This window comes from Anastrepha obliqua, chromosome 3 (genome assembly GCF_027943255.1).
Source record: "Anastrepha obliqua isolate idAnaObli1 chromosome 3, idAnaObli1_1.0, whole genome shotgun sequence".
In the NCBI taxonomy this organism is placed as follows: domain Eukaryota; kingdom Metazoa; phylum Arthropoda; class Insecta; order Diptera; family Tephritidae; genus Anastrepha; species Anastrepha obliqua.
In genome coordinates, this window is record NC_072894.1 from 90,335,430 (window position 1) to 90,479,608 (window position 144,179).

Below are 144,179 nucleotides of genomic sequence, written 5' to 3' on the forward strand. Positions count from 1 at the left end.
TTGAAACGTCCATGGTCTGCCACCGAAATGGTAATATTTCACATATGACGTGACGCCAGGCTCGATGAAAATGGTTGAAGAGCGCCCATCTGCGCTTACAGCGACTCAAACCATTACCTGTGGCGGGTGCTGCCTCCTGGTGGCCAATCGATGACGCAAATTCTCGTATGAACGTTCGGTCAAATAAACCCTATCGTTTTGGGAGTAATTCGTAAACTCAATTTGAAAAACTTTCTCGTCAGAAAATACAATTTTGACCGCTTCTGAGATCATGCGATTTTTGCATTTTGTAAGGCTTGACGTTGAGATTATTTCTCAGTAGGCGGCGGATGCTACGGTCAGATATTTTCAATTCTTTCGCCATTTGATAGGCACTTCGCCAGGGATTTCGCTCAAGTCGCTTCTTTACTTTTTGAACGATTTCACGGGACGTTGGGGTCTTTTGATTACCACTTCCATGATGTTTCGCGATGCTACTAGTATAATTGTAACGAGTAATGGTGCGATAAACAAAAACTTTATTTACTTTAAGGTGCTCGAGCTCACGAACAACCGCTGGTTGTGATTTTCCAGTCAAATATAATTACGTTTGAAATCTATTACTGATTTTCTTTTTTCGCGTTTACTCTAGGCAAAATGCTTCCGCGCGCTTGTAAACAATACTTTGGACTGCCATTTAGCCAACTAATAGACAGCTCGCCCGTGCATCAGCTCCTCGAACGGTCTGAAGTTGGTTACACTTTGAGTGCCGGACCCTGTATGTTACCTGGCGGATCCAAATAGACGTATGTATATACCATTCCTGGAACACCTGGATCAACACACCAAAATTTCATCGCAATTCGATAAATGGTGCAGTAACACACAAACCTACACACATATATAAATATTTTATTATAGAAAATTTAAATTTCATAAAAGCAATGAATAAGGTGACTTTCAACACTAAGTATTAATTTTTCAAAATAACTTATTTAAAAACAACTTAATTGATAATAATTGTTTGTATACACAAACCCCTTATGATGAATATCAGTAATTTAACGTTGAAACAGAAAGACGCTATATTTGCATATTTGCGGACATTTTGAACGATCCAATTAACATGTCTCTTTATTGACTAAAAATCATGTCAGTTCAATTACGTTTTCAATGAATATAATTTGTTCCAGGGCTTAAGGCTTTTTCAAGCAAAAATTAAATTTTCTGGATTGTATTGATGTACAGGGTTGGCCATATTAAACTGACCCATTGAGCAACCCTATAACTTTTTACTGTAATTTCAGATCAGCTAATGACATACCGCGTTGGAAGCGTCAGTCGAAGGAGATTTATACCATCAAACAGTACACCCCAATAGAACGCGCTGAAATTGTTCAGCTGTACATTCAAAATTCCTTCTCGATTGTAAAAACGCAACGTGCGTGGAGAAAAAAAAATAAAGTGAAAAGTGCGCCGTCAAAGAACGCAATCAAGCAAATGCACAAAAGATTTTTGTCTTCCGGCACTGTGGCTAATACCCGACGTCCAAATAAAAAGCGGCCAAGACGATCTAACGAAAATATCGCGGCCGTACGAGCCAGTATCGAGTCATCGCCGCGAACGTCAGGTAATCGTCGTTTTGCTCAGTTGGACATCCCTCGGACCACTCTACGACGTATCATTCGTTTGGATTTGGGGATATTCCCGTACAAAATACAACTAAATCAACAACTGTTGCCGGCCGATAAGCCTCGTCGCTTGGAATATGCCAATTTTGTCGTCCGAATGGCCTAAACTGATGAGGATTTTTGGCATCAAATCATTATGAGTGATGAGGCCCATTTCTCCTTGAACGGAACCGTAAATAAGCAAAATTGCCGTTTCTACGCCACTGAAAACCCTCAAATTATTGAAGAGGTACCTCTCCACGACCAAAAAGTTACAGTCTGGTGTGGCATTTGCGCTGATATGGTCATTGGGCCGTTCTTCTTTGAAAATGGTCAACACCAACCATTGACCGTCAATCAAGAGCGTTATTGGGCCATGATAACCGATTTTGTGATGCCGATTGTTCGTGAAAATGGTATGGAGCACTTCTGGTTTCAGCAAGATGGCGCACCACCACACACAGCACGAGCCACCGTCAACTTATTGAAGACTTTGTTCCCTGGCCGTTTGATATCAAAAAGCGGCGATTTTGACTGGCCGCCACGATCACCGGATTTGACGCCACCGGACTTTTTTCTTTGGGGCTATTTGAAATCTAAGGTTTACGTCAACAAGCCAAAGACACTAGGCGCACTTAAGGCCAATATCCGACGGGAAATAGCCGCCATATCGGCCGAGACGCTGGCCAAAACTATGGAAAACGCCGAAAAACGGCCACATTACGCTATACGAGCTAAGGGCGACCACTTGCGCGATATCATATTCAAAAAGTGATGTAAACGAATCTCCTTGAACTAAATTAAATGTTTTTCACAATGAAACACAAAAAAATGTTTCTTTTTCCATATTTTTTTAATAATCACATGGGTCAGTTTAATATGGCCAACCCTGTATATGGAACTTTTTAATTATCATGTTAAAATGAATTTAAACCCAAATAGTGGACGCTTTGCTGTAAAAAAAAATATATACAGCTATGGACAGAGAAATAGCAAACTTAGAGTGTCCTCTATACGAATTGTTATTTCTTAGAAGATTAACTGATATTCGTATATATTTGTATGCCAATTTTATGCTGTGAATCACTTCTTTCTAATATCGGACAATAAGTCCCGTAACCTTTTTTAATTCTTCTTTTTGCCATGCTTTACTCGAAATGCGTTAGACAACAAAATAGCGTAGTTATATTTCAATTATTAGATAAGCTAATTAAAGCTAATTTTTTCGGCAAATTCTTGTTTGCTTTAATTGCAAACATAATTGTTTCCTTTAAAATCAATATTGGGCATGAAAATGGGAAGAGGACCTCACCGCTCACTTAAAAAGAAAAAAAATCATTATACAAATAATTAGTTGTTTTCATAAAATAGTATACAGTTAACATGTTTATTAGGTACAGACAAATATAATATTTTATAATATATTCTTACTCGTAAAAGAAAGAAAGTTCACAAAACGCCTGCGCGTAAGGCTACAACTCAATAGAATAAGGTCATTGTTAAGAACAGGAAGCGTAATCTTTTAGGTCCTCTCACGGGAAGGCAAGAAGGATTGGGAAGTCAAGGAGGAATATATACTGCATATATCAAACAGACATGTACAAAGATGCCTCACTGATAATAAATACTGTAGAAAAAAGTATCAAGGCACGTTTGTCATGTTTTTGGAAAATAGTCCTTTTTACGAACGATACTAAAATTAATATTATATGATTGGTCCTGATGGTTAGACTTTTGTACATTGTGAAAAAAATCAAGAGTTCGGGCCGCGGTACACAACAAAGACCGTAAAGCACGGCGGGTATAACTTTAATGTTTGGGCATAATTTTCTTGGAATGGAGTTGGGCCAATAGTGAGAATAGTGAATAATGAGTGGCAATATGGATACGTTTGCTTACCTTGATGTCTTTACAAATACAATGGAGCTATATTCATTCGAGTCCATGCCACTCAATTGGCTATTCATACATGATAACGACCCCAAGTATACAGCAAAAGTGGTGAAAAATTGGCTATCAAAAGAAGAAAATTCAGGTCTGCAGTTCTGCAGTTCAGTTCTGTTCTTAACCCCATTGAAGATCTATGGAACGACCTTAAAGTTAAAGTTGGGCAAAAAGAAAATTGGAAATGCCAATGAACTATAGGGGAGATGGCAAAAGTTAATTGAAAGTGTACTTCGCAGATGTGAAACAGTTTTAAGAAATAATGGATACTCAACAAAATACTAATCAGATAAGTAATTAAAAAACAAATGTTACCAATTTGAAATAACTAATTTCTGTATTTCTTGCAGATCGATAAAAGTGCACTATTTCAGTGTCCAGTTCAAAATGTGATAAATTCTGATTTTTCGAGCTCCTTAAAAATGTAGATATTGGATTGTTTTTTTTTTTTTTGATAATACTGAATTGAAAGAACAGATTTATACAAAAATAACTGTTTTACTCGGTTATCCAAAAATAATCATCATATAAGTATGTTATGGCGGAGAAGTGCGCTATTTCTCTGTCCACAGCTGTATATATACAGTCAACGCCATCGAGTTTCGGTATAGTAAAATGCTAGTCTCAAGTAGGTAAAAAATCACACTGATTTTTTAAAACTTTTTGATCACGGTCTCGTTCAATTTCTCCATTTAACGCCTAGTTCACATTTTTTTATATTAATTTTACTATTAACACCTAAAACCGTCAACAAAAAAAATTATCAAAATCAACGCGAATTTTGAGACATTTCAAATTGGCACTATATTGATCAAAACTTTAATTTGGTTCAAAACTGCATACCCGACATTTTTCAAAAAATTCTGAGTCAAAAGTTATTAATATTGATGAAAATGTTCCAAATTTTTCAAATTGCAAGCTAAGTTCGAAACTTTGCTTTATATGGTTGTTATTGCAGTATGAACTATATTAAGAAAAATAATTGAAATTACAAAATAAATGAATAAATAATAGGACTATGTTTAAGTTCGTGCGGTTTTACAACAGATGGCGTAACTTGATTATTATTCCATCGATCCACATTTCCAAACATTCATTGGAGAGCTACTGTCGTAAGGCACAAACGTCAGTATAAGTTTTTTATTTGAAGCGTAAACAACAATATTTTTACCACACTTGAAAATGTCGAATTTCGTGCCAAATAATGTGTTTTTGCGGGGAATTTTTTAATATGAAGAAAAAAGCAGCCGAAAGTCATCGTATCTTGGTGGAAGTTTATGGTGAGCATGCTCTAGCTGAGCGAACGTGCCAGAAGTGGTTTGCACGCTTTAAAAGTGGTGATTTTGGCTTGGAAGACGAAGAACGCGAGGGTGCGCCGCCAAAGTTCATGGATACCGAATTGGAGGAATTGCTCGATCAAGATCCGGCTCAAACGCAAGAAGAGGTTGCAAAAACTTTGGGAGTTGATCAATCAACCATTTCCAAACGTTTAAAAGCCATGGGAATGATCCGAAAGGTAGGCCATTGGGTGCCGTATGAATTGAAGCCAAGAGACGTTGAACGCCGTTTTATGGCATGCGAACAACTGCTTCAACGGCACAAAAGAAAGGGTTTTTTGCATCGAATTGTGACTGGCGATGAAAAGTGGGTCCATTACGACAATCCAAAACGTCGGGCAACGTATGGATACCCTGGCCATGCTTCAACATCGACGTCGGCGCAGAATATTCATGGCCTGAAGGTTATGCTGTGTATCTGGTGGGACCAGCTGGGTGTTGTGTATTATGAGCTACTGAAACCGAATGAAACGATTACGGGGGATGTCTACCGACGACAATTGATGCGTTTGAGCCGAGCACTGCGAGAAAAACGGCCGCAATACGCCGATAGACACGACAAAGTTATTTTGCAACATGACAATGCTCGGCCACATGTTGCACAAGTGGTCAAAACATACTTAGAAACGCTCAAATGGGATGTCCTACCCCACCCGCCGTATAGTCCAGACCTTGCGCCATCCGATTACTATCTCTTCCGATCGATGCAACATGGCCTGGCTGACCAGCACTTCCGTAATTACGATGAAGTCAAAAAATGGATCGATTCGTGGATTGCGGCAAAACCGACCGAATTTTTCACAAAGGGAATCCGTGAATTGCCAGAAAGATGGGAAAAAGTAGTAGTAAGCGATGGACAATACTTTGAATATTAAATTTGTAACCATTTTACGTCAATAAAGTTTCAAATTTCGAAAAAAAACCGCACGAACTTAAACATAGTCCTATTAGTTGAAAGTTATCAATATGTGGCGTACACTTTCTTTTAACGCTGACTATAGGTATGTGAGTATATAAATATTAGGGGCAAAAACATCAAATGATAGAAAAAGTTTTTCTAATAGCGGTCGCCCTTCGGCAGGCAATGGCAAACCTGAGATTGTATTCCTGGAGAAAACTATCGAATTCATGATTTCTCTGATATTCTATGTAATATTCATTTCAAAATTTTTATTTGATTATATTTATCCATCTTTTATTTGTTCTTATATTTTAACTGTATTAAAGCGGTTCGTTTTTCGTTTTTAGTACAGAAGGTAATATAACTATAATAACTAGTACTAGTTTCAGAATGGTTCGAATTGCTAAAAGTTTATTTGTATCTTTTATAATATTTATTTATTGTAAGACATATGCACATCAATATTCAAACATCGACACCTCGTAACTGCATGGTTGTGTTACGTGAGCACCTCGTAATCGCAATGTGAAGTATTTGACCATGTTTTGACTTACAGAAATGTTCAATTTATAACAATGAAGCACATAGGTATATATTTTAACATCGGTATATAAAATCATTGCGGAATTGTTAATTGTTTTCACTTCTTTATTAGTTTCTAAAAAAACTAATTCTTCCTTCGAAAACACTATATAATTTTTTTTACTATTATACTTTAAAACTTTAAGACATAATATTCATTTCACAATATTTTTATTTTACAGAATTTTGCAAATAAAGAAGTAGGACCCAAAGAATGTTGTTACGCCAAACAGGGTTTAATTTAGCTATAGTATTTTTGTTTAATATGCTAAATTAGCTACAATAGCTATATTATAATTGGCTATAGTATTTTATGTATATTTTTTTATTTATTCAGTAATAATATATCATTGGCTTAGTGTTAAGATAAAGTTACTTTAGTCATTACATACTTAGCCTTTTAATATACCATATAAGAGCTATTACATACAAGCCATTGATTAAGTTTTAGGCTAAACTACAAAAGCAATAGATAAAAGAGCAAAGAACTTTTGAAATAAAACTAAAAGCGCGAATACGTGTCCTTATTTACGAAAAGTGAAAAACAAAGGCAGTAACAGGCATTATTGATTCGCGCTCTCTCAAAACAGAAATAAAATTATTATATAAAATTTTTCAAATATTTTAATGCAGAATTTAGGACTAACATGGAGTGCAAAAATAAACATTTTCGACACATAATATTTTACTATTTCGTTTTCATAAAGGAATGCAACTACTATGATGCACAAAAAGAAAATGAAGTTTATGTTGTTAATTGCTTATGCGTCTGAATTTATTTAACCCTTAGAGTATGGAGTCTATTTTATAACATAAAGGACGGAGTGGGATAACTTGGGTCTCCCAAACGAAAAACTTACCTTATAATTATAAATAAATTAATAATAGAAAGCCACTAATAAGTTTTTATACAGGACTACCTAAAGGGAAAAAGGAAGAAAGAAATTATTTACGAAGTTATTAAAGAAAAACTAATCTTGGGGGAGCTGTTATAAAAATGGAAAACGTTTATGAGGTATAAAATTAGTAGTTACACATCATACGACAAGTCCGAAATTTGTTTTTTGCCAACTTTGTTTTTGATAAAATATTTTTAAGTGTAGTTTGTGTAGGTTTTGTGATATTCTAAAACTGCATAGATTCCATTTAAAAAACACTTCCCACCCCACCCGTTTTCTATATATTTTATTTCTTCTTTTAAATTAAAAGTATTTGGTAATTATTTACAAATTTTATGGTTGAAAATTATTTTAGAGAGCGTTCTATATTTCACAGTATTTTGCGAAAAATGGAAGAACAGAGTATACAGACATCTTGTTTATTTCTCAACATAAAATACATAAAAGTCTCTCCTCATTTCATTGTAATAAAAAAAAACATACAGAAAATTCACGCCGCACGTGAAAAGGAACCCATAGGGTAAGGATAAGTTCCAGTGGTATCACAATGGACCTATGAAAGGTGTAAGTGTGTCACTGTGTCAGCCATCCCACCTACCTACCTAAGGTTAGGTTATTCCTTCCCATTCATTACTTAAAAATGATTTTAATTGAGAATTATTGGCAGGATTGTAAGCAGAAACGCGATTTTCAATACTACTAAGTTCTTGACTCCACGGGTATAGTGGCCATTTCAGAACTTTAACCCTTTGGGAACAGACCGCTCTACGCGCGAGCGTCGCTGAAAACGAGAGGTATTGGAGTGCACAGTAGAGAAAATAAATACGTTGAACGTTATAAACACTAAAGCTTTATTTAACACAAGAAAAAATTTTCATAAAATCCAAAAATAATTATAAACAAACTGCTATGAGTGGATTCCTTATTGTAAGAATTTCACTTCCACTTGATGAAGTAATGCCATCAGCTTCCGTCTTATCAGATTCAAAGTAATATTCGTCAGGACTGTCACTATCTAACGTATAATCTCTAGATCGCTTAGCCTTCATGCGTAGGATAAAATATATAAAAAGCCTGCTGGTTCCTCTGACACTGAGAGATTGAATCGAAGTACTGAAATTCGTTGTGACTCTACCGTCGTCTCACATCGTAAGTTTACATTATAAGGGAGACTAAAGGCCCTTAATGACTTTGAATGAAAACGTGACTCTTTTACTATACCTATGCGTATCGTATCGATCAGAACGACAGACGTCGGAAGCCTTGCAGCTACGAACTAATTTGGGCGGCTATATGCCGACACTCGCCCCCAAAGGGTTAATATTTTTACTTCTTAAGCAGTCTTGAGTATAAGACATTGCTGTGCCCCATTGCAATATTATTCTTTGTTAATCCATGTTCCCTTCAACAAGCAGCAACAATAAATTTGGCCGAGTTTTGAGGTATTTTTCCTTGCTAATCACCTCCACTTTCTTTACTTTGCATTTCTGCAAACAGGGTACACAATTTCTTACAATAGGAGCGAGCTGGAATGTGCTCTCATTTAATGAAAAAAAAAACAATTATTGATTGAAATAAAATTAACAGAGTACTAAATTTTTAAGAAGAATTTTCTCTTAAATCTATAATGGTTGTGTTATTAGTAAATAGAGAAAAAATACGGAGTTTTCAGTAGAGCATAAATATGTTCAAACGTACTCTTGATTTGTTTATTTATCCAGTAATTTAAAAACGTTTTTCAAGAATTACAGCGTGTGACCGCTATACTTTACCAACTGGAGGTTCCAAATCAGCCAAATTTACCTTAATAACTGATTGACCCCCCATATTTGTGTTCTGGTGACCATTCTACATGCCTTCGACCTCGGTCAATGTTAGATAGCTTTAACATAAACCTATTGAAAGTGTGTACGGAACTAAATAAGAATAATTTTAGAATCATCACAGGAACTCTATAGGACATTCTATAATAGCTTGAATTATCATCTTACTAATCGAGGCAGGCAATGGCAAACCTCCGAGTATATTTCTGCCGTTCGGAGTCGGATTAAAACTGTAGGTCCCTTCATTTGTAGAACAACATTAAGACGCACGCCACAAATAGGAGGAGGAGCTCGAAAAAACACCCAAAAGGGTGTGAACGCCAATAACATATTATATATATACATATATATATATTTATATAATCGAGTATATAATCTAATGGATCTTGCGTGTTCCGTAGGGAGGAAGATGAAACTACCGAACATGACCTGGCTTCGCGTCCGGCACTAATGCATAAGCGGGACAAACATCTGGGTAAACATATGTTACCAGAGGAAGAAATAAGAAGAAGAAATTTCAATAAATATAGCAAATACTAAAATTTATTATACTCCGTATCCATGAAGAGGGCACAATAGATATTTTATGTCGCAATGCTAAATCCACTCATAATAATATTAATAATGGTTGACGAATGAACGTTTGAAAATAATTAAAAATTACCACCGAAATTCCGAATCGGTGCCCATAGTTTTAAGTAGTTTATTTTCTTCTTGATTGGCGCTTTTAACCGCTTGAATGATTTTAGCCTAGTTTAATAAAGAGTGCCAGTCATTTCTTTCTCATGGTAACCGGTGCCAGTTGGACACATAAGGTGAAGCCATGTCCTTCTCCACATTCTCTTCTAGCGCAAAGCAGGGCTTCTCTCTTCCTCTGCTCTCAACAGCACATACCTCGTCAAATATGAATATAATTACAATTATTCGGACGATATGACCCAGCCACCGGAGCTCTGGGACTTTTATTCGCTGCGCTATGTCTATGTCGCCGTAAAGTTCATACAGCTCTTTGTTCCATCGTCTGCGATATTCGACGTAACCAAAGTGCATAGTGAACATTTCTCTCAAATACTCTATGCGCTGCCTCATCGGAAGTTATCATCGTCTAAGCTTAGTCCAAGGTAGAGACTTATACAGTGTGATTTTTGTTCGTCGAGAGAGGGCTTTACTACTCAATTGCCTGCTTAGTCGAAAGTAGCACTTGTTGAAAAGAGAGATTCTCCGGTAGATTTCAAGGCTGATATTATTATCGGTAGTAATGCTAGTTCCTAAATAAACGAAGCCTCTTACTACCTCAAAAGTTAACAGTCAACTGTCAACTGGCGTGAGTGCGTCAACTGCTTATTTGATGGCAGGAGTCCTCATTCACTACCAGACCCATATGCGATATTTAGAAGACTTAAGTCGTTTATGTCAGGCGGCCGCCGTAGCCGAATGGGTTGGTGCGTGATCACCATTCGGAATTCACTGAGAGGTCGTTGGTTCGAATCTCGGTGAAAGCAAAATTAATAAAAACATTTTTCTAATAGCGGTCGCCCCTCGGCAGGTAATGGCAAACCTCCGAGTGTATTTCTGCCATGAAAAAGCTCCTCATAAAAATATCTGCCGTTCGGAGTCGGCTTGAAACTGGAGGTCCCTCCATTTGTGGAACAAACACCAAGACGCACACCACAAATAGGAGGAGGAGCTCGGCCAAGCACCTAACAGAAGTGTACGCGCCAATTATTTATTTTTTTTTTAAGTCGTTTATGTCGGTCGTAATAATCATCCTAACAGAGAGCAACTTTCTATAGCGAATAAATTTGAGTCAACATAACCATTATTCAATATTCCTTGTACCTTTCTATGACATCGCTGTGCAAATTTACCCGCCTGTTTGAATGAAAAATAGATGGGAACACCCGCTCGAAATAAGTACATTTCTGTGCCAAGTATATGAGTGCATGTAAGTGCAAATTATTCTTACACAGGCCTACGTTTGAAGTACGTACTTCTTCAATAATATATGTACAAATGTACATACCTATATGTGCATGTAGTTTTCACTTTCGCAGCATACAACTGATCGCGTGCTTACGCTATGACGTAGCAAACCGGCTGAAGTAACCCCAATGGATTTCCCACATTCGACTGCTGTTGTAAGCTTTGAGCTGTTTGATACCGCATATATACATATATATGAATCTCTATGCTTGTACGAGTATTTATTTCAGTATTTATTTCAGCTTGAGTAAATATGAATCATTGAATACTCTTGCAAAAGCTTCAAGCTACTTCGAAGCGGGATTTACATTGATGAAAACAGTCATAGAAGAAACCAAGCAGAACACCATCTAGCCATTAATGTGTCAGTTAGATATTTAAAAAAGTTTGTAAAAATTAGAATTCAGATACATCAGCAGGTAAGCCCTTCACTATAATTTTGAATATTTAGAGTTAATATATTATTATTCATGGAAATAAAGAGCCGCAGTTTTTACTTATTTTTAATAGTTTAAATTTAAATTTAATTTTTAAAATTAATTTTATGGGGGGTTCGAAATTCTACCAATTCTGTTTTTTTCACATACATTCCATAACCCCTCAGATTAAAAAATCATTTGGACTTTTACAAAGCATTTCTTATTTCAAATGATTACTATTTACTTGAATATAAACAATTTTTTCAAACGGTTCGGCAAATCATAACGGACAACTTTGGTTAAATACTCAAACTTAAGAAATCAAACTTGCATGGGGTCAAATTGGTAAATACCTGAACAGATATGCATCCCTTGTTTCCTTTATTGTATGTTTATAAAAATGCTCCTAAAAAGAGTACAATAAATTCTTAACTAATATTTTTATTTAGCTTGGAGAGTATTTATTTATAACAACTAGGCTGGTATCTAAAATTGGTTGATAATTCTCCTGCATTTGGACTGTTTTAGCTGAAGTATTCAAATCGCACTGCAGAGTATCTTATAGTAACGTAAAACCTGCTTGGTATATGCAGGTTTTTTTCCGAATTGCCGCAAACATTCAGTGCTGAATGCAACGCACTAGTGCACTGCTCCACTCATCAGCTAACTCACGTTTGACATCGCCTGAAGCTCTCTACGGCTAGCTTCAGCTGCAGCTCAGCGACAGAAGTTGACTGGTCGCCCTACTCTCAGCAGCGATTTTATGAATTATAAAATCTCGAAGCCACTAAGTAACCACTTCAGTTGTTTATTTGTTTCGCGTTCGAATTGAAGTTTCGTTCTTTGAAGAACGACGGGTTTGCGCAGTTAATCACTGCCTGCATTACGTGATAATTTATATATGTAAATATATGAATAAAATAAGTAACGGGATACTTCATATATTTATATAAATATATAAATAAAATAAGTATAAGCTTATAAATAATTTATTAGTGGCAGCGCAGAAGTTGACCGTTATAGTTCGATTTACATATGTGCATAATTTTTTGTTTTGTTTAAACTGTGACTCGCGTATTGAAAGTGAAAATGCCACAAGATATTTTGGAACGTCAAAATCAAACCATAAATGGCAGTATGAAGGATAAATACGGGCGACCTGCTACACCATCTGCAACATTCACGAATGCTGCATTCACCAACGATGAGCACGGTGCTGAGACGATTTTTCGGCGCAAAAGTGGTAACGCCAATAGTTTGCAGCTGGCAGAGAACGGCAACGCCAAAGAAACAGCTATCCAAAATCCGTCGTCCTTGGATTTCGATGACATATTGCCAATGATTGGAGAGTTTGGAAAATATCAGAAAATATTGTTTCTTCTAATGATTCCTTTCGCGACATTTGTGGCCTTCGTTTATTTTTCACAAATTTTCATGACTTTAGTGCCAGAGCAACATTGGTGTACTGTACCAGAATTAGAAGTTCTAACTGTGGAAGAAAGGTAAGTGTAAAGGGAAAAAATAACACCGATTATGGGTTAATTATAAATATAGTTGTGTGTGTGTAAATATATAAAAATAATATTAACTTATTTATCTAAAAAATCACCTGTAGTTGATTTTTTCGGCGAAAGAGCACACATGTAATGCTTTTCATAAGATTTTTTATTTATCCTATAAGCATAATGCAAGAAGAAGGAAAAAATGTATTTGGAATAAGTGATAACATAGTATCAAAACCGTTCAAAAAAATAGTTATGAAAAAATGTATGAGTAAAATTTGAGATTAAAGCATAGTTTACAGTCAGAAAAATACATAAAGTAAGTATTTGATTCTTAATTTTGAAACAAATCAATAAAATGTGAAAAGCCAAATTACAGGCCAAGGATTCTGAAAGGGGATGATTAGCTTAGATAAACTAAAATACTTATATCAAATGATATATAAGTGTATATGAAATTGTTTGCCTAAATAGTGTCTTTATCCAAATATTGCCAATCCGAATGAAAACAATACAGTCATTGCTAGCATATGCGAACTCTATGATCACTATAATCATTAATCCAAATCAATTGCTAGCGAGTGCAATGACTATACATATCTATCGGATACGAGCGAGTAGTCTATCACAAAAAACCCATATATGTGGAATATATGTATAATTATCGGGCAGATTCTGGGATAGCTTCAGCAGGATAATAAGGTTGTGGAAGGGAAGAGATTTTCTTAGGTCATCAGTAACTGCTGACCACAAGGGAAAAGCTTGTGGAAAGTTCAATGTTCTTTGAGGTTCTATTTACTGAAAATTGTTAATGTGTACGTACATATGTATATAGCTCATCAAATCAAGGCATATTTGGAAATGAATAAAAAGAAACAAAATAAAAATTAGAGTACGAAGATACTTTCGGACAACCTGCTCTGGAAAAAAGCGAAATATAACCGTGATTTTCCTTACACTTTATTTGTAATAAAGTAAATTTAAGTTGTTTAAACTAAACTCAAACAGAATATAGTTTTTTTTTTTATTAGATTGTCATCATTGTTTTTCTTAATGGCCTTTGACAATAATTGGTTAATAGATCGATCTAATTTTCGTACCTTCCTTTATTCTACATATGAATATTTTGAAAATTCCCTAATTTCTTGACATATCTACTATTTCTTAAAGTATGTAAGTGACACTATTAAATAGTATGAAAAATAAGCTCATCGAAAATACGATTTTACGAAATACGCGTAGCTCGACTCTAACTCCACTTATGGGGTTAGAACGTTTTATTGCAATCGGTTGTACTATTTGTATTATATGAAACCTTAACAATATCACAAACAAAAATTCTCTTGAATTTGGCATTTTTTGCAATATGAGCACAAAAGTTTCATTCAATTTTGTTTGCAAACGACCCTTTGGGGATATTGCAGAATGCCTTTCATAATCACTCTTTGTCGAAACTTTCAAGTGATACAATCCCCGCCAAACTGTTAGCGAAGAGTATTAGACCACTTTATGTTTTTGTACTGTATTCATATTTCGTTACTATTTGGACAAAAACTCGGCAAATAAGTTCCTCAACAAACACATCCACGAAATTTAGCTCCGTTATTCAATATACTTGCATCACTGAGTATTAGATACCATTTGCATAATGAATAATAAATAAAGATGTGAATGGAGCTTAAAATGCAAGCGATTTTCAGAAATTGAGCACTACAAAAAAGGATTGCGAATTACCGGTTTACACAATTATAAATAATTAGGTAACCAATAAGTTTTATTTAATTGAAAAAAGTCACATCCGTTCAAAGTGCCCTATGTTGAGGCAGGTACGGCGAGTTTCTCCCTCTTTCGCTCTTTGAAAAAAACGCAATACAAACTTCTATCTACCTTGCGATGGGTGTGCTAACAGTAAGAGCAGAGTGTTGCAATATTTTTACATTTATGAAGTAACCTTTAATATGTGATATATGAGGAATGTTTGTCCACTTTTAAAAAATAAAATGTTAGCTCCCATTTTTGGTGAGAGTTCTTAAATTTACACTTATTTTTAACACTAAAATTCCATTTTTTATACATCAATTATAAATGCATTTTATAAGCATTGCTTTATTATGCAAACATCGCAAGTCTCTTCAACTGCCTAGTGTAAACTAAACGCCTTCTCTCGCTTTCAGCAAATTTAGCACAGCTTTTTCAACAATAATTCAACATTTCGACCAGTTAACTAATTAGATATGTGGAAAATATTTTTTTAATTAATAATATAACAGACCAATTTATTAAAATGAGTTCTTAGGATTATCAAAATTACGGCATATTTAACTGACGCCAGAAAATCGTAGAGGTGTAAATGGCGTTATAAAGAACGTGAAAAGTTGTATAATGATGTATTTGATTTGATCCAAAATTTCGAACTAGTTTTGTAGTTCTTTCAACGGCTTTGCTAGAATTAATCGCTCGCTTCAGGTCTAAACTTAAGATACTGTCCATGTTTTTGTGTGATTTTGAATAGTATCGGAGTACATATAACAAAGCATTATTGTTAGTCGTGTGTGATAACACATAAAGTAATTATTTTTGCAAATTTGCATTCGTTAAAACCAAAAAATTATCCACCACTCAAAAATTGAGAGAGCAAAGTGACACCGCAATGCAAGAGAGACGTAAACATATGATTGAATTTTTTATAAATCAATAACGTCAGCTATAAGTACTTTTATAGTAAGTTTTTTGGCCAGCATAAAAATATGTAAACAAATGCAGCTGATATGCTTCTTCTACCGGTTTTCTCCATTCGTTAACTTTTCGATTTTTCTTATGTTTGGGAGAGAATTTTTGCTGACGCTTTTGATTTTGATTGATGACTGAGGACGGCTAAATTTTTTATCGTATGCAACTATTATCAAAAGAAATAAAATTAAATTAAATAAGCTACAAAAAAATTTCAAGCGAAGTATGTAATAGCACAGGAGCTGATAAGTATTTATTTGCATTTTTTTATTTTATAAAAATAAGGAAGTATTCGCTCAAATCTCAAGTCAGTATTATTATATGTATTCCGATCAATACTAATTGGAAAAGTCATCTCCACCTCCTCTCTTTCCATTAAATTTTTTTACCATTTTTTTGTTTTGTTAGTATATAGTATGTACCCAATACTTCAACTTATGTCCACCCTCAGTCTCGAATTTAAGCTACAAATATTGCATTAAAACATATATTTTAGAAATTCATAGGTTGGCTTTGACAAAATTCCAAAAGAATATTCAAACCATTAATCCATTCCATTACTGATTTTATTAAGTGTGTTTTTGTATTTGTGAATTTATTTTCAATAATTTTAAGTTTGTATTTTCAAACAGGCAAATAATACAATAGAATCAAAAATGTTGAACTACATACCTAATATGGGGTGAATTCGAAAGCTTTGATTTTTCCGCAAATTGAATTTATAGCTATGATTTGATTGTGTTATTCCCCTTTTTCATAATAGAATGGCATTTTCTAGGAAATATAAATTGATAACCACACCACCATGGAACAGAAAGCATATCATTGGGCGTTTTTTGAGTGCCTAGTTTTTAAGATCGTATTTTATAAACCAACTGTAGATTATAATAATAATGCTACTAATAATAAACTCAGCTCAATAATAACTCAACTTTTTTATTTTTCCTTCTAATACTTGTACAATTATGTATATGCACCCATTAATTGAGATACTAATTAAAGGTTTTACTTAGCTTTAAAAAGTCCCCTCGGTTTACTGACATTTTTAATACCATTTCAATACGCGAAGCCGTTTCTATTAAAACTAAAAATCACAAATCGAAACAAAAGTGAAAATTATTTCATTCAATGCCAATTCGTGTTGGTGGTGGTTGGCTATTTAAGGTATTTTCAAACTAGTACGGTAAAATACGCTACGCGAATATACTTACACAATTTCATGTATGAATGTGCATGCTTATAATGGGTGCTTTTTGGAGACAAATACTATATATTTTTTTTTTAATTTTGTAAAATACACAAAAGCTTTTCAAATAGGCTTTACATATGTATATATATATCTGTAATTGTTGGCTGTTTGGCCGAGCTCCTCCTCCAATTTATGGATATGGAGACACCTACAGCTTTTTCCTCCTCTGAATGGCTGATGATTTTTGTGAGAAGCTTTTTCATGGTAGAAATACACTCGGAGGTTTGCCATTGCTTGCAGAAGGGTAACCGCTATTAGAAAAACGTTTGCTATCATTTGCTGTTTCATGCGCATAATGGGTTTTGAACCCACCTCAAATTTTAGCCTTTAATTTTAGAGCATTTCGTTTTCATAAATAATTTCGAGCCTATGTCTGCCTTAGGAGGACCCTCAAATCGCTTAAATTTTCTAATACTTCCTCCAGCATAACCTGATTACCTCTAAATGCTTATCTCTAACCCGCTTATCTAAAAATGCATTTAATGTTGGATTCGTTGCCTTCTATCAAAACAAGTACGGTACTCCATATCCCTTATGTAATACGAACGATCATATTAATTTGTCAACGATCAGTATTTATTTGCCAAGTGTATTTCGAGCTTCTCCTCTAATGTGGATTACACCTCTGTCATAAAAAATGATGGACTAACAGTTTTATGCCAACTCTAAACTGCAAGTGCTATCAAAAACTAATTTTTCTATAATTTGAGCTATAGCGAACACGGTGTTACGCAAAGACACTTGTCTATGGCGACGATTAACAAATTCAATTGAGGTATTTCACAACACGACATCATAAGTGTCGTATGCTGTGCATATGTCGTAAACTTTGAATGGCTAAAAATAGAGTTTAAGGGGTTCGCAAGGTACCGTATAAGCAGTTATTAATTGTATTGTGATTTTTCATACAGTTAAAAAATACTTGTGATTTCAAGTCCCCTAAGCATTTATTTAATCGTTAAACACTTAACGACTTTAGACAAAACGATACTTACGACACCTTATGAACTAACTAAATGTAAGTTACATACATTTTTGAGCGTCACAAGCCAGTAATTAATTAAAAGAAATCCCTTATAATATTTAAAGGAAGGTATTAACTCGTGTTAAATAAATTTTGTCCTTTCCTACTAAGATGTATTGATCGTCCAAAATAGTGTTAAAAGTTTTAGATTTTCGTGAAATATGTTCAGCAGTCAATGTTTTCAGTTGAAGGTCGCTTTACAGTAGAGGTAGACTAAAAAAATACAACTTGTACAAAACCGAATAATTTGCTTTGTGCAAAATATAATAACCCAAAATGTTGAATTGTACATAATTACGCTACACTATCATTTGAATAGCTTTTTAGAATCATAATCCAAAACCAGACAAACAAAATGAATACTGTTGCTACAGTATATATATGTCTAAGCACTGTTTATGTTATATATACATATTTGTAAAAGAATAAATAAAAAACCGAAAGTAAAAAAATCAAAAGTATTAGAACAGCTGAAGAGAATTGCAACATAAGAAACGAACTAACTAGTTTGGCAGAACGACTAAAATTAATAGGTAAATGTGTATGAGTAAAGTAGTTTTTCTTTTGGCTTAAATACGTATTATTAATACTTGCCAAGCTGCTCAAGATCATTTCAAATTCCTTTTAGCCTCATGCACATGTGCATGTCTATTGATTAGCTACTTATGTATATAAATGTATGTATATGCAAATTTTTATGTATATGCATACCGTATGTAAGTGTGCACAAGTATTTACAAATAAAAATGATTTTTAGCATATTACATTAAGTAAATATTGTATGTAATATTGTAAATTTACTTATTTCATTAAGGTGCAACAAATTTATACTTGATTGTCAGCAGTCAGGCGTTCAAATACTTTTTGGGTATACTCGATCTTTCAAAAGACGCGCCTAGATATTGTTTTAAAATACGACATGTAAAAGTTTAGATTCTTTCAGGTTGCACTATTTTTATTCAAAATACGACTCTTAATTTAAATGCCAACCATGAGCACGTCGACAGGTAAAATCTGCCAAATAGTCAATTTTTGAATGCCAAATTGTTGAGAACGTCGAGATATGTTTTCGTCGATGTTGAAGGTTGTTCAGCAACACTTTGCGCTACAGCAGCAATAATCTCAACAGAATGCGCAGTTTTTGGTTTCGCAGTCCTATTTCTATACTGGACAGAACTAGTTTCGTGATATTTTTACACCAACCTTTCAACTGTCGACTCATTCGGAAGATTATTTCCACCAAAACAAAAACCCGAATTTTGTGACATGTTCTTAAAAAATTGTATGGTTTATCTGTCTACTTGACAAATGTCATAAAAAGTACCGTCCACAAAGTATTGACTACTAACATGTAGTTGTCGCTTTTGAAAGACCCTTTATATTTACTAATAGTGTGTGGTTAGTAGACTATCGCGGAAAACAATGTTTATAATATTTAACACAAATAGTGTGTAAGTTTTGTATGTGCATACGTTGCGTAATCATAATTATGTGTGAAAGTTGGACGAGATTGATAATTGGGAATTGATATGTTCTTAATTTTATTTGAATAACCATGTGCACTTTGTGTTAGAGAAATGTTTCTTCCAGTTTTGTTATCCTTTTAAATTGTATCTTAAGGAAATCGTTTGCATCTTCTTGCGTACTACGTATCCATTGCACACAGCAACTCCTTCCGTATATTCATTACCTTCAGAGTATTTCTAACTTTTAGAATTGAGAGAGATAAAATATTTCTGTAGTTTTTTAATAAATTTATGGCTGATAAATTACGAATTGAGAATATTGTTATATAAAAGTATGAAGACGAATTTTCTATAAAAGCTCCCTAACTTCGAAGTTGTAAAACAAATTGGCTTTGAAATATTTGTGGTATTTCAAATTTACAAAAATAAATTGTAAGAACTGATAAATTTAGAAAATCAAATGAGTTTTCCAACAAGAATTATAACAGAAAGTTTAAATGATTAGAACCGGTTTAAAAAGCAATAAACCGTATATGCACTTATTTTCTTCTTTGCATTACAACAGTGTTTTAACTAAAGTTATGAATATGTATAAGCACGTTTGATTCAAATAATATCTGCACATGTGTTTTTAACACTTATTCGTGCTTACACATATTATTAGTACATATGGTATGTATAAGTATTTATAAAAATATTGATGCGTACCATACATATACGCACATACATACCTTCACCTCGAATATGAACGAGACGGTATCAATAAAACGGTCCGCGGATAACATATGGCAAAAATAAATTTTTTGTTTTTTGGTAGGACTGTTATAAGCTTACATGGTAAATTTCAGCGTGATATAATATGTCACATAGTTTGTTTTCTGTGCTACTGTAAACAAGTCAAGCTCGAGTGTGTTCTTCGAATTCTCTTTTATGACTTCAATTGTCTCAAAATGTTTTCCACGGAGCGGCAACTTGAGCTTGGGAAACAGGAAAAAGTCACATGGAGCCATACCAGGCGAATACGGTGCTTGCGGAACGATATTAACATTATTTTTTTTCAAATAATCGCGAACAAGACGTGATGTGTGAGCTAGTGCATTATCGTGATGCAAGTCCATGACTTGTTGTCCCACAATTCCTTCCTTTTAAGACGAATGTTCTCGCGCAACCACTTTAAAACATCTAAATAATATTCAGCGTTAACCGATTTTGCGATTTGTGCGATTTTCAAGCACAATTTCCTTTACTTTTCCGATGTTTTCGTCGTTTACTGATGTTGCTGGACGACGTTCATAAGGCAAGTTTTCAACCGATTACGGCCCTCTTTGAACGATTTGTACCACTGGAAAACACGTGCACGCGATAAAGCAGAGTCCCCATAGGTTGTCTGCAACATTTTTAAGGCGTCTGAAGCCGAAATTTTTTTTGGAATAACAAAATTTCAAACAAATTCTTTGTTCAACTTGAATTTTCATCGTTAAATTCGAAGAACACACTCGAGCTTGACTTGTTTACAGTAGCACAGAAAACAAACTATGTGACATATCACGCTGAAATTTGCCATGTAAGCTTATAATAGTCCTACCAAAAAACAAAAAATTTATTTTTGCCATATGTCATCCGCGGACCGTTTTATTGATACCGTCTCGTTCATATTTGAGCAGAAGTAATATGCACATGTAAAAGTTTAATAAAGAAAATAACCGAAAAATTTAAACGTAGCGCACTCATTGTTCAAAGTGGTATTTATAGTTACGTTTTTTATTAAATAGTCTTAGAAGTTTTTCTAATTTTAAAATGGTTTTGTATTTGTTGTTAATGAAATTAATATTTATTTTGTTTCTTTATGAAAGACAAGTGAAACAGCAATTGCTAAAATTGTTTGAAGCCAATGCGAAATAAAATCAAATTTATACGGATAATAAGATTTTTCAGTACATACGTTGCTATAATAGAGGTTATCACAATCTTGTCTATTTGCATAGTTCGGTGCAAGTACGCACATTTTATTACTGTTTTGGCATGATCATACGCAAATGCACATTTTTGATTTATTTCTTGCAATAATGGCAACAAATAATTTTCCGAAATCACAAATAGAAAAATAAAAAGTGTTGACGATACTCAAAAGTTTTGCTGACAAAACTTTGTAGTATTTTTAAACTTATAACATTAATTAACTAGAAAATCTCCCTCATTAAGCGTGTCTTCCTTGGAACTGTAAAATGCACTGAAAAATTTCTTCAAAGGTGTAATTACGGCTAGAGTTTCAGATACCCGGGTATCCAGCAGTGCGAGTAGCTATAAGCTCGCTCGAATTTTGTTCATTGCGCAATTGCTCAAATGTTTATAGGAAATTTTCGAACAATTTATTTGAATAATTTTATTTGTCAGCATTTACTCAACTGTGTGTGAATATATTTGTAAAATTAAAAAAAAATACTGACAAAAACGTCAAAACAAGTTTGAGCGATACGATACGAACGCTCGAAAATTTTCGAGTAATGAGCATTGAGCGGGAACTAGTTGCTCATACGCACGGGCTGTTCGAAAATGTGGGTACAAAATCGAGCGCTCTAATTACAACTCCAACATTGGTGTACAATTTTTTAATATGCTCCAGCACAATTCGAGTATTTAAAAACTTATAATATTTAACAAATAAGAAAAGGTGAATTTGAGCCGAACTGAATTTTAGGTACTCGCGTAAATTTTAGTAAAATTTTATTTAGGCTGGCTGTTAATTTTTGGAATCAAACAAACGGTTAGACAATGAGAGTTATAGTTTGTAACATCGGACGGACAGACCAGAATTTAGTCTTGAAATAAAAAAAAAGTTGTACATCTTAATCAGGTGAAGAGCCGTGTACAAGGTTTAGGTGAGTTTTATTTACGTCGCATTTCACGTTTTTTTTATTTTTTGAAAATTACGGTTATGCAAAAATCAAGGCGTTATTATTGATAGAATTCACGCGTTTTCAATACCAATCCACTTTGGACAAAGAGTAATTTGTGTATCAAGTTTCATTGTAATGTATTAATTTTTGATCGAATTATCATGCCCACGGATGGGCAGATGGACGGACAAACATGGCGAAATCTACTTATTTCATCAATCTGAGCATTTTGATATACATACATCCCGATTTCTTTAAACTATCATATACAACTGTTATGTGCACAAAAGTTAAATGCGCTTGGCACAGGTGCGAGGGTATAAAAATACATTCCATTAGTGATGAAATTCATTTTTTTCTTTCTGAAAGACTAATTTCCGTTTAATAATTTAATAACTATTTTTCAAATTTAATCCTCCTTACACCACTGATACTATTTTAGAGGTATTCAATCAATTATTATACAAAATTAAAGAAATGCATTTGCAATAAGTTGGACCTTAAAATTGCTTATTAATATTTTTGAATTTACTACAAAACATCTTTAAAAAACTGTATCCATAAATGTTAAATTTAGAGACAGATTTAGGTTAGAGACACTGTTTTTACGCACAATATAAGCAAAAACATAATAGGATTAAAAGTATATATATATAAATAGTATATATATATAAATATACATATATATATAATATGGCGCCTACATCCTTTTTGGGTGTTTGGCCGAGCTCCTTGTTCCTCCTATTTATGGCATGTGTCTTGATGTTGTTTCACCAACAGTGACTTACAGTTTTAAGCCGACTCCAAACGGCAAATGGTATTTTATGAGGATCCTTTTTATGGCAGAAATACCATTGGAGGTTTGCCATTGTCTGTCGAGGAGCGACCAACTTTTTCTATCAATTGCTGTTTTATGCCCATCATTTGTAGTCACGCACCAACCCATTCAGCTACGGCAGTTGGTTAGTTTAATTATTTTTAACTCCGTAAGTGAATGGTATTTTTGAACTTCCATAACAACTAATACCTGCAAAATCAGCAACTGGATTAAACACATATTTTGACATTTATTTTTCGTATGCAGGGTACACAAATACCATGCTTAAAAATGAATTTTTTGATGGGGCTTACATAATAATAACGTCAAAACCAATTGTTTAAGTGGTAAAAGGCTTATGAACGAAAGTGTAAGGTGCCATATATCACGTGAAAACAAAGCTTTATTGGAACGAACTTGTGATTAAAACCACTCATACCCTATAATTTTTAAACTAATATAGTCTTGACTTTTGTGTGTTTTATTTGAAAAAGTTCCATGTCGACAGTTGCTACTTAAATTTTGAGATCGACAATTATTTCCTGTGAATACTTTAAATAATTTTCGATATTCCTCCAAACGTGTTTTGGTTGCCCGGCTTCCGAAAAATAATGTAAAGCACTCTTTTTAAGAAAAGTCCAGCCCTCTGACAATCGTGAACAATTTATATAAACCAGAAGCTAGTATATTAATACTTATATATGTATGTGCATATGAGCGTACGAAACTTTTATAAAACTAAATTATTTTATTCTATTTAACGATCTTCAGTATCTTCTTTTTTGGTTTCCACAACATTTTCTGTTTTTCTTATATACCGCAATTCCGGATTCTTACTGTCCCTTCCTTCATCATATTTTTCCACAATAGATGGATAAAGAACTCGAAATCAAAGTTTCCATATTATCTACTACTTTCCCGGATTTCAAAAAAATTAGAGAAATCACTTCTAACACCCCTTCGATCGGACCCAAAATTAAGTTTGTTGAGAGTAAAAAAGCTTTGCAAAAAAATTGATTCGTTAATACTTTTAAGGCAGTAGTCTGCTTTAGAAGCCGAAAAAAAGCGTTTTTTTAGCAATTTTTTTTGAAAGGGAAGGAAATGATTGCGGTAAACGGAATTTTAAGACGATAGTGTACTATATTTAAGGTTTAAAAAACAATATTTATTTTTAAAAAATATTGAAATTTTTTAAAGTTGTAAGTATTTTTCTGGAGCGCCTGGAGTCTGCACTTGTAAATCGGTGCCGGTGATGGAGGTCGTGCGGAATTTTGGTTGGCCTCTGGAATTTTAAAGACATATTCTTGGATAGATTTGGAAGAGATTTAAAACAAAACAAAAAAATCGATTTTTTGAAGCCTGTAAAGCAGACTACTGCCTTAATGCTGATTTTAATATTTCTTAACCTTTCAAATAATAATAGTGACAAAGGTCTCAGCTGATAATAGAACACTTTAGAAATAATAGTTATTTACAGTTACATATTAAATTCACTCGAAGCACAGCTAGAAGGCATTCACGCGAACACTTGATTAAATATTTCATATTATTTTGTAATTAGAAAAGTTGATTTGTTTGCTTCTTATTCAGTGTTTACTTTTAAAAAGTGGCCTTTATTAAATTTGGAGTACCTGATTTAATAAAGATAACTTACATATCCATACATCTATACATGTGCATGTACATATCTGCGTGTACACATGTACATTCTTCTCAGCGTGTTGTAATATTTTATAGATGTAGTTTTTCTACATTTGATGTGCCAATATTCAAGGTTTTTGCCATTTTAAGTTGATGCAATGTCGTTAGAAAGTAACTAGACTTTTATTAGCGAGTAGCAGACCATATAAATAGTATCAATTAATTAAGTACTAATGTATATACATCCGCTAATGTAAATAGATATGTCGAATTGTTTTATAAGTTCACATGCTAAAGTACATATATGCATGAATTCACACATGATAATTTAATGATAATAAGTAACTACAAGGTCCTTTATTTAGTAAAATATTGAGACAACTCAAACTGAATCGAAATGGATACTTTTGTTTCCGAGTCAGTAATCGTGATTTGTACTAGCTTTGCCACGAACCGAAAACCGCAAAACTGTCAACAACAAAAAGGCAGAAGTACTCCAGCTACAACATTTTATTGAAGGTCTCTCAGCTTGTATTTATTTATGGTTAATTTAAAACATATCTCTTTATCTACATTAAATCTCGCGCAAATTGCTTTGGCCATAAAGCACCACAGCACTTTATTCATGTTTTGTGAGTACCAACCCAATGGTATATCTGCCTGTAGTAAATCAAGACTAGTTGGAACCAGTCCTCAACAATTGCTCGTAATAATTACCACACATAGGTTTATAGGTTTTAAGTTATTCCTTACCATACTACATTATTATTAATTAGGCATGTTCGTATACGAGTATATTTTTCGTTTTTTTTTCGAACTCACAACATTTAAAAGCGTATGATGAAAGGAATGTCATTACCTCTGGTGTCTTCAATGAACACTTAATTTCACTATTTTCTTAATTAAGTTTAGCATGTGCACTAATATAATATATTTTTAGTTACTAATGTAAAGATCTTATAAGAAAACAAAGAATAAACAGCCAAACGAGCAATAACCATATTATTCCCGACACATAAGAAACATAATCCTACCAAAGACAGATCAAAAACGATAAAATTTCTTTTTTAATTATTCAAATGCATTCCCCCTTGCGCTTGGCCTATACACATGAATTTTATTCTTTTTGAACACGGATCGATATAACTCGATCGATATAACTGTAACGGTTACCGATTACGATAAACATTCAAAGCAATCTTAGTTAGGTCGAAATTGATGTGAGGTATTGCACGAGGCAAGCAAGCAAATAATTCCTTATACTACAGTTACGGTTCGAAATGTTATGAATATAAATAAAATAAGAAATGCGCACAATGCCCTCCAGCTGAATTGTCGATATATGTATAATGTTTTATATGCGCAGAAGTTTTTGAGTAAGGGGTCTCGCACCGACTGTCTCATCATCCTAATATTAACAAACATGCATATAAACTTATTTTTATTGTAAGAAGATTGAAGACAGTCACCAAATGGCAATGGCGGTATAAGACTAGTTCTTCAACGAAGCAATATAAATTTGCCTGCAGGGATAGTTTATAAATGTCGGATTTGTTTATTCATAGTGAACTTTTTTACTGCCCATTCATTGATACAACAATTTTGATTTAAAAGTTTGTACACGCGCATGCATATACAGTAAATGTAGCCGCACCTGCCTCGCATGGTGGGGATTGTAGTGAATTTTGGTTAAGCTACGATTCAGCCACACATATCTTTTTGTACTTAAGTTATACACATACATATATAATTCCTCTTGCTTAATCAAGGTCAAATGTTCGTTCTCATATCATGTCTACATATTATTCTTTTTTCTTTTCTGCTTGATTCTGCTACGTCAAAATTAAAAAGCGTTATTGCCACTCACTAATTTTAGTTGTTGTTGGTATCACTATGCATTGTACGAGTGTGATTATTACTCATTTATGAATAAGTTGCGTTTTCAATTTGCATGCTACTGACAATTTAATTACTACTAAATATTACCATTTTCACGTTTATAATAAACTCATAAGATGTGTTATTTGATGTTAAATAATTACTACGCATTCTCTCATTATTGACTAATTACTTTACTTACAGATTGGCCCTCTCGATACCTAGAATGTCTGGAATTCGGGAATACGACAATTGCAAGATGTATGATGTAAATTATACGGAATTATTGGCCAAGCGCAGGCGTAAAGCCGATCCAAGCTGGCCCGTAGTAAATTGCCGCCATGGCTGGTCATATAATTTTACCGGTTATCCATATGCCACAGTAGCAACCGAACAGAATTGGGTTTGTGAGCATGATGCGCTGCCAACTTACGCCCAATCGATTTTCTTTATGGGGGCTATTGTTGGTGGTTTACTTTTTGGTTGGATCGCTGATAAATTTGGGCGTATACCTGCATTAGTTGGATGTAACTTAATTGGTTTTGCGGCTGGTGTGGGTACTGCATTCACTACAAACTTCTGGCAGTTCGCTTTGATGAGATTTTTTGTAGGATTCGCTTTTGACAATTGTTTCACGATGATGTATATTCTGGGTAAGTACCATTACCTTTCATTTGCATATCTATATACATATTTAAACTTTTTTCTATGTGTCAACATAATATTATATTACTAACCATTCCTGAAACTGTCTGGGAAATTAACAAGTACTGGCACTGACTGACGATCCATTTCGTGACTGACGTTAAAGATAAGAACTTTAGCAGATAGCTAAAAAACTATCCTCATAATGTACCATATATTATATGAATATGGAATCACCCTATAGTAACTAATATAATAAATTCATCAGATGATCATCTAAGAGGCAAGCTTGGAGGCACCACTGTTAGATCATAGTCATACTGCCGTCTGCATAAAATCGTATTTACGAAGCTTTCACATGAGGATACCTACTTGATATTTTAAGAAGCAAAACTACAAATTTGTAAATAATATATCTGAGATTTTAATTTACTTATAATACTTTAAGCTTACTTTCGTGGTTTGATAATATAATCTTGTTTAGTAGCTCCCACCTCTCTTAGTGAAAGGAGTGAATAGTAAGTTGAGACGGGTGATAGAGACCAATGAAGTTTTCATAGCTACTGAGGGTAATGATATGATATTAATGGCGTCTCTGTTCGGTGCTAGTTACAGTTAACACGTTCGCGGACGTGAATGCTATAGCATTAATTTTTATAGTGATGCAAAATGACGTGAATGCTACAGCATCCAAATTTTAAGGCCAAGTTTTGTTCATTTAATTTCATGTAACCTTAAGTTTTTGTAATTAATATACATTTCAAAGTAATGACCACTCGATTCATTAAGTACTTTCATATATTATAACAGTTAAATACGATGTTCTGACTACTCTTATAATATATGTATAATCAGTTTTTGGATATTACAACTATATAGATTCAAAAATAATTGCCTGTCTATTTTTGCAGCTCCCTGAAATTTTGAGTGTCCGTGAACGTGTTAAGAATGCATTGCACTTAATTGTAGAAAGGTATCCGTTGTTATTATTCCTAAATCAGGCAATAAGCCCCTCAACTTTCCCAAACCATATACAAATGTCATACTACCTTAATCTTAAAAACTGAAAGTAGAAAATGTAGTTCTTATATTCTCCCACATTCAACTTATACTACCTCTATACAAAACTGTTTGGCGGTCTTATTTATTCGCCTAGAATATAGCCAAATTGGTTCTTGCACAGATACCATTCCATTACGATGTCTTCTTTGAATTTTCAAGTTCTGGTCTAATTGCCTACGAAACAAAAACAAGCTTAGCCTCCGTCCAGTTAGCTTGCGTTAGCTATAAAATTATACTTCGGGGTCTAAACTGAAAACTGCAGATCAAATTAGGGGCTTAGGGGTGTTTTTCGGTTTTGAACTGGCTTTCAGGAACCCTATAGATAACTTCATTCCGAATGGGTGCGCTATGTTAGCTTCTGTACGGCATAATTGTACGCATTTCTCAGATCCTTATACTCTCAAAAAGTTGTATATAGCATTTGTTCGGGCCCGTTTAGAATATACTGCTTTTATTTGGAGGCCTTTCTAAACCACTCACATATAGTAAAAACAATTGAGCGTATACTCATACAAAAGGTATTTATAAAATTTGCGTTACAGTCCCTGAACTCTTCTTCTGAATTTAATATTGCTACAGAAGAACACTTCTGTCGTGTTTCTTAGTATTAAATATGATAACATGTGAGTTTGATTCGGGGATGGTTCCATATGTAGAAGTCCACGCAAGTGGGGAAAATTACTGATCGCCATTCACTTGGGATGGCCAGGACGATTCTTTTGCATATGTGAGCTAAAGTGAGAAGGCGAAACAGATGGAAGACACGCTTCCAGTGTTTTAGATGTACGTGCGATCCGAGGACCCAACATCGACTCGGATCATTATCTTATTGCAGCCAAACCACGCACACGCCTCTGTGCAGCAAAAAGCGTACAGCACACAAACTACACAAAGAATGTTCGACATCGAAAAGCTGCAATCACAACAGACAGCTAGAAGGTTCTCCACTCGACTCTCACTCCTGCTCCTATCGTGAAATGCTGAAGCCCACCGTCAACCAACTGATTGGACCTTATCAGTGTGGCTTTAGACCTGGAAAGTCTACCATCGACCAAATATTCACAATACGCCAAATCTTGGAAAAGACCCATGAAAGGAGAATCGACACACACCATCTTTTCGTCGACTTCAAAGCTGCATTCGACAGTACGAAAAGGAGTTTCCTGTATGCCGCGATGTCTGAATTTGGTATCCCCGTAAAACTAATACGGCTATGTAAGATGACGTTGCTCAACACCAGCAGCACCGTCAGAGTTGGGAAGGACCTCTTCGAGCCGAGGTTTCAGACAGAGTGACTCACTGTCGTGTGACTTCTTTAACCTAATGTTGGAGAGGATCGTACGAGCTGCAGAACTTAATCGCTCAGGCACAATTTTTTATAAGAGCGTACAATTGTTGGCGTATGCCAATGATATCGACATCATCGGCGTTAACAACCGCGCTGTCAGTTCTACCTTCTCCAAACTGGATAAAGAGGCAAAGCGAATGGGTCTGGTGGTGAACGAGGACAAAACGAAGTACCTCCTGTCATCAAACAAACAGTCGGCGCACTCGCGTATCGGCACCCACGTCACTATTGGCAGCTATGATTTCGAGGTTGTAAAAGACTTCGTTGATTTGGGAACCAACATTAACACCGATAACAATGTCAGCCTTGAAATGCAACGTAGAATCTGTCTTGCCACCAAGTGCTACTTTGGACTAAGTAGAGAATTGAGTAGTAAACTCCTCTCTCGATGAACAAAACTAACACTCTACAAGACTCTCACCATGCTCGTCCTAACGTATGGCGCAGAAGCGGGTTGGCGATGACAACATCCGATGAAGCGACGCTTGGAGTGTTCGAGAGAAAGATTCTGCGTAAGTTGTTTGGACCTTTGCACGTTGGCAGCAGCGAATATCGCAGGCGATGGAACGATGAGCTGTATGAGCTCTACGACGACATAGACATAGCGCAGCGAATAAAGATTCAGCGGCAACGTTGGCTGGGTCATGTCGTCCGAATGGATACAAACGCTCCGGCTCTGAAAGTATTCGATGGGCTACCAGATGGTGGTAGTAGAGGAATAGGAAGGCCTCCTCTGCACGAATGTGATCTTGAGGTATTTGGCCCATTCACATATAATCGCTTTTTTCAGCGCATCCATACTGGCATATTTTTTAGTCCTCACTTTCGGATTTGCGTCTGGCGAATTCGAAAGCCATTGTGTGGACGAAATGAAGTGGCTCACACGAGCTTTATGAGACGGTGCCGAGTCCTGTTGGAACGTCCATGGTCTACGACCGAAATGTTTGCGTGTCCACGGCTCTAAAGCAGCTTCCAAAACATTTTCTCGATAGTACAGTTAGTAACATAAATATGTATACAGGGGCCTGATTTATGGAATTGTTTGACGCTAACGCTTTCCTTAATATGTAATCAAAATATTTTACACATGGTAATTGTGTACTGGGATAAGCTTTCATTTAAGGGATAATTAAGATGCATATAATTTAGCTGTAAATTTTAGGTACCGTTATCCACGCTTTGCTTTGTCTTTATGCCAGCGAAATTTATGTCACAAAAGTTTGTATACAGCAAACGATTGTTCAGTTAACTATTAAAACTAATTATTAAAAGGAAATAATCAAAGTGAGTATAAAAATTTAGGGAAGTACGTTTTGTATTAATTTTTGCGATATTTTTTGCAATGGCACCAAGAGGAAAAGAGCTTTCGGATGATTTAAAAAAAACTGATTATAAAATATCTCAAGGAACATAAATCATTGCGAGAAATCGGTGGTTTGATAGATAGGAGTTTTGCTACAGTTCAAAATATTGTGAAGAAATATAAAAGTGCGGGAAGCACCACTAATAAAGAGCGTTGTGGGCGTCCGCCGCTCTTAAGCCCCAGAGAAAAAAGCTTAGTCGTACGGAAAATCAGGACAAACCCCAAAATAAGTGCCCCCAAATTGAAATCTGAAGTTGAAAATGAGCCTGGAAAACAATTTAGCACACAAACTATTCGCCGGGTTTTGCATAGTGCTAGTTATCATGGGCGCAATATTAGGAAAAAGCCCTTCGTGAGTAGTGTCAGTCGGAGTAAACGGATTTCATTCGCAAAAGATCATGAAAAATATGACCAAACGTTTTGGAACCAAGTCATATTTTCTGATGAGTGTAAGTTCAGTATCTATGGATCTGATGGCCGTGAAAAAGTTTGGAGAAAAGTTAACGCGGAATTGGATCCAAACAATATGACCGGCTCTGTGAAGCATGGAGGGGGCTCTGTGATGGTTTGGGGATGTATGGCTGCGAACAGGGTTGGAAACTTGGTATTTATCGAAAATATTATGGACCGATTTGGTTATTTAAATATTTTAAAAAATAATTCAAAAGAAAGCGCTACGAAATTAGACCTTGAAGGAACGTTTATCTTCCAGCAGGATAATGACCCCAATCACACATCCAACATTGTACGAGAGTCGTTGTTATACAATGTGTGAAAACAGCTGAAAACACCGCCACAGTCCCCGGATACCAACCCAATCGAACATTTATGGGAACATTTAAGGCGGCAAATACGTAAACATCCGATTAGAAATAAGGAACAACTGAAAAACGTCCTTCAAGAGGAATGGAATGAAATATCACCAGCTGTAACTGAAAACTTGGTGAAATTAATGCCATCACGACTTAAAGCGATTGTAAAGTCTAATGGTTATTCTACCAAATACTAGGATTTGATTTTAATTATGTTTTTGATTTCACAAATTAATAATGTGATGAACTGTATACTTACTTTTGAGACATGAATTTTTATAAAGTTTAATATAAAAAGCCAAAATTATAGCTCCCTTTTTAAAATTTTGTCATTATTTGAATTAAATATAATTTTTGTGTTTCATTCATGTAAATAAAATACAATTTTGTTATATCTTAGGTTGTTTGAAGAAATCGATTGCGGGAAAATTGAAAACTTGTCCGGTGTATACTTACTTCTGTTACTAACTGTAAGTCGCATTCTCTTTGACACCAGGCTCGATAAAAACGATTGGAAAGCGTCCATCAGCGGTCACTGCGGCCCAAACCATTACTTGCGATGAGAAATTGTTTCGAGTGGCCATACGTAGGCTCAAATTCCCGTATGAGCGTTTGGTCAAGTAAACACGATCGTTTTGAGAAATTTTTGCTCATTTGAGAAATTTTTTTCATCGGAAAACACAATGTTAGGAAATTCGCCACGTTCGTGCAAGCGCAACAACTCCTTTGCACCGAACTTTTTTTTGCTGGGGTGAAAGATCGTGTGCTTTTTTGAACTTGTAAGCCTTGACCTTGAGCTCATTTTTCAATATGCGTCGAATGCTGTCTTGCGATATTTTCAGTTCTTTGGCCATTTTTCTTCCACTTCGACGTGGATTTCGTTCAAGTCGAGCCTTCACTTTCCGAACCATTTCTGGCGTTATTGCGGTTTTTTTTGGTCCACCTCCATAGCGTTTTGCAATGCTACCAGTATCATTGTAACGTTTTATAGTGCCATACACAAACATTTTATTCACTTTCAGGTGACTGAGCTCACGAACAATGGCTGGTTGTGATTTTCCAGCCAAATATAACGCAATCACACTATTACGTTTGAATTCCATCTCAGAAAAAAAAATTCAACAAAACTGAGACGCAAGTGCTTTTGATGGCTTATAAACAATATATTGAACTGTCATTAGAACAATTTTGACGTTGATGTCATGAGCTGTTTTACAGAAACAAGCAGTGTGAAGTTGGTAACACTTCATATCGTTCACCCTGTACATAATTGTATTTCATTATGAAATAAATCAATACGTCTACCAACTATTAAATAAATTTAATAATCACCTTTTTGTGTTTTTTTGTATTATGTACGACATTTCAAATTTAGAGTTAGAGCAGTCTTAAATGATTTTCAACCCTCACGCGGCTCGTATGTAAACAAATTTTGATTTAATTTTGTAGCGATCATTAAATTGATTATGATTTTGTTGGGTTACATTGTTTTTGTACCCCTTTGCATGTATGTATGTGTATACAAATACAGCACCTGCGAGTCTTCAAAGAAATTATGCTTGTTTTCTTATAGTACTTCACTCTTCATACGCTCCGAGTATGTAGATATGCATACGAGCGTACATAAAAACATTACATTTACTTTGTTTTTTTTTTCGTAATAAAATGAAAACCCCAAAAAGAGAACCATATTCTAACGGCCAGTTTTTCAGTGCTAGTTCAACTATGCTTTCCGGTTACACTAACTTTAAATTCCCAACTTTGCAGGCTCTAACTCAGTTTAAAAAATTAACCACTGTTATGCCAAATGAATTTTAAAATGTATCAGGCTCTTAAAATTCAAAATTGAATGGTGAAACTGATTATTAAACCACTAAAAATTTAGATTTTTAAAATTTTGACTTCAGATCCATACCCAGAGACTCAGGGAACTATTAGAAACGTGGTTTGAATTGATTTTGTAACCCTCTGCTGGGATTACAGAGTTTTGATTACTCACTTGAATCTTCTGACCCGTAGTGCATTGCGTGTGAAAATCTGACAAACAAAGAAAGTGACTTTCACACCTTGCTAAGACCAACAAGTATGTGTATATATATACATATGTACATTGTACCTAAACTGCAAAAATTCTTTACTAGTATGAAAGTTGAAAAAAACTGGCGTTAAAGGTCGCGCTCCCCCTTTTTCATGTATGTATATATAACATTGTAAAAATAGAATGGTTAAATAAATAAAATATTTTAAAAATATGGATTTATATACATACATACGTATCTGTATACATACCCAAATGAGTTGTGATTTAATTATTTCCTTGCAAATTCTTTCATTTCAGTACTTGAGTACGTTGGTCCTAGGTATCGCACATTTGTGGCCAATATGTCAATAGCGTTATTCTTTACTGCCGCAGCCTGTTTACTACCTTGGATTGCGTATTTTATTGCAAACTGGAAATTATTTGCCATCGTCACGTCTGCCCCTCTTATTTTGGTTATATTAACCCCTTTCGTTATACCAGAGTCGGCAAGGTATGTGCATACATACATACATATACATATGTGCATATGTCCTTATTTAAACAATTCTGATTTGATTTCTTTACAGGTGGCTCGTATCACAGGGCAAAGTGGATAAGGCTATATCTATATTGAAGAGACTCGAAAAAGTGAATGGAAAGCACGTGCCCACAGGAACGTATCAAACGTTCAGTGCCAGTTGTTTGAAAATGAAGCAGGAAGAGACGAAAAATAGTAGTTATTCAATTTTAGATCTCTTTAAAACACCTCGTTTGCGACAAACCACACTTCTGCTTATTGTAATTTGGATGGCAATTTCATTAGTATTTGATGGTCATGTGCGAAATGTGAGCTCACTGGGAGTAAACGTGTTCTTCACATTTACTGTGGCTTGCTTCACAGAATTCCCGGCAGATAGCATCCTTACATTAATACTAGACAAATGGGGACGTCGTTGGTTGGCATGTGGCTCTATGATTGCCAGTGGTATTTTCAGTTTGCTCGCTACACTTGTACCACCTGGGATTTACTTTGCCTCTTTAGCTATTATGGGCCGTTTCTTTGTTAATATTTCATACAACATTGGCTTGCAATATGCCGCTGAAATTCTGCCGACTGTCGTCCGAGCCCAAGGAGTCGCCTTCATTCACATTATGGGCTACGTTGCGAGTATTATAGCTCCCTTTGTTGTGTATTTAGAAAAAGTTTCTCCGGCTCTGCCGCTTATTATTCTGGGTGGTTTAGGAATCTTTGGCGGTTTACTAGCTTTACTATTACCAGAAACGCTGAATCACGATCTTCCACAATCTCTAGCAGATGGTGAAGATTTTGGACGAGGACAAAGTATTTGGGATTTCCCGTGCTTGACAAAAAAACTGGATGAACACACCACTGGAGAAGTGCGACCACAAAACTTTGTCCGTTCAACACAAACTGGAGCATCGCTTCGATCTTCCACCCGGGGAGAATTTCGTTCGAGTATTTTAAGAAGATCAGTGAATTCCCGTTACTCATCAAGGCTATAAATATTTACACTTAGTTTTTACTAGAAAATAATATTCATAAGTATATTTGAAGCAAAGCTTCCTTAACATTGTTCAAGAAGTTAATTGAGTCCATACACTTGTGATATTAGTACTAAGTACACGTGTCAAACGCATTTAACGAATACTTTAGTTCTTACGAATTCTATAAATAAATAAAAACATGTTTTCATTATTGTTGGTTTTTTTCATATTAACTTATATTTACTTAAATATAAAATTAATTAGTTTATGTACAAAAAATATCTATCGCCTTTTTCTACCCACAGCAACCTTTTTTCCAGGTGCACGCTGTCCACGTCCGCCTTTAGGTTTTTTCCCACCTTTACCGTGGCCTTTACTTCTCTTGCCTCCTTTTCCTTTTTTCCCCTTCTTTACGTTATTAGTAGGATCAGCTTCCCTCCTGTAATATTTAAAATATATTATGCAATTATCTCTTTGGATATTTAAATATTGAACTTACTCTAGTTTACTTTCATTCTTTTGTATAGAAATCGCCTTTTCAATGTCATATTTCGGTTTTTTATTAAGTACACTCTTAATCAAATCCAAATTAACCTCCTTTTCTGGCTGTGGACCGATGTGGGATGCTTTACGTTTCGCTCCAGGTATCAATTCTTTTACACCAATACCACGCGCTTCCTTTTCCTTGGGTAATTTATTTTGGAATTTTCCAACGGAGGCTGTAGATGACTTAGCAACAGTTACTGCAGTAAGCAACTGCCCCGAGGAAGCAGCCTCTGGACCGAAATATCCACCACGCGGTACTTCTACCTTTTTTGCTCGTACAATGTTTTTCATGCGTTGTATTTCATTCTTGGCCACTTTTTCATTACGCAAATCAATTTTTTTCTGGAACATATCTTCATTGGGATCCACATTTTTGGGCACTTCGATGACCCATTCCTTTTCTTTCTCAGCATCCGCACGTTTAAATCCATATGTTGGCACCCATTTCTGATGAATATTAATACAAAATTAGACCTAAAGTTATTTTCTTTCATAAAACGCGAAAAACTTACGTCAAGTATTTCATCGTACTTCTTCTTGTCCTTCTTTTTCTTCTTAATACCTTTCTCTTTCGCGAACTTCTCCCATTTTGTTAAAGGCTTAGGCCCGGGCACCTTCCGCAGACGAGGCAAGACAGTAGTTGGTTCCGGTAACTGCGCCACAATGCATTCGTCAACGCGCTCAGTCGGAAGATCCCAAATTGCATTAATAAGCAACTGCGTATTGTCACGCGTTACATCAAGCAAGAACTGCTCTCTGTTATTTCTGTACAAGAAAAAAATTCATAATCACTGATTTTTTAGTTTGATTTGTTTTACCTAAGTTCATTCGCATCCAAATCATTTGGGTCAGTGCACAGTAAAGAACCAATATCTAGTCGGACTTCCAAATGTTTATCTACAGTGATTGGTTTATATTTTTCCAATGCACGTTGTTGTTTTTCTAACACTTCCTTTACGATATCCATTTTAGTACATTATTTCAACAAATTTATATATGATCGAAAATTTTTCCAAATTTCCCGACACAAACTTGATGTTTTGTTCCACCTTTCAGAAAAATAAAATTTCTTGATCGCACGTGTGCAACACAGGGTTGTACTGCCAACATAAACAAAAAATAAGAGTTGTCAACTTCCTTTAAATCAGGGTAGTATTATGACAGATTATACAAGAAGTTGCAATTCATGTTCAAAAATGAATCTAATTGGCACCAGATAACTTTTACTGACGATGGTAAGTTTTTTTCACAATTTACTGGAAATTGGCCCCGTATAAAAAAAAAATTAAAAGAAGTCGTAGAATAGAGATTAAACAAGGATCTCTCTTCCAGAAGTCATAAGTTTTAGCCCTGGAAATTTTTTCTGATAAATTCTGGTAAATGTGTCAAACGATCTGTTATAGTGCTTTTAACAAAACATTTCGAAATATCTGAGCTACTACCTGCATTTGCGTATTTAAACATGTACTATTATACATGTTTCAAATTGTAGCTGACGGCATGGAAGTAATAGCTGGAATCGTGGTACGTCGAGAGAAGTGGTTGAATAAAGATTCTTGTGACGACGAAATAAATCGGAACCAAAATCAAGTTTTGAGCGAAGTATTTAAATTGCTTACAAAACAAAGAAGACATAGCATTGAAATTGTTTTCTAATGCGATGTGAGTGGTACTTGTTTGTTAATTTCCCGCGTTTTATAATACAAAAATATGACAGCTCTGACGCAGGTGTAATTAATAATACATTATTGCGAGAAGAGAATACAGAACTTGTCGAAATCACTACATTACAAATTAGGTAAAGAATATTATAATAGAACAATACCAAGTATCATGGGCGTAGAATTCAACTTGGGAACGATTTATTAATAAATCCACCTCGAATTGGTTTTTGTTTTGGTTGTTGCTGTTGTTGTAGCAGCAAAAACATTACCCATACTTACATACGGGGAATGCTGCTGGAGTGACAGTCCTTGGCCGGATATAAATCCGGGTCGTTTCGGTAACGTAGAACCGACTGTCGTGGAAACGTTTTTGTTTTGGTCGTTAGCGTCGATTGTTAGCTAATATATTACTTTAACTTACCATACACAGCATCTCGACTCTCAATTGTTCATTTTACAACAACTGTCAAATTTTACTGAATGAGGTCGTTGGCATGTCATGTTATCGTAATCTTGAAAATGCCGTCAAGTAAGTCAATAAGTTTTGCTCTCGCTCTGATTGTTTGAAAGCATTTTTTGATTTATACGATGAATTTGAAAGGAGGACGCTGAGATTCTGGGTGAATCCTTTTTTACAAAGAAAATAAATGCAATGGTCTGGCAAACTAAAATGATCAAAGATGCTGCCAATGTAATAATACGTTCACATATAAGTAGATGATCTACTTTTTCGCGCTTAAATCAAAATCCGTAATTAAAAAGCGCGATTTCCCGCGATCTCCCAAAATCTGAGATTATAAAATAATCCTAGATAATAACGATATTTTTTGACATACAAACCTGTGTTTTCTGTGTTATCGATAATTAGTATTACGAATGTAAGGAGAAACAGCAAAATAAAAACTAAATGAAATGGATGCCGCCAGAGAAAACAGGTCTTTAAACATAATTCTAGTAAAATGTTTGTTAAATATTAAATAGCGTGTGTCCATAAACGTGTGCTCTTCTTTTACTTATTATAAAATGTAATATAGAATTTCCCATGCGAATTGCTGCATAATTTTTTGCAACCTCAGTAAACGTCGCATACGGATTTCCTCCAAATGTTTATTATTAGCAGACAACGGCGGCCGCCGTAGCCGAATGGGTTGGTGCGTGATCACCATTCGGAATTCACTGAGAGGTCGTCGGTTCGAATCTCGGTGAAAGCAAAATTAATAAAAAAAAACATTTTTCTAATAGCGGTCGCCCCTCGGCAGGCAATGGCAAACCTCCGAGTGCATTTCTGCCATGAAAAAGCTCCTCATAAAAATATCTGCCGTTCAGAGTCGGCTTGAAACTGTAGGTCCCTCCATTTGTGGAACAACACCAAGTCTAACACCACAAATAGGAGGAGGAGCTCGGCCAAACACCTAACAGAAGTGTACGCGCCAATTATTATTATTATTAATTGCGCAATTAAATTAACTATTCCTTCTCCTTGTATTTTCTTCATATCGTTAGTAATAGTTAAAGAAACCAAAAACACCGAAATATTCTACCAAAATAATTTCTATGAAGAAACACCTCTCAAAGCAGTATTGACAACTGATTGTCAACTTTGCAGGTAATGTGTCATATGTGAACGGATAGATTAATTTGGTTGATTTATTGGTAATTAAGGCATATGTGTACGTACTTTTACCGTCACAAAATATATCAATTGGCTATTAGACATGCAAATTGAAAAGCCATTGTTTCGCAGGTGTCGGCAATACATGACTTAAAATATTTCAGTTGCCATCTTCATTCAATACGCTATCTCTAATGGTAATTTCATTGAAATTAATTATTTAAAGTAATCAAAAATTTAGTGTCGAAGTGCCTTGTTAAACATGACTTGCAGTTCGTCTCAAATTCGACTTCGAGAGAAAACATCGAAAACTATCAAAATGTTTGAACCGTTTGAACAATCGATTAAATCATCCCGGATCCGGCCATCACTAAGGCTATCCAAATCACGTCAACAAAATGTTTTCTTTCCTGAGAGGCCTCCTCGAAAAACCTAATCAGTATTATCAAAGTGATTCATAAAAAAAAGTGGGAGTTATGTATGCCCAACCAAAGGAAATGGACCAACTACCGAGGTTTCACTTTTACCGGCGTGAATTGTGTTTATATTTTGGTGTATACTTTGCCTACCTCATTTATGGCTTATGGACATTGTTCGAATTACGTGAAGTATTACAAGAGCATTCAGGATATACACGCGACCCTTATAATTACGAATTGGACATTTTTAATGATTACTTGCGTTTTAACTGGCATTGGTACATATTGCATGCTGTAATTACCACCACCTCACGAGCATTTTTAAGTGAAAACAAGATGGGTATCGTCTTCGCCTGTGTATCAATTCCTTCACTGTTGAGTATACTTCCATTGAATATGATGGTATTTGTTATGGCAATGCTAATAACTTTCTATTCGGTGTCATATAGTGGCAATAGGAAGATGGTATGGTTCGCAACGGCATTATGGGTTGCAATTTTAAATATTCTAGCATTTTATATAGCTAAATTTCGCGATGAAGAGAGCATTTTTTATACACTCAGCGTTATACTGTTTTGGACATTATTGCGCTGTTGCAGTTTTGCACATTTTTGCATCGATTCACAATTCAAAACGGAAGAACTTTTAGATGTAACCACATTTACACGTTTTCTGGGATATACCTTATATTTTCCAACACTTGCAAACGGTCCATTCGTAGATTATAAACGTTTCATTGGAATGTCAAGCGAAATGAAGCCTCAAGGATTGTCTGGCCAACTCAAGGCTTTTGTGTGGGAATTAGTGCGGATTTTCTTCTGGTGGCTAATTTTGGATCTCGGAATGCGTTATTTATTTGTGCATTACATTGCTATGGTACCCGAAACAGCAAAACTCGTGAAGTCACCCTTTGGACGACACGCAATCGGTTATTTCTTGGGTCAATTCTTTTTCATGACGTATCTTGTAAAGTATGGAATAGGAATTGCTTTCGCGCGATACGATGGAATGCAACCGCCTAGCAAGCCACAGTGCATCGGGCATGTACATTATTATTCGAACATGTGGAAGCGTTTTGATCAAGGTCTATATGAATTTCTCTTCGATTATATTTATCATCCACTAGTAATGGCAGATTACTCTAAATTCGTGTCAACTGTGCTTACTTTTGCCTTTGTATTTATGTGGCATGGCTGTCAGACTGATATACTAATTTGGACAGTAATGAATTTTTGGTGTTTAATTGCGGAAAAAATATTGAAGTATGCAATGCGTTCTCAGTTCTATAAAAGAACGATTGAAGAGAAATTGGGCCATCAAATATCACAACGTTTTCATGCACTAGTATTTAGCCAACTTTTCATCGTAGCAGCTTTTTCCAACGTTTTCTTTATTGGCAGTCCCAAAATGGGTGTTTATTTAATGATGAACGCTTACGGTACTGGCTTTGGCAATTATCTGGCATTGTCATTTTGTTGTTACTGTTTCTTTCAATGCTCTGAATTGATATCAATGGAACTTTGGAAAATAAATGAAAAAAGGAAAACCAAAATAAGTTAACTATATTATATAGACCAACGTAAGACTTTACAACTAGATTAACTTATAAAACTTTACGGAAACTTATAAAACATTAAGATTAAAAAATAAACATCAAAAATTGTATTTTTTTACTGTCACAACGAAAAGGTTAAATAAATATTGAAATTAAACCTCAACCGCTAAATTTTAAATTAAGATCGAAAAATTAGTATGTAGTATCTAAAAGCTTAAACAAAGTGTGATAGTGGACGGACTCCATTGGGCATAACTAAATCGCACCTATCCAATCTTAAGGGGAAGTTCAACAATAAGAATGGCATAACCAAAACGAAGATGTTGTAGAAATTAGGTCTATTCATGAAGCAAATAATTTGTAACAATTGTTACAAACCATCAGGTTTCTGTGTTTATGTACCCGAAAAATTACAAAGTAGGAGAAAGTGAGAGAGCAAAATGACATTTCATTTTGAAGGGAAGTTGCAAATTTTTACTGGATAAATTTTTACTTGTAAGAATTTTCAGGTGTTAAAAACAGCTGATCGCAAATTAAAAATATGTAAATGCGAGTCAAAATTCAAAATTTAAATAATAATGGTGATTAAAATGGAGGTCTTCACTGGAATCGGTGTTTTTATGTGGCGGGTTCCAACCAGATATTCCAGATTGTTTTACTTTCTCACTTTAGCTCGCTCTCAAAAAGATGTTTGGAAGCTACTCAGAGGATACTTGGGCGGAGCCCGGAAATTGTGAGCTGCTTGAACCATATGCAGAAGAATGGTCCTGGTCACACCAAAGTGAATTGCGACCAGCGACTTTCCCCACTTGCGTGGACTTCTACACACGGAACCCTTCTACATCCGTTTTGGATCCAGCATTTCAGCGGACAACTACACCTTTGAAATTGTCAAAGAATTTATATATCTTCAATCAATGAATCACGCTTGCTAGTAAGTCTTACTATGGTCTCAGTAAGAAAATGCGTAGCAGAGACCTCTCCCGCCCGACAAAACTAACACTCTACAAGGCACTCATCTGCAATGGCGATGAAGCAAGGGTTCTATCGCAGACTGATATAGCAGCTATTGGGGTATTCGAGAGAAAAATTCCTCGGTCCACTTCGTGTTCGCGATTACTACTACCTCCGAATGAACCACGAGCTGTATGAGCTCTACGACGAGGTGGATATAGTGAAGCGCATTAATATTCGGCGCTTGCACTGGCTGGGCCACGTCGAGCGTATGGATGCAGAAGCTCCAGAAAAGAAAGTGTTCAGATTGTAAATTAGAGGATAGCGACGAAGGCGAAGATCATGCCTCCGATAGAAAGATCAAGTTGAGGGAACCCTAACATCGCTTGGTGTAATAAATTAGAGAAAGCTCGCTCAAAGCAGAGACGCCTAGCGAGACTTGTTACAGTCGGACCTAATCCCGTGACGGATTGTGATTCTTGATAAGGACATTTAGTAAGTAAGTAATATTAAAATGGAGAATCCAAGTAAATAAATTTTAAATAAAATGTATATGATTTATTTGAAATCATATAGTCACCATTGCTGCAATTTCCGAAATACAAATCGAAAGCATTGAAGGTATCTTTCGTGTTTTATGCTATACTTCTTGATTATTAACTAGTTTGGCAATATATGTATGTATACATGTATTGCTCTTTTTAGTTTAAGGTAGCTTAAGTGAAATTTTTTTGAGTTTTTCTGATTTTACCCTTTAACAAATCAATCAGCTGCCCTTAAAGCTTGACATGTACTTTTTTTGATATTTTTCTCTTTGAGAGCGAATTCTCAGGAATTAAGTTATCGGCAAGTTACTAGATAATTTTTACATGAACAGACCTATTAATTGCCATCGGAGTTAAAACTGCAAAGCGTTAAGAAAACTTAAAATAAATTGCCGCAAAAAAATTAGGCTCCCAGAATACACCGTCGAACAAATGAAGTGAACTTTGGTAGATGGAGCCGTCTTTGTCAAACGCAGCAGAAATAAACTTCGGATTCAGGGATAGGCTTAATGCCAGCCCGAAGAAGAAGTAGTAGGATCAGTGCGGCATGGAGCTGTTTCAGCGGCGATAAAAGAGGCGTTAGGTTCAGCGGACTATACTGTGCTAGTTTACGGAGGCGTTAGCCCTTGGTCGGCAAAAATGCCGAGCCGTTGAGGTACGTTGAAGCGGCTGCCTTGGGAATGTGTTTTGTTTTTTGTTCTTGTATTCATGTGTTATTTGTTTCAGATCAATCATGTTCTACACCCATTATATTCTCTGGAAAACTGCGCAAATATATATTTTTTAATATTTTATTTTTGAAAATTTTAATATAATAATGCATAATGAAGAACTAGTAATAGTGGATTTTTAAAATATTGAGTTCGCCCATTGTAGAAGTTTGAAAATGATTTTGAACGAATTCATAATACAAAATAAATAAAATACTATATATAAAACTTGTGCCGCTCTGTTATGTCTAATTCAGCGCTTTCTTGACCCTTCCCATTTTGCTTTTTTGACATTCATGTAACAGCAGCTAACTTCATTTTAGATATGGCACTTCCTATTTCTTTTCGTCATCGTTTCCAAGAGAAAAAGGTGAGATTTTATAAATTGTCGGCGAGTACATCAGTTGGCACGTGGAAGATGTTGCAAAATAACAAGAATGTATTAAAATGGATATTCCAGAGTGAGGTGCAATATAGGCAGACTACTGAAAAAGCATTGGTAATTGAGTTTTACAATATATTTTCACACGTGATTGGCACATTGTACAATGTACTCCCGTGTCAACTGAAGTCTACTTAGTAATTTCAATGATGATTGAATTAACAGAAGAGTTCTTGAAGACTATAATTCATCACCCAAGACTGATAAAATTTTTAATATTGGTTTAACTCTAGTAGCATTTATAATATTTGTATTTAACTGTTTTTTGTGTTTTTATTTGTATGTATTGTAGACTTGAGATGGAGACCACATCACCCCACCTGAACTGGTTAATCATCCGCAACAACAACTCTTTTCTCCTGAAAAAGCGGGATGTGAAAAAACCTTTCAGCACGGTAAGTAGTTTATGCCCAGAATATTTTTACAAAATATTAATAATCGTGATGTTATTAAATTCACAATGATATTTGAATACGATATGATAGTGACATACATACTGATTTGTGCCTACATGTCCGAAAAACTTTGATTACGATGTTTTACTGAAGTTTTCTTTTCTCTAGGAAGCCAACAATTTAACCAATGTAAGCTCCTACCGCTACAGTGGTTTGGTTCACAAGAAGACAGTTGGTGTTGTACCTGCTGCTGACAAGAAAGGATTTTCTGTTGTATTGAAAAAGAGCAAAAATGCTCACCGCCCTGCAAAGAACACATCTAGTGTAACATTTAAGGCTGGTCCAAGAAGATCGCTGAAAAAGCTAAAGAATCTTCTGACTGGTATTAAATACCGCAAAGATCTGACACAGGTATGTTGAAGATAATAAATCTAACTCAATTAAGCTCTATTGTGATGAGACATTGTTTTTTGCTACACACCAAGATCGCAGAATAATTGTGTTGAAAAACCATACTGATTGTAATTTCCCCCCTTATAAAATGAAATCAATCTGAACGCCCATTTACCAGTTTTTTTGTATTTATTTCAGGCTGCTCTGCGTCGCGCCTCTGCTGTACTAGCATCACAAAAGGCAGCGCCCATCAAAAATGTAAAGAAAGCTGAAAAAATTTAAAGATTAGAACATGCTAATTGAATTTTTGGTTAGAAATGATGAATTAATAAATCTTGGAAAATACAATCTTTAATACATTTGTAAATTATCGGTTAGTTTGTTATATGATTTGAAAAGGTGTTGTACTGCACGACGTTAGGTATAAAAATATTGGTTGAGTACTGATTGGAAAATGGAAATCATAATTACATTAAATATTTTAGTGTGGAGAATTTGATTTCTTTAACCGTGCAAAAATATTTGCTAAATGTAGGGTAATTTTTTAATTTTGGTTATTCCTTACGCGTATATTTCGTTTTTCAATACTTCCTGCTTTATTTTGAATTTGAAATGAATTTTTGCTATAGTTCACCATAATTCCAGTAAATCTATCCACCCATCTATATTATAAAAGACTTCAATACAAAATAATGGTGTTTTGGCTCATTCGTATACAAAATACGCTGTGATATAATTATGGAAAGATAGGTTTAGTTTTTGTTTGGAGGGTGGGAAGAGGGGATTATTGTCGTACATAACTATGCAATCACGTCTAACTGGAAAAAAGGAAACGTCTATTATGGTAAACAATTCCAAAGTTATGAAAGTAGGCAAAATCATCTGATAAGTTCTTTTTGGTGAAATATTTGTTCTTTGCAGCGATTCGCGAGTACTGGGATTGCTTTCAAAAAGTCGTAATAAAAAATATAACATAATTTTTTAAGAGCTGTACAATTCAAATTTTCTAAATTAGTAGTCTCTGTTGTTGTAGTGACATATGTAAATTTCCGCCATAAAAGTTTGGGGAATACTACTGGAGTGACAGTCCTTGACCGGATATAAACCCGGGTCGGTTCGATAGCGTGAACCGTTTGCCGTAATAGCATAACATTAAAATTTCTTTCAAAAATGTCATTCAACATAAAACGTATCTCTGAAATAAAAACATTTCTAATTTACTTCATCATATAACTTAAAATTTCTACATTCCAGTTGTCGGCATAGATCATAGATAATGCATAGATAAGATGCGATACTTTCATTTTGAGAGGGGGTACGCTCATGACAGAGAACGTTAAATATATATTATATATATATTATATATATATATATATAAATATATATTTAACGTTCTCTGGCCATGAGTTCTCTGGCGTGGAACTCGTTTGATAATTTGGCAGCACTGCCGATCCCTGGGTGCCAAAAATAACTGATGAAATAAATTCAATGTTTTCAAATAAATTAAATTAAAACGAATTAATTAATATATATTAAATTCTTGTTTTTATAATTTTCACAAAGTGAAGTTTACATAACTAATCCTATTGAAGACTGGGTGTTGGTGTTTTGTAAATATGTATATATGTATGTAAATATTTTATGCTATGGTTTAATAGCGTAGATAATTGCATTGAATTTGGATTGTGATTTCTTTAGTTTGAGATATTTAACACACATACTTCTGTTAACTATTTTTAAATTATAAAGAAATTATCTTGGTTAATCGTTATTGTTATTTTTGTTTTTTTAACTTTTTTTGTTTTTCGTATAATATTACAAATTTGGTTTCGTTATCCAGTTTTTATGTTACATTCAAAAATTGCAATATTTACTATATTTCTCAATGTTTGATAATTTTATTTAAATCTTAATTTTCAAGTTTTTTGCTTATTTACATATGTATTTTGTATGCTGTATGTGTATACGGGTAATAAAGGCTTACTGGGAACCAACATCAGCTTCACTAATACACCGTTTGGCTGGTGATGTGGAAACTAAAAATGTCTAATATTTGTTTAAAAAAGAGGTTGTCTGTAAAGTCGGTTTACTGACGATAGTTTAACGTGATAACGTCATAAGAAAATACTGATTGAATGGTTGCATTTTTCAAAAGAAAATTTTAATTTTATTTGTTTGATAGATATTTTGTATGGATATAGAGAATGAGGTAACATTAACATAACATAATATGCTTTAACATAACATAACATAACATAACATAACATAACATAACATAACATAACATAACATAACATAACATAACATAACATAACATAATATAATATAACATAACATAACATAACATAATATAACATAACATAACATAACACAACATAACATAACTTAACATAACATAACATAACATGCTGTTCAAGCAAGGTAACGACTACATAGAATTATAAGACGTTATCACGTCAAAAAATAATAATAACATTAAAACAACAGGTATTATTAACAAACTTGGTTTTATTTTAAATTCTTCAAGTAAATCAAATTAATAATAATCAATAAGAAGGCATATGCAAATACAAATACGTGAATTTATATATGTACACATGCGCATATACATACATATAATATATACACTCACTTAAGTAGGAGAGAGCAAGATGTCGAACGTTGCCGTTCGTTTGCTTTGTTCCAAGGCGAATTTATTACAGGTGACAGCAAACACATATAAGTAAAACCCTACACGTATTTGTTGTTGCGTTTGGTCCAAGCATCACGTCAAAATCAGTAATCAAATGTAAACATACGAATGTAAACATACCAATACATACAAACAAAGCATATCATTTTGACGTAAGCCGTACCTACGGCGAAAAATTCAGCTGGGTGAATGCTGTCACCTTAATAAATCCACCTTGCTTTGTTCGTTCCGCGCTTTCGTTTGCAGTTCATTCAAGGTAACCGCAATGAGCAAGGTAACGACAAATGAGCAAGGTAACACTAATGAGCAAGGTAACGACACATTTTTTCGTGCGTGCAGCCTGTTAAATCGAATTATAAGACGTTATCACGTCAAAATTACACAATAATGTGTGGCGTCATCGACACAAGTTATAATGCACATTGTGACAGCGCACCTATCTTGTTATCTATGGTCTGAACAACGACTGATTGGACGAGCGTCCAAGGATGATAGATCACAAGGTTTGGCCATCCAAAGATAAAATTGTGCGAGTATCTTCGGCCGCCACGTCATAGTGGATTCAGCAGTAAAATTGTGCTCATACATTTCACACGTATTCTTAGAACTCTGTTAGCCAAGACTTAGATTTTACTTGGTTTTCATAGAAATTTAGAGGTTGTTACGCAGCACGTCATCATGATTGCACCAGCGATATTTTCTGTAGTTCATGTTTGCAATGTTTTGTTTGGTTTGACTTTATTTTCATATTTGCATGAGGAAAGCTGTGGCTACACTAAGATAGGAAGTATAGTTGAATAAATTTTGTGTTTGCCGCGTACTAAGTACAGTGAAACGGGTATTCTCTAGCGTGTGCAGAGTTCCACGGCCTTTTGAAAACAATTTCATTACTTCGGAAGATTATACCGACGAAGATGGAAATTTAACAACACACGGGTTTTTGGGCGTTTGTACAGTTTCTTGTCGATAAAACTCTTGCCTTATATACAAAATAAATAAAATCGTTCACGCAACGATTAGGGTCGATGAAGTGAAATTATTGAATATGACACAAAAATGAGATTCCTAATACGCTTATCTCCAAGATCGGTTCGGTGATTGTTAAAACGATTACAACTGTCGAGAGGTTGGGCAAATTTACACTTCTTTTGACATCCATTGCCGCTCTATTAGTGCTTTTCTCCGGCAGAACATAGCTGGAAGTCACACCTGTTAAGACAATAATTGTCTTTGATTTATGTAGCATTTCGGTATACTCTGACTTGACACACGCAATAGACAATTGGAGGAATTAAAAGCTGCTGATTTCATGTAACACTAGCGTCGAATCAAGATGAGCGGTGGAAGCCGTGGGAAAGAGATGGCGGGAACCCTGTTGTTGCAAGGAACCCTCTAAAGATCTTGGACGTTTTTCGGGTTGTACCTCAGTATAACTCTTCTTCAAGATGTGATAGCCAATTTGCAATAAAGGGGTTCACCGATCTACACAAGATGAGAAGAATAGTCTCTCTTAAAGCCGACTGTTGTGAAAATAGTAATATATCTGTGGTGAAAATATTGATAACCTTGTCGTTTGATTCATCCAAAATTCTTCAACCCGTATTTATCATATATGTTTGTATATACAAGTAGAACGCATATATCTTATATATGACATGTATGTATGTATAGGGTGGGCCATGTAAAATTTGCCTTTTGAATCGGCTATCAAAAAAAACTAATCAATATTTTTTCAAACCTTTTTTTTTATTCTGAAGATTGAACATTGCCATTTATGAATGAAAAAAAATATCGTTCAAATGACTACCACGACTGGTTTTACATTTTCGATGTCGTGTTTTAAAGCATCAATGGTCTCTGGATGGTTCGCATAGCATTTGTCCTTAACGGCTCCCCACAAAAAATAGTCCAACGGGCTTAAATCACAGCTCCGAGGCGGCCAATTGATATCGGAATTTCGGCTGATTATTCGGTTTTCAAAAACGGTAGCCAAAAGTTCGAGTGTAACTTTGGCAGTGTTATAATAACAAGTTGCACCGTCCTGTTGAAACCAAATGTCGTCCATGTCATCCTCTTCAATTTTTGGAAACAAAAACTCGTTGAGCATGTCACGGTAACGCTCGCCATTTACTGTAACCGCGGCTCCTCGCTCATTTTCGAAAAAAAATTGCCCGATGATGCCGCCAGACCAAAAACCGCACCAAACAGTGAAGTCCAACGTTGTGGATGCATTTGCTTCTCTACAGTAACGTGTGGATTTTCTGAGCGCCAAATCCGACAATTTTGCTTATTGACGTAGCCACCGATGTGAAAATCAATATTTCTCAATTTTGTTCAAGCGTATAGCGTCTCATTTCGTAAATGTCAAACCTTTAAGTTAATTATGAACACATTTGACATGTCATTTGTGTTAGCATTCTCAAAAAAATAGGTGGTTCAAAAAGCAAACGCTATATGGCCCACCCTGTATAAATGATTTTACTGAACTTTGTAAATTTAATAATATATTCAAAAGTGACTCAATAACTTTCATTTATAGGATTCGGAAAAACATAACATCTCTCCTTTCCGACAGCAACTTAGTGTTGGAAGGGAGAGACTGGAAAATTTCTTTTCATGTTTCATTCGTGGTCACACGGGAAAAATTGTTTTCGGCAACATTTTGACGTTTGCTACTTAAGCATCTTCTGGTTTGGATATATTCTTCAACCCGCTAACATGTAAAGCGGAGATCGTTCGTCAACAGTTTCTTAAATATTTCAATGAAGAATGCAAACTGGTTAAATAATAAATACAGGGTGGGCCATATAGCGTTTGCTTTTTGAACCACCTATTTTTTTTGAGAATGGTAACACAAATGACATGCCAAATGTATTCATAATTTACCTAAAGGTTTGACATTTACGAAATGGGACGCTATACGCTTGAACAAAATTGGGAAATATTGAAAACCTATTTCCAAAGTGGTGAATTTGAATTTGAATTTGAAAAGGTCGAGCCAAGGAGCACCAGGAGATTTGGTGGCTCCTAAAACACTCAGGCTAAAAAGCCCATTGTATTTAAAGCTCTGGAAAGGGGGTAGATAGTCAAGGAGGGAGGGAGAAAAGTATCAGAGAAAGATATAGGAAAGAATAGAAACAGAGATAGAGATAGTTAGTCCTGTGAGAATTTTCCAGATTCTTTGGCGAATCTGTAAATATCCTCCAGTTTTAGAGAACGAATATTACCCATTCCCATGACATCGGAACCCAATACCCGTAGTCGCGCTCTAGCAAAGGCAGGACACTCACAGAGAAAGTGCTCAGTGCTATCCGCCTCCTCCAAGCATGACAGGCATACCGGGTCCTCGATGATTCCAATGGTGGTCATATGCTGACCCCATGGGTTGTGTCCTGTAATGATGCCGACCATCAACCGAATGTCTTTCCTTCTAAGTTTTAGTAGAAAGTTTGACAGTTTTCTGTTCGGACTTGTCACAAAACACTTTGCAGTTCTGCAGCGTTCTAGACCGGACCATCGCTCTTTATGTAGATTGCCTACATAATCGTTGATCCAGTTCTTGATTCCTGCGGGACTGATTCCGATTATTGGCTCTGGCCCCTGTGGGGGCACCGCTGATCCACGGTTGGCCAATTCGTCGGCAATTTCGTTTCCTTGAACACCGGAGTGTCCCGGAACCCATATAAGTACAAGCCTGTTTTGTCTTGCGACAGAATTAAGCTTCTTCTTACATTCTTGAACAATCTTTGAGGTTTGCTTCGCGTTCTCCAGGGCCTTCAATGCAGCCTGACTGTCACTGAAGGCTCCAATCTGTTTCCCGCTCCATCTCCTCTCGATTATCCATTCGGCTATTTTTAGGATGGCAAAAACTTCTGTTTGGAAAACAGTTGCCATTCCCCCCATAGCGTAGTGATACTTATTACTATCGTTTAAGTACCATCCGGCTCCAGACCCTATTTCAGTCTTGGACCCATCGGTAAAGAAAATATCCGTCAAACCTCCCTGCATGCCTCCTGGATTGCTTCATTGCTCACGCAATGGAAATCTGATATCAAATTTCCTTCCGAATGAAACTATGGGTATCAGGTCATCTTTAGGTGCCAAAAACAGTGGACACTGCTCCGACAGCAACTTAAAGATTTCTCTGTGTCCCGAAGTTCCATCTTCGTGCCAGAGACCATATTTATGGAGTCTGCACATTGCTTTTATTGCTTCCTGTTGTATCTTAAGATCCAGGGGGAGCAAATCGAGCATAGCATTTAGGGCATCTCCAGAGGTTGTACTCATGGCACCCGTGATGCATAAACATACACTTCTTTGCAGCCTGTATAGTTCCCGGATTGTGGACTTAACCATGCTCCGTCGCCACCAGACCACAGAAGCGTAAGTGATGATTGGTCTGATAAGTGCCGTGTATATCCATAGGACCACAGCAGGTTTCAGACCCCAAGTTTTGCCAAAGGCTCTACGGCATTGCTGAAAAATCTTCAATGCACGATTCACCTTCAGTGAAACGTGTGTCTCCCAAGTCAGCTTCTTATCTAAAATTACTCCTAGATATTTAACTTCGTTGGAAAGACCAAGTGTCACACCTTTCAGTGTTGGAAGACTGAGTCCATCCAATTTCCGTTTTCTCGTAAACAAGAGTATGGTTGTTTTGTTCGGATTAACGGAAAGACCTTGTCTCATGCACCAATCATCGATTTTGTCAAGAATCCTCTGCACTTTCGTGCAAAGCCTCCTTAAGGATTTATCCGATGTTAGCGCATAGACGTCGTCCGCATATGCTTGGACATGAAAGCCGAGTTCCTGCATCTCCACTAATAGGGAGTCTACGACGAAGCACCACAGCAGCGGAGAAAGAACACCCCCTTGGGGACATCCTTGCTTGGCCCTGACTGTGATTTGCTCGTCATCGCTCCCACCAGCGGTTAACAGCCTCTCAGAGAGCATGGAGTATATCCATTTTATAATGGCTTGATTAACTCCGTGTCGTTCGGCAGAAGAACATATCGAGCCGAAAGTGGCATTATCAAAAGCCCCCTCAATGTCCACGAACACGCCCATTGTGTATTCGTCAGCTTCCAGCCCAGCTTCAATCTTGCTAACAAGATCGTGTAAGGCTGATTCACATGATTTTCCACTCTGGTAAGCGTGTTGATTTCTACTAAGTGGACTTCTCGGCAATACCCCCACTCGAATATGTTTCTCCACCACTCGTTCCAGACTTTTCAACATGAACGATGTCAAACTGATTGGTCTAAAACTTTTTGCTAGGGAATAGTCATCTTTTCCTGGTTTCGGAATAAATACTACTCTTACGCGTCGCCATTGGGATGGTATATAACCAAAAGCAAGACAGGCTGTAAAGATCCTTTTCAGGGCCTCAATCAGCCTGTCTCCTCCTTTTTTAAGCATTGCTGGATATATTCCGTCAGGTCCAGGGGACTTAAAGTTTTCAAAGGAAGATAAGGAAAACCTTATCGATTCCCTTGCCACTATCCGACTAGCAATATACCAGCTGTACCTAGAGGTTCCACCATTGCCACCGTTGTTGTTCATGCCACTCTCACCTTCAGAGAGAGTTCTACTACCCGGAAAGTGGGTTTCGAGTAAAGCATTAAACGTTTCCGATTTGGAAATGGTGTATGAACCATCAGGTTTTCGAATGGAATCCAGCCTTACTGAGCGGTCTAAATGAAGGACCTTACAAAGTCTCGCTGTTTCCCTCATTTCTTCGACGTTACTGCAGAAATTTCTATAGGATTCAAGTTTGGCTTGCCGTACTTTCTTCTTATATTCTCTCTGTGTAAGTCGATGATTGGCCCAGTCCTCTTCTGTTTTGGTCTTCAAGGCCTTATTAAGAAGTTTCCTGGACCGTACACGAAGCTTCGACAGTTCAGGGTTCCACCAAGGAACCGCTTTCCCCTGTCTGCTTTGCCTGAGTGGACACAGTTCCTCGAAGCAATTGATTAAAGTACCTTCTAATTTCTTAGTCGCATCTTCAATCATTTCTGCTGATTTGAGTTTTTTTCAGGTTTGGTAATCGCTCTGTTACAAGCTCACCATACCTGTCCCAGTCCACATTTCGAGGATTCCTACCGGAAGGTATTGATATTGTGTCAATTCCCAGTCGGAATTCGATAAGACGATGATCAGAAAGAGAGTCCTCTTCCAAAACTCGCCATCGGTTGATTTGATTTCCAACTGACCTATTGGTAAGTGTTAAATCAATCACCTCTTGTCTCCTTCTGGTCACAAAAGTTGGTTTGTTACCAGTGTTTTGAATGACCAAATCGGATGACAGGATAAAATCCAGTAACTTGAGACCTCTGGGGTTGCATTTGCTGCTTCCCCACACAATGTTCTGTGAATTTGCGTCACAGCCCACTATAAGCCCCAGATTATTGGATTCTGCGTACTTGACCACTTCTCTTAGCTCCCTCGAAGGAGGTGGCTGTACAGAGTCATAGGGTAGGTAGGCCGAAACTATGATAGCTTCGACACTGTTCCCACTTTTCCAGTACTTTATTTTTGCAGCAACGATATCTCCAGAGCATAGCTCTTTTAACATCGTGTGTTCGATCAACCTCGGCATGATAATACATGCTCGCGGTCTCACATTCCCTTCACAATGAAGTATTTGTCCCCACGACATAGCACTTAGACCACAGATACGCTTGTGACATACCCATGGTTCTTGTATAAGTATTATGTGTGGGTTTGTTTGCAGTTTTGCATGCCTACGGCACAAGAGAGCCGTAGACGCTTTGCTATGCTGCAGATTAATCTGTGTAAATATTACTTCAGTCATGAGACTGAGTATATTTACGCTTTGTCCTCCACCTTATCCTGGACGCGGAACTGGATCCGCCCCAGATGTAGGTGAGGACGGCAACCGTACTTCGACTTAAGCACCTTGAGGGACCCAAGATCGATACCCAGTACCAGGTGGGAACCCGTCTCCGAAGTGGTAGCGGATTTCTGCCTGGTGCAGGAGTATACTCTCCAGAGAGTCGTGTCAAGATCCTTGTTCTGAACACGGATGCGTTTGAGGAGTTCTGCTGAATTACAGGAAGGACCCGGAATCCAGACACTCGCTCGTACCAGCCAAGTGGTGAGTATTCTTCTTCTTCCGCGGTTGCAGTAAATAGCGAGCGTTACGGGTACATGCTCAATGAGTTTTCGTTCCCAAAAATTGAAGAGGATGACATGGACGACATTTGGTTTCAACAGGATGGTGCAACTTGTCACACTGCCAAAGTTACACTCGAACTTTTGGCTACCGTTTTTGAATTCCGATATCAATTGTCCGCCTCGGAGCTGTGATTTAAGCCCGTTGGACTATTTTTTGTGGGAAGCCGTTAAGGACAAATGCTATGCGAACCATCTAGAGACGATTGATGCTTTAAAACACGAAATCGAAGTTGCCATTCATGAAATTGGAGCCCAAACAATCGAAAATGTGCTTAAAAATTGGGTTGATCGAATGGCCTACTGTAAAGCCAGTCGTGGCAGTCGTTTGAACGATATTATTTTTTATTCATAAAATGACAATCTTCAATCTTCAAAATAAAAAAAAAAGTTTGAAAAAATATTGATTAGTTTGTTTTTATAGCCGATTCAAAAAGCAAATTTTACATGGCCCACCCTATAGTTCGTTGTTTTTTTTATTTACATGTATACATTTTTGTACTTGAATAAAAAAAATTAAATTCAAAATACTTCAAATTAGAATTCAACATAAACATGCCACATAAATTTTGTAAATCATGCCTACTTTAATACCAAAATCATACTGTATTTCCCAAGCAGCGTTCTAATGTTTGTCATAGTTGATTTCTTCCGTTTGATTGAAAACCATCACTGAACTCAGAACTTTCTTCCACAAAAGAAAAAATTTGAATGAAGCAACTGTCAAAAATTTCTTTAAGATTGGAAATACGAATAAGAAGCTCAAAGCGTGTCACCAGTACGGGAGACAAATTCCCTTCTCTCTTCCACGGCCGTCCTTCTCCCGCAAACAAAATGTTTCCCTTCCAAATGTGTCCCTGTGTAAATGGGCACTTACTGTATCAGAGGCCTCTTTCATATTCTGAAGACAGATGTGGCCACTCGCTCATGAAGTTAAGCCGTTCGTAAATGGCGAAATAGAAAAATTGTGACGTAGAAATTTGTTTTGCTAGCTCAGACCTTCCCTACAGGGTAGTAGTTATGTGCACACATACACATAAAACAGCCAAATTATACATATTTCATATTTATACCTACATATAGAATACTTTTTCTATTTTATTTTATTGATATCACATAATCTCTTTACATATATGATTTTAACTACGACTTTATAAGTTACATTTTGCGTTTTAGCTATCTTTGATTTGTCCTTCAGTCTTTCTTTATGATGTTCTCGATAGTGAATGCAGATGCTAGCATCTTTGGTTGTGATTGCACATGTGGCTGCGTCGGTTGGGTCATTTGCAGCAGAGTTGGGTTATTTCGAGCTGGAGTGATTGGTGTAAAGGCACTGGGTGAGAACGAGTTTGCTTGTCGTGTGCTGTCCACTGAACTATTACTGTTGGAATAGGCACCACCCGTTAGATCGAAGCCGTCCAAATCCCGAAATGAATTTCTGCTGGCATCCAGACTTGTACTAAGTGGTAGCATTATTGTCGATACATGTGGCAAAGGTGGGTCATGCTGCGTGCTAAGTTGTGGCGTTGGTAATGCTGAGCCGTTGTTTACCGATGGTGGGTCATTCCGAAAGAGTATATTAAACGGGGCAATCGAAGCCAGATACTGTCTGTGTAGTTCTGTGATGCGATCGGAGTAGTTTAAAGGCATCGGTGCAGAGTGTTTGTTGCATAATATATTGAGGTCGTTTTGAGATGTGGACTGAGATTCCTCAATCGTGCCTTCGTATACTTGATTTTTCTCAATCTGTTATAGTAAAAATAAAAGTAATTAAACTTTTTTTTTGTAATTAGTCATATTTAATCTACTTACTTGGTAGCCGTCTTCAGAGCTGCTTGAACTTCTCATGCAATGCCTTTGTCGTCTGGTGCGTCGCCGACGATAATTGCCTTGCTCAAACATATCATTAGCTGAAGCATCCAACATCCAATAACTCCCTTTGCCGGAGCTGTCATTATCATCAATGGTATTCTTGTCACGTGGCACCTTTACAAAACAATCATTCAATGAGAGGTTGTGACGTATCGAATTCTGCCATCCTTGCTTATTTTCTCGGTAATACGGGAATCTAAGGATTCAAATGATATTTAAAAAGTTAGTTATAATACAGAGATGATATGATTTTTCTAATGAAACCACCAAGGTTTAATATTCTAGTAAAGTATTTTGGGCTGACTGTTAATTTTTAGAATAAAACATACTCATAGACAATGAGAGTTATAGCCAAAGCTATAGAGCTGGGATAAAGCTCAATAATGCTTCCGTTAGATATAGATGAGGTGCGAAGCAATACGTGTACCAAGTTTGGATGACTTTTATTTAGTGGTCATCGAAATATACGCACAACTTTTGGTAATTCCCCGTCATTACAGTCAGAAGTTATGTATGTGTTTCACCCCACTATGTGAGTGAGTATTGATAAGAAAAATATCACTCAAAGCCATTGATAAGCGTTGCACCAAAATTTGAAGTACTAAGCGAAAATTTCTTGGTGGATAAGCCATAAGTTACATAACTTATCAAAATTTGTTAGCATTTCATTGCACCAAATATAGGGTGATCAATCAAGAGGAGTTTTTTTCATTTGCGTTTTTTTTACAAATCGCGCGCGAGTTGTGGCAAACTGTCATCGTGAATTTGTTGAACAGCGTTTGGCATTTCATCATGGAAAGACTCACACCGCAACAACGTCTGCAAATTGTTCAACTGTATTATGAAAATCAGCGTTCTGTGCCATACAGCTCGTGAAACAATGACTTTATTGAGAAGTCATTTCGGAGAGCAGCTGATTTCACGTTTAGGACCTGTGAGTTGGCCACCAAGATCTTGTGATATCACACCTTTGGACTTTTTTCTTTGGGGATTCGTGAAATCCAAGGTCTATGATGATAAACCAGCTACGATTGAAGCTCTGGAAGCCAACATTACGCGTGTTATTCACGACATACCAGTCGAATGATTGAAAATTGGACCTTCAGAATGGACCACCTTAAGCGTAGTTGCGGCCAACATTTGAATGAAGTCATATTCAAAAAGTAAATGTCAAAAAATGTCCTTTCAAATGATAAATAAAGGTTTTGAACATAATTTACATTTTTGTTTTTTTTTTTAACTATTGAAAAAAGCACCTCATGATTGATCACCCTATATTTTTACTTTATATTGAAGTAACATTTCTCATCAGTACTCTCCAAAAAACTATAAATATTATTAGAGGAAAAAATCTTCAACTAAGGCGTGTTACAAACGAACAAACCACAATTTAGGTACTTGTGTGGCTTTCGGCTATCTTGTACCAAAATTTGAAATATATTAAAAATTGGTGTAACAACTGCTTACGCCCTCTATAATATGATAACTTCTGCTAAAATATGAACGAGACGGTATCAATAAAACGGTCCGCGGATGACATATGGCAAAAATAGATTTTTTGTTTTTTGGTAGGATTGTTATAAGCTTACATGGCAAATTTCAGCGTGATATGTCACATAGTTTGTTTTCTGTGCTACTGTAAACAAGTCAAGCTCGAGTGTGTTCTTCGAATTTAACGATGGAAATTCAAAGAATTTGTTTGAAATTTTGTTATTCCAACAAAATTTCGGCTTCAGACGCCTTAAAAATGTTGCAGACAACCTATGGAGATTCTGCTCTATCGCGTGCACGTGTTTTCGAGTGGTACAAATCGTTCAAAGAGGGCCGTACATCAACTCAAAAAACCACGCCCAAGTCGCTCAAAAATTAAGGTTACGCTGACTGTTTTTTTCGATTACGAAGGTGTGGTGCACTCGGAGTTCCTTCCGTAAGGCCGATCGGTTAACGCTGAATATTATTTAGACGTTTTAAAGCGTTTGAGTGAGAACATTCGTCTTAAAAGGAAGGAATTGTGGGACAACAAGTCATGGTTCTTGCATCACGATAATGCACCAGCTCACACATCACGACTTGTTCGCGATTATTTGAACAAAAATAATATTAATATCGTTCCGCAAGCACCGTATTCGCCTGATATGGCTCCATGTGACTTTTTCCTGTTTCCCAAGCTCAAGTTGCCGCTCCGTGGAAAACATTTTGAGGCAATTGAAGTCATAAAAGAGAATTCGAAGAACACACTCGAGCTTGACTTGTTTACAGTAGCACAGAAAACAAACTATGTGACATATCACGCTGAAATTTACCATGTAAGCTTATAACAGTCCTACCAAAAAACAAAAAATCTATTTTTGCCATATGTCATCCGCGGACCGTTTTATTGATACCGTCTCGTTCATATTTGAGCAGAAGTTACGTACACTGTCCAACACTGGCTACTTAACACAAGCAAGCGCAATAACTATGGAAGAGGATATCTCCGGCATCAACTTGCCATAGACAATACTAGTCCAGATCATCTGAATTTTCTTACGCAGGGTTAAAATTTTGGGAGAAAGTGCGTATAGTTTATCAAAAATATTTTCTCTAAAACGAAATTAAATATAATATTTCTGTCCGCATACTTATAAAGGGTGCTTAAATTTCAAGGGCCGATGTTGAATGTGCACCACACCTAAACGTCAAGTTTTTTTCTGCATTTCATTTGAACCATAGAAAGATACACAATCGAGCAACGCGTTAAAGTTATTCAGGTTTATTATGAAAACGGGTGTTCAAATCAAAATGCATATCGCACACTTTTCGAAGAAAATCATCTTCAGTGATGAGACACATTTTCACCTTAGTGAATTCGTCAAGTGATTCCAAGAGTGATTGCCGAAAAACAATGCACCCACAAAGAGTGACTGTTTGGTGTGGTTTATTTGCCGGGGGCATCATTGGGCCGTATTTTTTCCAAAATGAGATGATAACGAACTTTTTATGGCCCGAATTGAAAGGTACGGATGTGGACGATATGTGGTTTCAACAGGAAGGTGCCACTTGTCACACCGAGTAATCTCACGTCGCGGCGATGTCAATTGGCCGCCAAGAACATGTGTTTTGACACCGTTGGACTTTCTTCTTTGGGGTTATTTGAAAGAAAAGGTGTACATCGATAAGCCAGCAGCAATTCAAGAACTAAAGGATGAGATAATTCCGCACATTAACGGCATAGAACCTCAATTACGCCTCAGCGTCATCGAAAATTTGGACCATTGGATGGCCATTTGGCCGATATTTTATTCCATACGTAATTGAGCTGTACCAATATTATCATAATAAAGAGAAATGATAATAATTTTCTAAAAAAAATTTATTTTATTCAAAATTAACACCGGCCCTTGAAACTTAACCACCCTTTGTAATAGAATTCAACGAAAATTATTCGCCAGTAAATTTTAAACTTTTACCTACATAAATGGGTATTTTGACCTTTTCTCAAAACTTGTATGATGAACGTTCGTTAAAAAAAGCGTTTAGCGGGCGTTGAAATGTAAGTATTGAGAAATCATTAATTAAAGCTAAGTACAATGGTTTTTCTCAAAGCTAGCCTACTTCAAATATTAAAATATAAATAAAGAATAAAATACCACAATCAACCAGATTGTAGCTCACGTTGGCATATTTCAGATAGCTAAACCGAAGCCACTTCAAAAACACTTTTTCTGGCATTCTTCTTTTACTAAAAGAAAGCTAAATGGAATATTTCGAAAAAAAAAAAAAATAATAAAAGGAGAAAACTATAGAGTTTAGTAAGCTCTGGGAAGGCCACAATTTTTTCGCTGACACTCATAGAAAATTGTTTATTAAATTTCACGCATTATTCTTACACGCATGCACAAAAAAAAAAAAACGAAAATAGATCACCAATGAGTTTGAATCTGAAGTAAATACTAATAAAGATAAAACTCCAGGACTGGAACGGATTTATATCAAATGTTGACAAAGCTGTTTCTCCATCTTACGAGACGGGTCTTAAATTTATACAATAATATCGTTAATATCTCACCAGGTCGGAAATCCTTCTCTCTTTGAACTATTCATAACTCTCTTATCACGCTTAAAAAATACTATTGTAAAAGGTGTGGTTGTCGAAAATCATGAGTTTTAGTGCTACTAAAACTTTAAATGATGAACAGCAGTTGAAAAAAGTAAAATAACCCTTAAAAACATTTATCAGCAAAATAAATGGAAACCCTGTAAAAGGTACGCTCAAAAGTTGATATATCTGGTGCTTTTTTAAAACCTGAGATCTTAGAAAGATAATATAATATTAGACAAAAATATTGTTGGATCGAATTTTTTTATTATAATTTGGTATATAATTTGATGGCATTTATTTTTTAAATATGATATCAGACGTATGTCCGCCGCGGCTACGAGTGACATGGTTTATTCGATCAGTCCAATTTTTGACTATGCAATAAGCAAGAATGCGACGCAAACGATGGTCATTTGGCTGCGATTCTTGTACGAGCTGTATTTTATAGGAACGTAAGACAAAAACCTTACGTAAAATTTTCCACGTAGTCGAAGGACAAAGGCCAACAAGTTGAGAACGATGACGAATGGACATTTCGGCGACTTCTTCAACACTTCGCTTTATGTACTTCCCGAACAGATTTTTTTTTCAAAGTATATTAATACAATTTCGAAGTGTTGTTCTGGCGTTAAGTATAAATATACTTTGCATATAATTACTTATATATTGAAGCTAAAGCTTAAATAATAAATATGAAAAGGCTAGAGCTAGCAAAATATATATATAACGCACACATCCACAATCTGAGCACACCTTTACTTGATCAACGTTTAGTTGAAAATAATTTTTGCTAACTTTTATTGAGCAGTAATTACCACAATATTGATTTCCACAAGTATTGATTTGCTCGTTGATACTAATATATATCCAGAAACGATGGATACCCCTTTTATCAGCGTCGGTCTCCCGGGAGCAAACATTAAAATGAAAGGAAAAGGAATTAATAATGTCGTCGACAATAGCTGGATGGTGTCCTCTTCGACTATGCTGTTGCACTGCAGTGCAGAACTCTGCAACTCTATCAAATCAATTAACTGAAATTTTGAAAAGGTCGATCACCAAGAGATTTGGTGGCTCCTAAAGCACTCAGGCTAAAAAACCCATTGTATTTAGAGCTCTGGAAAGAGGGTAGATAGTCAAGGAGGAAAGGAGAAAAGTATCAGAGAAAGGTAGTTAAAGGTAGACAAAGGTAGTTAGTCCCGAGAGAATTTTTCGGATTCTTTGGCAAATCTGTAAATATCCTCCAATTTTGGAGAACGAATATTACTCATTCTCAGGGCACAAAATACCATTAAGTACAAGTGCAGACCTTATTCATTCATTCATTACTCATTCTCACGACATCAGAATCCAAAATTCGTAGCCTTCTCTAGCAAAGGCAGGACAAGTGCTCAGTGCTGTACGCCTCTTTCAAGCAAGACATGCACATCGGGTCCTCAATGATTCCAATGGTGGTCATATGCTGACCCCATGGGTTGTGTCCTGTAATAATACCGGCCATCAACCGAACGTCTTTCCCTTTAGGTTTTAGTCGAAAGTTTGACTGTTTTCTTTCGGGCTTATCACAAAATCGCTGATCGAATTCATGATTTGTGCGGAACTGATTCCGATTCATCGGGAATTTCATTTCCTTGAACACCGGAGTGTCCTGGAACCCACATAAGTATAAGCCTGTTCTGTCTTGCGACAGAATTAAGCTTCTTCTTACATTAACTACGTTTGTTAATTAATTACGTGAACAAGGCCAGCGACATGGTGGTTTTGGAATTACTGTTTTTGGTGGCAATGACGGTATCCATTGCGTCATTACGTGAGCTACAAAAAGGCGATTTGGCGGATTCCATTGAAATGTCGCGCTTTTATACATGTTTGTGGTCCAGCTTCGTTTGTGTCAGTAGTTGAAATTACTTCAAAGTATGTAGTTGCAATTATTTCAATTCACTCTTCTTAAACTCACGATTCCCATGACACGTGATTCCTTCAACCTTTTTATATTCCGTGCAAATAAAAGACCTTGATTACAACAGAACTCAAAAATGGTTTTATTAATTTTAAATAAATTTTGGCGGGAGGAAGTTCGTCGGGTCTGTGAGTTATAATAAAGCTTGTAAGTTGTACAAATTTAGTGATAATGTTTAAAAATAAGGTAGTCAGCAACTTATTTGGAATCCTTTACATACATGTTATTGGTCAAGTAAAAATTAGCAGCATTATGATTTGGGATGTATTTGCATACAGGATGCACAATTTTTGAGTGGTCTCATTTTAGTATTAAAAAACGAAATGTAAACAGTAACCAGGTATATAAGTATATTGCGAGCTTTCGAAGGAATATGATAAATTATATTTCGGAACCTATTCATTTTCTGCATAATTTATTGAGTATAAACGTAAAATTGTTTACGAATGCAGGACTTTTTTTTATATGGAGAAAATGTGTAACACCTTCAGGGAAAGAATTTATAAAAATTCAACTTCAATCATACACTGCAAGGGGCTGAATGCTTAGGGAACGTGGGAGCGAGGGAGATATTAACATTTTCTTCGATAGTCATGCCGGGATCAAGGCTCTGACGACGTGATGGTGCAGATCCAAGTTAGTAAACTCCTGTAAGGAGGAGATCAAATCTCTTGGGTATGTAGATAACATTTCTCTGATTTGAATTCCAAGACATAGGAGCATAGACAGAAATGAAATTGTTGTTAAAGGAGAATTGCACAAAATATTTCTCAGAAAGCGCAGAAAAGATGGAGCTCCATCTCTTCATGTGCTATTTCGAAAACCCTTTCGCCCCAGTGCAATATACGAAGGACTTAGAGAGTTCTGGGAACTCCCGCCATTCAATTACAAACTCGTAGTTGTGTTTAACGGCAATTGGACGATTGGCATTCACGCGGAAAAACTAAGGCTAACATGTAAATGTTCGAGTTTGACAGCTAGACGATTAAGATTACTGGGTGCTTCTTTCTTCGACAGCCAGGGGCTGTGCGCTAACCGAAATACCAGCAATCTTCTCCAGCTCTGGCTGGCTGTAGATATCTTCCTGTTGGAGAACTCATAATGGTATGAAAAATGCGCTTCAGTGATACTTGGGGAGCGCAAGAGTTGTACTTCAACCATTCCACCTACCTACCCACCAATCTTGCACTCTACTACTTGTATACTAAAATTTAATAAGCGATACGAAAACTCTTTCTAAAAATTCGTATTACAAACCGTAGAATTGGGATGGGAAGTATGTGGAATTTTCCTGTTATAATATATAACATATAAAATTTGAAAATTATCTTTATGGTTTTTGTTAGACAACAATATATTGGGAGGTTGAATTAGTTTTAAAGGTTTTTTTCGAAGATTTGGGGCTTTATTGTGAAAAAACGGTACAAAATATTTTATTTGAAGTATTGGCCATCGCTAGCTACAACTTTCGCCCATCTTTCGGGCAATTTCCGGATGCCGTTTCTCCAAAATTCTGGCCGCTGCTTGGCTATCCATGACTCAACCCATATTTTGGTAGCCTCGTACGAGGAGAACCGCTGGTCCGCCAAATCGAGACTCATATGCCGGACCAAATGATAATCGGAGGGAGCTATGTCTGGACTATACGGCGGGTGGGGTAACACTTCCCAGCCAAGCGTTCCAAGGTATTTTTTGACAGGTTGAGCAACATGCGGCCGAGCGTTGTCATGTTGCAAAATAACCTTGTCGTGCCTTTTTACCGTTTCCGGCCGTTTTTCTTTCAATGCCCGGCTTAAACGCATCAATTGCAGTCGGTAACCATCCCCCGTGATTGTTTCGCCCGGTTGGAGCAGCTCAAAATATACGACGCCGACCTGATCCCACCAAATGCAGAGCATGATTTTCTTGCCGTGAATATTCTGCTTGGCCGTCGACGTTGATGCGTGGCCGGGCAAACCCCATGATTTTTTGCGTTTTGGGTTATCGTAGTGGATTAATTTTTCGTCGCCAGTCACCACCCGATGCAAAAAACCCTTCCGATTTTGTCGCTCGATCAGCAATTCGCGCAGCTTCAACTCGTACGGGACCCAATGTCCTTGCTTTTGGATCATTCCCATCGCTTTTAGACGCCTGCAAACGGTTGATTTATCAACGCTCAATGATTCAGCAAGCTCTTCTTGGGTTTGGCACGAGTCCTCGTTTACCAATTCCCCCAATTCCGCGTCCTCGAACTTTTTGGGCTGGCCAAGACGCTCCTTGTCTTCGGTGTGAAAATCACCCCTTTTGAATCGTCGAAACCAGTACTCACATGTTGAAATCGACGGAGTATGGTCTGGGTAGGCCTCCTGCAGCAATTCACGGGCTTGGGCTGTATTTTTTTCAAATTGAAGCAGAAAAGCAAAGCTTCCCGCAAATTGCGTTTCGACGGCACGAAAGTTGACATACTCGGAGCACGAAAACACTGCGTTGTTTATACTTCAGCGAAATGACAGATACTGATAAACAAAGCCTAGGGATGAGGCTTTGTCATGAATATATATTCAGTATTGCCAACGCGATAAAGTGATAAATAGCGCCATCTGTGTGTCACCTTTAAAACTAATTCAACCTCCTAATATATTTAAAAAAAAAAAATTAATATTCAAAACAAAAACAAGAAATATGGTTTAAACCAGTCAAAAAAAACCACCAATGATGTGCTACCGTTCTGTCGCAGGGTGTATCAGTGACAAACACACGCTTTACAAAATACTTTCGATGATACCATTTATTACAAAGAAAGCGTCAAACGATCGGAAGCTCCGTATTGATATCGGTTCGTCGATAAATTATATTAAGGACCTTCAGTACCCTCACGGAGTTCAACTAATAGAAAGGCCTTCTAAATTAAAATAAATATTGTATAAAAATTTTATTAAAGGTAGTTGAAGAAATGCATACATATATGTGGCTGTTTTTGCTGTTTTTCAGGTAAGACATGGAGGACTACAACTTAACTCAAGAAATGAAGATACGTGCAGTTATCGTCGCTATATGTGCAAATCGCACCGATTTCGAAATCTCTAATTGTGTTAAGTGAACTCGTTCATTCGTTCATAAGGCTCGTAGTAAATTGGAAGCATCTGTTACAAAACGTAAAAAACACGAGAAACATTCTGCAGAATCTATTCAATAAGTGCAACCGATTATTTATGAGGACACTTCAAAATCAATGAGGGCCCTTGCGAGGGAGCTTAATATTTCTGAGTGTCTTATGCGTCGAGTTGAAGATCTTTGGAATAAATCCTACGTTATGCGCAGAAGACAGTTTATGTCGGAACAAACTCGAGAACAGAGTTGTTCGATCAGAACGCTTTCATTATGAATTATTACGTACGAAATTAATACCGTTATGATCAATATGAATAAGGAGCATTTGATTCGGACATGCAATCGTTTCCGAACTTCATCATTCGCCTGATGTTATTTTCCACTGTTAACGGCATACCTTCCTCTTTATAATGAAACAAACATCCCATTATTTTTATTAAAAAATAGCATTTTTCTTTGAATATAAACACCTTTTATTGGATAACCCCATATAACTTTCTGTGAAAAGTTCAAAAGAACAACACACTGCGATGTCGCAATTTCCGAACAAGAAGTGATACGACGACGTCAAGCTCCATGGCTTCCAGTAATAAATAAAACGGCAAAATAGTGTCGATAAAAAATAAAAACCAAAATTAACCAAAATGTTTTTTCTATTGTAATAGCGGGCGTCCGGCAGACAATGGCAAACCTCCGAGTGTATTTCTGCCATGAAAAAGCTCCTCGTAAAAAATATCTGCCGTTCAGAGTCGGCTTGAAACTGTATGTCCTTCCATTTGTGGGACAACATCAAGACGCACGCCATCTCTCTGTATGTTATGTAGTAAACTACAGCTATTATATGGTACCTTTTGTTTTTTTTATGGTTTTTCATTGAAAATTGTATTTTTTAGATTTTAGGGTAGAGTAGTACATTTTTGATGTCAGTTTCTTTCATGCCATAAATATTTTTAAATATAAATAGAGAAAAATTATTTTTAATAAAAAATATCCTTTTTTTACCCACGCGCACTTGTTCACATAACGATAAGATTCTAGGTGTGATTATTATTACACTGTGTTATTGAAAAGCCATACAACTATGATACACACGAACCAAACTGAATAAAGAGGCCACGGGGCATTATTTTTTGTAAGTTTTAGCACTGCACAAGCGGGTGAACATCACACACACTATCGCTGAGAATTTACGACTCCACCTTTATTTTATCAAGATCGACATCAATCAATCGATGAAAAATGTAAAACAATTTCTTCTTTTCCATTAGGTGCTTCCATTAGGTGCAAATGTTAAAGTCAGTTAATATTATTAATAATGAAGAATACTACACACGTGAAACCAGTTTTTGATTATTTTATACCTATGTTCATCAAATGTTTATCTCTTCGAAAAGGTTTCAAGGTCCAAGAAATTTGATAACCGCTAACCTAAAATATACGTCAAATTAACTTGCTTTTAAGGATTTTTGATTGAACATTATCATTGCGCTAATTTTGTTTGAAGTTTGATCAAATTTTGGATTTCCAACATGTGGCTCAACAACATCTTCCACTCAGTTTGTGTTCAAACCACCCAAAATGATTATATTCGTTAATATTTCAACTTTAGTTATTCTTCAATACTAAAATATGGATTTTACTGATTATGTGTACACATCAAAGACAGCTAAAGAGCTTTTTGGATCAAACCTGTCTTGCACCAAAAATTACTATTCACTTTATTTTAATTACTTTTCCATGATGAATTTATAGATGCCACTTAATGTAAGTCGCTGATTAGGAGCGCTGCTTATAGCCATCGCGATCAGAGCAATATAGGAAAATGGAGGCTTTTCCGGACGATGTGAACTTTGTAGGAAAGATAACGGCATCGACCAGAAATTGTTGTTTATCCGTAGGAAAGGATTCAGTTGTTGATAGTAATAAGCGGCGGCCGCAACATTGTTATTTGACAACAAAGCAGCTACCGACGGGCTGTTTGCACACAAATACTCAGGATGACCTAAATGCAGCTCATTCATTGCTGTGCCTGTCGGATAATACGGTGAGGGCAGCATCACTTTCACTTCTTATAAAATTTAGAACTTTTTGTATCACTAGTTTTTCTGGCGGTGTGCAAATAATTATTTATTAACGATTGTTATTTCCATGTACATGTGAACGGACATATTATATCCAAAACACGAATATTCCGACACGTTGTGTTATGATGTGCGATCGAAACGATAATGCGACGGGTTGTTTTAAGAAAACGGTAAAATGTATCAAGAGGCGCAGGAAAATTACATTATGAATGGGAGATGATCTGCTACAGATTGTCTGAGCGCAACGTATTGCCGCCATCATCTTGGAGGAGTTGGAAAAATGTGCGCGTACACTATAAGAAAATTACTCCCCTCATCCAACTCATTATTTAAGTATGTTTGGATATGTGTTATGTACATGTGTACGTATCTCTTAGAAAAACAATGGTTGGAAAGCGATCCTCATGACGGCACCAGAGATTCTTAGCAAAGTCATATTAAATTGGAGAGTGTGGGAGCACTTCTTACATACTGCGTATGCTTGAACATATGTATGTATGTGTATTTATGCAAATGAACATGCGCACACAAGTCATAATGTGTTTGCACGTGAATGTATTGGTATATGGAAATACCCTGCAGTCAAACCTATTAGTTTAAACTCATTGCACTACCAATCTGTACTGCTGATGAATTAGTTAATTTTTTATCTTTTTTGAATGCTAGCAACTGGTATTTTTAAGATGGCTATGACTTACGAAATTTAAATTGCCAACCAACGAATCAGCATTATACCAGTTAATATGGCAGATAAATATGGTACATTGCATACAATAGAAACAGAAAATTCGAGAGAGAATTTTGCGGCGAAAATTAATACTTATGAAAGAGTTTAAAAAGTAAATAAAAATTAATAAATGTGGGGTTAAAATATATTTCATTATCAATCGTAACATTACACCTATGTTCCCTATCTTTGAATTATTCATTCAAAAACTAAAAAAAATTTTTTGCATGAAATTTAAACCTAAATTCTGTTACTTAATTAAATTTTGTCTTTCATTTAAATACTCTTTAAAGATAATTTGTATTTTTAAGATTCACTTCGTAGATCCACGCGCATATTCATCTAACCATCACTGCGTGCATACTTAACGTTCGATTTATCCTATTTTTGTAGAAGAATATTTGTTACTTCGTAAACTGGCACAATTCAAGTCATTTTCGAACTAGTATGACTTCTTTCATTAAATACCAGTTCTGGAACTAGAACGTCTGCTGAGTAGTTTGATTTTTTCCCTGCGGGGTAAGAATGACCATATTTATATTTTCCTTTTTGTTGCTGCTGTTAGCTATCATAGCTGTGTCTATTTGTTAAGCAGTCTATAAATTTTTTGTGCGTATGCAGTTTGCATTTTTTGTTGCTACTCACACCAATAAATGATTTGTTTGCTAAATAAATAAGCGACCTACAAAAGACTATTGAATGCTCTCGTCATTTAGTAGCTATAAGCAAGGAGCTAAATTAGTGCAGCACCCGTCTAATTCAACCACATCACATCAACATTGCACTCATTAACACTAAAAGCCTAAAAACCCTCATATACGCATACAAATGGAGAAACCTGCATACATACACATATTTGTATATGTGCACATGCCAGTTTATTGGTACATATGGATGCATGTATTGAGTGCATTGCATTTGCATATGGTTACAGTTCGATTTTTGATGATCGAGTTAATGTTGTCGTAAAATTACGTCAATAGGCCGCAAAGTACTCGAAATTATCTAAACTATTCAACGCATACCTCAACTTTGCAAGAGATACATAGAATACCCGGGAAAAAACATGAAAGAAAAGATATTGCAATGCCTGCTGTGGTGCAGCTCGTTAAAATCGCACATTCAGTCGGTATGCTCTGCAGGAACTACATCCAAACATACTCGTATGTGGATGGATACCATGCCCTGCGAAGTGACTTATCAATATTATATGTATGCATGCTTGGGAAGTAGGGATTTTTGTGGAAGGTTGCAACGCACACATACATACATAAATATGGTTGGATGGACGCTCTTACAAGCGTCACCGCTTGGCTTAAAAACCATTTATAGTTCAGAAACTGCTTGAAATTGTAGTGCTAACAATTTGTAAGAAAAAATAATATCCTTAAGTGCATTGTTACTATCCTTCGAGGGGATTGTTTCCTGGAAGCTGAACTCTTTAAAAATCGAAGAAAAAAAATTTGCTTAAAATAAAATAAATAAAAAAAAATCGATTAATGTTTTTCAAAATAGTTCTCTTTAAATTTCAGTTAATCTAGACTTAGTTTACGTAACTTATAAATGCATGTGCATAATTGGCGCTTATTGTAAATTCAAATCACATATGTAATAATATAAAAATAATCAAATCTTTTACAGTAGAATTCCTCTTAACCGCCTTCGCATTAACCGGTCGACGGATTAACCGGCCTGTTTACAACAGCAGAGCGCAATGCAATATTTTCCAAGAAATTCACCGGCGAGGCGATGCGGCTGGGATTCCCCCGATATTACGGGGAGATCCCGGCGAAGTAAACTATAAACGATGTTAGATAGAATTTTGTCGTTTGTCGTTTTGATCAATTTGATTTGTTTTTGCTGTGGGTACGGACATAACATAGTTCTTTTGCTAAGGCGGATTGATAATGGTGAATCCGTAGCGAAAATATGTGCAGAATTTAGTGTTGGAAAAAGCACTGTAAATGACTGGCGAAGAGATAGGCGTTCCAGTGAGGAGTTTTCCTCGAAAATGGAATCTGATAGAAATCTGGGTAGCCGTTGTACGAGAAAAAAACCGATTTGCGAGGTCGTCGATGAAGCTTTGTGGATCTGGTTTCTTCAGGAACGTCGAAGAGGTACACCGATTGGCGGCCCAATTTTGAAAGAAAAAGCTTTGGCTATCCACCAGAAGATTAATATTGGAGGTGACTTTGTGGCAAGTGATGGTTGGCTTAATCGATGGAAGATGCGACACGGAATTCATTTCGCACATGTAAGTGGAGAAAAAATGTCTGCTGATACTTCTGGTGCGACAGAATTCAAGACTAAATTTGGTGAAATGATTAAAACAGAGGAATTATCTCCAGAACAAGTCTATAATATGGACGAGACCGGGCTAAACATTAAAATGTTACCAGAAACAACTTTTCTAGGCAGTCATGAACAGTCTGCCTCTGGCTTCAAAAAGAACAAAGAACGTATTACAGTGGCCGTTTGTTCGAATGCAGCAGGGACTCATAAAATTCCTCTTTTCGTTATTGGCAAGTCTGCTAAACCACGGGCATTCAAAAACTTGAATCTATCTTCCCTTCCGGTTTATTATAAGTCACAAAAATCAGCGTGGATGAATTCAGACTTGTTTAAAGAGTGGTTTAATTTGGAGTTTGTTCCCAAAAGTTAAAAAACATTTAAAAAGTGTAAACTTGCCTATTAAAGCAATTCTTGTGTTAGATAATGCTCCAACCCATCCTCATGACTGCGCTGTAGATGACATAAAATTAGTTTATCTTCCTCCTAATGTGACAAGCTTAGTGCAACCAATGGACCAAGGAGTGATCGAAAGCTTAAAAAGACGATACAGGCGTAAACTTGTTTCTGAAATTCTGCAACATTCGGAGAGTGAAGACAAAGCTCTTTTAGAAGTCATCAAAAAGATCAATATCAAGGACGTTATCATATGTTAGCTACAGTATTTTAAGAAATGCCCTCTTCAACGTTTGTTAAGTCTTGGAGAAAACTTTGGCCAGATGTTGAGAATCTATTTGTGATCTCGAATATGGCAGGGACTGAAGAAGAAGAAAACAAATCTCCTTTACAAGACCTTCAAAAGTTATCGGGTAACGAATCATTACAGGCAGAAGATGTGGAAAATTGGATGATAAACTGTGACGAACACATTGAAACTGAATTTTTGAACGATGACAAAATCATAGATTTAGCAAACGAAGAACAAGAGGAAGATGATGAGAGTAGTGACGTTGAAGAGGAGAAAACAGTTTCTCATGAAGAAGCCAAAAATTTGATGGAAATTGCATTGAAATACATTGAGCAGCAACACGAGTCAACAGCATTAGACGTTTTGGTGATTAGAAAATGGAGGGATGTCGCATTCAGAAATTTACTGAAGGTTAAAAAACATAAGAAAATCACAGACTTTTTAAAAAATAATTATTACACTTATATTTTATTGATGTAACACATTAACATATCCAAATATGATATACAAAAATATGTAAAAAATGCTTCTCCATTTTTTTATATGTATGTATACAATATATTATATTATACAAGTACACTTCGGATTAACCGGCCAAAACGGCAACCGGCCAGGTATGCAGTCCCGAGGTGACCGGTTAAGAGGAATTGTACTGTATTTCACATTATGCATATAAATACTATATATACTAACACATACATGAATTTGTATACACATACATGAATGTGCATACATACACTTGTATATCAACAACAAAACATGTACGAAAGTTAAGTTTAATTTGTTGTATATCTCTTCATCATCTCAGTTCTTTCGGTTACGTCAGCCAATCAGCTGATTCCTTCAAAATCCCTGAGAGGCGGTTAACGGTCTGATATTGGCCACTCCTCTGAGTGCTTTTCACCATGGGATGAGTGTTTGAATACTTTTGAATTGAAATACGAAAAGTATTCAAATACAATAATTCTTGGCGTATACATCCTTGAGAAATTGTATGCGGTTTTTGTTCTGAATTATGGTTTACATTTAAACTAAACTCGAGAACACAATTTTTTATTAACTATTTTTTAATTGTGATTTGAGAAATCTATAGCCTAGGATGGAACAATAACTAGTTTATCATTTACTGGCTTAGTAATCAGTAATTTCAAATGTGTTAGTAATTTCAAATTAATCATTACTATGAGGTCATACGGCTTGTGTGGTATACATACATACATATTTAAGGCAGGCGGTTGTGTGCCACTTACTAAATACTCAATAGGGTGGTCCAGCTTTCAACATTTTTCAAAAACGGCATTAGATTTAAAAAATTTATCAAAATAGCTTTGCCATAAATCAAAACGAAGTTACGAGTATTATTCAATAGTTAAAAGTAAATATAATATATACTGTATATAAGTCGACTCCGAACGGCAGATTTTTTTTATGAGGAGCTTTTTCATGGGCATTGTCTGCCGAGGGGCGACCGCTATTAGAAGAAACTATTTCTTAATTTTGGTGTTTCACCGAGATTCGAACGTACGTTCTCTCTGAATTCCGAATGGTAGTGATGCACCAACCCATTCGGCTACGGCGGCCGCTCCATTTGTAAAAGAACATCAAGACTCACGGCACAAATAGGAGGATGAGGTCGGCCGAACACCCAAAAAGGGTGTACGCGTCAATTATATATATTTATATTTAATTATAAATATATAATATATACTATATACAAATAATATACATATATGTATATGCATGTACTTATATATATGCAGTGCCTCACACACTTAATCGTACATATTTGACATTTTAACATTAAAACAGATTTTCGATAAATTAACTTTATGTGGAAAAAATCTCGTTTTTTATTTATTTATAATTCACTAAATTTAATCACATATTAAAAATTATATATAATAGGGTATTCGAAAAAATTCGTGGACTTAAATTTCGTTTTAAAAAACGATAATGACAACCCTAGTACTTAAAGTTCCCGCTGGGTGCAACGCTTTGATATTCGTTGGTGGCAGTTCATGATCGTAAATATTTTGAAAGCATAAAATTGCATTTGTAAACAAATAAAATAATAATTAAGTTTTTTCCTAAACAAATGATCATCACAAGCTCATTCAGAACCAATTACGATTATTCGTCCCTTGCCTTCTGCCCTACGTAAAATAGTTGCTGGTTTTGATCGTACCAGACATTGAGGCAACGAAGTTTGTTGTGAAGTTGGAGCGTTGCAACCGCATCAAAGTGCGCTAATGCAATACGCTTTGATTTTAATTACAATAAAAGAAATCATTAAATGTACGAAAGCACATGGAATCTAAACTTTTACGCTACAAGTACATATGTACATAGGCACCAATTTGTACATGTGCGTGAGGGCTGGCATTCACTTGAGGCCAAACTAGTGCAAGCAGGAATTTTATCGTCATAAAGCAAATGTTTACTAGCATTCGATTCTGCTTATTTGCCCAGCCAGCATTTGCACTGATAATGCGAGACTACTCGCGGAATACGGTAAAAACGTCTCGATAAAAATGGAAAACAAAAGCGAGAGAAATTAATCTTTATTAGCACATAGGAAAAGAATGCCACTAGCGATTATAAAAGGGTTTTTATTAATGGTACATTTATATATGTATATATGCAGAAGACTAAGCGTCTTTTGCAGATAGCAAGTGCGAAGGTAGAAGAAAGCGAGTTCCAGGATAATAAAGGGTGTCTGTTACTAATCTCGTTTGTTGCTTTCGAAACGAATGAACGGTGGTATAACGCGTATATAGGACTAATACACCAGCAAACTTAAATTTAATTCACCGGTATACTTCGAATTGAGAACTTGTAAGCAGGCTTATGAATGAACATTGATCTACAGCCGATCTAATAAAGTATACCATATCAAAAACACCAACTTTGTTTAACTTTAATTTGAAACATTTACATAATTGTTTCCTGCTTCCCTTGAATTACCCAAATATTACAAAGAAGACTAGGCTCTGTCAGCGTTTCTTTTATCTGCTTAGACGTTATGCTGGTTAATTATATTTTATTAAAAGAAGAAAGCACTATAAAGCTGTGAAATGGTAGAAAGCGAAAATAGCACAACACAACACAAGTTTCACAACAATGCCGATTTGGATGGTTTTTTGTAAGATATCGATAGTTTAAAACCAAAAACAAAAAAGTTTGTATTATTGGGCTTTATTTTAGGTTCGATTCGTATTTCTCGCCAAGAACTGCTATTATATGTTATACTGGGAAATGTCACCCAATGCCACTCATACTTATGCAAGTATGTGTGAACCAGTGCCTAAATGTTGACTGGGTGTATGCATAAATACATACATATGCGTACAAGACTTAAAATGTGTGTTATCTCGAAGCCTCCCTCTGTTGGCTACATATGTAGATATCTAATCCATACACACATACCTGTATACATAAATTCTTATGTAGGTTGAGGTAATCCAGTTCATGCCCGAAATGAAAATCGATTGGCCAACATTAAAAAACTTCCACATGTCTTAGCGTGCAAATTCTTTTCCCTTACAGTTGAATTATATTATTATTTATTTTTATTATTTTATTTTTATTATTTTTAATATGCATGTAGTATAAAGTGCGAGGTCCTCAACCATCTGTGCGATCCTTCTGCCAGAAAAATGTGAGACACAGATGGTGCTCCAAGCAGTAAGAAGGCGTTGTTCCTAAGCAACGACAGGTGGGTATTCCCACTACTTAGGACTGGTAGCGGCAGGCAAATTACCTACCCTGTCAGAAATCAAAAACAGATTAACGAAACCTACGCAAGACTGAGTCTTGTCAAGGCCCTATGCTCCCGAGAGGAGTGAACAAGGAAAAAAAAATGCGCTTTACTTCATCTATGGAAAACGAATTAACTTTATTAACAGATTAAACTTAATTCTTAATATTCAAAAAATTACGAAATAGCTGCTAAGTTTTATTATAGATTTTTTTAATATATTGGACACTCCGAATTCTTAAGTGTCATATACAGTATACATAGTTTGTTTTTGAACTAATTATGATTTCGGAATGCTTAAAAGTTTTTGACGGTTTTCAATATTCAATTGTTTTTAAGCACACACAAGGAAGCGGACGCCGTAGCCGAATGGGTTGCTGTGTGACCACCATTCGGAATTCAGAGAGCACGTACCTAGGTTCGAATCTCGGTGAAAGACCAAAATTAAGAAACAGTTTTTTCTAAAGGCGGTCGCCCCTCGGAAGGCAATGGCAATTCTCCAAAAAGCAATTCTTCCAAAAAAGCTCCTCATAAAAAATATCCGTCGTTCGGAGTCGGCTTGAAACTGTAGGTCCCTACATTTGTGGAACAACATCAAGACGCACGCCACAAATAGGAGGAGGAGCTCTGCCAAACACCCAAAAAGGGTGTGCGCGCCAATTATATATATATGAGTATATATGTATACATATGTACACACGTATTACAAAATTTTTTAGTGTTTTCTCTTCTCGAAAAAATAAATGTCATCTCAATATATGAGAACATTGCGAACATATTGTCAAGAAAAGAAGAAAAGAACAGGAAAAATGCAATCCTTAAACAAATTATATTTTGAATATGAAAAATTTAAGTATGTATATATTGAATATAGAGCGGTCGCGATAGCCAGGTTCGAAACTCCGGGCATGAAACCCCAAATGATAGAACACGTTTTTTCTAATATAGCCAAAAGTATTTCTGCCAATTATACTTATATAAATACTAGGTTGTTCAATAAGTTTTGCGGTTCGATAAGAAAAACACAATTTTATGGTTTAAAATACAGTTTATTGTTCAGTACAGTCTCCCTCAACATCAATGCATTTGCCAATGAGATTCGAATTTATGAATTCCTTCCCTGAAGTGAGAATCTGAAAGGACTGGAAAATACGCTTCCACAGCTGTTATGGCATCAGCATTTGGAACGCGAAATACTACTGGGAAAGTATTCTGGAGGTTGCTTTGAAGCATGGCCAGACAAACATTTTGGTGGTAGACCATGGGCGTTTCAATAGGACTCGCACCGTCTCACAAAGCTCTAGTGAACCAAGAACTTCATAACGTCCACACAATGGTTCTCAAAATCACCAGACGCGAATCCGATGGATTATTCTCTTTGGGTCATTTTGGAGAGCAAAGTCCGAACTAAAAGATTCACCAGTCTCGAGGTGCTGACAAAAGCCATTGCCCGCGAGAGTGCCAAAATACCTGCAAGCCACATTCGGGCAGCTGGCGCTTCGTTTCTGAATCTTCTCAAGGCCATAGTCAAGGCAAAAGGTGGTCATATCGAGCAAAAGTAAACTGATTCTTAATTTTTCACACATTTTTTACTTTGCATTGAATAAAAGTAATTTTCCAAATTAAATGTATGGCCTTTTTAATTGGTTACACTTCGAGAGCCGAACCATGTACATATCGATTGCATCGGCATATTAACAAGGACGTCGTTTCGACAATACTGACAACGCGCTTGCTATGGGAAATTACGTTAACATCGTTAGCCATATCGATATTTCAACTTTCGACATATGCATGAGTTGGAGCTATAATTTAAGGTTTGTAAATAATCATAAACATTTTGTAATTTGTGCTTTGTTCCTTATTTAAGAAAATTATTAAAAAATTTTGTTCAAAAATATTTTGGTATTAAAGCTTACAAACATATGTATTTTAACACTTACTTAACTGCCTTAATAAATTTTCATTTCGCTAGATAGGGTGCAACCCTATTAATGTATGTACATATGATATGACAGCATGAAAGCTCTTTAATATAGACTCCTTTGAAACGGACGTCATATATTTTTTATACTTTCTCTGAGAAGTGTAATTTGTAGGTGCTCCGGATCACGCAGAAGTCCGCAAACTGAAATCAAAACATACACTACTAGAAATCGGAGTTTACGGACACGATGGCAGTTTGATAATTCAGCAACAAAAGATAATAAAAGGTTTTCTTAAGATCTTCAAAAAAGGCATTTGTTTCAGTGACCCCTTCATGCAACTAGAACAGGCTAGAAAAATGTTATGAAGAAAGAACTAAAACTTTGAGAAAACTTCGGCTGAAAAACCGCGTCGCCCGGATTCGGCCCGATCTCGTCAACAATTGGACCTTTCATTACGACAATGCGCCAGCGCACACCGTCTTCCTCTGCCCCTCTGCATTGGCCAAGATAGGGTTCCGGTGCTTCCCCACCTTCCCTGCAGCCCAGACCTATCCCCTCCGGACTTCTTCTTGTTCCCGCGCCTGAAAAGAAAGCTGAAGGGGAGGCGTTTCGACTCCATCGAGGCGATCCAAAAAACTGTGACAGCCGAATTGAACGCGATTGAGGCGGATGAGTTTAAAAAATGTTTCCTGGAAGGACCGCTACCAGCGGTGTATTGGCGCTCAAGGGTCCTATTTTGAAGAATATTAGTTGTGTAAGCCAAAAGGTTTAATAAAACTGCTTAAAAAAATAAGGCTCATTACTTTTCAATCAAACCCTGTTTTTTTCAAAAGTTACTGTATCGAATAGTGCTCGAAGCAACTTTATTCTGGGGCTCAAAGGAAAACTGTACATATCTGAAATTCTGAAAGATATATGTACATACATATGTGCATACATATGTGTGTACGTAAACTGTATTATAAATAAATACCATGCACATAAATCAAAGTAACTTAATTTTACGGCGTGTACAAAAATAAATGTATTTTAAAAAATATAATGTGTTCAAAGCTTTTTGTTAGTGTTTTAAAACTCTCCGCTGCCAATATGTATTCTTATAGCATTTAAGAGTGGGTTTTTGCCCCATATATACCACCTCAAGCCGTTTTTAATCCAATTCTAAATAAATAAGATATTAAACAAATTGCAAAATTGTCTAATGGTAACGCCCGCCGTTTCACACTACATACTTATGCACATATGTATATACATACGTGTACATATCATACATACAGTGATCATACATATAGTGATACATACATATACATATGTACGTATGCATGTGTTACTCATTCCCCGCTGGCCGCCGTCATGTTCTACAAGTGTGTGTGTATATATGTCTATAAAGTACGAATGTATGTACATATCTGTGCACTTTTGAAAAAAACAACTTAAGTAGACTTACCACTTTTTCTCGTCAGGCTCTAAATTGCTTGCTTTTCACGCAGTATTTATTATTTTCATATTTATTATCAATCAAGTATTATTAAGCAACCATTTAAGTTCAATAAAATACTAAATTTTCTGTGATTGATCATAATTTATTGACCTTAAAGCAAAACGTATTAAAAGCACATAAGTTTCTTTGCCAAAAGTTCGCAGATATATGTACAAGTGTATATTCACATTAGTGAATCTGTATGTAGTGTTCGTCAATAGCATTTGTTTTTACATTTCCGTTAAAAGAGATTAAAATTATACATACATACATACATCACTTTCACCGCACAATTCCGCTGCCGACAACAACATGGCAGTCATGGCGTAGGTCCCACTAATATATTTAAAAGCGTGGAATATATTCTTAAATAAATAAACCCGTTTGAGTATAAATATTTTGAAAAATTGCGGTGATTGCGCTGTTAAAAATGTATGTTGGCGTAAACCATTAAGAGCTCTTCGGAAATATTCAGCATTTCACTTCATATTCGTATGCATATTGATACAATATATTCGTAGCCATAAAGGGTGTGACGCAGATAATTCCTTGTGCGTACATACGTATCTACATATGCGTACCTATATGTACTTATAGCCCGACTGATTTCCTCCTAATAGGCCTAATAATTTTAAGATCCCCGTGAGATTTTTTTACTAGCCGTATATTTCGCTTAAATATATGTATGTACACATGTATTTAGCTGCCAGATATTGAGAATATACATACATACATATAGTATGTATGTGTATTTCTACGGAGTTCACCATTAATTAAGTTTTTAGTAGTAATTTGGAGTCACAAGGGACGAAATTTAGGTTTTACGTCTGAGTGGCCCTCGCATGGAAGCAACCATATAACTTAACCTAATCTAACCTAGTAGTAATATTCACAAAAGGTGAAATACTTCATCGTATTACAATACATATATAAACTTACATATGTATGTAAGTATTTATATATGTATGTACATATGTATTTATGTTATGCAATCTCTGCATAGCTGAAGGCAATTAACGAACAATTTTGTTTGAATAATGGGGTTTTTCATTTTGCAGATACCCTTTATTCAAATATACAGATGGATATGTAAGTACATACACATTTGCCTGTATTTTCATTCCATATGATTAGATGTGGATATACACATACATATGTACATAAGTATACAGCTCTCTGGACGTGTCTGAAAAGAAATAAAGTTTAATTTCTCAGTTTTTATGTTAAGACCAGTAATATCAATAATTTTGTACCATTATTTTTGTGTAAATCTACATCTGCTTTTCACAAAGCATAAATACTATTTTAGGAAAAATAGAAATACAAAAAATTGTATGATCTTACATGAAAAGTGGAAGAGTAAAGTGAAAGGAAAATTACTTTCCAACAACAAATTTCTTCTTCACACATAGAACTGATTGCTTTGTTTTGCTAAGAGCATAGTGTAAAACAGTGAACCGAGTACCCTCGTTGCTTTCCTTGTCCTTATTTGACACGTTGATCAAAATTTTGTCTCTTCAGACGCGGATTTTCTTATTAAAGTTTATGTAGGCATATAACAACTTTGACACAAATTTATTCAAATACTTTATATTAAAATGGATTCTACTTATAAAAAGGAGATTTCTAATTTCATTGCTCAATAAAATCTTACTAGATTTTTTAACTAAATGGGCTCAAAGACTTGGTATAATTAAAATTTGGCCCTCAGTTAATATCCGAAAAAAATCTTTTTTATAATTTGTAATTTGCTAACTTATTTTGGCCTAATTTATTTACCCATGTCCAAGTTTGTTCATAACAAATTTAATTGTCCTATTAAGCTCGAAACACACTCACTAAGCTGCTTGCCAAACCAGGCAAAAATTCCTTTTTTCATCGAGCAATAGAGTAGTGTATTTTTTCTGTTTGATAAGTAGTTTGAAGAAAGATGAAGTTGTTTGCATCTCCTGGGCGCCATGTTGAAGTTTGATCAAAACGCTTGAATGTAGTGAAAACAGAGGACAAACACTTATAGTATTTCTGTCAGTGAAATATGGTCTTGCTCATAGGAATTTAATTCTTAAAATCGTTTTCATACGTACATAATACATACGCATCTATGTATGTATTTATTTGTATTCTAATTCCTTTAGCAGTCATCGTTCATAATCCACCCACTCCAAACCCATCCCACCACAACGTCCCCCCGCCCTCTCCTTTCATCCTATCGGTTTTCTCTTTCATATTACCTCCTTCACAATGGAATCACACAGTACGAATCCGTTTATCTTCGTCCAACTGTGCCCATTCCTTGGGCAACCATTCCAAACTAACCTAACCTTTAGCAGTTTTGTTTGCCCTAGTATTACCTATCGCTTATACCACTCTTTGCTTCAAACACTCTTTCTTTGTTTGTGTTCTTTTCTAAGCTTTATAAATATCATCTTGATCAAAAAGCTCCCGAAATATATTGAGAAAATTCATAATAGAATTTTATTCCTCAGAAGTGATAGCATCGCCTTCAAAGAACTCGCCATCAACTGCAACGCACTAATGCCACCATTTGATCCAGCTTTCGAAACATTTCTGGATTTTTATTTTCGGTATAGACATCAGAGCCGTCTTCGATTTTTTTATTACTTCTCTTCGGCTGTTAAAACGCGTTATCTGTAGTGGTTTTTTGCGTTGATTAAACAGAATCGAAATGTGCAAATCGCAGTGAGCCATATCAGGTGAATTCGATGGCTGTTGTATGGTATTCGTTTCATTCCCTGTCAAAAATGCATGGATAATGATGGCACTGTGGGGCGAACCGTCATCATTGGTGCAATATCCACGACTTATTTTCCCACAAATCTTTTCTTTTTTGGCGAATTGCTTCACGTAAACGTCTCGTAACGCTGAAATAATAGCCCTTAATAACTGTCCGACCTTCTTGCAAAAATTCGTGATGAACAATACCGTTGGATTCCATAAAAACCCTGAGCATCGCTTTCTTTTTGGACTGAAAACGACGTGGTTTATTTGGTCTTGGTTCATTCGGAGCTCTCCACTCACTCGCCTGAAGTGTGGACTGTGTGTCGTACTCAAAAACCAACGACTCGTCTCCAGTAATGATGCGTTTGATTAATGTTGAGCCTTGGAAATCATATGTTTAGTATCAACGCGGTCTCGTTTTGGCATGAATTCAGGTCTTTTGGAATAAACGTTGCATCATTTACTACAATGTCCTAAGCAATGTTTAAGCCTTTTGCCAGCTCTCTGATGATTAATTTAGGGCTATTGATCAACTTTTCTTTCACTTTTGTGCTGTTTTTATCAGTTTCAAACGGTCTGCCACTACGGTCGTCATCCTCGATAGGCTCATGATTTCTCGCCACTCGTAAACAGCTGTTTTCCTTAGAGTATAATTACCGAAACAGTTTTACAACATTTCTAAGGTTTTCACACCATTGAATCTGCATCACATTTATAACGCAAAATTTAATACAAACTCGTTGTTGCAAATTCAAATCCATTTTTAAAACTGTAAAAAATGGAAAACATTTACGGTAGATTTACTCAAGGCGGCGTAACTTTTACAAAATTCATGCAATGGTGATAAGATGTTACAATCTTTTTAATAAAGGTAGTAAAGTATGCACAAATTATTTATTCATTAATTTAGTCTAAAAAATTTTAAATTTCAAACTAAATAGGGGAATCGAAAGATTAAAAAAAACTGCCCTTGAAACAGAAAAGTAGAGAGATAGTATAGCAAATAGAACTGTATTCACGAACAGATCGAGCAATTAGAGCATTAGATCAATAATTATAAGCAATTCTAATGTTATCCCGATGATAGGTTTAGGTCCTTACATGGAAAAACTAAAAAAAATTGTCTAACTAAATGTAGAATAAGCCGCTAAAGCGAATGGTTTTTAGTATAACTTACCCGAAAGTTACCCACATGACTTAAACTATTTTTTAATTTTTCTTAAGAACTTTACAATTTTTTCGTTAGGATTTTCCATATAGTAGCAATTTTTCCAAAATTAAAATACTTGCAATTGTAGGTAAATTAGTGTTTTAAAACAGCAACCAAATTTCAAATATAATTATATTAAAGTAAAGTAGGTTTAACTAGTAAAGTAGGTTTAAGTAAAGCCATGTTGGCGGCCGCCGTAGCCGAATGGGTTGGTGCGTGATTACCATTCGGAATTCACAGAGAGAACGTTGGTTCGAATATCGATGAAACACCAAAATTAAGAAAAACATTTTTCTAATAGCGGTCGCCCCTCGGCAGGCAATGGCAAACCTCCGAGTGTATTTCTGCCATGAAAAAGCTCCTCATAAAAATATCTGCCGTTCGGAGTAGTCGGCTTGAAACTGTAGGTCCCTCCATTTGTGGAACAACATCAACACGCACACCACAAATAGGAGGAGGAGCTCGGCCAAATTATATACATATAAAGGGTGATTAAATTTCAAGGGCCGATGTTGAATGTAAACCACACCTAAACGTCAACATTTTTTCTACATTCCATTAAAAATTTTTCCATTTCAGACTAACTCAATTTGAATCATGGCGTTCAAATCAAAATGCATATCGCGCACTTCGTGATTTTTTCGGTCAATTTAATCGTCCAAATGTGCATACAATCGGAAAAATTGTGCAAAAGTTTGAGCAAACCGGGTCTGTAGGAGATGTGACAACACTAGTGTATGCTCGTACAGCTCGTACTGCAGAAAATATTGCTGCTGTTCGCGATAGTGTGGTTGAAGAGCCGTCCACCTCAACTCGTCGTCGTGCCCAACAATTGCACCTCTCGCGCTCGTCGTTGATGAACATTATGCATAAAGACTTGCATTTACACTTTTACAAGGTGCAATTGACTCAAGAACTAAAGCCTCTTGACCATTTCAGGTATCTTCAATGGCCAGAATGGTGACATGAAATGGCAACAGTGAATGACCAATTTTCGAAGAAAATCATCATCAGTGATGAGGCCCATTTTCTCCTCAAGGGATTCGTCAATAAGCAGAATTGCCGCATTTGGGCGAATAATAATCCAAGAGTGATTGCTGAAAAAACAATGCACCCACAAAGAGTGACTGATTGGTGCGGTTTATGGGCCGGTGGCATCATTGGGCCGTATTTTTTCCAAAATGAGGCCGGTCAGGCAGTTACTGTGAATGGTGTTCGCTATCGTGAGATGATAACGAACTTTTTGTGGCCCGAATTGGAAGATATGGATGTGGACGATATGTGGTTTCAACAGGAAGGTGCCACTTGTCACACCGAATAATCTCACGTCGCGGCGATGTCAATTGCCGGCCAAGATCATGTGATTTGACACCGTTGGACTTCTTTCTTTAGCCAGCAACAATTCAAGAGCTAAAGGATGAGAAAATTCGGATGGCCATTTGACCGATATTTTGTTCCATACGTAATTGAGCCATACCAATATTATCACAATAAAGAGAAATGATAATAATTTTCTACAAAAATTGTATTTTATTCAAAATCAACACCGGCCCTTGAAACTTAACCACCCATTATAAAGCCATGTTGAGTACATTCGTATATGACTTTAAAGTATGGTGAAATATTTAACAATGTTGTTGTTGGACTGCAGGACTTAAATATTATCATTGGCATTATGTATTTGAAGGACAAAAGTCTTCTTCTAAAAAGGCGTCCATACGCTTGAGGCCCTACTGCATTAACCGTTATTGCGAATGCAACGTCTCGCATATCCAATTGATATTTTTGACATTTTTAATTTTAGTAACTAACCTTCAGGAAGATTTTTGCCTAAATTTTGTTTATGATTTTCAAAGTGATAATTTTTTTATATATATTGCAATATGGTTGCATTAATTGTGGATTTGTACACTGCTAAGCTCAGGTGACCTAATGAATACCCGGATCGGACCGAACTTAGGACTTCCTTACATGTTCTAATAATATGCATTTATTTTAAAGTTTTATATAAATATTATATAATATAATCATAATCTTATTTCAGACTCTTTTTAAAATACGCCCTTGATTGAAATTTCCGATTCGTCCCACTTCGAACGGCAAACGGTTTTTATGAGAAGTTTTTGTAAGGCAGAAAAATATGTATTTGGTATATAATTGGCACTTACACTCTTTTTGGGTGTTTGGCCGAGCTCCTCCTCCTTTTTGTGGCGAGCGTCTTGATGTTGTTCCACAAATGCAGAAATACTCTCGAATAATTACCGCTATCCGAAAAAACTTTGGAATATGTTAGTTCACAAAAGGGACTTATTGTTTTTCATTCACCACAATTTCGTCAAGTATATTAGTTGTGAACCTGAAATTCAACTTACTTATACAAGTTTCTCTTCCTTAAGGGGTATTTACGTACTATATGTATGCGTACACACATATGTATGTACACACAAAATTGAGAACGTTCTCCTTCAGCTGAGAGCGCTTCACGGTGACCCTCAAATTTGTTATACTGCGATTGGCTGATCGTCAGGCCACACCAACGCATTTCATAAATAACACTGCGCTGCATTTGGTTGGTAAATTATCGTTTGCAGCCATTCGTAAACTTATTTTTATATCGTCTTTGCTTGAATGGATATGATCTAATTCGTGTTTCTTCTATTACTATATGTGAAATTGTTCTCTTTTTTAAATGTGTTTGTGAATATACCTACATAGGCCACGCATTGGTTTGCTGCGGTTACTTGAAATAGGAGGTGGAGCCTGATGTTTATTTCTATGGAGTGCTGACCGTTTTGTTCAATATGGAGTCACATCTCTTAAACCACCTCATTATGTAAATACACAAATCGGAAATGTCGAAAGTGTCCATTGAAGAGCCAGGATATAAACAGTTTTCTGTTTATAATACGCGTATAACAGGAGGGTTTTAGCTCGCTATAAAAAGTAATAAAATTATATTATTTATATAAATTATATTTATGGATAGCACTCTTAAAGCTGTGGAAAGGAAATGATAAACTCATTCAAGAAATATGTAAGAGCTTCAAAAATATATTGAAGTATTTATATATGTATTGAAGTATTTATGTATGTATATGTATATAAAAATGAAAATTGAAAATATGACGATCATAATTGGAAGGAATGTGGTGACTTGAAGGTTGTCTGGTTTACAAAGTGGGTACTCCAACCACCTACATCTTATTTTGTTACTCGGATAGCCGGAAAAATTCCGCAAAAAGAATGCTGCTACAATTGGAGACAATAATATCAAACTTGAACCATTTAAAACATATGATTATGATACATCCAGTCTATATAAAAGTTGGTCTAATTAACAACTTTGACCAATGGTTAAAAGAAAGTTTTCCCAAGCCTTTCGATGCGAGAGGAAATCTTTCTGGGACCACAAATTAAAAATTTTCACGCTGACTCTGAGTTTGACAGCTTTGAATATGTTGCTTGGTAATCTTTCCGAGAGATAGGAATTGAATTTCTTGGCAATACCATAAGGTAGTACTCTGGTCAAATACTCATTTTTATAGATATTTTTTGATTTTACAGTATGTTATTATTGACATTAAATAGTGCACAAAAACAATTTTTTTTTGCTACAATGTGAATTTTTTTTTTTGAAAAATAACAAAATAGCGGACTTTTGAAAACAAATGTATGTTTTTCGGATGGAAATCAGTATGGAATGTAGTATGGAAAGTTAGGGCTGAAAAGGAACGAAAGTAGCACCTCCCAGAAAGACAATAATAATCAGCTTAACTTTTTCGTTTCAGATGTCCTGAAGAGTAAAAATCCTGTTGACAAGCCACCTATCTTTTTTTAAAACGCTTACTTTGGTGCCACACAAATACAAAAAAATATGTAAAAAAACAAAAAATAGTTTTTGTATACTATTTGATGTATAAAATCAAAACGATCGCATTTTATTTTCTTAAAAAAAATTCCTAAAAAATATCTATGTATAAAAAATGAGTATTTGACCAGACTACTACCAAAAGGAATCAAGATTGATGCAGACATATGCGAGTATACCAAAACGCTCAGAATGAAGAGTGCAGTTGATTTAGCCAAGTGCGCAAGATAACTTGAGCAAAAATTAAACGTTTAATTTGATTGAAAAATGAGGCAGGAACTAAAGATATCAAACTTTATTACCTTTAAGTTGATATTGTATATTACTTGTACGGATCGGTTTACAAATTTTCCAGCTATTATAAATTTAACGATCTGATTTTTTTTCTTTAATACGAGATTTTTATTTTGCGGATGTGGATTTTCTGAGTTAGCGACTGATTTAAAATAACAATTACATGGTCTCGTTGTAAGTTTTTTTTACTGTTAGCTGGTGTAATGGCAAGAAAGAAGTGTCTAAATGATATTGAGAACAGCCAAATAAATATTTTAAGAGGAAATGTCACTTCAAATGGAGAAAACAGCCGTCAAATCCCAACTAAAGGGTTTTCCAATAACAGGTGTTAGGTGTTAAAGAGGAGAGATGATTAACGATTTTTTATGGCCGGAATTGGATAGTATTGATCTGGACAAACTTTTATTTTCAACAAGACGGCGCTACGTGCCACATAAACAACGAAACCATTGATCTTTTACGGGAAAAGTTTCCGGACCGTTTTATTTCTCGAAAAGGTGACCACAATTGGCCACCGAGATCTTGTGATGTAACACCTTGTGACTTTTTTCTTTGAGGCCACGTGAAAGAGAAGGTCTACGCCAACAGCCCAGGATCGATTCAAGACCTCAAAGATGGAATTCGTAAGGACATAATGCAGCCAATTTGCAACTCGGTTATGGAAAATTTCATGAAAGGGATATTGTTCTGTAAGCGTGGTCGTGGTGGTAATTTGTCTAATGTTATTTTCCACTATTAACGGCATACCTTCCTCTTTATAATGAAATATCATTGAAATCGGATGGATCATTTATAGTAAAAAATAGCATTTCCCCAGTGGGGAAATGAATTCACTCGGTTCCAAATAAAATTATTCAGAGAATAAATATGAATGGAGATTCAAGCACAAGTAGGACGAAACATAGTATGTATATAGAAATTATACACACTTTTTTATCTAAACCTGTATACTTTTCATTTAAATGGCATGCAGCTAAGCTATTTCCATACACAATAATAAAATACCGGGAATATTTTCGCAAGTGTTTGAAATTATCAAAATAATCAATAATAATCATCATTATCACGAAATTAAAGAGATATGTAATTATTAAAATTATTTCAAATAAATCTGTGGGAGGATAGTTCGGCGCGAGAAGTCCCCACAAGCAGAAACACTTTTGATTACCTGGGAGCGGTATGCGGTTCAAGCAGCACATAGTTTTTGACTTTCCGTTAAGTATACCCCGGAAAGCACCAAGTTCTGTGTACTGGAACTGTTGATACGGTTGGATAATACAGACCTCGCAGAAACTACTGGTAAGACGGTTAGTGCCAACGTGGAGAGAGTACAGAAGGCGGCCAATAATCAAGAATAATAGATTACAAGCAAGGATGATAGATTACCAGGTTGGGTAATCCACTGTGGTGAAAAACAAAATTGTGATAGTAACTTCGGCAGCAGAATTCTGCCCGCTCATTTCACACACTCGTCTAATCAGTTGTCATAGATGACTACATGCGAAACTCTTTTTCTCGTAAGAGCGCTTAAAAATGTGCATTTTTTATAACATTCGTCAGTAGTGCCAAACCGGAAGAAACATTGAATGGGTACTTTTTAAACAAAAATTGGGAGTTTTTAATTTGCACACCGCCATTGAGGTTAGTATTTAGTGCGCGGTTGTCTAGTAGCCTTATATCACCCGTGTATACCCACATACATATAATAAAAATAAGCACAATCAGCATAAAATACATCATAAATAAGATAAAAAATCAAAAATTGATATTTAAATGAAATTATTCAAAACTGATGACAAATGTTAAATAATAATAATAAAGTAATGAGCACGAAAATGTACAAATAAACACATAAAATATTGCAATTTTTCAATATAACATAAAATCGATAACAAAAAAGAAAACAAAAAAAAAAAAAATTGTGAAACAACGAAAAATGTCTTAAATTCAAATTCATTTCCCTTACCTACGCTTTTCAACCATAAAATATTGACAGATATACAAATTTACAGACATAAACCAACACATAGTTTTCACGAAAATTACATGTATGTAATATTTATTCATATTTGTACACAAGACAAATTAAAAGTAAAAGCCGAAAAGAATATAAAAAGTTTTAGAAAATTATACAAAATCACTTCAATTTAAATTATTACGTTTCAATTGAATTAATTTTAAGACAAATAATTATAAACATTTCAATCCCAACATTTATTCATTAAGCAAAAACGAACTATTTTCGTCAGTTATTTCTGGCGCGTTTCTTCTGGCAGCCCGCCATTTCGCCTATCCCATAATGTGTGAATGCTGCCAAGTTTTGAAACGAGCCCACGGGCGTGTTCTTTTTAAAAATGAAAGAGTTTCGCATCTTATTATCTATGCTTCAGATGGCAACGAAGTAACATGAGCGAAGATTGTGTGAAGTTTTTTCGTAAAGAAACCGCTCTCATGACCCATGCGACGTCAGCCAATCAGCTGATTCTTTTAAATTCACTGAGAGCTGGTTAACGGTCTGATCTTGGCCCCACCTCTAAAATATTTCCGGATGGCTTACTAGATTGCGACACCATGAGAGGAATTCTAATTGTGACGTAGTAATATTAAACAAGAAAGGAAATGGTATTGCAGTGTAAATTCGTTCCAGAATAACAATACAAATGAAAAAACAATATAACAATAGAATAAATACAAATATTATATTATTATGTTACCTAAGCAAATCATCTCAGTCTGTGAAACTCACTGGAGCGGGATCGGTTTGTAGATGTCGTTACCTTCTGTATCTTCAGAAAAGTTAAGTACGAAGAGTTGGAAATGCTAACGTATACAATGTGAAGTCCAAAATAAACAAGACTGGCGTCATAAAAATGTTTTTGGTGGCGCCATCTTTTTATGAGTTACTATTTTGGAAGCTATATCCCTAGCTGACTTCCAGTCAAAGCTTGGTGACATTCGGTTCAGTGGAAGCGAAGTTATTGCGTCTAAAGTGTCAGTATGTTTGTGTCATCGGTACAAAAATGAGTTTCAAACAAAGAGCTAATATCAAATTTTGTTTTAAAATCGGTAAAACGCTTACCGAAACATTTGAGATGGTTTTGAGGACAAAATGACAATGAATATACGGGCCGCCCAAAATCAGTAATCATCGTAAACTCCATCGAAATTGTTTGTAAAATTATCAAAAATGAACCGAAATCATCGTTAAAATTCATTGAATCGGAGTTTAATATATCCAAAACATCGATTTATCTGATCATTTGGGCTTACGAAAGTCTGTGCCCTTTTCATTCCGAACAAGTTAACTGAGGACCAAAAACAGCTCAGAGTTCAAAATTCGAAAGGCCTTATTAAAGAGGCGAGAAAAGACCAGAACTTCCTTTACAACATTGTAACTGGTGATGAAATATGAACCTGAAACTAAATAACTAAACTAATAAACTGAACGAATGGAAGAACCCAGACGAGCCACCACCCAAAAAATCGCGTTTGGAGAAGTCACAAATCAAGTCGATGCTCATTTGTTTTTACGATTACAAGGGAATTGTCCATAAGGAGTTCGTGGTAACGGGCCAAACTGTCAAAGCAATTTGCTATCTTGGTGTTTTGAAGCATTTGTTGTATCGCATTCGTCGAATTCCCCCTGAATACCGCGAAGGAGGAAGCTGGTTTGCATGATAATGCACCATCTCATCGATCCACTCTTGGACTGATTTTTTGACTAGAAATCGCATTTTAACCACCAATGACTCACCGTATTCACCTGATACTCCCTGTTGCTTCTACTTATTCGGAAAATTGCATTTGGCCATGAAAGGAAAACGATTTGCTTCCGTATAGGCTGTCCAAAAGGCTCGTACCAACATAATGAAGGACATTCCGCTTAATGACCTGAAACACTCTTTCAAAAAGCTTTCAGATCGCGCAAAACAAAGTATCGAGGCCAGAGGGGACTATTTTGAATAAACTCGAAGTTATCAGAACAAAGCTCTTGGCGTTTCTATTTTAGCTCAGTCTTTTTTATTTTGGACTTCACCATGTAAGAATACAATTGGAAAAGTCCGGCCAACGCGTAATAAAAATGTTGCTGGTATGACTGCGTCATAGAGTATGTATGGAAGACGATGAAAACAATTCAAATTCAACGCCGCTGGGTGAACACAAAAGAAAAACGCTAGCTAATGCTATGGTAGAACCAGAGAGATGTGTAAAACAAGGGACATTTCTTGATATTCGTCCAAAACGGAGAAGCAGTTATAAAGCCACAAAACAAGAAGCAAGTAAATATAGCACTTACAATGTTATGAAATCTTTTGAAATGAGTTTTGTATAATATTGTTGTAGATAAACACTTTTTGTTATTCTTAATACTCTTTCCTTGGGTAAGATTCGATGATAATTTTCGAGCAAAAGCAACACATAGGTTTAAGGAAGTTAAAGAAAAATTAACTATTCGAGAAATTAGTGTAAAATTAGGATATGTCAGGCCACCCTCAGAAAATTCGTGAAAAATTATAAGACAAGTGATGAAGAGTAGAACGGGCTAGGGATGAGTCAAATTTGGATGTTGACTTAAACACTTAAACCTTTTATTGGAAGACAAAGACAACAGAGAGGCACCCACAATTTACTTGAGCTTGATCGGATCTTTAAGGAAGTTTTGTATAATAAATTTGCAGAAGGAACACTTCGGACTTTGATTAATATAATATTGCTGAAACGGGTTTCTACCCCCTTCTTAAGTCTTTTTTTGGATTATTTATTGTTATCCTAATTTAATATTGGATTTATTTTAGTATACGAGTTTAGTATAGGCAAATGGGAAGTTTGTATATTTCCACTCTCAACTAAAAATATGTATAGAGCATATTTAATCAATTTCAAACCATTTTTAAAATATGTATCATATGTATGTGGTAGAGGGTCTATAATTTATGAATTACATAAATATATTTTCTAAGTATCCCCTGCACATACGCTTACATAAATGCGATGCATTTTTCTGATGAAAAGCATTTAATTCATGGGTTACTAGTTGCACCTTCGTTTCTGATACTCAGATCATAATGGCCAAGTAAAGATATGATTGGCTTAACTTAATACCTACTTTTAATTGGAGTACGTTAGCTGTGAAAAAAAACGGCGGCTACGTATTTGTGAGGTCGATGAAATTCACTTAGGCGGGTAAAACTCCATTTAATAAGCAAGTTTTTCATCTAATGTTTTACTTAAAAATTTTTTATTTGAGCCTATTCTAGCTTTCAGTAGTTACATTTCGGTTAGCCGAGGAGTTTGCCTTGAAATTGTCAATACAAATATTAAGGGTAAGACCATCCCGGCGCAAGATTATTTTGCAGTTACCAAATTTAGGTCAATTGGTTGAAAAAATCCCTCTGCGCTCTCCGGAAGTGTTAACTTTATATAAACATAACTTCTATAATTATTTTTATGTTTTTATCAAATAATCATAATCAAAGATATTCCTCAGAACAAGTACTTTAAAACTAAGCATAAACAACATCGATTTTTTTGAAAATTTCTGGGTGGTCGTGCCACTTGATTAATCAGAAATTAAAATTAAAAATAAAATAAAACTGATATAAACTGCTGCCATTTAATGTATTTTTTATTTTGAGCAAAAGTCCTTATTTCTTGTTAAAGAGAGTATTTTTACTATAGGCCTACAACTTTCTATTCGATAATTGAAGAGGGAAAGATAAAAAATAATCTTTGGTGCGCTGTTTATAACGTTGGCGACGATAATAAGCATTACAATTTTACGACTTTTTCATTTCATGAGCTGGAAAAGAAAAAAAAACGAAAATAAATAATTTTTCAAACTTATCTGAATATCTTCGCTTCTTGCATGTGTAAACAAAAATATGCTGAAAATGAACTAGCAAGAACAAAAGAGAAATAAAACATGCGCCTAACATAAACCAATAATATGACTTTAGTATCTTAGAAGGTTTATATTTACATATTTGTTCATCCTTTGAATAAATACAAGTATAGACACATTCGAGAATATCGCAAGTCGATTTCCGTCAATTCCCAAAACAATGTCGTAAAAATGTGACTTCTTACAATTTAATGGCCTTTCTTTTTCTTCTTTCATACTTTTGTACTTTGTACATGCTTTCTTTTCAATTTCAGATTTGAAAGCCGAGAGGCGCTGCGAGTGTGTGTCTGGGTCGCCCGGAGCTCCAGCTTCACACGAAATCAACTTAAAAAGTCGTAAACGGGTTTACGCCGCCGCCGTCAAAAGCAATTGATATATGAGCTCACATGTAGGTAAGTATAAAGGGTGCTCCATATAAATATTTGTTTTTTGAGCATATGTTACATTGACAGTGGGAGCTGTTTCCTACTGGAAATCCTGACAAGAGGAGTACCATAAATCCGCGAAACAAAATGAGTCGCTTTACGCTTGAAAAACGTCGGAAAATATTTCAAATTTATTCGCAAAGTTAATGTTGTCCAAATGCAGTCCAAATAGTGCATTTATGGAAAACAAGTGCATTTTTATCTCGGCGACCATGTTAACAAGCAAAACTGTCATATCTGGGGTTCGAAAAACCCCCACGCGGTCCTCGAAGAGGCAATGCGTCTACATAGACGTACAGTTCGGTGCATACTGTGGAGCGGTGACATCATTGGCTCATTTTGCGTTGAAAATGCCGCTGGAAACGTTATTTCGGTCAATAGTAAGCCCTACAAAGGCGTGATAAACAAGTTTTTGCGTGAATATTTGCTCTTTCGAATAAACCAATAATATTTTTTTTCACCTTTTTTTATAAATTTTAAAAAGAATCCGCCAAATGGACTACCCTATATGTAAATATGTACATACATACATACACTTATAATACGCCTGCATCTTTACATTGCTTAAGTCACAGCTTCTTTACTACACGCATATGCTCCTTGTTGCATACAAAGTACAAATGCTTTCAGTTTCCATTTACTCTACAAACCATAGGACACCATTCAGTGCATAATCATACTGCATATGGTATACTTACATTCAAGTAGTTTGTATTTATATGCTCATTTTGGCGGGCAGTTAGGTTTTCTGAGCATACAATTTTTTGAATATAAAAATTAATAAACATATTTTAATACACATTTTTTTGTAAAGTATGCTATATTTCTGCTATAGAGTATGCAGACATCTTATTTATTTTGCTTTATTTCATTCATTATAAATATAAACACATAAAATACAAAAAAGTGTCCACTCATTTCATTGTAATGCAAAAAAAAAAAAAAAACAGAAAATTCTTAAATGACGTATATCAGTTCAAAAAGAGCAACAATTTATTTATATATAAAATTAAAAGGTATTTAGTACTTTGTTCGGTATTATTTATTATCAATTACTGGTTGAAGTCTTCGTGGCACGGAGTGAACCAATTTTGTTGTGTATTCTGGACTAATTTGGTTCCACTCTACAGGTACATATCGCCTTTTTAAGATCAGATTTTTTACGGATTTACCTAATAAATGTTAATAGCTACCTGAAAACATATCGGTTTGTTGCATTTAAACAACATTTGTTTTAGACTTGTGCACTAACTCCTTCCAATGCAGAAAAAGCAGAGCCGTCGAGAGAAAATTCCGTCCCAAAATTTTTACCTAAAAAATCGCTGTGCATAACATTTAATTACATAATAAGCATATGATGAAATATAAGTTTTGCATGCTGGGTTTCTTTAGCGTGGGCAATCAGCACCAATCGAAATACCTACATATACATATTTATGATAAAAACCTTAACGAAGGAGCAGTTTCTAGCGGAAATCCTATAATGAATTTATTTATTTTTCTTAAAGTTTTAATTAAATGCTGATATATTAGCAGATACAATTTAAGATTAGTTAACAAAATTTTAACTTTGCCATTATATTGTGATCCATTACCACTTTCATGAATTTTTATCGCTTTCTGGGCGTAAAAGTGTTTCCTAATCAAATACCAAATGCAAGGTAAGAATTTCTCTTTGATATTTAAAGCACGAGCGGTAAGAGTTCCTCACTCTGGCAAGCACACTTAAGGCATGTTCAGCACTAGCCAATACATACTCGTATCAACAAAGAATGATCAATAGAGCAAGAACCACAATGGACAACAACAAGGTTTGACAATTTAGAGTCCAAATAAAATTATGGAAAATTCAAATCAGTTACTTTACTGCAGCTACCTGGTTGATGTGTTTTGGCACTAATTACAATATAGTAACAAGTTTAGTGAAAAATATTCGCAATGCGATCCAAACGTTTTCTGCAATGTGAGACAAATTTATTTAGTAATACAAATGGTGGAAGATCCTCTTCCAATTCATTGGACACGGATCAGACGTACTTTTTGAAGAAATTAGCCGCAGACTTTCAAACCTGATCCGGAAATGGATTCGATTCCGGGTTGAAATGAAGGTACCGCACATCAAAGTAGTTTACTCGATATGACTAGAATCGAGCGTGGCACGACGATAATAGCGAAGTTATTGGCACTTTCCAGTTTTCTAAATATAATTGAACTTCGTTTTTCATTTCAACTGGAAGGTAATGGACTTACAACCGTGATGACGAAGTGTAGGATCATAACGGCTTATAAGCTCCCGAATCATCAAAAAAATGCTATTGTAAAGTTCTCCACCAAGATTACATTCACTTCTGAACGCCAATTCTCTTCCACAAAGCAAAAGATGCAGTGTACGAGTAAAATCTATTTAGGTCAATTCATTTTATATCGCACCGGTCAAAAAATTTGTTTCATGTATTCATTCAAATATGGCAATTTTTAATTTTTTCACAAGCAACAATTTACAAGTATTCAAACAATAACAATTTTTGCAAAAGTTCGTGGATCCGATTGATTTTTTTTCTAGGTTAAATTAACTAGACTCGTAAGCAAAGCCATTTTTTTTTATTTATGCATTATATATATTATATATAAAGGGGTTTCCAATAAGAGGTGTTATTTTGATATTCAAAGAAAAATGCAATTTTTTAATATAAATGATCGGATGTTTATTTCATTAGTATGCTGTTAATAGTGGAAAATAACATCAGGCAAATGACTACCACGACCACGCTTACAGAACAATATCATTTTCAGTATATTTTCCATAACCAAAATTTTCCATAAGCATAATCCATCTTTGGGCTTGAACCGACCCTGGCAGATCTTCTCTTTCATGTGGCCCCAAAGAAAAAAGTCACAAGGTGTTACATCACAAGATCTCGGTGGCCAATTGTGATCACCTTTTCGAGAGATAACACGGTCCGGAAAATTTTCCCGTAAAAGATCAATGGTTTCGTTGTTTGTGTGGCACGTCTTGTTGAAAATAAAAGTTGTCCAGATCAATACCATCCAATTCCGGCCATAAAAAATCGTTAATCATCTCTCGATTGCGAAATCCATTCATTCATAACACCTGTTATTGGAAAACCCTTTATATATAATTGGCTCGTACACTCTTTTTGGGTGTTTAGTCGAGCTCCTCCTCCTATTTGTGGTGTGTGTCTTGATGTTGTTCCACAAATTTATTTCAATTTATTTACGTATTATTCATTAGTAATTTGAAAACTGATCTTTTTTTACACAATTTGCCATATTAGTTGAATTTTTTATTTATGTATGAACAATATTATATGTTAGTGGCAACATGCAGGTATTCGCTTTTTCTGAGATATACACATTGTAAGACATTTGCTAAAAATATATTTTATCCTAAAAAAAAACAAAAAATTTATAAAAATGTTAAATAGAACCGAAGATATTTCACCTTAAAAAACTCTCAAAAATTTTCAACTTCTTATTATACTCAAGCCTGCAAATAAACCAATTTTTAGAAAACTTTCAGTACAGGGTCTGCCGGAGCAAGAACAAATAAATGGATCAATCAAGAATTAAATCTGAAAAGACTTTTTCGTATTTTTCATTTAATTTTTTTCTTGTTGAGGGTGCTCTATGTGCTTTTGAGTTCCAGATTTTTACTTCATTATGATGCAATTAATTTGAAAAAAAGGAACTTACAATCGACATGCGTGAAACAGTAGAGCTCTGTTGTAGGGAATCTGAGGTTTAATGTTTTTTAGCTCCACGTCAGAATTTTTTAAATAACTTTAAAAGTTTCAGTATTAAATAGATTAATACCGATCTTTAAGAGATTGTGGCATGATATTGGCGTTAGGGTATCGAATCAAAAAAGAAAAACGAGGGAAATTGGAGGTTAGGTTTTCAAGTTGGCACTACTTTTTTCGTAGATGGTCTTTTTGACAGCTGTCACTTGATTTATGCTCAGTTTGGTTTGCCATTTCATAATGAATAGACTTACACCTGAACAACGTTTGAAAATCGTGCAAATTTATTACGAAAATAATGGTTCGGTTCGCGCGACGCATCGAAGAAAATTTTGTTCAGCGATGAAGCTCACTTTTGGTTGAATAGGTATGTCAATAAGCAAAATTGTCGCATTTGGAGTGAACATAATCCACAAGCCATTGCTGGGACGCCCTTACATCCTCAAAAAGTCACTGTTTGGTGTGCTCTATGGGCAGAGGGAATCATTGGTTCATATTTCTTTAAAAATGAAGCCGGCCATAATGTTACAGTCAATGGAGAGCGCTATAGAGCCATGATTAATGACTTTTTCGTGCCTGAATTGGACGATGTTGATGTGGACGACCTTTGGTTCCAACAAGACGGCGCTACATACCATACAGCCAACGCAACAATCGATTTATTGAAGGAAACTTTTGGTGAGCGCATTATCTCGCGCCGTGGACCTGTGGCGTGGCCTCCAAGACCGTGCGATATAACACCGCTGGACTATTTCTTGTGGGGCTATGTGAAGTCGCTTGTCTACGCAGATAAGCCCGAGACGATTGACGTCTTGGAAGAGAATATTCGGCGCGTTATTGCTGACATACGGCCCCAATTGCTGCAAAAAGTGGTCGAAAATTGGGCCTCTCGGCTGGAATTTATTCGAGCCAGCCGCGGCGGCCACTTGCCCGAAATCATTTTTAAAACATAATGGCAAACCCTTATCTTTATAATAAAGCTAAATTCTTGGCCATAACATTAAATTATATACGTTTTATTTCATCTTGAAAACCTAACCTCTAAAAAAAACACCCTTTATATGAAAGATTTACTGTGTTTTGTGGCATATTTAAAAAAATATTCCTATACACATAAGGGGAAAGGTCAGACTGCTTACTTAAACCTGCTCCCATAATGATATAAAGGGTCTTTCAAAAGACGCGCCTAGATATGGTTTAAAATAAAACATTTAAAAATTTAGATTATTTCAGTTTTCACTGTTTTTTTTCAAATACGGTTCCTAACAATTATATGTAAAAAATGACATCATTTAAATACCCAGCATGAGCATTAATAAAAACATTTTTCTAATAGCGGTCGCCCCTCGGCAGGCAATGGCAAACCTCCGAGTGCATTTCTGCTATGAAAAAGCTCCTCATAAAAATATCTGCCGTTCGGAGTCGGCTTGAAGCTGTAGGTCCCTCCATTTGTGGAACAACATCAAGACGCACACCACAAATAGGAGGAGGAGCTCGGCCAAACACCTAACAGAAGTGTACGCGCCAATTATTTATTTTTTTTTTATTTTATGAGCACGTCTACAGGTAAAATCCACCAAACAGTCGATTCATGAGTGCCTAATTGTTAAGAACGTCGAGATATCGACGATATCAATGTCCATATTCTCAAAATAACGTCCAGTTCTTTTTCTATCCTCGAAAAAATCAGTTTCTTGAAATCTTTTCATTTACCTTTGAATTGTAGACTAATTCGATTTTGTTCTTAAAAATCGACCATCTCCATATCAAATTTAACGCGTTCTTTTATCGTGTAAAATTGTACATCTGTTTGCCTGACAAATGTTAAGCAGTTAGGGGTAGTCAGAGGTCCGAAAAAATTATGATTTTCAATAATTTTGTTTTGCTAGTCAATTGCTTTATTTTACAAAAATTGACCTTAGTAAAAAATTAATTATTGTAAAAGTTATTGCTGTTTGTGTGGATATCGTTTCCCTTGCGATGATCATCACAAGTCCTTGGAGGTTCATCTAAAATCAATCTGACAAGTGAAATTAGTTTAATTAATAGATAATCTTGTGCTTGATCGAAGATTTTTTTTCAAAATTAACAATATGGCTGCCAGATTTTCGAGAAAAAACCGACAATTATTAATTAATAATTTGAAAACTGAACTTTTTTTGAACAATTGAAAACTATTTGGAAATTGAACTTTTTTGGAAATTTTTCCAAAATTGCCACATATTTTTAGATTTTCGAGAAAATAACCGACAATTAATTGTTTAAAAATAATCGACAATTTTTTAAAGAAAACAATCCGAAAAACGAGTTTTTTATGTTTTTCGAAAGCTGTATAAGTTTTATTGAAATCTTTTAAGCTGTTTTTAAGTTACAGTGATCACCACTTCAAAAAACATAGTTTTGAGAAAAACGCATTTAAAGTTTAGCAAACGCTCCGGAGCGCCCGAACGCCCTTTGTTATTTGTTGAATAACTCGAAAAGAATGTGTCGAATACACTTCAAATTTCCACACAATATTTTTAAGATATTATACTTACAGAAAATGTAAACAAATTTAATGTTTGGAAAATTCTGACTACAACTAGCCCCTTAAAGATGGCGTACGATCTAGGAAATATTCACTAGTGACACTTTTGAAATACCCTCGTATTTGCCTACCTCCAACTTTAAGCTCTCATTTATTCCTTTTGTTGGCTACGTAATCGTTGATTTTCTAGATTGTTTCAGCAAAAATTTTCAGTTTTTGGAGATGATAACTTTAAACTCGAGCAATCGATAGTAGGAAAAGTCATTATGAAAAGCATTCGATATCACGAGTATTTAGAAGTGTCGATAAGATATGGTTAATAGCACATAATTTGTTCTTTTTATCGACAAACTAATAATATGTGTCAAAACTAGCAAGACAAATTAATAATGACAAATGCGAGCGTACGTGATTTATGTGAAGTAATTTATGTAAACTAGATTCTCATTATATCGTTAATGGGATAATACTATAACATTTAAGATTGACAACGATTCGAAATTACTTAATTTGGGCATAATTTACGGAGTAGTGTGTTCGGACAACAAAGTTACACGATTCATAAGACTAACAATTTTGGTAGAAGAAGCGCGCAAACGGCAGCCCTAATTCTGTCATACTATCAGTGTGCTAGTGGTTATCAGTTTGTGCAGGTGCAAAGGTCGTGAAGACTTCGACGAGTTTGGAAGCCGACACATCTTGGAAGAAAAATATTTAATTTACCCGAACTTAATGATTTGACTCGTGAAACGAATTTAAGGATCCAAAAAGCAGTGTTGCTTCCATGACATTTGCGGGAAACTCATGATATTCGAACACAAGGCAGATATTTGAAGTTTATTTGTTGTGATAACCGTACGATATGCCAGGTATGTGCGTAAAGACGAGAAAGAAAAACCATCCATTGACCAGATATAATGAGTATCAATGGGAAATTTGAGGTGATGCAATGGTTGGAAACAAATAAATTTGCTATTCCCAGAGCTCATTGCTCTCTTTGGTCAAATTTCTTTGCTTTTTGTGCCTGTGAGATACCCGTATAACGAGAAACAAATTATGCAACTAGTTTAACAGGTCTACACCAGTGTACATTCGAGGAATCTCTTACATTTCAGTTTCAGGTGGGCTTAGATGATCTTAATCTGTTTTTATTATTTATTCAAGTAGATGTTATTACTGGCAGCACGAGTATTACCCTATTATTAGGTAATAGAAAAAACTGTTTCGAATATTGCATATCTGTAATTGGAAATTAATAGAATTATCTACACACATTTGTATACGAGTGTATGTATGCATATGCACATATATGTTGTATATATGAACACAGCGTATGATTTAAATGCATCAGGTTTCTGCGTTAGCCGCATTGCACGCAATACGCATTAGCACAAACATACATACATATGTAAAAACTAACATAGGTGAATTGCAATTGTTTGCGATGCTAAACAAATAAACAACTATTAAAAACAAATTAAGTCGGCGGCTAATATCTGCAAATATACTTACACTATTTTAAAAGCACAGTCTTATTTATATTTGAATGGAAATTTTCCGATGCTTAACATTTGCAATCTTTGTGCCAACTTTACAATCATAATTTATGATGCCAAGTGCGTGCAAGGAAAAGACGATCTCACTGGACACCTTATGGTATACCTTCAAGTACTTATGTATGCATGTATTTATGTATGTATACAGCTGTATACGAGTATTTACATATTTAGATAATGAAGAAGATACAGTGTGTGCCGATATGTATGTTTGTGATTCTTGATGAAGTAATAAGTCTAGAATTTTTATATAAGTAAAAAAAAATATAAGTGAAACAAAAACTATAATACCTAGTTTCTGGAATAAAGTAATTTTTTTGTTTTTAGAAACTGCTATTAAAGGAGTTAGTCAGCGCAATGTGATCGACGTTTTTTAACACACTTTTATTAGGTCGGGCTGTATGTATGTATGTAACGGAATCTTTGAGCTTAATTTTCACTGGCTTCTAAAAATCTGATCGACTTGAAATTTTGCACACCTATCAAGGACCGATGACAAGGCAATAATTTGATAAAAGTTTTCCATTATCCTTATTAGGATTGTCAGGATTGATATTTTCTTTTTTTTACTGCGGGCAAAAAGTAAGGTGAATTTGGTTGTAAAATGAAAAATCTTTATTTATTCTTTTAAATCAGTTACTCAGGCTCCCTCCACGAAATAAGTTCTTCATCCCGATTACTTCTTTATCACGGCCGATAACTGCATAGCTTTAGACTTATAGTCGATAAGAAAGGAATTAAATATAACACGAATATATCGAATCATTTATTCACTGACTGCAATGAAAACAATAATTTTCATTCATAATAAAAAAAAATAGTTTAAAGAAACTAAAAAACACGCTTTTATTGTTAATCGAATTAAAAAGTAGAAAATAAATTTTAATGACAAAGAGACCTATAATGAAGTAATAGCAAATCGAACGATCAATCATAGTCAACTACCTCAGAACAGAATTATAACAAAAATTAAGATACAAATAGAGTAATTCAAATTAGAGTTAAAAGCGTGGGATGCATTTTGCTTCACTTTCATAACCCTCTGTACATAGGTAGTTGCCAATAGAATAATTGTAATATTTACTATATCAAGCATCCCACGCTTTTAACTCTAATTTGAATTACTCTATTTGTATCTTAATTTTTGTTATAATTCTGTTCTGAGGTAGTTGACTATGACTGATCGTTCGATTTGCCATTACTTCATTATAGGTCCCTTTGTCATTAAAATTTATTTTATACTTTTTAGTTCGATTAGCAATAAAAGCGTGTTTTTTAGTTTTTTTAAACTATTTTTTATTTTATCAATATCTTTGAACGACGTGGTATTCATATTATTCTACGCTCCCGTGGAAGGATGGTATACAAACATATTCACATATGTATGCATATTTGTATATGACCACCACATAAAGCTCATCATTCTTAGCTCTTCGTTGTACAAACAAATGAATGCGTTTATTTTAAAATATTTGTTCAGCCAATGTTTTTGTTTTTGTTGAGTTGTTTTTACAATAATTAAAACTATGTGTATCTGACTTTTGTGGCAGTGGCGGAAGATAGAATCTTATGAATCTTATCAGCGACATGCTCCAACAACCTTCCTTCCTGTCACATCTCCATAGCACAGCCGCTATAAAAGAAGTATTCCATGTGAAAAAACAACGAAAACAAAGGTAATAGTAAAAAATCACAGAAGCGGAACGATAACAATTCCGCTGACATACAACAAACAAAACGGGGAACGACAAATCTGGACAGAGTCTACCGGAGACTGCGACGACACACAATGCAAACGCTAGCATAGTCTACATGGGTAACATATATACTTACACATACATATAAGTACTCTTCTTTGACACTTGAATGAGAAACTGGGATGATATGTTGTTGATAGACTTAAAAGTGCCACTGTTTTCAGCATGGCCTAAGGTGCATTCAGCCTATCGATTGCCTTTGAAAGATCGACTGTAGAAAGTTTATTCGCGCGGCCGCACAATAAATATACATATGCATGTATGTACCTATGTATCTTTAACAAAAAAAGTGAAAATACTATCAAAATAACAATATATCGACATGTAAACAAACTGTCGATCAGAGGCAGTTAATCCGCGCATTCAGAGGAGCTGTGTTGTTAGCTTGTGGCATAAAAATGTCTCAACACACACCGCTAAGTGCACCCGCAAACTGATCGACATGATCACTCCGCACCTCAGCACACGTCACATAACACCCAAACGAATGCACTATAACCGGATAAACTATTTTTAGTTGTAGCGTATTAAGCGTTTTTCGTCAAGGGATCAACAGGAACGGGCCATCGAACCATTGACTAATGCGCATATGTGTGTGTGCGTGCATGTATGTATGCACGTACATATGGTATGTTTGTATGCATGGTGCTAAATGTTCAAAACTGGAATGGTATTTTGAACACCAGCACTGATTATGATAAATATTGACGACACACGCCATTGACAGCAAATTACCCGAAATTCTCACACATTCTCGCGTTCTAATGTGCTGAAACATTGTCGCGACGTGACCTTTTGTGGCCATTAAAAAGCTGTTAACGAGCCACCGCTACTCGTTAATGCCGATTTATGCAACTTTTGACACTACATACTTTGTTGAGGTTTATTTTTTTGATCATAGGGCAACATAACTTACACCCCAATAACACGATCAATTTTAGAGAATTTCGATGACGGGCACTTTGAAATGGGGGCCATCAGCGCACGGTTGACTTGTTTACTTGTTAATTGGCGTAAAGAGTTTAAAATATTTTTACTCATTTTGTTTTTGCCCAACAAATCAACACACGCACACAAACCAACTAAATGACTAGATCGTAAAAGTTAGGAATGCTTTAGAAGTGGAAACGAAGATGTTTTCGTAAAATTCAATACAGTGCTTACAAAATTAGGGAAAGACGTGCGGAAAACGCAATGAACACCGAAATATGAGGTAATCAATAATTGAATTTTTTAATTAACGCCGCATAATTTGCTAACTTCTTTTCTACCTACATACATATACATTTCCAGATCGCCTAAGTATTTCTCAATCTGATCTTTCTAACTCAGTCTTGGGTTTACGAATCCGAATAAGAATACGAATATAGGGAGTTCCATCTGCCCTAGAACTTTTGAGTTTCAGTATTTGCTGCTACAAACTTTTTAGTTATAATATTTTCAGAAAGGTTTATCTCGATTTAGTGCTAGAAAAAAATTTTGGTAATAAGAGTTGCAGGGAATGAACTAAAGATTAATAACATAGTTTTTAAAAGTGCATGAACTTAATTAAAAGAATTTCGAATACTATTTTTTGTTGTTGCTTTTTCATCCCAACATAATTGTGCACACAGTCAGAGCGCAATATTGTGAAGAAAGAAGACGCAATCCTATGAAGATGCCGATGTAGGATAGAATAAGTGCAACATTATTACGAGAAAAGAAAACGCTACTTATTGAAAACAACTTCATCCTTTTTATCTGGCAACATATATGCAAATACTTTCACCAAAAATATTCATTTATTATACCCACACAAGAGTGTTATAATTTTCTTCATAGAATGGTTGTATGTAACACCATAAAGGAATCGAGAAAGACATAGACATACTCGTATATAACAAAATGCTCAGAATTATGCGAGGAGCCGATTAGACCGTTCATGCGCCCGATAACTCGAGCAAAAATTAATATGAGTTTCAATGAAATTTGGTGCTTACATTCTGTCAAAAAAATATCGAGAATTGCTCATTTAAAAAGCGCTGGAATGTTGGTACAACTGTCCTCTATAGAGGCTGCAGAGTGTGAGCGTCATCTGTCAATTAGCTTGTTTTTGGCATTTAATTATATCAGACAACCGCAGGTGAGCTCAGCGATTTTAACTATGGATAAAAATATCGAACAAAGAATTGGTTTTAAATGTTGTGTTTTGAACGGAATTTCGTGTGCCGAATCGTTGAAAATGTTGTAGAATGCCTATTGCGAATGTGCGGGTACCACGGGTCTACGAGTGGTATAGTATAAGGCCTTTGCAGAGGGCCGAGAAGTCGTGGAAGATTTGCCCCGATCTGGTCGCCCACAAACGTCTTCAACGGATGAACACGTCGACAAAGTCAAGGAAATGGTGCTGGAAAACCATGATTTAAGTTTGAGTAAGGTGATTTAAGTTTGGGCATGAGACACGTGGCTCCTCGACTCGTTCCAAGAGAGTTGAATTTCTTTAAAAAAATTCATCGGAAGCAGGACATGCAGACATACTTGAGCAAGTGAATTCGGACCTAACGTTTATACAGCGCATCATAACAGGTAATGAGACGTGGGTATATGAGTTTGACATGCAAACCAGTCAACAGGCGGCTAAATGGCCGAAACCCAAAAACACTCGTCAAAGGCGGTCAACAGTGAAACTCCTGCTACTAGTTTTCTTTGATTATCATGGTGTTGTGCACCTGGAATTCATAATAAATGATTCTACGACAAATAAAGAATATTATTTGGAAGTTATGCTGCGACGTTTGAGAGAGAATATGAGTAGGACACGGTCCAATATGTGGAAAGAAAACTCATTGATCTTGCACCATGATAACGCACCTCTCTCAAGGCTTATATTGTGAACACTTTTTTGACCAAAAACTCGACAAATATCATCGAGCGACCACCGTATTCACCGGATTTAGCCCCTTGTGACTTTTTCCTTTTCCCAAAACTTAAATTGCTACTCCGCGGACACCGCTTTAAGTCGATAGAGGCCATTAAGGAGAATTCGCTGGAGGAGCTGAAAAAGATCTTTTCAAACTCGTTTAAAACGTGCTTTGATGACTAATCGTTGGCATATGCGTATTGCTTCGAAAGGAGTCTATGTACCTAGAAGACGACAAAATAAATTTTGATGATTAAACAATTACCCGGTACTTTTTTGACAGAATGTATATTAAGCTTAGTAATTTTCCAGGTAATTTTCACACTATTTCAAAGTGGTATTTGTTATAAATAAAGCAAAATTACTCAAATGATGAGCAGCAAAAGAGAAAATACGACGCAAATAAAATTGAAAAAAAGGGCGGAACCACCTCCACTTGTGTTATTTGATTAAATTTCGAGGTTATCTGTCATATGGATACTTAAACAAAAAACATGGGTCATATAAGGTGAGTAGTGAATAATTCCTACACGGTATCTTTTTCTGGAGTCATCTTTGAGATTTGTCAACTATATAGTTTTATGTAGCTACACGTAGTTTTACACGATAACGCGTAGTTTTACATAATAACGCGTTAAAACTATTGAAACTTATTATGAAAAAAATATTGATCCCTAGGAACAATAGATCGCAAAATTCGTGATATTTTGTTGGAAATAATCGTCTGAATTAGTCGACCATTCAAAGGTTGGGGGAAAATTTCAAGAAACTGGTTTTGTCCAGGATAGAAAAAGCACTGGAAGAACAAAAGCTGGACGTTCTGTTACTTAACAACCTTCAACATCGATATCTTGACGTTCTCAACAATTAGGCATTCATGAATCGACTGTTTGTCTTATTTTACATAAGGATATGCCATCGCATACTTACAAAATTCAATTAACACAAGAATTGAAGCCAGGTCACATTGAACACAGGTCATTAGCAACGCAGAAATTTCGTGAATTGGTTATTTGAACAGGTTTTCCATAATCATCAAAATCATCTTGAGTGATGAACCTCATTTGACACTGGATGGATTTGGCATCAAACAAAATTGCCGCAACTGAGGAGAAGAAAACCCTCAGAAATTTCAGAAAAATCATTACATCCACTAGAATGTACTGTTTGGTGTGGTTTTTAGACTACTGAAATAATTGACCCGTATTTCTTTGAAGATGAAAATGAGAGAGCTGTTACTTGCAATGGGCATCGCTATAACCCTGGGTTTGTGCGTGACTACTATTCGATTGTTCCTAGGCCCTATCCGTATCAAACATTCAAGTATGTATGAAGATTTGCCACACGGATTTCGTTATGACTAATATCAACTTACTCATTTTACTTATTTTTCGATCCTAATTATCTTTCAACCTGCACTTTCTTTAAAACCAAAGATATTTTGAAATTTTTCAAAAAGTTATACTATTTAAAATCATATATTACCTTTGATGTATGTAGATATGTACGAGTTCATACGTACTTGTTTAAATAGAATTATTCAAAGTGAAAAAGCACAAAAATACCTGTGCACATTTTCGTAGATATATACATAAGTATGCATTCATTTCAATGGGAGTAAAGATGAGTGGTCGCTTTTGACCACAAGTCCTCTTTTGGCAGCATTGCTTCGTCCATTTATCGCACTGGTTTTGTTTAGTTTGTTTTTAACATTGCATCACCTAAGATGATACAAATCTGTGTTGAGTTTCATGGAAAATTAATTTTTGTGTCAAAATTTGGACATCTCTGCATGTTATAAAAAGTGGTACATATATACATATATTATATATAACACATGCACTTACAGTATAAATGTGTATGTGCATGTTGTTGTTTGCTCTACAAAAATTGGCCAAAACGTTTGCGGCAAATTAAGAAAGTGATGGATGGTATCTGCGGTGCAACAAAATAACTACAGACTATCATATGCTTTTTGTTCAACGTAGACATTTATGTACATACGTAGATAAGGATTTTATTTTTTTTATTTTAAGGATTTTTATTCTTCCAGCTACAATACATTTAGTCTACCTCTGTTCGACTTGCGGCTGATGTCTTCAGGCTCAGTAGCAGACATTTTCAGCTATAAATTAAATTATCATATTATTCGGATTTCTTAGATATACTTTATCTTTTTGCCTATTACTTTTAAATTTTTAATTAATTTTAAGAAAAATTTCATTTTCAAAAAAGTCGTATAGCAAAATATATTCCGCATATGCTCCTTAAAAAAAATTTTATTAGTAGTTAAAGTTTGAGTTAAGAAATGAAGTGCTGTAATTATTACTCCATGTATATTTAGCTGGCGGCTGAACACTCACTGTTACAAACATACCCCATTAAATAAATTGGAACAATTCTTTGGATTATTCTTCCAAAACCCTCATATTTAATTCCGTGTATGAATACGGAATATGTTCTGCCGTTTAATCGTTTTCAAATTGTTTGCAGCCCCACGTTTAGCATGAGCTTTCAAAAAATCGATTTCTTGATTTTTCGATATTTCGAAAGTATAGTATTTTAAGAATATACAGAGAAATTTTCATGCGGAAATTCCCAATATTATACAATAGATTCTACAGTCTATAAGCTAGGTAGTGACTTTAAACTTATTTATCTCGAAACGACTTTTTTCGGCCTGGTGTTGTCAAAAAAAAAAAAAACTATTCACGCGAATCGTCTGAAATTTTAATATGTTGTCTAAAATAATAATATATTCACAACATCAAAGGCTATCGCCCGTACTAGAATAATATTATTATTTCAATTATTTCGCATTTTTTTTATGAAAAAACTGAGAAAAAACCCCGATTTTTGGAGTGTCAAATTCAAAACCGTGTCATTTTGTAAATTTTTTATTTACAACTTCAGCGCCATTTTTAAAATTATTAAAATTAATCTTTTTTTATTTTTATATGTAAAATAAGTTAAATAAAAAGCCTAAAAAATTTAAATATCGTTTTCCAATTTTTTATTGTAAAAATATGTCTGAAAATACCCTAAATTTTCGAGCTCTAGACCACCGGGACGCCTTAGAGCTCGTATATGACATTGTAACAGGTGTCTATTTTTGAATAAATGCAACAAAAAAAAGGTGTTCGCGGAAAATCTGGTCCTGTCGCAACTGTACCACTAGAGAACCTTCAAGTCAATTCTAAGTGGTACAGAAAAAACCAACCGCCGAAGGCGAATCATTCTTCGCCAAGTCAATGGGAGCTCGCATATACCTTATCACACAAGAGAGTGTTTGAGTACTCAAAAGATTTATTTTGATAGGTCATCCACTTTACAGCTCTGATTTGGCTTCCAATGACTTCTTTTTGTTGTCGAACATTAAAAATAAAATGCGAGGTCAACTCCTGAAGAAGCTATAAAAACCTTTAAACACCTCGGTTTGGAAATATACACTTCTTAGCTGCAAAAGTGCTTCGAAATAAGTTTAAGCGAATGCAACAATAAAGCCATTTTCATTATCATTTTACTATATTTCCATTATTGGGCGCATGAAACACTAATCGCACAAATTTTACTTATAATTGGTACTTTTTGGGAGCAATGCGCTTTGTGAGAAAGTTAGCTGCAGACGTAATTATGGTTTTTTAAGTAGCGAACGAGGCAGTAGACAATTATTTTCAGCTAAACGACCTAATATTAAAACCTACAGCTAAGTCAGAACTGGAAATAAACTCTTCATAACCGTTCTTCAAGAGCCGTCAATTGCTATATTTGTTACGTAAGAAATGAAGTATTATCTTATCAAATGGCGAAATAACTGAAAATATCTGACCATAGCATCCGCCGCATACTGAAAAATGATCTCAAAGTCAAGCCTTACAAGATCCAAAAGGCGCATGATCTTACACCAAAGCAACAACAAGTCAGATTTGAGAGAGCAAATGAGTTGCTTCGCTTGGCCGAAAGTGGTCAATTTCCAAACACTGTGTTTTCTGACGAGAAAATTTTTCAAACTTCATAACGTACACACAATGGCTCTCAAATTCACCAGACGCGAATACGATGGATTATTCTCTTTGGGCCATTTTTGATAGCAAGGGCCGCACTAAAAGATTTACCAGTCTCGAGGTGCTGAAAAAATCCATTGTCCGCGAGTGGACCAAATACCTGCTAGTCATATTCGGGCAGCTGGCGATTTGTTTCTGGACCGTCGCAGAGCCATAGTTAAGGCAAGTAAATTGTTTCTTAATTTTGTATTATTTTCACAAATTTTTTACTTTGAATTGAAATAAAGTAATTTTCCAAACTACATTTATGACCCTCTTAATTGGCTACACTTCGAGTCCTGGACTCTGTATATATGTATGCATATATACATATTATATAATTGGTGCTTACACCCTTTTTGGATGTTTGGCCGAGCTCCTCCTCCTATTAGTGGCGTGCGTCTTGATGTTGTTTCACAAATGGACGGACCTACAGTTTTAAGCCGACTCCGAAAGGCAGACATTTTTTTTATGAGGAGGAGTGTATGAAGCAAACCCAGTGAACTAAAAGCAAATATCGTTCGCGGGGCTGATGACATCCAGACGTCACTTCTGCAGCGAGCTCTTGTCTTCTTTGAAATAGTTTTTGAAATAAACTTGACTTTTATCATTAATAATTTTTTTTTAATTTAGCGTTTAAATATTAAATAGTTATCCTACCACCGGACAACCTGTAGAATTGAAAATCAGTCCAATTGGTTCCCCTTCTAAAGAACAATCACGTATTCAAAGCACTTATTTTCAAGGATTATGGATTACAGGGCTTGGCTATCCGAAGCGAAATTGTGGGATTACTCCACGTCACCGATCGGTAGCAAAATACTGCCCGCTTATTTCGTTTTTCAGACGGAAACAAAAAACATGAGCGATGATTGAATTAATTTTTTCTGATATCATTAACATAATCTCAGTTTTTGTGTAAATAAACTGTTGTCACAGTCCCGTTTAAGCTAGCAAATCAGCTCTATTCTTCAAAATCGCTGGGGGCCAGTTAACGGCCTTATGTTGGCCACACCTATGCGTTATGTACATCGTGACACATCTTTGATATATAATATGTACCCGTATGTATGCATGAGAATGTAAACAAGTTTCAACAAAAGGAGATTTTCAAGATGCAACACTTGGCGTTAATTCAATTTAGAGTAAGTGAAAATTGTTGCATTCGCCAAATAATCACAACGTTCACATTTATATAGTTTGAGCAACTTTTGTTCATTTCCTTTGCGACAGAAACGGCAAACCTGGCAAACGATCAAAAACTTCGAGGATTTCCTGAACATGAAAACAAAAAGTAGCACCTTTTCCTGTTTCTTCATCCGTTACATGGAAGGTCATCAGGCAACACGCCCTAAATTCACCTGCCAAATACAGCCAACAAACTGTCTGGCTGCATGCGTCATTGCTGCACTGTTCTGGCGACACACTGTCTGAGCTGTTGGGCTAAGAGGAGAAAATCGACCTACAATCGCTCAATTTATTACCCAAGCATGCAACATAGATATACTTATGTATGTTTGCATGCATGGGTAAGTAAATATGTTCATGAGATATAAACATGTACATATACATATGTGCATACATATTTACATACAAGTTTGAGAAAAGCAGTATGAGGCACGGTATGTGCTCAATTCCACCCGAACGCCGCCTGTTTATACGTTTGCGGCTATAAATTCGATTCCACTTAAGCGTAATCTCCCTACCCACATATAACGCATGGCATGGTGCGTTCCTGACGTTATGCTGCCAAATCAAAATGCATACGCATGCAATAAGCTTGCTGCAAGAACATTTGAATTGTTTAACTCATTACAAAATGAAAATAAACAAATGCTTGCCAATTGCGTGCTCTCGGCAAAGATTTCTTCAACTGCAACTGATGTACCTATGCACAAACATATCTATGTATGTACTTGTATGTTCAATGCACTTGTGGTTGGCTGCATTTACCAGCTGCCAGCTCCCGGCTGGGGCGTCTCCATAATGTCTGGTAAAGCAAAATGTGGAAATTAATTTCTTTTCGTTAAAGATATTCTTTATTGTTTCCATAGCCCTTTGATTGCTGCCGCAAATCTTGATACCACTGCTCTCTTGGGTGAGTGGGGTTTAGTGTGGTGTGTTCGCGGTATCGGCCACCGAAGTATTCATAAGGAGATTATATGCAAAGGAGTAGCGATCGAAATACTATAACTAACCTTTCTGGATCATAGTTTAGTGCATATACAAAACATATAATTTTCAGATATTCTTAAACATTTACTGAACTGCTTCTTTTTACTTTAGATCGAAATAATTCAGATTGCCTCTTTTGAAACCGATTGCGGACGCCCATGGATGCCAACTTTCGTGCTGAGTTATGCTATGTATGTTGTGTTGCATAAATAAGGCGTGCTCACTTTGATGCGGTTCCATTAAAATATTCTAATAGTTTATCTTAGTGGGTGGCGGTTAATATTGCTGTGCATAGTAAGGAGACTTAATACAACCACTAGAAGCAAGTCCATTCATCAAATTGACGTTTTTCTTCCCAGGTGTTCCGGGCGATCGTGTCTTCTACGTAAATATGCCGCAGACCTGAAGAATACTTTTTTCATTCAAAATAAAATTCAATTTTATTACTATATTGATTATTAAATTAAATGGATCGGAATGCTGCTACCAAAATTTGCCAATAATAAAACTAAATTTTGTTGAAAAGGAACAAAGTTCCAAGGGAAGTATTAAATACCTCTAATAAACTAAAATTTGAAACTTTTTTTGCTTATAAATTTAATGGATTTTTAAGAAGTCATTTTTATTCTAATATAGACCCACGGCTTCGAAAATATCCTAATATCGTCCGTTGTGCTACCATTATAAAGGAGGTAGGGTGAAAGAGAAATCCGATGGGACGAAAGGAGAGGTGGTGGTAGAATGGTTAGGAGGGTGGGTTTAGAGTATGTTCCCTAAGTAACTATCATCATTATTTTCTGGCGAAATTCCTTATTAGCACCAGTGAATGCTGATCAAACATTTGTTCAAATCTATTTCCTTAGATAGCTGATATATTATATATGTAAATTCTTGCTTGAATTCGTCGAATTTGTGGTGATATGTTAAAACTCCCAAGTTAGCACCAAATATGCGAGTTGTAATAAAAAATGCCCAAACGGCGACGTTTTTCCCAAGCAATTATTAAAATGATTGACGATTTCACTAATTCGCGACATCGAAAGAAGAATTGATAACGAAAGTGTTCCTGAATATTAGTGCCAATTACATAAACCTTATTTGGTTGAGCGAACGAGTCATTTTGGCATCGAAGAAGAAGAATAATGTGAATATAACAACTCAAAGTCAAATCTTTGGTCAATTGCATTAGTATAAATCGATCGATTGCGTTATTGGTCGAGATGATCTCGTCAACAATCCAACTGAATTCTTCAATTCATTGAATTTACCTGGATGGCACCACACAATTTACAGCTCAAGGCAAGCTCGGTGACAATTATGTTGTGCAACCTAAACCTGCCAAAAGTGTGCAATTGAACAAGGCTCTCCAATTAGAAGTTAACTAAAAGTGAGAGTGAAGCCACGATAATAGTATTTAGTTTCCGGCCCGCCTAGCATTCGCAATGACGATTAATAAATTGCAAGACCAATCATCAGCAGTTGTACGTGGCGTGCTCGGGAGCCGGTAAACCATCCCCACGTTTTGTTTTCTCCTCGCATAAAAATACGAAAAAATAGCGTGTATCAACAAGCGTTATGATGAAATTATTCGAAACACCAAAAAATGTTTTTAAAACAATTAATTTCAATTAATTAACTACAACGAATTCGAAATCGTACTGAAACATTTTTATTTAAATTCTCTAAAATTTACAGAAAGATTTCTTTAGGAGGAATCCGTTCTCTATCAGGTTATATAAAAAAGTTAGTCCGATAAAGCGAATACATTTGAAAATTCATAAAAAAATAACCAAATACTCGCGTTTATGCCGAGTGGGTAACTTTCGGGTTATAATATACTCACTTTGCACCATTAGTTCGAGTTTAAGGTTTTGTGTTTATGAACAACTATGAGGCATTCACACTGAAGTCTTAAACACACTCTTTTCCACCAATCTGTTTCTTGTTCTTCTTCTTAATTGGCGCGATAACCGCTTACGCGATTTTAGCCGAGTTTAACAAAGCGCGCCAGTCGTTTCCTTCTCGTGCTTACCGACGGCAATTGGACACACCAAGTGAAGCCAAGTCCTTCTCCTCCTTATCTTTCTAACGCAGAGGAGGCCTTCCTCTTCCTCTGTTACCCCAGCTGGTACCGCATCGAATACTTTCAAAGCCGGAGCGTTTGTATCCATTCGGACGATATGACCCAGCCAACGTAGGCGCTGGATCTTTATTCGCTGCGCTATGTCTATGTCGTCGTAAAGCTCATACAGCTCATCGTTCCATCGCCTGCGATATTCGCCGTTGCCAACGTGCAAAGGTCCAAAAATCTTCCGCAGAATCTTTCTCTCAAACACTCCAAGTGTCGCTTCATCGTATGTATATATGTGATAGTTTTCTGCCCAACTAGTACTGCCAAATTTTTAAACAGCGAAGCGAAATTTAGCAAAGTCCAGCCAAATGTTTTGAAAAAAAGGGTCGAATGTTCATAAACCCGAAAATATTCATTAAACCACTTAGTGTGGTGTTTGAGGCGGTTTAAAGGAAAATTGCTTGTGTGGTCGCCCGGAGGATATGAGTGGGGTTTAACGTTAAACTCCACAATAGCCCTTTATATTGGGTGACTATAATATTATATTAGTTGTATTAAAAAACTGAGTACGCTCTCAGCGTTAGCGGCTTGTTCTACATAAGCTCAGAAATCCTATCGTAAAATATTCCCTTAAATCGGGGCTTTCGGAGAAGCTTATGCAGTTTTTGCTATACCGTGTAAAAAATGTAGCGCTATTTGTCGTCTATTTCGAATTTCAAAATATTAAGTGGATGATTTCAATTCTAAGGTAATGCCACATCATGCCATTTTGTTGCCACCTCCTCGCTAGCTACTTGCTTATGGTTATTTAAGGCATGACTACATTTACAGCATGACTATATCCAGACTGTGCGGTTTAAGAACCTTATTAGGTTGTTCATGTCCAACAAAGACAGTTGTTCGATACTCTGGAACAGTGGCTTGCCAAAGGTTGACATTCCGTCCTTCCATAAGGCAGGGTATTCACAGAGGAAATGTAAAATCGTTTCCTTTTTCTGTCGTTGCCCATTTTGGGTGATTGTTCCCCGATAGACCAGAAGCCAATTATCACCGCCGTGAGTCTGCAGGCAGGTTTGTGGTTGTTGGTGGGCCATAACGTTCTGCTAACTTTGCATGTTGCCTGTTCTTTCCATCTGCATTCCGCCATTTGTAGATATTTTAAGGAAATCGCATCCTTGATTGCACCCAGTGGCGTGAATCCCGATTCTGCAAGAGCGTTATTCATGGCAGATCCCAGTTTATCTGCTCATTCATTCCCTTAAATGCTCCGATGTGGCGGGACCCAGATTAAGGTAACTTTATGGTTATCGCTCAAGGTGGTAAGACTAGTTCTGCTTTGTTCCACCAGCTTAGAGGTTGTTGTCGCCGAATACAGTGCCTGGATTGCAGCTTGGCTATCCGAAAGAATAGCGATATTGCACTTAAAAGAGAAGTCTGCAATTAGTAGTCTACATGCTTCCCCTATTGCCAGTACTTCCGTCTGGAAGACACTGAAAATACTGGGAAGACGTACAGATGTTTCAATTCTACTTATACATATATACCAGCTCCAACACCACAATCAATTATTGAATCATCTGTGTAGACTGTAGTGTCGAAGTTGTTTAGTAAAAGTTTTTTACTTCATTTCTCTCGAGATCGAAATTATATACATATATATTTGGCGCGTACGCTCTTTTTTTGGGTGTTTGGCTGAACTCCTCCTCCTATTTGTGGTGTGCGTCTTGATGTTGTTCCACAAATGGAGGGACCTACAGTTTCAAGCCGACTCCGAACGGCAGATATTTTTATGAGGAGCTTTCTCATGGCAGAAATACACTCGGAGGTTTGCCATTGCCTGCCGAGGGGCGACCGCTATTAGAAAAATGTTTTTCTTAATTTTGGTGTTTCATCGAGATTCGAACCAACGTTCTCTCTGTGAATTCCGAATGGTAATCACGCACCAACCCATTCGGCTACGGCCGCCGCTCGAAATTAGGTGGTAAAATTCCTGTTGAATGTCACCGCTAGGATGATGTAATGAGTCCTCTCCGAGGTGAACTGAGTTTCCCTTCAGTGACCCGTTTCATTTAACCTAAATGCTCATAGTAGCCATCTTCTTGATATGGAGATCTACCGGAATTACGTGTGTCAGCGTATTAAGACCCTCCTTAGGATATGATCTAGATGCACTGACCGTAACTGCACAGGCTGAATATTCTGCTAAATAATTGATATTGTAATCTTTCCAAGAGCTTTCCACAAAACTACCGATTCGTATGATAATATTGGTCGTAAGACGTCTTATGGAGCGATAAAGTATATTCTTCAAAGCATAGGCATACAGAGCAATTTCTGCTTCAATGTTCAGTTTTCAGTTAAGTCCAGTGTAGTCCAAGATTACTACTAAATACTTTGCGCTGGATGAAATTATGAGAGTTTGACCATTAATTAGTCGTAGCGTAAAATTGGGTACCTTGTATCTAATGGTAACAAACATGAGCTCTGTTTTGTGTGGTCCCAGCCTGTATCCCTAGAGTGGAGCTCACCTAGCGTCCTTTGAATGATCGCACTGATCGCGTTAGGAGACAGCCCACCACATTATCAGCATACGCCATCATTTTTACCCTACCTTTATCAAGTTTAATCAAGATTTTGCTTATCACACATAACCAAAGAAGTGGTTATGGGATCCCTGTGGTATTTCCCATATTAGCTTTGCTTATCCTTGTTTCTGGCATTGAGATGACTCAAATACTAATGCAGTTTTCCACCCCTAAGTCTATCAACGTCCTTTGGATGCCATCAGTGCTAGCGCTATTAAAGGCGCCTCCTATATCATAGATGTACCCTCAATGATTTAATCTACAAATGGCACAAATAAATATGCGCTGTTGACTGATTTCCTGAAGCACAAGAGTTCATAACTATTCACAGAGTTTAGTATCAAAGACGAATTGATAATATAAGCAATTGTTTCCATAAATAATCGCCGGACTGTATTTTTTCATAGATCGATTACAGTGGAGGTGCAATAAAGGTCAAAATGTGAGTCTTAATTCGCACACAATTTATTGTTACGCTTATAGGTATATGCAAATATATGTATGCACCTATGTACTTACATTATTAAGTTAAGAAAGTAGGTATGTAAACCAAGCTCATAGACGAAAGTAGAATTTATGATAGTGTAAGCGAGTTTTCAATGTAAGATAGTCATTTTAAAATTATAAGATTTGTAGGCACTAAGCATTCGTCCCATTTTCATGGCCATAAAGGCCCTTCTGTTAATTTTTACTGCAATTAGTAAAATGCTTAGTACATACTTGGGCGCAATTTTTTCTCATGCAAATCGATTCGCCGAAAAGCCATTTTACGGCTTCACATATTTTTGAAAATCTGAAAAGTGCGAAAACATCAAAGAATGGCTAACACAGACGCACATAAGCACAAAATACAAAAGAAAATAAATCTTGGGGAAAATAAAAGAGAAATATGCGCGAGTATTGTATTTGGAACTAAAGACGGCAACTGCAATGAGTAATAATTAGGGACGTCGTAGTCTACGTTTGCGTTGAAGATAAAATATCTTTCAATTTCTATTTTGCAAAGAAGTTAGAAACTTTCAATGAAGAAATTTTGCAGATGTTTTTGTTGATATAACCGTGAGAAAGTGTACTATTTTCTACCCTCTACAAAAAGTGAAAGTGAGCGTTATTCGCGCGGAAAAGTTAGTCATAAAGCGGAAACTTTAATCGTTACAAAAAATGGAAGTAAATCGTTTCATTTTATTGTATTCAATATTTATTGCTTTTTTTTCCTACATATACCCCTCATACTAAGAAGAGGCATGGAAATATACACAACAATCCAAACAAATGCTATGAGCAGAAGAGTTGAAACAAAAGCGATCACAACAACTTAACGAGATGCCAAAACAGCAAAACACCAAAACAACCAACAATAAAATAAACGCTACACCGGAAAACTTCAAAACATACAACATAATAAAAAAACCTTCACGTGAAAGAGAAAAACCGCTAAGATTCCCTACAATACTTGTAAACAAATTGTGTGGCGACGGAAAAATGGAAAAGTAGCCCAGCCTGCCACCGACCTAGGAGTTCGATTTGTAATTGTTGCTGCAGCAGTAAAATAACAAATCGTAAAAGATGCGTGTGGGCCACCTTTGTGCCAAAGCGAATTTGATTCCAGATAATTGAATTTAATTGCAATTTGTTCACAGAATTCGAAGCTGAAATCAAAGCGGAACGCGCGTCGTCTTGCGTTAAGCCAAATACCCATGACGATTGCATGAGGTAAGCTCTAAGTGAAATGCGAAGAAATGGTGAAATTACTATGGGTGTCAATGCCACCCACTCTGCCATTTGTGAATATTTGGTAAGGGCAGTACCAAGTACGTTAGTACATTTACGCTATTTATGTATGTACACAGATAAATATAATAATATATTGCAAGGTGTGGCAAGCAGAGGAATTTCAGTTTTCAATGCGCATAATATTAGCGGATATTTTTTTTGTAAGAGAGAGTAATTGTTAGAAGGCGAGTAGATCGTAGAGGACTATGTATGTACGTGAATAAGTTTGGTTTGCAAGCTTCACTGAGGAAAGTATTGAATTGTGCTTTATATGTTACAGTGCCTCATAATTGCTGAAATTTGTTATACGAGTATGCTATGCTCTCATCATCTAAAACATTACAAGGTGGCGTAAGGTTACTTACACTATCGGATAATTTATAATTTTTAGTTATATTTAACATTTGTGAACTAGACAGCTGCAATATACAAGCAGGCAAGCAATGAAGCGCGTAAAGGTCAAAATAAAGATTCCCACCATTCAAAATCTTATTTTTTTTTATTTAAAATTTAAAAAAAATTGTGTTCCAAAAATAAAACTTATGATTAATTTTGCGCCACCTTATACATAATTGAAGCGGGGTTTTGAAAGTGCCGTCTTGTTAAAGTATAGAAAACGAGTATGTTGTTTTTTCGGGTGAACTTCAAACATCGGGTGTTTTTTAAGAGCTTGAAAACTTAAAATGTATAACACAAAACAGAAATATTGTTGGAATGATTTTTTTTATAATTTGGTGGATAATTTCATGGAAATTATTTTTTGAATATGATGTCCGGCATATGCCCGCCGCTGTTACGAGCGAGTTACATGGTCCATTCGATCAGTCCAATTTTCGACTACTTTCCCAATAAATCTGGCCGTATGGCGTCAATGGTAATGCAATAAATCGATTGTTATGGCGCGTTCATTTAAACCAAATGTCGTCGATGTTTAGCTGATTAATTTTAATTTTAATTCAATCATCAAGGCTTGATTGTACTCGTCAATCACCATAACGGCAGCTCCTTCTTCATTTCCAAAGAAATAAGGAGCGATGATGCCGTCAAACTGCGCGAATAGATTTCTTTATTTTTGAAGTAAATTTCCAAATTTGGAAGCGTTGTTCTGGTGTTAAACGATTCATGATAACTTGCCAAACCTTACTGTACAGAAATGTCAGCTATAATTCTCAGTTGTGAAACCATAGTTATTGATATCGGTAGTTTTCATGCAGCTAAAAAACATCCGGTACATTCCATGAAATTCAATTAATGACAATGTCGTTTATGCTATTAGAATTTGTTTCAATTATAAAGCTGCCCTGATTTTGCTCTCGAAGTTTTGTGCTTGAATTCTTCTTTCACGCTTCGTTAAAAAATTACTGTTAGTTCCTTTTTCGTAATTTTTAAATTTTTCATTTGGAAGTTAGTTTTGTTGCGAAATTCAATAAAAGACAGTAATTTCTGTGCCTTCAAATGAGAAAGTTGAGTATAATATCATTTGAATTTATGCATAATTTTAAAGATTTGATTTCAGTTAATTATTAAATATTTCAATACAACCTAAACTCTTACAAAGAGTCAACATGAGAAGAAGAGAAACAGTACCACTTGAGGAAATCACTCAGGTTCATACCAACAATTTTACTTCCATGAGCAACAGACAAATCGGTATTAAAAAGAATCACTCGGCTTCTGCAATTGCTAATAATAAAACAAAACAGAGTTAAATTTTAGGTACATTTATTTTATTTCCTTTAAAATGTGACCCGTCTGAAGCAACACACATGTGCCAACGTTTAACTCAGTCCTCTATGCACCCCTGGTATATACTTGCGTCACGCGCTGCACTAATTTGGCTTCAGGAGAGGCAGATTCAAGTAATAGAGAGGCCATCACGATCTGATTTTTAGATATTATATATGCAGCTTTCCCCTGTCACAACTCTTCTGATATTTGGACCGATTCGGTAATAAAAAAATTTACCTTTTGATACTTTAGTACAGGTAACCCTCCTATAACGCGGTACTTCTATAGCGCGATTTCGCTACAACGCGGTTTGCGAATTGCGGAATGTTTCTTATAACGCGACTCCTACAACGCGATTTTTAAGCATTTTTTAAATACATATTCTATAAACTGTATTCTATAAACACACAATTATTAAAAATTACTTGTGTATATGTGTATATCTATTATTCGTAGTCTCATAAAGAAATAATAATATGTTTGTATTATACATATGTACATACTAAAAGTGTTTGCTCGGATTTTGAAATAGGACGACCAAGAGTAAAACGTTTGAAGCAAATTATAATAAGCGAGGACGAGGAAGCGGATTTGTAGAAGGTTGAGATTTAAAATCCTCTGAAATATGTAGATTTGAAAATCCGTGTCTATTTTTCCCAGATTTTATTTTCCTTAGTTTTATGTTATTTAAATAAATGAATTGCTTTTTGCTGGTTAATTAAATGAATTAATTTATGTTATTATATTGAAATAGACAAATAGAAAAATATCTTTGAAAAAATAAATTTTTTTTATTCGATGAAAGGTCTAATATAATTAATGCGGCTGAGAAAACTTTAAAATGTTACTTGCGTGATATTGTTTAAGAAAAGGAAAAATGGAGGAAAAAAAAGTTTCCTACAACGCGATTTTCCTACAACGCGGAGTTTTTCAGGAACCAATTAATCGCGTTGTAGGAGGGTTACCTGTATATTTATATTTAGACTGACCATCTGACCTTAAAAGCCACATATGATTGCTGTTACTAAAACATTGATCATAATCTCATTACCACTGCCGAACTGCCTTCAGATTCTTCAGATCACCCAGCAGTCGTGATCGTGCTGCATGAGGGGCCAGATTTAATAACCCCACCAGTTTTTGAATAATGCCAATTAAATAAATACCTCAATAAATAAAATAATTGTATATATACTCGTATGTATGGCCGCCTTAGCTAAATGGCTTAACACTGTAGGTCTCTCCATTTGTGGAACAACAACAAGGAGCACGCCACCCGATAATGGTTGTAAGCCCAAACATCCAATAAAAGGTGTAATCCAAAATTATATACTCGTATATATATATATATATAAATATATATATATTTGTGATCAGGACCGGCGGAAGAGGAAAATTCAAAGTGCCCTTGATGTATTTTTCCCATATTACGTTGAATTTCGATTCCCGGGAGTCAATCAGATAATATTTCACTGCCTCAACTTTTTGGCACGAATCATTGACGCTATATTCAGAGTTTTGTAAATCCTTGCTCAATATTGTTGCTTCGATTCTGTCAAAGAGTTCAATCATCATAGTCAGAAAAAAAAGAAAATGGAATGAGTCCATTTGTGTATAAAATCCTGCTGCTTTTGCAGAACTTGAACTGTCAGCCTCGTGGCGCTTTTAGCTAGGTTAAGCAACATGGAGGGACATTTGAAATGTAAAATTTTGAGAAACTGTTATAGTTTGTTTTGGATTTCATTAATTTTATTCTTATTCAGATAAAAATTGACCTTTGTTTCAAGATTTCGAGTATTGGATCCAATACTCGGTGAATTTCGAGTATTGGGCACCCTATACCAACAACATATCTTTCGCCGGCCCTGTTTGTGATAATATTTAACTATTAATATCAACAAACAAATTAGTTGAAATACAGAAAATTCATTATCAGCCTCGCTCGAACAAACATTGGAATGAAAAATTAAGAAGTCATCGACGATAATATTAATATTCTAAATAACTGTTTGTATTGGTCCGCAGATAAAAATTGAACTTCAAAAAGAAGAACTTACGGTGAGATCGAACGTCTTGTCACAGAAAAAATGTTTCTTCGGAGTAAAATTTAAATTGTAAAATGTGGAAAGGACACTAAAGCATTCTTTGCAAAACAAAGAAGAGCTATACTCCAAGACGGAAAAAAGCTTTAAGCCAAGAGTCAAATGCCTGCTACCTAATTTAAATTTTAACATCAATTTAAGGGACTGTTTAGAGAGGAAGAAATCTAAACATAAAACACAAACATATACAGAAGGAGTCTCAAGCATTCATTTAATTTTAAAACGCTCAATCTACTTGTAGATAGTCCTTGTACAGTGTATGGTACAGGGTCCGGCACTCGAAGTGTAACCAATTTAGTTTGGCCATAAATTTAGTTTGGAAAATTTCTTTTATTCAATTCAAAGTACAAAATGTGTGAAAATAATACAAAATTAAGAATCAATTTACTTTTGCTCGATATGACCCCTTTTGTCTTGACTATGACCTTTAGACGGTCCAGAAACGAATCGCAAGTTGCCCGAATGTGACTTGCAGGTATTTTGATCCACTCGCGGACGATTGCTTTTTTCAGCGCTTCGAGACTGGTGAATCTTTTAGCTCGGACCTTGCTCTCCAAAATAGCCCAAAAAGAATAATCCATCGGATCGCGTCTGGTGAATTTGAGAACCATTGTATGGACGTTATGAAGTTTGGAATGTTGTTTTTAAGCCATTCTTGGTTCACTCGAGCTTTGTGAGACGGTGGCGAGTCCTTTCGAAACTTCCATGGTCTGCCATCGAAATGTTTATCTGGGCTCGATGAAAACGATTGGAGAGTGCCCATCTGCGGTTACAGCGGGCCAAACCACTACCTGATTGTAACGAGTAATGGTGCTCGATGCTCGAGCTCACGAAATATCGCTGGTTGTGATTTTCTAGCCAAATATAATGCAATCACACTATTGCGTTTAAAATTCATTACTGATTTTATTTTTTCGCGCTTACTCTCGGCAAAATGCTTCCGCACGCTTGTAAACAATACTCTGGACTGCCATTTAGCCAACTAACATACAGCTGATACCCATGAATCAGCTGCGCGAGCGGTCTGAAGTTGGTTACACTTCGAGGGCCGGACCCTGTAGTACTTGCACAATGTATAGTATACTTTTTTAAATATAAAGATTTTCACAACGGCCTTGGAATTTCACTATACACTTAAAAGTGCAGGTATTCAAAAGTCAAGTTAAGTAAATTGAGAAAATATCGCAGTATACAAGAGAGAGAGAGAAAACTCCAATAATAACTTATGTAAAAAAAGTATGTTTCCGGAGGACTCAAATCGTTTGGTCCATTAAATTAAACATAAATCAATAATATCGTCTCTTATTTTTAAAGTCACTTGAACCCAGTTATTATCATTTATTATAATTATTGCATACTATTTGCAATAACTCAAATATGGTGTCGTGAAATTGAAAAATAATATAATCTAAAATATAATGGATGCTCGTGTATGCATATACTTTAGTCTGTTGTTTTATATTGCCTGTGAAAGTTTTAATTTTAATTTGAAGTTCTTATGGCATAGCTTTAAGTGAATAACATTTATTTCAAACTACGCATCAACCAAAATATTAAGAACAACAATAGCCTTAGAAATAATAAATCGTTCAAACTTTTAATGGATCAAATAAATGGCTCACTGCGCATTAGAATTACTTTATTTCACACCGAAGGCATTTATCTGGTTTTGAATCAATATTTCTATTGCTTTGAAATGTGCATGCGAACGCAACTACATACTTATGTACATACACGAGTATAAATATATACCCTTATACAATCAAATTTCGCTTTTATTATGCGTATTGCTTCTATTCGTAAAGGTGTGGGAAGTGCTGTGTATTGTTTTAGGCCGAATCTTAGAATAATACTAATCAAACAAATTGCGACACCAAGTCGCCAAAGCAGCTAGAACTTTAGTCGATGCACGCACATTGTTATTGACGTTGAATAGATTCGAATGGATATCAGAATCAATTAACATTCGCTTCAGTTCGCAAGAAGCTGCTTTATAGCTAACTGATTGCACGACTGGGCTGTATAAAGCTGATGATTGACTTAAACACCCTCTTTGACAGCAATCAGTGATTTGGAATAACAAACACCCTCTTTCTCCAAGTTTGCTATGGCGGAGTGCTGTCCAGGGTTTATGCATTCCATTCGGCTTTATTACTATTATCTTATATTAAAAAGTTTATCCTAATTTATTTTCGGCAAATGAAAATGAGTTCACTGATTGATTTATGCGGCTTAGGTAGTTTGTAGATGGACAAATGTCGCTGCGCCAATGTAATTTAAATCAAAATTTGGACCAAACTATTGGGTGGTTTTCTTTATGTCAATATTGTTTTTAATTACTTCATTTAATTTTGCTTATATTTTTATTATTCGATCATTTCCAAATTTTAAGTTGCTTTGAACGAAAAAAAAGTATGTTTGATATTATACAAAACAAATAATTAATTATGGTTGCATATAAACTATTTGAGTCACTACCTAATGGTTAGTAAGCATTGTTTATTTAGCATATTTATGTCATTCTAATCAAAAATATTGTCGCTGGCATTAGAATTCGTGTTTTTTAAGAGTGATGAAAATTTCTTTTCGGTATGTAGGTGGTGTCGAATTAGGTTAATTTCACAAGAACTGTATGTACTTATGCATATGGGAATATGTCGAGCCGAAAATTACATTTGGTTCAATTTTTATTATTTCTTAATTTATTTGTTTCTTATTTTCTAGCTTAGATGTGTGTATGTTACAATATAAGCAAATTGTACTAAAATATGTGCCTGCACAATTTTTTTACTCAGTTTTTTTAGCAATAATATTAGCTTCTTTAGTTCAGTAAAAGTAATACGATATTGCCATTGCGGTTTCGAATATTTGTACTAACAACAACCTTTTGCCTTTTGCGGGTTCAAATAACAGTTTTTTATATTTGATCTTACCTATATCCTAATGCCACGTCCGGTACTAAACTCTATATTACTTGTTATCATTAATAAACAACCATGCAGTGAAGCAGGATTTCAGTTACAAAGCAAAATTAAATATTAATTTGTTGAAAAACTAGTTAAACTATCCGCTCCCCGTCAAGGCGAATCTATTCAAGCCGATTTGTTTTTTTCATTCGCCTTATATGTATATTAAAATGCAAGCACAAAATGAAATGACGAATACTCGCACACGTGTAAGTAGAGAACGACTGAATTTCGGTTTCGGCCAATTTCCGCCATAAAATTTTTGTTCGGTTTTCGGTTTGGCTTCAGACAAAAAAAGGCGAAATTCGGCCGAACATTTCTTTAAATTTTGTTCAGTTAAAATATCTGTGTTATAAACTTTTAACATTTGTAACATTTTTTGAATACTGATATCAAAGCCTGCGTTTTGTGTTGAAACAATTATGTGCTGATCCCACGAGTGTGGCTAGTGAACATTTGTTTATGCTGCATATTAGCTCTACAAGAATACCGATAGAGTGTGAAAGGGAAAATGCCGACAGCTGTTTTTACATAACAGTATTAAATTATTCACGGCGGTCGATTCTCAGCAGACTATGGCAAACCTTCGAGGGTATTTCTGCAATAAAACCATCTGTCGTTCGGGCGGGCGTAAAACTGTAGGTCTCTCCATTTGGGGAAAAAATCTAGACGCACACAAGAAATCGTTTATACGCTCAAAAAACGCTGGGAAATATTGCGACATTACTTTGAAAATCATGGTAATGTTGCAGAATGTGTACGAAAATTACGTACGGAAATGGGAAGAAGAAAAGCACCGAATGAAGCGTATGTGCGTTACTTTGCGAAAAAAGTAAGAGAAACTGGGTTGTTTATTGACAAACCAAAGCGTGACCGACCAAAAACCGTGCGTACTCCGGAAATTTTGCTGCTGTGGCCGAGAGTGTTTACCGTCGTTCTCAACAATACAATCGAAAATATGTTGAAAAATTGGACCGATCGTATGGGATGGTGCATGGCTAGCCGAGGCAGCCATATGAATGAAGTTGTGTTCCATCATTAACCGGAAGGATTGTACTTCAAAATAAAAAAAACAGGGTGGAAAAATATTGAGTAGTTTCTTTTTTATAGCATTTTTAATTTTTATATGGCGGACCCTTTATATAGACTTCGTATAACCATAAGATACGTTTCGAGATGAGTTCGGGGGTGAAAATCGATGTTCGGTCCACCTCTAAGAAAACGATGGGGGAAAAATAAAAAAAGAAAGGTAAGATTGTAAGGGATAATCAAGGAGAAAGTAATTGCAATCGTTTCATGTTGATGATAATAAGAGAATCATTTTAAAACAGTTTTTCTACGGAAAACGTCAGCAGTACTGTTTTTAGTTCTACGTTCATACCTTCAGTTAAACAATAAGTTTATGTTACCCTATAATGTGCTTGTGTGAAAGTACCCTTCATATTTCAGTTTTTTATCAGAAGGCTGTGAAAATATTTCACCAATGATTTCTGATAAATTCGATATATTTCTTACGCCAGAATTTCACAATGTGAAGAGTGAAAGGGTACAGCAATTGAGTGTGAGAGGTGCATACGTTTAATAAAGTCTGCTATCATTTCGATAGAGTTTCTCAAGATAATCAAGGCTGAAATGGAATACTAAATAGAAACAATGGAGACTCTGAATTACATTATTGCTCTATGAATAGAGATGTTTCACGATTTTGAGATGCAGCTACCAGATTTTAAACTGCACTGTTTCATTAAATGAATCCAACAGTATTAGTTTGCGAACGAAAAAAAAGAAAAGAAAGATAACAGAAAATGTATTAAGGCTTTGCTGAAAACAACGGCTTATTTATCCTGCTAAATTAAATTCAAAACGAAAATTTTAATTACAGTCAAGTAACTATTTTTACGTGCGCAGCTTAGCTTTTGGGTTGAACTAAAGCATTTGCGGTTATGAGCGATAAAGTGAGCTACAATAAATAAAAATGAACATTATGAAAGCAGTAGGCAATTCAAGAATAAACTCATTCTAATCAGTGTTCTTATTCTTTCGCCACACATACGATAAATGCGCTGTGGATGGCATAGGAGCTGTAGTACCGGTAAAATACGGTCCTAACTTACCGTGGGTAAATGTTCACTGCCCGTTTTTCACTGTTGTATTAAATACGAATATAACAAAAATCATATTATCCAAAACAGAAGCGAAAATGGCCTAAGCCACGAATGATGCCCAAAATTTTTAAACATGCATTTCTTTCTTGATTTTTTTCACTCGTCATTAAATATTTTTGACTTTTCGAAAATTACCATTAAACGGTAGTAGGGTGGTATTATTGACTGATCTTTGCAATTTGTTCCAAGAAGGCGGCGAAACTTGCTATACAGCGCACTTAAAAATCAATTTATTGTATTATTCAAGCCACCATTGACGCCATACGGCAAGATTTATTGGAAAAAGTAGTCAAAAGTTGGACTGATCGAATGGTGGTGCACATATGCCTGATATCATATTCAAAAAATAAATGTCATGAAATTATCTATCAGAGTATAATAAAACAATTCTTTCCAGCAATATTTCTGTTTTGTGTTATACATTTTAAGTTTTCAAGCTCTTAAAAAACACCCGATACAATTTTGTTAAAACACCTGAATTTTTACACGAGTTACTCGTTGCATTGACTAACGGGCGAGTATAAGCCCGTCATATGCGGGATGGGAGTGGTTTTTGTCCAATTTCAATAACTCGCAAAGATATGTCTAGGATGACTTAAACAAGAGTTTGTAGGAGATTTCGAAAAGTTTGATCTAGTGGGTTTTGGTTTTTGGGATTTTGGATGCTTATTTTTCAAAATTTATTCGTCTTTATTTTGACATCATATATATAGGTACCTATATGATGGCGCTTACACCCTTTTTGGTTGTTAGGCCGAGCTCCTCTTCGTATGTGTAGTGTGCGTCTCGATGCTGTTGCTCAAATGGAAGGACCTACAGTTTTAAGCCGACTCCGAGGAGGAGCTTTTTCATGGCAGAAATGCACTCGGATGTTTACCATTGCCTTTTCTTCATTTTAGTGTTTCACGGAGTTTCGAACCTACGTCTTTTGAATGATAGTCACGCACCAACCCTTTCGAATACGGCGGCCGACATCATCACTCACTCAAATTTTATAAAACCTGTTAGTTACTGAAAGTTAGTTAGTTAGGGAGTTTGTACATGACTACCATTCGATTGGTTGTTTGAAAGTTGTTTTTGTTATCGCAACATTTTTTTGTTTTAAAGATTTATTTTTCATATCTTGAATATGAATGAATATGTAGATATACATACAGAATATGCATGAATATGTAGGTATATGATACATACATATATACATTTTTATTTCGGTGGAAAAATTAAAAAATTTCGTGTATTTGCTCAAGTTTTGGTTCATTTTCCTGTTTGTAGGCAACATCTCTGAGACTAAAAAGTCTTGAAATGTTGTCGACGGTAGACATTTGGGAAGATGCACCAAATGATTTGACTTTCTTTGAATGATCTCCGACAAGCCCGTAGTTATTAGATTATAATAGAATGTGGTTGGGTGCATGGTTGAGATTACGCCGGCATCTGAGTATACATACTTATATTAGTTACTGTCCAATTTGTCCAATGTGAAATCTACAAATGTGAATTCTAATATAAGTATTCAATATGAAGCCTATAGAATCGTAAGTGAGCTATAATATTTATGGATGGCAATATGTACGTTTACAAACCACTGCAATGCAGATCAATAACGATAGCGGAGACACTTCCTAAACCAAAACTTCTATAAATTACGAACAAATCCTCACAAATCAAAAGTGAAAACGAAAAAATATTTTTCCCATAAATATAACCGTAAAATATTTATTTTGCATGTTTGAAGGTACGTGGATATATCGTACAGCTGCAAATAGCGTATTTATATGTATGTCGAATTGTTCATTGGCAAGTTTATGTTGGTTCCAACAAATGTGGTTGGGTATTGAAACGTGTAAAATGTTAAGCAGAGGAAGCTACGAACCAAATGGCAAAATGATGGAACAACATACCAAAGTCATTGCAGACGTAGAGTCAGAGTAACAGTAGCAACAATAATATTTGGCGCCATGTACATACATACATACCTATAATACATTACCACCAAGCAGCACCAAGTAAAACTTTCCACTGACTGATCAGGCAAAAAATAACCCATACGCCCTACTGGCACAAGTTTTGACGCTGTTGCTGTGAAAAGATTGCCCGGGGAGTGGTGGTTTCTCACAGCATGGTTTCGCAGCATATTTGGGTTAGAACGCACTGCATGCCAACTTTGGCGTGGTCGAAGTGCTAACTCGTCCTGCAGATATTTGAATATCCATTAGAAGCAAACTGATAGCAATATGGTTGTAAACGGATGGAAATGTGGCTGTGAATGAACGGTGAGGGAAATGTGGCATAGTGAAAATGACAGCGTGGAGGAAAATTGAAAAACCAGATTTAGATTTTGTAAAAAGCTATCCATAAGCATTCTTCGGCGTTTATTTATGTCTCCATAAGTTATGACACACACTCGAGCGTATTTGAATACTTGTATGCATTTGTGACACATCTTCGTAATGCATTGGCATTTCGATTTTGTTGTACTTTTGGCTCCTTTACCGCTGAAAGCATAGAAGTGGCAGCAATTTGGCTAAAATGTTTACATTTTTCTTAAGTAAAGATGCAAAATGTGCGTGTGTATGTTCCTAAGAATATTTTCAACTACATTGAATTGTGTACTATACTTGCCCAAAGCTATCTGCGTAATATGTACCTATATGTATAACTACATATATGTGGCCACCGTTGCCGAATGATTGGTGTGTTACTATTATTTGGAAGTGCGTAGGCTCGAATATCCGTGCAAGAAACATTAAATGATAGAACAAGTTTTTTTAACAGCGGTCGCCACTTGGCAGGAATTGGCAAACCTTCGACTGTATTTCTGCCATAGAAAAGCTCCACATAAAAGTATCTGCCGTTTGGAGTTGGCTTAAAACTGTCAAACAACACGTTTTGTTTTGTTCATAATTAGCTTAATTCATCAGCGTAATTTCCATCACGAACAACGCAATCATACCAGCGCCGCTCTAATATTTCAATACCACTTTTGTAGAACGATTTATCTTTTGCCTTAAAATATGTTAGGCCTCAGTTTCAGCAATAACCTCTTCATTCGAGCGAAATTTCTTGTCGGTGAGCATTTTTTTAGGCCTGGAAACAGCCAGTAGTCGCTGGGAGCCAAATCTGGCGAATACGGTGGATGTGGAGCAATTCGCAGCACCCACTTTGAACACATATCTCCACAGGCACGTGTGAAGTCAACAAACCATCGTTTTATTTGTGTTTCTCATGGAATGGAGTCCCCATAACACTTTTCAAGCCACTGCTACTATACAAGAGAATTACGGTTTGGCTTGAAGTTTATTTTACGAAATTTTCCAGTTTAATTGGCCGTACACTTGGCCGTTTAATTGCTTTTGCTGTTAATAAAAAAATACCAAATTAATAATTATTATTAATATATAATAAGTTAAAGAGTATCTCAACAGAAAACGTAAACATTTAAAACATATAAGTTAGGCTAAATTCGGGTCGGACCTAACTTTAATTAAACAAACTCACAGACAATGATAGTAATAGCTCCTCACATTTAGTCGTAATTTATAAATTATATAACAATGGGTAAGATTTTTATGCGATCTCAGTAATAATTATGTCGAATCTAAATGTGGAGGGGAGCAAAACATATACAGGGTGTTCGGTTGCAGAATTAAATTTTAAGATTCTCTTTATCCGCTGAACGTATGAGTTGGGAGGGGACTGCTTTAGCTCGTTATTCGTGCGGGCTATTTAGTTGCGATGTTGTAGTAGATTGTTCACCCATCACACCTAGGCGTTCGTAATCGAAGTGTATCTCAAGGCCAATGATTTTTCGTAGATTTTATTCGCAGTGCAATAGCGTTTACGTGATGCGCATGCAAAAAATTCGGGGCCATACAGTCGACGACGGGGGTCCAACCGGACATCGAGAATATAATAATAGAAAAATATTAAGCTCGTCTCTACAAGTTTGCATGATAATCCGCGTCAGTCCGGTATAAGGTAGCGGCTCCCCTGAAACCTCCAAACTCAATTGTGCAAGAAATATTGAGGAAGGATCTTGCACTTCCCCCTTTTAAATTCAAATAGTATAAGCGCCGAAGCCCAAATTTACAATTTGCGTAAAATTTTCTGCACAAACATTGTTGAAGCGATTTCGTATGGTAAATATTATCTTATGGAGTGATGAAGCCCATTTTCATTTAAATGGAAGTGGAAATAAGAAAAATTGCCTTTATTGATCATCCTCAGGATAAAACCCGCTATTAAAATATCAACTGCCGCTGCGCAGTCCCAGAGTGACGATTTGGTGTGCATTGTCAAGCAGTAGAATAATTTTACCTGATTTTGAAAATCGTCGAGGTCAAGCAATTTCTGCAGGCGATGTCTTCTTTAATATATGTATATCTTAAGATATACGAGTACTTTGAAATTAAAAATCTGAATGATTCTATTGTTCATCAATCGGACCTTGTTAAACTACTGACACATTCTTGGTGCAACCGGAATCATCTATTCCTGGTTGTTAATAAGTGATCTCACTCCACATACACCCGAAATCGTATTCCCTTACCTACGCGATATTACACTTATAGGTCTCTTCTTAATTCGGATTCTGAGTTGGAGAATTTAGGTGTCTATTTCGGCACGAAATTGAGTTTTTCCAGCTTCATTAATTATATTATACCAAATATTATGCAATTCTGTCCATTATACAACGTAATAACATTTCTTTTTCAGATCCTTATTCTATTCATCTAGGCCTTTCATCTGGCAACCGTATCCTTTTCCATATACATATGAGCTGCATAGAACGAGTTCAAAAAATATTTAACAAATTTGCCTTACGCTCATATCTTCATATGATACGAATCGCGCTGCCTGCTTCTGAATATTGAACGCCTGCTTAGCATATTCTCCTTTCTTGTTTCTATCTTCGTATACTTATACAATATTGCAAATGAATCTGTTGATTGTCCTGACCTCTTAGAAAATTACATTTTAATGCCCCTAGGCGAAATCTAAGACGTCTAACTAACTTTTACAGTGAGGTTGTAAAATCAAATTAAGCCAAGTATACCCCTTAACAAGAGCCCAAACAGAGTTAAATAACATTCCAAATCTTGATGTGACCCTATCCTGTGGGGTAGTTCGCATCTTATTACATAATTATTTTATATAACCTTAAGCCTTTTTCCTATAGTCAGTAAGAGTTTATTGTTCATTTGACTCAAATAAATAATGAATAATTAGTTTTGAAGCACCTTCTATGAAATACCAGTAATAATTTGTTGTTCGCTCGAAAAATTAATGAAATAAATAAGTAAAACAACAAAATATCGTTCAAAAACTCTTGAATTACGCAAAATTTATTTTTTATTTGGAATCAAGTTAATTATTTCTATAAATAAGATAATGAATGTTTATATTAGCAATTCTTAGATTGGGATTATGACGAGACACCGATGGGTTATTTTTGCAGAAAAAATTACTGAAAATTGTGTTCATTAGATACATTAATTGAAGTGGGACCGTGAAGCATTTATTGGAAAAATTATGATCGAACGTAAAAATTAACCACCTAAATTTACTTTTTTTAATTTCAGTTTAGTGATAAAACACGCCTATTGAAATAGGATTTAGACCTACAAGCAAATGTATATATGTAATATACATACATATGTACGTATATGCAAATTTAAAGAAAAAATTAAATCTGCCAACGTACTATACCTATGTACGTATATGTTTAGAAATTAATGGATATGCAAGCCCCTAGGCAAATTTTCTATACTCATACGAATATTTAGTTTCCATCCCACTTCGTCTTTTCCCCATATTATGAACATAATTTTATTTTTTCTGATTAATGATCCCACAAAATATGTGCACAATGCTCTTGAATTGTGAAATGGGAGATTAAACAATGCGTTCCTAGATATCGGTGCCCGTGAATTACTAATACCCTCGTTTGTGTTTATTTAGTTGGGTTATTCTATGCAAGCTTGACTTGGCATATGTAATTTATATATGTATGTATATTATATAAAAATGTGTCGGTATATAATATTCAATCTGAGATGTATTTTGTGTACGAACAGAAAACTGGTTTCGCAAGAAGATGCCAGTAGTTAATGCTTGACAAAAATTGCAGATTAATCAGCTAAGGTATTGGTAAAACATTATTCATTATTACGTTTGAGAGTTTTTTCGGTATCACACATTTTTTGAGGCATTTCACGGTGGATAATCAGACTTTCGACGAATACTTGGGATAACCAGAATGCCGCAAAAAGAGCTGGCCGTCATCAAAAGGAGATGACGTGAAGTTCAGAACATACTTATATTAAAAAGGTGTAGTAGTAGTAAAAATCACAGGCAAGTTGAAAATCCCGATCACCTAGCCGTTTACGACAGAGTTTAGTCTTGTCTAATTGCCTTAAAATTTAGCTATGTGTGTTTGTACTCCCAAGACTCGATAAATAGAAATTTCGCCAATTCGGGTCATGCCATTACGTGCGTTTTTGAAAATTGAATGTTTGGGTGTTGCGACCTACATATGTATCTAAAAACTAAAATTATTTGAAAAGTAAAACTACCACTTATTGGCTTTTTTGTCCTCATTTCTCAATTTCTCAGCTTAAATATTAAAATTATAAATTTAAAACATTGAAAAATACAATGAAAATATCCCAATGAAAATTGATTTTACCTTCAATCTTCTCAGAAAATCAGATACGAAACATGCGATGTCTAAATTATGGTGGTGGTAGTCATTGCAAAGGTTGTCAGAAGAGTCTTGCGGTATTTTTATTGAATTTTCAATTGTTCATAAAATTGGTTATAATAATGCGATTTAAGTCAAATATGCGCCGTTTTGTTCGATGACGAGTTCCCAACGAGATGCCAACTTCATAATGCCCCTGTTATAGAAGCTCGCTTCCCTATTGTCAAAAAACTCGGAGAGTCAATTTTCACAGGACTCTCTTGAGGACAACTTCCGACTACCAAGCTCGTTCGCCATGGATAGAAATAGGTGGTAATCACTTGGTGCGAGATCCGGACTATACGGTGGATGCAAAAGAACCTCCCATCCGAGCTCCCGGAGTTTCTGGCGCGTCACCAAAGATGTGTGTGGCCTGGCGTTGTCCTGATGGAAGACAATTCGGCCTCTGTTGATCAAAGATGGCCTCTTCTGCATGAGTGCTGCATTTAAGCGGTCTAGTTGTTGGCAGTACAGGTCCGAATTGAGCGTTTGGCCATAGGGGAGCAGCTCATAGTGGATGATTCCCTGCCAATCCCACCAAGCACACAGAAGAACCTTCCTGGCCGTCAATCCAGGCTTGGCCACCGTCTGGGCAGCTTCACCGCTTTTCGACTACGACCGTTTGCACTTCACATTGTCGTAAGTGACCTACTTTTCATCGCCAGTCACCATCCGCTTCAAAAATGGTTCGATTTTGTTGCGATTCAGAAGCGATTCGCATGCATCCATACGGGAAAAAAAGTTTTTTGCGTCAAGTCGTGTGGCACCCATACATCGAGCTTCTTTTTGAATCCAAGCTTCTTCAAATGGTTTATAACGGTTTGACGACTCATGCCCAGCTCTTGGCCGATGCTACGGCTGCTACTATGCCGGTCTCTTTCGATCAATTCAGCGATTTTATCGCAATTTTCGACGACAGGCCTTCCGGACCGTGTTTTGGTGTTAAAATAAAATAAATCGACTAGTGTGTTTCAAATCATCATAACAATCGACATTTAAAAAATGGTAATTAATTTCTTTGCGTTTTTTTTTTAAATAATGTACAGGGTCCGTTATGGGCATCTGCAGTCTGTTAGTTGGCGAAATGACAGTCCAGAGTATTGTTTATTGTTATTGTTTGTTTGCCGAGAGTAAACGCGAAAAAAGAAAATCAGTAATGGATTTCATTATATTTGAGATGAGCTTGAGCACCTAAAAGTAAATAAAGTTTTTGTTTATCGCACCATTAATCGTTACAATGATACTAGTAGCATCGTAAATTGTCATGGAGGTGGTCATCAAAAGGCTGCACCGTCACGGGAAATGGTATAAAAAGTGAAGAAGCAACTTGAGCAAAATCTTCGACGAAGTGCCAATCAAATGGCGAAAGAACTGAAAATATCGCATTTGCCACATAATGAAAAATTATCTCAAAATCAAACCTTACAAGATCCAAGTCAGGCTTGAGAGAACGAAGGAGTTGCTTCGCTTGGCCGAAAGCGGTTAATTTTCGAATACTGTGTTTCCCTCTCCAATCGTTTTCATTGAGCCTGGCGTCAAAGTAAATGGGAAATATTATCGGGAAAGTATTCTGGAGGTTGTTTTGAAGCCGTGGGCAGACAAACATTTCGGTGGGAGACCATGGACGTTTCAACAGGACTCGGCACCGTCTCACAAAGCTCGAGTGAACCAAGAATAGCTAAAAACAACATTCCAAACTTCATAACGTCCATACAATGGTTCTCAAATTCACCAGACGCGGTCCGGTGGATTATTCTCTTTGGGCCATTTTGGGGAGCAAGGTTCAGTGTCGAGGCGCTGAAAAAAGTCATTGTCGGCGAGTGGGTTAAAATACCTCAAGTCTCATTCGGGCAGCTGGTGATTCGTTTCTGGACGTTCTCATGGCCATAGTCAAGCTCATATCGAGCAAAAGTAACTTCGAGGGCCTGACCCTGTAAGATTTATTAATATTTACAGAAATTTTTCATTTCACATTTTAGTGGCAACACTACATCTGCCTATTGTCGCCGGAGAAATTAGAGTTACATAGATTTAATTTGGTGATTGGATAATTGCAGTCCGGCCACCAAAATGTCGTGCTCTCCGTTCATAATAACGTGTTTATTTTGATATTTGGCAGATGGTACCGTCGTCAACGAGTTTTAGTAATATATATTCCATCAAAGATGTTTATTGCTCAATCGAATATCATGAGTCATAATAGCACTGGCAAAAAAAAAATACCGCCTGCTTGTCATAAATAATTAGTATGTCTTTATTGTTACCTAAGGTATTAGTTAATTTTTTGGCATTCATTTCTTTATCGGGTTTAAAAATCATATGAAGCCTTCCTTCAGCTACTTCAAATGCATGCGTACATACAACTGTATTATTGAAGTAATTAATATCAGATTTATTTTTATAAAATGAATTCTTTACTGAACTCTGAGTACATACCACCACACGTGTTGCTCACAAGGAAAAGAAACGTCTAGTGCATTTTGCCTTTTATTCCGCATTTCCTTCCTGCTTTTAACTTAAATTGGTTGTTTTAACGCAACTGGCGCATTACTACTGCTTGGCCTTACGACTGTTTGAGTTGGCCCAACATTTTCCTTAGTTTTAAGTTTTCGTTTTTCATTTGATAGATCTAAATGCGATCAAGAAAGTAATAAATTGTGCAAGCAGTCAAGTGCAACAAAGCAAAGACAGCACTGCGTTGAGTCATGCTGCGTCTTGAGACTTTTCCAATAGCGCAGGACTAAATAAGACAAACTTATATACATGCATACATACGTTAATCATTGTGTGCATTGTACATATATGAGCTTGTGTATGTATGCACTCATATTCATACGTACATACTTATGCATGTATATACCATTACAATGTTGCAATATACTTTGTTACACCGGCCAGTGTGTATGGAGGTATGCAAAAAAGAAGTGTTTGCACATCTATACATGTGTACATATGCATCTGAATCTTACATCCCATCTTTGGCCTATGCAGGAAATGTGATATTTCTTCTCCGCTCTTTAGAGGCTTTGCCAGCAAATCTGTCGACCTGATTTTAAAACAGCTTAAAGAAAAGCAAAGCGTTTACACGTACATACTTACCTCACATTTAGATTGGGATTCTCTGCAGGAAAAATCTGAACTGTTGCCACAGTACTCTGCAGAGCCAAAACTTAAACGGATAATGGCCGTGGCCTGTAGAGCTGTTTAAGTACAAGTAAGTATTCTGGTTCAGTTTGTTGCCGGAAGATGATGTGGTTTTTCCAAATGAAATAAATCGCTTTTATTGCGTCAAATTTGACTTTCGTCAAAACAGTAAGAGGCTAAGTTTATAAGTTATATGTACATTTAAAACAAAGTATGTATGTTAAATTCTGCTCCGCTAGAATTTTATGTACCCGCCCACATTATAATGAAATTTAGTTTATGTTGGCTAATAATTATGTCGGATCTAAATGCGAGGCCGTGTTTTACGTGCACCAAGTTTGAGCGAGTGTTATTCAGTCGTTATATATACGCCTTTACCCAAAAATACTTGTAGAGCGTGGCACCACCCATTTTTCAAAATTTGAGTAACGTCATATTTATTTTCTTATGTTCATAATTTGAATCAAAATTGGTTAATATTATATAATATAATATATATTAATATAATATAATAAAAATTTAATTACCGCCGTAGCCAAATGGGTTGGTAGTGCATGAAAGCCAAATGATAGAAAAAATTTTTTTAATAGCCGTCGCCTCTTGGCATGCATGAAAAAGTTCCGTTTGTCGCTCGTTGCCGGCATAAAACCGAAGACCCCTTCATTTGGGGGAAAACATCAAGACGCGCACCACAAATATGAGGATGAGCTCGGCCAAACCTCCAAGCAAAGGGTGTGGCTCCAATTATATGTATGTATTGCTCTAGTCAATCGACTATTACGACAGTATCAGCAGGGCAAGCTAGGTTACAGGTCTTTTCTTCGTATATATTTTTGGTGTAATTTATAGAATATTACGTCAGGTACCAAAATTCTGAATGCTAATGGATTTCCTTACAGGGTAGTTGTGCATTTGGTCGAGTTTGGGTATCTGATTTACTATAGTAACGACCTTCTCTCATCTCTTTAAGCGAACTTGTATATGCTTTTAGGCATAAAAAGTTGAAGAGGAAGTTTAAAAGTAACCAACTTACTGGCCGCTTTCCTATTTTTAGTGGGAAAAATCTAGCTTCGTTTAACGCGAAAGTGCGCATGCCACAATAGTTCCGACATTAATATATATTATAAATAGTAAGTTCGCCTAAAATTCAAACAAAACCAGCTGAGTAAAAAAAACGATTCTGATTTCGTCCATTCTTATTAAAGCTTTACAAACACTTTGATCATTTATGGTAGTTTGTTGGGGCCATTGGCTCCCCATAGAAACGAGCTATATAAATATGACGCAGTCGTCCACGGTAAACAAATATCGAACTATTATTTACCAGATGATTTGGACCAAAACGACCGGCCCAATAATATTAAGCGTAACTCTGGTTGATGTCAAAGAAATTTTGGCTGATATTTGCCACTTTACCGTTTGGTATGGCCTTGCGGCGTTTATTGCAGCCTTCATGTATTGTAGATTAAAATCCAATGGAAGAGGATTGAGGAATGGTGAGAAAGCGGCATCGCACAAAATACCCGATAAATGTTTCACCGAAATCCATACTAAATTTTTACGTAACGTAAGTACTAGAGAAAATAGAACCTTAAAAAGGCTAGGGGTATTTTAAGTATTATAATCCAATGTCGATGGGTTGTTCGTCTTCCGTTTCTTTTTGGGTTTTTTCCGAGAGAACTAAGCAAGTTGGAGGAGTTATCCCTACTCCTAAAAAAAGTATTTATCACAAGGATACTCTCGTCGAAATTTCGAGTTCGTAGTACAGTTTGTGTTGAACAGCCAGAGCAAACAATTTACAAGTGGACGCCAAAATCGACAAAGGATTCAGTAGTTTTCTAGTAGGTAAGGGAAATTTTTATTTTGTGGAAAATATGTCATTTTAAGCTATTTTAACTTATATAGTCTAATTTTCGTTATCAAACATACAAATTTCTATTTTAGTATACACAAGTTGCACCGATTTTATTTAAAAAGTTTTTGAAACATGATACAATAAAAAATTTTTCATAAAAAATGTACGTCAATTTGTTATTCAATCTAAACTAAAATAAAGAAAATTTAAGAATATATCCAAAGAAACTTGAAGAAAACAAAGTTTTCTATGATCGAAAATTTGCACTTTTAGAATGCAGCAATGCTTAATTGCGCATAATTTTTCTCATATTCTATGTTCTTTTATCTTTCACTTTTACCAAATTTGTGACAGCTTTGTATTGTTAAGAGCCACTAATGAGTATTATTTTTGATTATATATTTTGTTATATCTAATGTATTTATATCTAACGAATTTTTATTTTTTCGGCTTCGTTAATTTACATGCAAAAGTTTGTATTTGATTAATGTTTAAGTTTGTTAATTTAATTAATATGTTGTTTTATATAAAGATGGCAACGGCATGCGAGGTGTGTACAAAAAGTAAGGTGACTTTTCAACGTACATGCGAGTTAAATTTTTTTTTTTGTTCTGTTTTGTTGGTACCATGCGAGTATGCTTACATTATTTGTCATATTTAGTTTGTTTTTGGTGTATTCCACGATTTTCTGCGATTGAAAAAAAAGATACAAAAATCTGAATTGTTTGGTCAAAGCGTAATTTTGCCTCAACTGCCGTATTCGACGGACTTGGCCCCTTGCTAGTTTTTCTTGTTCGCCACAATTGTGGAGATAAAGTCCGCATCATTGGAGGCTCTCACGCCAAGCCAAAGCGATTTTTGGTCACTTCGAGGATTCTGTTGGCTTCTTCGAGGATTCTGTTATGTCAGAGGAATCGTGGTAGGAATTTAATGGATATTGGGTTTCATATACAACTCATATATTAAAATGAATGATGAAAGAAAAAAGAATATTTTCGCAAATTTCGTTTGTTTTTTTTTATAAAAGAAAATCCCCACTCTTATTGAACAAACCTATATTTAAGATGGATAACCTCGAAGAGGGCAAAATAGATACTGGTGAATAAATAGTAATTTTTCGAGAAAAATGAAAGGTCACCCAACTTTTTGAACACTCCTCGTATATAATAAGAGCGATTTTTACTAATATTTAAAAAATAAAAAAGTAAAAGGGATAGAAGCAAAACACTTGCATTGCGGCCACCACTTCTCTTTTTTCTCTACGTTTGTGCCGCTAGTAGACCAAAAATGTTTGTACGTATATGGTAATTTATCTCTCTAAATAGCCAAATACCTTAAATGCGCAAACACTTAAGCTTCAGACTGTACTGGGTTCTACGATATCTGAGTTTTCTGTATTTATTCATTTCTGTATCTGGATTTGGATTTAGCCTGGTAGTATTTTACGATCCTTCGCCTTACCCGCATAATTCAATTTATCGGAAAGAGAGAGAGAGTATGGTGCGGAATACACATACTAAAGTAACGTATGTATAAATATCTGCGTGTTTGGAAGAGTTTATTTGCAACGCCACTTTTATTTATAGGTTTGCGAGCCATTTAGGATATGGCACGGCGATAAATGCGCATCACGGCTGTGGTGTTAGTGCAGTTGCTGCTTTATCCACATTTTCTTCTGCCTTGATGGCACTCACTATCAGTCATTTTAACTTTGTTAAGCACTTACTTGCATATACATATATGCACGCTTTTGTTATTGAATGCAGCTTGGCATTTTGCTCGAATTCCTTTCATACTGCATACCATTCCGATATTATGGTTTATAACCGTAATAAACTGTTCGCAATCTCAATCACTGTGCAATCGCATTTTGATTTGTTAAAATTTAATTTTACGGTCTTACGTTAATTTCGTGAATGGTGGCGCTCAATTTATTTGCCTTGAATTGAAGAGTGCCAAACATATTTTGTGGCTTTTTTACACCGACATTACTTGAGTGTAAACTATATTTGCTAGAAGTGAGGGGATCATGAGTTTAATTAACGAGTATTCTAGCATCATCCTCCTATGACTGCACTCTTTCACAACCGCAATATTTCCCAAGTGAGGTTGAAAATTCAACAATTCACACTACTCGAATATACCTCGTACAAAGTGGCGCCAATGGGAAGCACTAAGTGGAGTCAATATCATCTCTCCCTAATCGTTTCAAGGCAGACATTCTCTGCCAGGCAGGCTCTTCATATTTTATTGCCGATCGGTTTCGTTAATCGGGGTTTTTAAGATGAGGAGCTGATTAGATGCATCCGATCTTAGTACAGGGGTTGCCAGTTAGATATTTTCCAGTATTTCCTCAGTATTTATAGGGTGATAGGAGAGGTTATAAACACATCTCATCCCATACCCCACAGTATAGCTCAATGATATTTTATGCAGGCGTATTCATTATGCAGGGATATTAAATTCATACATATAATTAGCCTATTTCAATGCTGTCGAAATCCATGCTTAATAACCGAAAAACCTACTTACTTATATGCTATAGTTCAATTACAGGTATGGTCTATTGAAATGGTTCAATTAGTGTAATTCCAAGGTAGTCGCTGTGGGGTAGTGGGAATACCCTTCTTGTGGATTGTGTAGAGGTGGTACTTGAATATTGTTATTTGTTCATGTAGTGGCGAGCCATCTATTTCTATCGACAACGATTGGTGAACCTGGTTCCTGATTCTCTCAGCACAATCCATAATACCTTCTGTAAGCCTGAACTTTCTGGTATAATTTTGAGAAGCCTTTTATATCAGCCGAGAATCGCTTTTTAGCAGATATTGAAAAGTATTTTTCGAAAGCAGGATGAAGAGTGTAGTATTTTTATAATAAAACCTTGAGCTATATGCTACCATGGTTCGAGTCCCGGCGGTGTCGATCAGACTCCAATATTATATTCTGTGAGATTCAAAGCGATTTTAGTATCTTGGCGGTTGCAGTACACATGCGAGGGTTAGAGACACCCGTGGCTAAAATCTTTGATCTCGAAGGTCTCGCAAGCTGAGGTTGCAAATTAGCGACCATCATAAATCTAACACCGAGGCTTTAGTTCATCAGAAAACCATGAGAGTTTCTCAAGTTTTATCTTTTATTTTTCTTTTTTCGAATCTTATTTCTAACTTTCGAGTTAGTTTTATTGTAATATCTATCATTAAATGTTAATATCTATCAAATTTGGCTATAAAATTCTGTCAATATCTGGACATAATCTTTGCAGGTTATATGGAAATAGATACGAAAAGCGTATGCTTCAATTAATTATTATACAGTGTGCTAAATAAGGAACTTGTAAAGTTGCAAAGCTGCAAAAGAGCTTAACAAGTGAAATATATAAACCATTTTAATAATGGTGGATTACCTCTTTTTCCATGGGTAATAGCAATTATTTTTTATGCCCAACGGAAATGCAAGGTTCCGACAGTTTTTTGTTGTTTTGTTACATAACACCTGCTTGCTCGTCTTCACCGGAAGTTTATGGTCGATAGAAGGGAAGGTATGAATGTGAATACTTATTTATATATCAGTTACTGCTGTGAACGTTTTAATTGGCTTGTATATTTCCAAAGGACGGTGGTTAAAGAAAATAAATAATCGGTTGTTATTGCAACTTGATATTCTACGCTACCTCACCGTCTGCGGTGTTTGTTTTAAGTACTTAGCACGTGACAAAAAAAGGAAACTATAAAATTGGAGAAGAGATTATCAGTGTGGATTGCCAAATATCTAAATAAGAGACATTTAAAACTGATTTTCAGCTAAAAAATTGCCCACATTAGACCCTATTCAAAATAGTAGCCCACATTAGACCCTATTCAAAATGTGGATGTATGCTTGCTGATTAGAATTAGAATATGCTGGACGCATACTGGATGAGGGACTAAATCCCAGCATCAATCCACGACTTTGTCAGACTGACTTTAGACTCAGCAAACCATTCATTGACGAGATAGTCACAATAGACTAAGTCTTGAAGAGAATCGGCGCGTACCTTCCCTTTTTCGATTTTAAAGCCGCTTTCGAGAGCACGAAAAGGAGTTATATGCCTTTACGTTTGAATTTGATATTCCCGCGAAACTAATATGGCTTTACAAAATGATGTTGGACAATACCAGCAAATACCCAAAGTGGGTTGAGGGCTAAAATTTGTCCGCGGTGATCGGATGTCCGTCGTAAGAGGCGACTAAAATTCACATCTCAGCTTGTTAGTTATGAGCACTAACTCAACGTTACTAGGCGGAGCAAAACAGATTGGTTACTTTGAGAACACTGTCTTCATTGTACTAAAATTTATTAAGGAGAAGAAGAATATCAAGAATGTTCAAGAAGAAGAAGCATACTCAAGCTAGACTCAATTTGTGGTATGTATGTGATCCTTTTATATAAACACACATGAGCGTCTTGAATAAATGGAGCGACCTACAGATTTACGCTGCAATGGTAGATTGTTTTTGTTGAGAAGCTTTTCATGGTATAAATACACTCGGAGTTTTGCCATTGCCTGCTGAGCGACGACCGTTAGTGGAAATAACATTTCCTATAATTTTAGTGTTTCGGACCACAGGTTTACAACAGGTTTCGAACCTAGGTGCTACCAAATGGTAATTACGCGCGAACGCATTTAGCTACGGCTCCCGCGTTGTCAGTTTAGTTGTCCTAAAAAAGGAGAACCCTACCACATTTTCTATTACCTCCCACGGTTGCTACTAGAAACAAATTTAATTTGATGTTTTATGCCCACAGAATTCAGTAACTTACCAATGCGAATACAATCAATAGAATTTTGTGTTAGAGAAAATGGAAATTAATATGTAATTCATTATCTGTTCTTTTCAAAGTTACACGTAACGCCTTTATGCACGAAACTCATCAAAAGTAAGGGCGAAGAATGTTATGACAATGTACACAGTTGCTGGTTATTCAGTTAATCGAAGGTATCTCTTATTTTAGATAAACGCAAGGGACTTAATCTTCCCAAAAATATGTTTTCATCCTTTAGTGTGGCTTGGAAAGCCCCACAGCAGAAAGTAACCCGTTTAACCACACTACCAAAACAGGGAAACTTGGCAAAGAAAAATGCGTTGCAAATGCATCGCCATCTGAGGATTTGGCGGTTAATAACTAAGGTTAAAGTCCACATGCCTACAATTTATTAAAAACTTATAATATTTTGAAACGAATAGAAAACGTTCAAAATCTGAGTAGGCGACATACTAAATTTTTAGATCACACAGAATCGCCGAATGCTAGAAGGCCAGGTTAATTTATAAGCA

At 35.7% G+C, this 144,179-nt stretch overlaps 5 protein-coding genes and 1 non-coding gene across 7 annotated transcripts; 4 read left to right on the forward strand and 2 right to left on the reverse strand.

Annotated features, from left to right (window-relative positions):
- Positions 1-12,372: 12,372 nt before the first annotated feature.
- Positions 12,373-35,677, forward strand: LOC129240874 (carcinine transporter). The gene is made up of 4 exons (XM_054876925.1): positions 12,373-13,039; positions 26,946-27,394; positions 34,310-34,502; positions 34,579-35,677. Exons 1-4 carry the CDS (start codon positions 12,627-12,629, stop codon positions 35,513-35,515), a joined length of 1,992 nt encoding a protein of 663 aa, XP_054732900.1. The 5' UTR covers positions 12,373-12,626; the 3' UTR covers positions 35,516-35,677.
- Positions 35,678-35,699: 22 nt separating this feature from the next.
- Positions 35,700-37,122, reverse strand: LOC129240876 (ribosome biogenesis regulatory protein homolog). Its single transcript, XM_054876927.1, has 4 exons — positions 36,862-37,122; positions 36,556-36,808; positions 35,997-36,490; positions 35,700-35,936 (listed from the first exon to the last, which is right to left on the reverse strand). The coding sequence occupies exons 1-4, from the start codon at positions 37,008-37,010 to the stop codon at positions 35,780-35,782; spliced, it is 1,053 nt and encodes a 350-aa protein (XP_054732902.1). The 5' UTR covers positions 37,011-37,122; the 3' UTR covers positions 35,700-35,779.
- Positions 37,123-39,660: 2,538 nt separating this feature from the next.
- On the forward strand, positions 39,661-41,334 carry LOC129240875 (protein-cysteine N-palmitoyltransferase Rasp). Its single transcript, XM_054876926.1, has one exon. It carries the CDS (start codon positions 39,796-39,798, stop codon positions 41,296-41,298), a length of 1,503 nt encoding a protein of 500 aa, XP_054732901.1. The 5' UTR covers positions 39,661-39,795; the 3' UTR covers positions 41,299-41,334.
- Positions 41,335-43,811: 2,477 nt separating this feature from the next.
- Positions 43,812-45,087, forward strand: LOC129242596 (60S ribosomal protein L28). 2 transcript variants are annotated; one of them, XM_054879338.1, is made up of 4 exons: positions 43,812-43,872; positions 44,237-44,339; positions 44,508-44,750; positions 44,931-45,087. In XM_054879338.1, the coding sequence occupies exons 2-4, from the start codon at positions 44,244-44,246 to the stop codon at positions 45,012-45,014; spliced, it is 423 nt and encodes a 140-aa protein (XP_054735313.1). In that variant the 5' UTR covers positions 43,812-43,872; positions 44,237-44,243; the 3' UTR covers positions 45,015-45,087. The 2 variants fall into 2 exon arrangements, with proteins under 2 accessions (XP_054735313.1, XP_054735312.1); XM_054879337.1 differs by lacking the exon at positions 43,812-43,872 and adding an exon at positions 43,914-44,001.
- Positions 44,081-44,156, forward strand: LOC129243309 (small nucleolar RNA CD11). The gene has a single exon (XR_008582285.1). It is a non-coding gene; the product is annotated as a small nucleolar RNA CD11 (small nucleolar RNA).
- Positions 45,088-55,812: 10,725 nt separating the features above from the next.
- Positions 55,813-67,678, reverse strand: LOC129242633 (fork head domain-containing protein L1). Its single transcript, XM_054879388.1, has 3 exons — positions 67,353-67,678; positions 56,431-56,686; positions 55,813-56,364 (listed from the first exon to the last, which is right to left on the reverse strand). Exons 1-3 carry the CDS (start codon positions 67,676-67,678, stop codon positions 55,813-55,815), a joined length of 1,134 nt encoding a protein of 377 aa, XP_054735363.1.
- Between the last annotated feature and the right edge of the window lie 76,501 nt (positions 67,679-144,179).

Coding starts and splice junctions, on each gene's coding strand:
- LOC129240874 (XM_054876925.1), top strand. CDS start 12,627: ATGCCACAAGATATTTTGGAACGTCAAAATCAAACCATAAATGGCAGT. Junction 13,040..26,945: donor GTTCTAACTGTGGAAGAAAG/GTAAGTGTAAAG, acceptor CTTTACTTACAG/ATTGGCCCTCTCGATACCTA. Junction 27,395..34,309: donor CACGATGATGTATATTCTGG/GTAAGTACCATT, acceptor CTTTCATTTCAG/TACTTGAGTACGTTGGTCCT.
- LOC129240876 (XM_054876927.1), bottom strand. CDS start 37,010: ATGGATATCGTAAAGGAAGTGTTAGAAAAACAACAACGTGCATTGGAA. Junction 36,491..36,555: donor AGTACGATGAAATACTTGAC/GTAAGTTTTTCG, acceptor AATATTCATCAG/AAATGGGTGCCAACATATGG. Junction 35,937..35,996: donor AAGAATGAAAGTAAACTAGA/GTAAGTTCAATA, acceptor TAAATATTACAG/GAGGGAAGCTGATCCTACTA.
- LOC129240875 (XM_054876926.1), top strand. CDS start 39,796: ATGTATGCCCAACCAAAGGAAATGGACCAACTACCGAGGTTTCACTTT.
- LOC129242596 (XM_054879338.1), top strand. CDS start 44,244: ATGGAGACCACATCACCCCACCTGAACTGGTTAATCATCCGCAACAAC. Junction 44,340..44,507: donor TGAAAAAACCTTTCAGCACG/GTAAGTAGTTTA, acceptor TCTTTTCTCTAG/GAAGCCAACAATTTAACCAA. Junction 44,751..44,930: donor ACCGCAAAGATCTGACACAG/GTATGTTGAAGA, acceptor TATTTATTTCAG/GCTGCTCTGCGTCGCGCCTC.
- LOC129242633 (XM_054879388.1), bottom strand. CDS start 67,678: ATGCTGCCCTCACCGTATTATCCGACAGGCACAGCAATGAATGAGCTG. Junction 56,687..67,352: donor TATAAATTCATCATGGAAAA/GTAATTAAAATA, acceptor TTGAATCCTTAG/ATTCCCGTATTACCGAGAAA. Junction 56,365..56,430: donor GCTCTGAAGACGGCTACCAA/GTAAGTAGATTA, acceptor TTACTATAACAG/ATTGAGAAAAATCAAGTATA.